The sequence below is a fragment of the Jaculus jaculus genome, chromosome 4 (genome assembly GCF_020740685.1).
Source record: "Jaculus jaculus isolate mJacJac1 chromosome 4, mJacJac1.mat.Y.cur, whole genome shotgun sequence".
Taxonomy (NCBI): Eukaryota; Metazoa; Chordata; class Mammalia; order Rodentia; family Dipodidae; genus Jaculus; species Jaculus jaculus.
In genome coordinates, this window is record NC_059105.1 from 117,250,615 (window position 1) to 117,394,445 (window position 143,831).

The 143,831-nt window shown below is 43.8% G+C and overlaps 3 protein-coding genes and 1 non-coding gene across 5 annotated transcripts; 3 read left to right on the plus strand and 1 right to left on the minus strand.

Annotated features, from left to right (window-relative positions):
* Window positions 1-9,239: 9,239 nt before the first annotated feature.
* On the plus strand, window positions 9,240-13,435 carry Itpripl1 (ITPRIP like 1). Its single transcript, XM_004651739.3, has 2 exons — window positions 9,240-9,367; window positions 10,562-13,435. The coding sequence occupies exon 2, from the start codon at window positions 10,576-10,578 to the stop codon at window positions 12,217-12,219; it is 1,644 nt and encodes a 547-aa protein (XP_004651796.2). The 5' UTR covers window positions 9,240-9,367; window positions 10,562-10,575; the 3' UTR covers window positions 12,220-13,435.
* Ncaph (non-SMC condensin I complex subunit H) lies at window positions 9,257-78,857 on the plus strand. Of its 2 annotated transcripts, none has more exons than XM_012952472.2 (18): window positions 9,257-9,367; window positions 33,071-33,290; window positions 33,828-33,918; window positions 34,894-34,986; window positions 35,277-35,412; window positions 35,575-35,699; window positions 41,623-41,812; window positions 43,103-43,194; window positions 43,913-44,118; window positions 47,537-47,685; window positions 48,213-48,319; window positions 57,837-57,959; window positions 59,605-59,715; window positions 62,008-62,187; window positions 63,540-63,656; window positions 74,349-74,440; window positions 74,736-74,811; window positions 78,375-78,857. In XM_012952472.2, the coding sequence occupies exons 2-18, from the start codon at window positions 33,124-33,126 to the stop codon at window positions 78,432-78,434; spliced, it is 2,115 nt and encodes a 704-aa protein (XP_012807926.2). In that variant the 5' UTR covers window positions 9,257-9,367; window positions 33,071-33,123; the 3' UTR covers window positions 78,435-78,857. The 2 variants fall into 2 exon arrangements, with proteins under 2 accessions (XP_012807926.2, XP_045003282.1); XM_045147347.1 differs by lacking the exon at window positions 9,257-9,367 and adding an exon at window positions 17,214-17,314.
* A 25,684-nt stretch (window positions 78,858-104,541) lies between these two features.
* LOC123460399 lies at window positions 104,542-104,648 on the plus strand. Its single transcript, XR_006636964.1, has one exon. It is a non-coding gene; the product is annotated as a U6 spliceosomal RNA (small nuclear RNA).
* A 17,389-nt stretch (window positions 104,649-122,037) lies between these two features.
* Neurl3 (neuralized E3 ubiquitin protein ligase 3) lies at window positions 122,038-134,501 on the minus strand. Its single transcript, XM_045148385.1, has 4 exons — window positions 134,474-134,501; window positions 129,075-129,560; window positions 126,704-126,766; window positions 122,038-122,475 (listed from the first exon to the last, which is right to left on the minus strand). Exons 1-4 carry the CDS (start codon window positions 134,499-134,501, stop codon window positions 122,282-122,284), a joined length of 771 nt encoding a protein of 256 aa, XP_045004320.1. The 3' UTR covers window positions 122,038-122,281.
* Between the last annotated feature and the right edge of the window lie 9,330 nt (window positions 134,502-143,831).

Genomic DNA, 143,831 nt, shown 5'->3' on the forward strand with positions numbered 1-143,831 from the left:
TGAGTTCAAGAGACTACATAGTGAATTCCAGGTCAGAGCGTGAGACCCTACCTCGGGGGGTGGGGGAGAAGCTGATGAGGAAGAACCATGCTATAACATTATGAAGAGGCACTGATTTACCCATATGCATTGGCCATGGACAGCATTGTTTAAAGAAAGATTTTAGGTCATGGATGTCAATCACTAGAAATAATACAAGACCAAATACTCTGCAAATAATGTTTATATTATCAGGAGAAGCTTTTAAGGGGACAGATATAGTCAATTCAACATTTGCTGCTCCTTCGTTACCAGCATGTCAAGTCACTTGTGTAGATCTATTGATGATTGGGTACATTGGACTCACTATAGAGGGCCAGAAGTTCAGGTTTTAGTTAATACTTCCTATGGAATCATAGATTGGAGCCCTAGAGCACTGACCCAAACAAAAAGAGGAGGGAAGGAACTGATGAGGGATAATGATGGAAAAAACATTTATGTGAAGTCAAACCATTCATAAATTGTTTGGCATGGAGGAAGCAATTCTGCTCCAGCTCCTCATTTACCTGGAGGTCCTGTGCAATATAATTTATGGAAAATCCCTACTGCATTAATGACGCTGTGTCTTGGACAGGAGACTTGTGGGTGAATGATATAACTAATGATACTAAAGCGACACTTCTTAGAAATAATTCTCTTGATGTTACTGCATATATCCAATTACCCTATGTGTGTATGTGTGTGTGTGTATGTATGTATATATGTGTGTGTGTGTGTGTGTGTGTGTATATACAGGGTTTTTTTTGAGGTAGGGTCTCACTCTAACCCAGGCTGACTTGGAATTCACTGTGGAGTCTCAGGGTGGCCTCGAACTCACAGCAATCCTCCTACCTCTGCCTCCCAAGTGCTGGGATAAAGGCATGCACCACCACACCCGGCATCCTCTATATTTCTTAAAGGATCAACTCAATGGAGCCCCAATAATCTTACTGTTAGTTGTTCAAATTGTACTTTATATACATGGTTAAATTCCTCTATAGATTTTAATTATTCCACAGAAAGCATTTGTATATTGAAAGCTTAGGTAGGAGTATGGATGCCGGTGCAGATGCCCAGACCTTGGCAGGGCTCTCCAGCTATGATGATCCTGGAATCTATGTTGCATGAAATAAAACGCCAAGTAAAAAGGATCACTGGACTTGTAGTTGCTGTAATGCTTGGACTTAATTGCCTTAACAGCTCTGGCTGCAACTGCTGGAATTGCTTTATATCAAAGCATACTTACTGCTCAATTTGTAGAACAATGGCATAAAAATTCAAAAACATTATGGAACTCTCAGCATCATATTGATAATATGTTACATGCAGTTACTGACCTAGAATCAGCTGTTGTTATGCTTGGAGATCATTTAGTGAGTTTACAGAGACAAGTGTCTTTGAAATGTAACTCAGTTTTGTGTTACTCCTGTAGCTTGGAATGTTAGTCCATTTCCTTGGGATACTGTGCATAAACATCTACTGAATCATAAAAGTATAAGTTCTGAGATCATTGACTTACAAGAACATAGTAGAAACACTTTTGCTAATCATCTTAAAGAAATTAAAAGAACATAATTATTAGAAAGCATTTTTTTCTTTTTTCTTTTCTTCTTTTTTGTTGTTGTTCTTGTTGGTTTTTGAAGTAGGATCTCACTCTAGCTCAGGCTGACCTGGAATTCACTATATAGTCTCAAGATGGCCTTGAACTCACAGCAATCCTCCTACCTCTGCCTCCCAGAGTGCTGGGATTAAAGGCATATGCTACCATGCCCAGCTAGAAAGCATTTCTGTTAGTGCTTCTCATTTGAACCCTTTTGATCACTTTAAATGGTTGGGGGAGTCTACTCTAATTGTATTAATTATGTTGATTATTGTTTTCATATGTTTGTGTGCAATCTGGAAAAGAATCTCCAGCACCCAACAATTAATTGATCATCGAGCTGCTGTGTTCAATATTATGCTTCAAAATCTTTTGATAATTTTTATTTATTTATTTATTTGAGAGAAAGAGGGAGAGAGAGAGAGAGAATGGGCACACCAGGGCTTCCAGCCACTGCAAATGAACCCCAGATGCGTGTGCCCCCTTGTGCATTTGGCTAACATAGGTCCTGGGGAATTGAGCCTCGAACTGAGGTCCTTAGGCTTCATAGGCAAGCACTTAACCACTAAGCCATCTCTCCAGCCCTGTTCAAAATCTTGATAAACAAAAAGGGAGACATTGAGCTGGGCATGGTGGCACATGCCTTTGATCCCAGCACTTGGAGGCAGAGGTAGGAGGATTGCCGTGAGTTCAAGGCCACCCTGAGACTACATAGTAAATTCCAGGTCAGCCTGGGAGAGACCCTACCTCAAAAATAAAAAAAATAAACCAAAGCAGGGAGAAATGAAGGAGTTAACTGAGAGCAAGAAGGAAGTTGAAGCAGGAGGCTAGAATTCTCAAGAATACAAGAGAATAATTGGACGTGCTTAGTGGCATACCACCTAAGTACATTCTTATGTTGAACTTCCTGCGCTGTTCTCAGAATGACTCCCTATGGCTTCATATTATAAGTAACATATAAAGCAGTGATTGAGCTCTCACACCCTGTTTTACTCAGGGCACAGCTCCTGTCTTGCTTAAGGTATAGCTGCTTTTGATTTTACCTCATGCACAAACATTTTTCTTTGTCTTGGTTCACAGCAAAAATCACCATGTCTCAGACTAAGGCACTCTTTCTCCAAGAGAGATTGAATCCTCTGCTGGTGCAGGTGTTGCATATCATTTCTGTGTTCATGGTTGCTCTGGCACTGAACTCCAAAAACTATTAGTGTGATAATCCTCATCATTATGATTAGTCATTACTCTTATTAATATTTACTGAGATTTTTTTTTTTTTTTTTGAAGCAGGGTCTCCCTCTAGCCCAAGCTTGGAACTTGCTCTATAACCTAGCTTGGCTTAGAACTCAAGGTGTTCTTCCTACCTCAGCCTCCTAAGGGCTGGGATCAAAGGTGTGCACTACCACACTCTGCTTCCCTCAAGTCACTTTAGGGAAATTGTGTTTCTGGGATACTCATACTGATTTCCCTACTTGGGGTAGACATCACTTGCCTGTCCATTACTGCCATTGACCAGGTGTGGTATCCTCATATCTTGTGTGGGCAATTTCCATTCATGTGCCTATTCTTAGCAAACCTGTTGTTGCTTCTAGGTAGCAGTTCAATGACATAGTTAGGTATACATAGCAGCTATATTTGTATATACTTTTTAATTTAGGGGGGGAGAATGGGCACACAAGGGCCTCTGGCCCTTGCAAATGAAGTCCAGACGCATGTGCCACCATGCATCTCACTTACATGGGTTCTGGGGAGTGGAACATGGGTCCTTAGTCTACCCAAGCAAGCACCTTAACCAGTAAGTCATCTCTCCAACAATATATGTATATATATATATATATATATATATATATATATATATTTTTTTTTTTTTTTTTTTTGGTTTTTCAAGGTAGGGTCTCACTCTAGCCCAGGCTGACCTGGAGCTCATTAGGTAATCTCAGGGTGGTCTCGAACTCACGGCAATCCACCTACCTCTGCCTCCCAAATGCTGGGATTAAAGGCGTGTGCCACCATGCCCAGCTTTGTTTTATATATTTTAATTCTCACTAACTGAGTGCCTAAAGAGTCTAAGTTCACTTTTTTTTTTTTAACTTTAGGACACTTGGAGGGCCCTTCCTCTAAACAATTTCTAATGTGAATCCAGAATTCAAAACAAGAATCAACATCTCACCAGAAGAAAGTCTGAGGCTGAAAAGCAAGTTGGTGACATGGCATTGAGGAGGAGTTTGGCAGAATTTTCTGTATCTTAGGCTGCCAATATCACAGAAAGCAGTTAAAATAATGACATGTAAATGAGCAAGAATGCTGCTCTCTTAGTTAAGCTGATAGCAACACAAGGGTGATGGAGAAAGATACTGAGGACACTCAACACCTACCAAACCAGACATTTAGATGCTCCTAAGTGCCCATCACTGAAGTAGACTTAAAATGCTCCCGGTATGGTTCAGGAAAGAGGGGGAGGAAAGATTGTTAGAGCCACAAGTTGGGACATTTTTCACAGAGACATTGCCTCACCCCCATAACTGATGGCTGCCCCCATAATGCATGACCCACAATCCCCATGGGGTTGACCTGCATTCCTAATGAAGAAGGCCTCTTCAGAAAAGGGGCAGGGAGGTGGGAAAGGATGGTACCAACATGTTTGTTTACATACAAAATATGTCCACATCTAATATAAAAAATAATGACATGTAGAGTGCTGATAGGAGGGATTGAGAATGGAAAGAGTGGCTGAAGCATGCCATGCATATAAATGGCCATACCTGTTGGGTATGGTGGCCCATCTCTTTAATCCCAGCACCCAAGAGGTACAGGTAGGTAGGAAGATCACTGTGACTAGAGGCCAACCTGATATTGCAGCGTGAGTTCCATGTCTGTCTGAGCTAGAATGAGACCCTATGTCTAAACAAACAAACAGGGCTGGAGAGATGGCTTAGCCGTTAAGGTGCTTGCCTGAGAAGCCTAAGAACTCATGTTTGACTCTCCAGGTCCCATGTCGCCCGAGGCACAATGATGCAAGCACTCAATGTCACCCATGTGTACAAAGGGGCACACACGTCTGAAGTTTGTTTGTAGTGGCTGCAGGCCCTGGTGTGCCCATTCTCTCTCTCAAAATAAGATTATACTAAAAAAGTAATAAACAAACAAAACAAATTGCCATCCCTGATGTGTTTTAGGCCTGGAGTGTACTCTTTTTATTTTTTTTTAAGATTTATTTTATTTTATTTATTTGAGAGTGACAGACAGAGAAAGAGGGGGAGGGGGGGGAAATGGGTGCACCAGGGCTTCCAGCCACTGCAAACAAATTCCAGATGCACACGCCATCTTGTGCATCTGGCTTACATGGGCACTGGGGAATCGAGCCTTGAACCGGTGTCCTTGAGCTTCCTAGGCAAGTGCTTAACACCAAGCCATCTCACCAGCCCTCTTTTATATTTTCATTAAATTATCATGTTTATTGAGGGACATACAGAGCCAAGGACAGGCCCCCACATGGCTAAAGATCCCATGTGGAGGGCCTGGAAAAAAAATTGTGGAAAGAAAAGAGAAAGTTCAAGGAGCCTCTGCCATGTGGGGGAGCTGGAAGGGATAAAGGAGGACATGTGGAGAGGCTAGGGGGCCCTCCCAGTCCCGGCAGGCCCAGTGGAGGGAAAAATCACTCACAGCTGGAAGTTCCCAAGTGGTCAGACTAGAGTGTTTTTTTTTTTTTTTTTTTTAGGTAGGGTCTCACTCTAGTTCAGGCTGACCTGGAATTCACTAGGTAGTCTCAGGGTGGCCTTGAACTCTCAGTGATCCTCCTACCTCTGCCTCCTGAGTGCTGGGATTAAAGGTATGTGCCAGCACGCCTGGCTTCAGAGTGTACTCTTAATGGGGTTCAATCCTCTACATATCACCCCAGAATCAGTTCATCTCAACAGGGTCTTAGAGGCAAGAGAATGGCTTAGAACATTTGGGGGATCAGCCCTTACAGTTCTAGAATAAGTATGAACTGTACTATCTGACCCAGGGACGGGGGTATGGATGGCTTTAAGGGATTTCCTAACTTTTTGACATTCATTATGCCTTACGTGTGTTTCTGGTTAGAAAAGAGATGCAAAGAAATCAAGGTAACATGCAATTCCAAAAACTGTAATGGAACAGCTAAGTGCGAATCAAGATAATGAAGGAGACAGAAGAAAACTAGCTTTCTAAGGCAGTATAATTAGGAATAGGAGCCCAGAGATAGAACCAGAAAATAGATGTCAAAGGGCTTACCTTGGCAGAACTGGAACTCGTGACTGATCCAGTTTCACCCAAAATAGCTGCAGCACCCCCTGCTGTTTCCAAGGTCTAACACACTACCTAGATGGGCTAGTGTTTGGGTCAGTGGACCCAGGAACCATTCAGGTCTTCCCCTTACATCCAACAAAATCCATTTTAATTAGCTGTAATGAACTTACCGCCTGCAAACCTCCCTCTCTTCCCTATGGTCTCTTCTGTCTGAACAGGCACGTAAGTCGGCCTCTTTCTACTTGGTATTTCCATGTTTACCTTCCATCTGTTCATGCTTTGGGGTAATTGCTCACTTTGATTATATATATGATTCCTCTTTGATCTCTGAGCCGTTCACTCTTAATTCTCTCTGGTCTTTTACCTGTCTGAGTAATCTTTGGTTTTTGTTTCCAGATACATTTTTCACTTTGAATTTCTTCGAAATCCTGGGTCTACCACATGTGTAATAACTCTCTTGACTTTTTAAAAAATTCTTTTTAGTTTATTTGAGAGAGAGGGAAGGGGAGAGAGAGGGAGGAAGATGCAGTTACAGAGAGAATGGGCATGCCAGGGTCTCCAGCCACTGGCTTACATGGGTACTGGGGAATTGAACCTGGATCATTAGGCTTTGCAGACAAGCGCCTTAACCACTAAGCCATCTCTCCAGCCCTTGACTTTTTTTAACTATTTTTTCTGGCGTCTGAATTTGCCATCCCTGCTTTGATGCTTTTCCCCTGTTGCTCTTCCTTAGGCTGTGAGTGCATCACCACTTGCCCCTTAATGTTCTCCTATGTGGAGGTGCAGAACTTAGGCTTTTTACGCTCCTACATGAGCTGTGTTTTCTCTGAATCCTTCAGCATGGGCTTCTAGGTCCTGTCTTCTGCCTGCATTTGTAATAGCCCTAGCCTTTTCCTAGACACTAATTTCCCTAAATAAGCCTCACAATTCATAATCTCTCCCTAACTAAATCCAATAACTCATAATTTATCCCTCTCTAGTCTGTTTTTATCAATTTTTTGTTAACAGGATAAGGACCCAAAAATTGGACTTCATAAGTCAGAAGAGACAGCAGATAGCCAGGCAGGGTGGCACATGCCTTTAATCCCAGCACTTGGGAGGCAGAGGTAGGAGGATCACCATGAGTTCAAGGCTGCCCTGAGACTACATAGTGAATTCCAGGTCAGCCTGAGCTACAGTGAGACCCTACCTCGAGGAAAAAAAAAAGAGAGAGAGAGAGAGAAAGAGAGAGAGAGAGAGAGAGCGCGAAAGCGAGAGTGAGCAGAAAAATGCTGAATTAGGGATTTCGAGGAATGGTGGGAGAAACAGGACAAATGCTAGCAAAAAAAAAAAAAAAGGTCTGAAAACAAAAGTAAATCAAGGGCTGGAGAGATAGCTTAGCAGTTAAGGCTCTGGCCTGCAAAGCCAAAGGACCCAGGTTTGATTCCCCAGTACCCACATAAGCAAATACCCAAGGTAGCACACGGGTCTGTAGTTTGCAGCAGCTGAAGGCCCTGGGGTGCCCTTTCTCTCTCTCTCTCTCTCTCCATCTACCTCTATCACTTCCTCAAATAAATAAATATTTATAAAGTAAATCAAATGCCTGGATACAAACAATGGAGTGCTCTTGAAACAAAACAGAATGTTCAAACAACCACCTCAGGTTAAACCAATGAACTGTTGGCCAGACCAACAGAGATCCAAGCTCTGGAAAGAACTCACCAACATCCACTGAGGAGACACAGATGGCTGGCCACAAAGGGTCCTGTGCTAGTGCCTGATGCTGACCTGGGTGGACTGTTGGGTGAAAGTGGCTCATCACTGGGACTCCACATTCAAGCACCAAAACAGTTGATTCTCTCACCTCAAAGGGAATGAGAGAGAGTGTATTCTTGAGTCAAATACAAGTTACTATGGCCCAGGAACGTGAATTCAGGTTTCGTCAAAAGACATGTTCCAGTGTGGAAGTGGCCACATGAGATTTTAGTAGCTAGAGAACAAAGTTATTCATCAAGGCACCGACTAAATCCATTAGTAGGGAAACAGATAAGTGGGCAAAGAAAACTCTGCTGTAGGTTTCAAATGTTGACGGTATTCATAGCTTTTGGATTAGTTGAAGCCAGTTGGTCTGCTGAGAATACATGTTCAAAGTTTTGATAGCCACAAGGCTAACTAGGTCAGATGCAGAGATAGGCAAATGACTTTCAAAGGAAACAAAACCAACCTAAAGCTCCCATTCCACAACATTTTAATATCCACAACCACAAAATTTATTTTTATTTTCGAAGTACAGTCGCTGTGGACCTGGAATTCACTATATAGTCTCAGAATGGCCTCGAACTCAAGGTGATCCTGCTACCTCTGGGATTAAAGGCATGCACCACCATTCCCAGCCACCACCACAGAATTTTAGACAGTCACTTCGCCTTGTAAAATCTTTAGCACAGGTATGGTTTATGTCTGGAAACTTCAGTCCACACCTATCATGTAAATTGATTGATTGCAAATATTACATGGTAATATGATTTTACATATACTTTGAAAGTATTTTCAGAAAAATTGTTTCTGCCAAACATATTTTCAAGCATATGACTTCAATTGAACACATTCATTGCTCCAAATACATAATTACATTTTTTGTATTTATTTGCAAGCAGAAACAACAGACACACAGACTGAGAGAGAATGGGCACACCAGGGCCTCTAGCTGCTGCAAACGAACTCCACTTTCTGCATCTGGCTTTACGTGGGTATTGGGGACTTGAACCTGGGTCACCAGGCTTTGCAGGCTGAGCTGTCTCTGCAGCTCCATAATTTTTTATGTTGTTGCTGTTTTGTTTTCCGAAGTGGGGTCTTGCTCTAGCCCAGGCTGACCTGGAACTATGTAGTCTCAGGGTGGCCTCGAACTCATGGCAATCCTCCTACTTCTGCTCCTTTCTTTAGTCACTTTGATTGGAGAAAGCTATATGAGTCTGTGTGTGGCTGGAGAGTGAGGAGTATACAAGCCGGGCGTTGAAACGCACCTCATTTTTTCCAGCCGGTATTGGGAGTGGGTCTTCCGAGTCAACTCCTGGTTTCGCCAGCATTGTCCTCGCACCTAAATTCCTAGTATACATCCACTCTTCACGACCTGGATGGGCACCGCAGCGCTGCCCTGGGGCACCAGCGACGCGGCGCGGCGCGGCGGCGAGCAGGGCTGCGGCCCCGGGGCGTGTGCGCGCCGCAGGACCGCCCCTCGGGGCGGAGCTTGCCCGCTGAGCTCGGCGGGCGGCCCGGGCGGAGCCGGACCCAGGGAGCCGCGCACCTCACGGCAGAGAGCGGTAGGAGTGCGCCGACCACCACCCTTAGACCTTGGGGCAAACATGCCCTGTGCCCCAGGAGAGGGGCCCGGGACCACACCCGTGGTCGGTCCGGGCGATGAACCCGGAGCGCCCACCCCGCCGGGAGAAGGCAGGGGCGGCCTGGCCGCGCTGCCTCTTTAAGATCGCGTTTGTTCTACCGATGGTGAGTAACTTGCCCCCAGCACCCCGGCGAAACCCTGAGGTTTGGGTCTTTAATTTGACCTGGATAGATGGAAAATATACATTCTGGGAGTGGGATTTGGGTAAATTATGAATAGTAGAGAGACTTCTACTTCGAGTTCAAAGCCCAGTTTAACTTTTTTTTTTTTTTTTTTTTTTTCCCGAGGTAGAGTTTTACTCTGGCCTAGGCTGACCTGGGAGTCACTATGCAGTCTGAGGCTGGCCTCGAACTCACGGCGATCCTCCTACCTCTGCCTCCCGAGTGCTGGGATTAAAGGCGTGCGCCACCACACCTGGCCCAGTGTAACTTTGTAATCTTTAACACAGTAGTAGTGAGTCTAAACAAGGCCAAGTCATGGAGGGGAGCTCCTCACCTGGCTTCAGTATTCCCAGGACATAATCCTTCACCACCCTTAGGCTGTGAGTTATTGGGATGAAAGAGGCCAGAAACTTCGAGCTTTGGTGATGGGTGGGGAGACTGAAGAACCACCACTACCAGCTGTCAGGTGGGCCTTAGCTCTCCAGTTCTTCAGAGTGTCTGGGCTGAAGAATGTAGTTGGATTGATGGGCATCTGGTAGCCCTCTTGGGACCTCAAAAAGCACAGCACAAAGGAGCTGGCAGCATTAAGCCTCTGTGGCACCCACTGGGCAGAGGGGTGAGGTGGAGTGGCCTGATGACATAGGGTGAGCAGAATGAGGATTGTGAAGTCACAGAGGGAGTGGGGTACTGCACTTAGGGCCTAGGGCTAGCCACATAGGGAGGGGGAACAGGCCGACTCTGTTTTCTGCCTGTGGAAGTGAGCCTCTAGGATCAGCGGGGTATATCTGGTGCCTGAGGTAGACTGATGAGTCGGGTGAGGCCACCCCACCAGGAAGGTCCCCCTCCCTGTCCTACACTGAATAAAGAGTTTTATGTCCATCCTGTGGACACCTAAATACCACCCATATCATGTGGAAGGAAAACAGTTGACTTAGTGGTACATTCTGCTGCTTCCCATTTTCCCCAAGTCTCTTCCCAGGCAAACCACCCTTGCTTTGTCCAAGCCCCACTCCGTGAGCCTTCTGTTTCTCTGGGTAGCTGATGTCCAGGATTTGGGGTGTCAGGGCTCTGGGAATCTGCTGGACAGCAAACACATGCAGAAGATCATCACTGACCCCCACCCTCCTACTTCTCCAGATGCAGAGGCCTCCATGGCTGTTCTAAGCCTGCTGTTCTTGGCAGTGATGTATGTTGTTCACCACCCCCTGATGGTCAGTGACCGAATGGACCTGGACACACTAGCCAGGAGTCGGCAGCTGGAGAAGCGAATGAGCGAGGAGATGCGGCAGTTAGAGATAGAGTTTGAAGAGAAAAAGCGAGCTGCTGAACAAAGGCAGAAGGCAGAAGACTTTTGGAGAGGGGACACAACCAGTGACCAGTTGGTGCTAGGAAAGAAAGACATAGGATGGTCATTCCAGGCCAAAGGCCAGGAGGGTCCTCTGAGTTGGATGCTGGGAAACCTGTGGAATGCTGGCCTCTTTTGCCTTTTTCTCATTTTTGAGCTCCTGCGACAGAACATGCAGCATGAGCCAGCCTTTGACTCCAGTAGCGATGAGGAAGAGGAAGAGGTCCATGTTGTGCCTGCCACCTTTAACAACTGGCTTACTAATTTCCCATCCCAGGAGTCCCTGGAAACCTTTTACAAATATTATGTCCAAAATGCCATCCGTGACCTGTCCTGCACCTGCGAGTTTGTGGAGAGCTTTGTGGATGATCTCATTGAGGCCTGTCGGGTACTCAGTCGCCGGGAGGCTCACCCACAGTTGGAGGACTGTCTGGGCATTGGGGCAGCCTTTGAAAAGTGGGGGACCCTCCATGAGACCCAGAACTTCGATGTCCTTGTGCCCATTGTCCCCCCACAGGGCACTATGTTTGTCTTGGAGATGAGGGACCCGGCCCTGGGTCGCCGCTGTGGCTCCGTGCGGGTGGACTCCGAGTGCATATGTAAGAGCGAGCAGCTTTTAGGGGATGTGTTATGCCTGGTGCACCACCACAGGGACCACTCGGTTGTCTTGGGCAAGTGTGCCAACTCCATCAAGGCAGCTCTCTGCACTGGCTTGCACTTGGATGTGTGTAAGACTGTGCAGTGGTTCCGGAACATGGTAGGGAATGCCTGGGCCCTGGTGGCCCACAAGTATGACTTTAAGCTCAGTCTCCCACCGTCTACCACCTCCTGCAAGCTCAGGCTGGATTACCGTTCTGGACGCTTTCTGTCGATCAGCTTGATCCTGGGGGTGCAACGGGAAGACACCTTGGTCTACCTGGTGAGTCAGGCCTCTGAGCAGGAACAACTCACCAGTGTGCACTGGCCTGAGTCCTTTGCAGCCTGTGAGCACTTATTCCTGAAGCTTGTAGGGCGCTTTGCTCCCGAGAACACCTGTCACCTCAAGTGCCTACAGATCATTTTGAGTCTCCAGAACCACCAGAGCTTACCCCCTGGGGCCACCCACCCCATCCTCACCTCCTACCACTTCAAAACAGCCCTCATGCACCTGTTGCTACGGCTACCCCTGACAGATTGGCAGCACAACATGCTCTCTAAGCGGCTCCAGGATGTTCTCTGGTTCTTGGGCCATGGCCTCCAGCAAAGGTCTCTCCATCATTTCCTCATTGGTAATACCTTCCTGCCCCTGACCATCCCTATCCCCAAGACATTTCGGAATGCTGAGCCTGTCAATCTCTTCCAGCATCTGGTGCTAAATCCTGTGGCTCACACACAGGCAGTGGAGGAGTTTCACAACCTTCTGGCCCAAGTGAAGACTCTTCCCTGTCCCCCACTGGCTGGGTCACCTTAAGGTAGAGACTATTAAAAAAAAATGGGAGAAGGTATTTCTGATTCTTGAGGCTGCAAGTTTACTTTTTACACAGTCAGTGGTATGTGACCTTCACTTTGCCAGTGGGAACTACGATAGATAGCAGGGCCTAATCTGGCTGGGGGCGGAGGGGTTGTCGCTGAGATTTTCTCCTAATTTAACTTTGGTCATGACCCAAATAAAGTCCAGGGAAATGGATGCTATAGGAGGATCTTGCTGCTAGGGAGCTAAAGTCCTATTAAATTGTGTTTCTGTATCAACACTGGAAGCAAAAGAGAATACCTCCATTCCAGCTGACTCCTTTCTGTGAATGACTCCCAACATGTTCCTTGTGAACTGCTTTTCTTAAACTGTTAGCTCCGTTCCCAGCCAAGCTGATGTACTCCGCTTTACTCCATTTACTGTTACAGCAACTTTTCATACTTAGGACCCAATATTTTGTACCTTTGCTGTTTTGAAAATATAACCAAGATGTTTATTTTCTATTTTTATAATTAGCCCTCTTTTCATTCATTATTGCTGTTTCTATGCATCCGAGGAAAACCCCACTACTTCCTGAATATTTGTTAGCATTTACTCCCAAATGTTAAGTTAGTGGTGAGCTCTCTCATAATTGAAATATTTCCTATACTTAATAACCGACCTCAGATGACCTTTTTACCTGGAAGCAACAGTCTAAAGCTCCTCATGCGGGTAGGCTTTCTGGGGTCTCTGGGATGAATGATATGCTTCTGAGAGGAAGCTGCTTATTTGTTAACTGGAAAGCTTTAGCTGTGCATTTTCTGGTTATGGCTTTGCATTCTGTTTTCAAAGATGAAAAAGAGATTACTTGAACTTTGTGGTTTTGAAAAGAGAGGTCATCACAATCTAGGCCCATTGCCAGGGCTGGACAGGAAGAACTGTGAAGCAGTTCAATTCTACCAGAGTCCTGATTCTAGAGATATGATTGGTATATTTTCTCCTTGTTTTAAAACTGTGAGCATCCTGAGGAGGCGTATTAAGAAATAGTTATGGGTGTGGTTGTTTTGGAAATACCAACTTTGTTCCTAGTCACCTCCGCCAGGAAGATCTGGTGGGGAAGAGAACCTGGCCCCACATTTGACTTGCCCCAGAAGGGCATCAGATGCTAGCCTTTGGGGCTTTTGTTCTGGTGTGGAATCCCCTCCCCTTACAAAAATAAAAGCATTCCAGAAGCCGATGTCAGTCAATATTTATGACTTCTGCTACTGTGCTCCTATGTTAATCTGCTGGCATCTGTCAATATGGCTTTCAAGGTAAGATGCAATGATGGTTCTATACTGGTGGGATTTTGGTCTTAAAAATGCCCATCTGCTTTTTAGAAAATCATATGTTAATGTCTTAACTCCAGTCAAAAAAGGAAGCAATATGTATAAATTGGAACTCTCATGGCCATCCTCGCATGATTCCTAAGGGTGTCTCACTACATCAATTAACCTCACATGCCATTCCCAAGAAGTTCCTATCCAAACAGTTCCATCCAGTACCTTCTGGTGTTTCTCAATGTATCTTAAACCAGTCTACCCTGTGGTTTCCAGTGCTATGGCCAGTAGCCAGGAAAAAATAACTCAGAAAGTTAAGGTTATTAATTTTCATAGTGCCAAACCCAAATAACAACCAAATTGAAAGATCTTAGTGACTACGAACATGCATAAACTCTAGAAGTCTGCTCAGGTAGAAAGAAGATGGAATGAGTACTAGTTCTACATGGTTGTTTCTAGTCTAATAAACAAGAAAAGTTATGAGTGGGCAGAAGATTACAAAGGGAACAGTCAGCACAGCTTGGGTGGGGCAGAAGGTACAAGGAAAAAAAAAAGCAGTAATGGAAAGAACAGACCTGTAGCACTCTGGGAATACTCTCACAAAGGGGAAACTTCTCTGGGTAGGAAGTTCAGCTTTATTCTGATACAAAATCTGATATGCCTCTAGGATGCAACAGCAGTTCTAGTACGAGAGCGCTTAGTGTTCACTGAGTATTGCCCACGGTCTGCCACTGAGCTGCTTTTCATTTGGGAATTAATTCACTGGGACTCCTCGTACTACAACCCCATCACGTGGTCTCATTTATTTACTGAATTTGCTTTAGTTTTTGAGGTAGGGTCTCACTCTAGACCAGGCTGACGAATTCACTCTGTAGTCTCAGGGTGGTCTCACACTCACGGTGATCCACCTGCCTCTGCCTCCCAAGTGCTGGGATTAAAGGCGTGTATCACCATGCCCAGCACATGGTCTCTTTTACATGGAGAAGAATTGAGGCACAAGAAGGAATCAAGTACCTACCCTAGCAGCCTTTCAGTGTGGTCTCTGGAATGAAACAAGATTTAACGCTTGAAGTGTTTTGAAAAGCACTATATTAATTTTAAGATACAGGGAGGTATGTCACTGTAAATTGTAGAAGATAGAAATTGTTTGTTTTTAGCCCAGTACTTAGGAGGTCAGGAATTTCATATTGCATACAAAACTTAAAAACGTTTGCTCAGAGGCCAAAATAAATGCAAAGCCATTTTAACCAATGCCCATTTGGTCTCAGTGATTTGATCATTTAAGTCAGAAACTACATTATGGATAGATCCAGCTGTAGGCTGGAAGCCAAATGGTAACTTGTTCAGGTAGACAACTGAAAACTTGTTCCTTCCTTAAACTAATACTTTCCCCCTTGTGTTTTGGGGAAGTAGAATCTGGGGGAGGAATGAAGTCTGAACTTTTCTGGCTGCCTAAGAGTGGAAGGAGGGCCTTGCGACTTTACTTTTGTACAAACACAGGAATTGTCACATGCCACTGATACCATTGATAAATCACTCAATCTTTTGGCATCCTTAGTAACCCCAACTCTTAAACAAAGACAGCATTCAGAGCAGGATGTCAGAGACCTGCTTGTACTGGGCATGCCTAGCCCACAGACACAGGACGGAGATAGTTCTGCTTCCCTACACACAGCCCCAAGCCGTCAGCTTAGGAGGCTCCATTATTGCCACAGAATTGCCTCACGTTTCACTTGGTTCTTTCCTCTGCCAGACATTCCAAATCAGTTCTTCAAGATCTCCAATTCAGTGCCACCTATTACTCCCCCAACCGTAGTTGCTTTTCATGTACGCATAGTAGCCTCCAATAAGAAGCATCCAGTGAGGCTGGACATGGTGGCATACACCTTTAATCCTAGCACTCAGGAGGCAAGGGGTAGGTGGAGTGCTGTGAGCTTGAGGCCAGCCTGGAACTACAGAATAAGTTCGAGGTCAGCCTGGGCTAGAGTGAGACCATACATCCAAAAAAAAAAAGAAAAAAAAAATGCCTCCAATGTGTCAGGGAAGGTTTCCCTGGGGGAAGTGATTGGAACTGAAACCTGAGTGGGACTAACTAGTTGAAGGTGAAACAAGGGGAACTTAAGGGGAGGAGAGCAGATGTGCTGAAGCATTGGGGTAGGAGCCAGCAAAATGAAGGCAAGTCTGAAAGAAAGCCTAAGATCGACAGCCCAGAGAGAGGAAAGACCAAGATGAGGCTGGAGAGACTACTAGGGGCCGAACTTGTAGGTCCCTTTAGTCCCCGGGACACTGGAACTTTTGAAGGGGTTTTAGACTTTTGACAACTGGGAGTAACAGATCAGATTTGTACTTGGCAAACACTCTGGGCTCACTGGGAAGAGGATCAGAGTACAGCAAGGAAGATCATGTGGATGCTTGAGTTAGAGGGTCAGGATGTGGGGCCAGGGGCATCCAGTCCTGGTTGCTCATGTGGGCTCCTGGGTGGTTTACAGTACCATCCTCAAAGGTGAAGAATATTGCAAACTCCTTTTCTCTAGCCCACTGTGCCTATTCACAAATAGCTTTAAACAAAAGGCAGTGTTTTGGGGTTGCCAAAATAACCGAGGGACACCGATGACATTCAGTGATGACCATTTTGTCAGGGATGCTAAATAAAGTTCTACAAAGAGAAGGGTCTCCCATGTCATGAACTGTTGCACTCTGAATGCCAAGAACACCCTTGAAGAGAAAAAAGATCAAACATGCCAGACGTGTGAGTTACAAGAAATGATATGATGGGAGGGTATTTGAGGGAATGGCTACAGCCCTTCCTCCCATTACAGAGCTCTTGAGGTCAGAAGCAGCTGAACAGACAGGAAGCATTTTTTTTTTTTTTCAAGGTAGGGTCTCACTCTAGCCCAGGCTGACCTGGAATTCACAATGGAGTCTCAGGGTGGCCTCGAACTCACAGCAATCCTCCTACCTCTGCCTCCCGAGTGCTGGGATTAAAGGCGTGCGCCACCACGCCCGGCAAGGAAGCATCTTTTAACTATGCTCACCTTTCCATCTTTTCCCCCCTTTGATGTTAGGGATTGAACTAAAGGCTTTGACCACTGAACACAGTCCTCCTTATTTTGGAAAGGTGCCGGATGGTTTCCAGGGAGTTTTTTAAAAAAATAATATAGATAAAAATGTCCTTCATATAAAAATGCATAAACAGGGCTGGGGAGATGGTTCAGCGGTTAAATGTGCTTGCAAAGTGCGTCTGGAGTTCGTTTGCAGCGGCAAGAGGCCCTGGGGCGCCCATACTCTTACACACACACACACACACACACACACACACACACACACACACACACACACACACACACACACACACACACACACACACACACACACACACACACACACACACACACACACACACACACACACACACACACACACACACAGAATCTAAACACTGTTTTGGCACCCATTCTTGCCTTGCTTGAACAGCAAAGAGCTGCCCGCACAGCACAGGTCTCTTGGGGAAATGAGCCATTTCCTCATCAATCTGCCTTCCTCGTTAAATTCCACGACAGCAGAGACCTCGTCCACCCTAGTCCGAGCGTCCGCCGCTCGGACACCGGAGGCTCTCCCGGTCTTCCCGCGGTCCACGCACACGCCCAAGCTCGACTGAGGCCGTCTGCGCAGGCGCGCCTCTGGCCACGCCCTCAGGTGACGCCACACGCCCGTTACGGCCTGAAGCGTCTTGGCGCGCGCAATTTAAAACCGACCTCCGGAGACAACCGAAAGCACGATGAGACCTCCGGGCCCAGGTGAGGCGGGGCGGGCGGGAGGCTCGTCGGGCAGGACCCTACGCGAGCGTTCCCGGGCGGGCGGGCTGGGATGGGAAGTGTGAACGAGCTCGGCCCGGCTCCTGGTCCGCCCGCCCGCCCGGGGCCGAGCCGGGGGAGGGGGCGCGGGCTCGGGCCAATCAGGGCGTAGCTGCGCGCGCGCCCTGAGCGGCGGGTGCCCCAGCTTCCGCGCTGGTGCTCGGAGTTCTGGACTAGAAGGTGTTAGTTTGGGTGCGGTGAAGCGTTGGGGTCCCTGCGTTGTGCTCAGCAGTACATGTACGTTTAATTTTGCCTTGCTTCAACATGAATGAGCGCTTCCTGTGCACTAGACCCCTCCGTCAGGTGCAGACCTAAAGAACGAAACAATTGTCATCCCTTTCCTCATGGAGCCTGTATGCTTGTAAGAAGGCCGACTACACGAAAGTTCCAGGCGAAGCCCACTGACTGCTGTCATTGGGACTAGCAGAGCACCACAGCACTCTGCACCTTAAATTAAAATTGTTACATATTCTATTCTGCGGCTTATCTCCAGCTTCATTTTCAATGTATCCCTATAAAAACCATGTTGTGCATCGGTATAGACTTACGGTATCTCCAGATCTGCAACAGCTAAAATGTGTGTGTGTTTATCATAGTACTGAGATTCAAACTCAAGGCCTCCTTGCATGCTGACTTGAGGTTTTAAAGCAGAAACTGGGAAATTTATTCCAGGCAGAAGCACCATGTGCAAAAATGAGTAAGAAAAGAAATGGACGGGGCTAGGATCTAAATCACTTTGACTAAGTTTAGTGAGCTTGGACAGATAGGCAGATCTGAAAGACCTTGGTAAGAGGTTTGGAAATTGAGTTACATTTGAATACTCATAAGTGAATTCCTGGAGAGATGCTTAGGGGAAGGGATCCATAGTCAACAGGACAAGTTAGGCTGTCAGAGGAGTGACCAGTAGACTGAGAATTTTGTATATTATCATCACAGAGATCATAAGGTCATGAGAACCAGTGCGAGCACTAGAAAGAACTCAAAAGATCAGGAGGCCAGCTTGTGTTTGAGTGAGACCCTGCCTCAAAAAACCAGAACCAGGGCTGGAGAAATGGCTTAGCAGTTGAGGCACTTGCCTGCAAAGCCAAAGGACCCAGATTTGATTCCTCAGGACCCATGTAAGCCAGATGTACAAGAAGGTGCATGCACCTCGAGTTCGTTTGCAGTGGCTAAAGGCCCTAGTGTGTCTGTTCTCTCCTCCCCTCAAACAAATAAATAAAAATAAAATATTTTTTCCAACATCTTTATTTTTTTCTCAGTTTTTATTAACATTTTCCATGATTATAAAAAATATCCCATGGTAATACCCTCCCCCCCTACTTTCCCCTTTGTAATTCCATTCTCCATCATAAAAGCAGCTCATTTATCAAAAAAAGAGAAACATCCGGGCATGGTGGCACACACATTTAATCCCAGCGCTCGAGAGGCAGAGGTAGGAGGATCACCATGAGTTCGAGGCCACCCTGAGATTACATAGTGAATTCTAGGTCAGCCTGGACTAGAGTGAAACCCTACCTCGAAAGGGGAAGGAAAAAAAAAAAAAAAGAAACAAATAAAAGCAACTCAAATTGATATAGAAGCCGAGTATCTCAAGATGAAAAGGATCATTAGTTATTTCAAATGCTGCTGAATGTCAAGAGAGAAGTCCTCAAATAAGTGACCATAGTGTTTGACAGCATGAAAGTTGTACTTGATCATGACAAAACTTTCTTTTCTTGATTTTTAAAATTTATTATTTTTATTTTATTGCTTGATTGTGGGGCTGGGGGGCACCAGGGTCTCTTGCTGTTTTAAGTGGATACCCTTCTAGCTTTATGTGACTGGGGACTTGAACCCAGGCTGGCAGGCTTTGCAAACAGGTTCCTTTAACTACTGAGCTGTGTCTGACAAAACTACTTTCATGAAGTGGTGGTAGGGATGAGAATCGAGTCAAATCAGAGGAGTTGGAAAATGAATGGGAGATGAAATACATAGAAGAAACCAGGCATGGTGGTGCATGCCTTTAGTCCCAGCACTTGGAAGACAGAGGTAGGAGGATCACTGTGAGTTCAAGGCCATCCTGAGACTACATAGTGAATTCCAGGTCAGCCTGAGCTACAGTGAGATCCTACCTCAAAAAAACTACTACTACTACTAATAATAAATAAATGAAAGAAAAATCAATACATAGAAAGAAGTTTTTTTGTTTTTTGTTTAAGCTTAGTAACTATCTGTTGAATGAATAGGTATATATAGTCAAAAACAAAGAGAAATCAGGGAAAGATTTCAAGCATTAAAGCTTCCTTCTTACACAAGTTCCTCCTTCAGTGCTTCTCATTTCTGTTAGTCTTCTCTGAATGTCATTTCCTTTCCTTACCCTGCAGTGCCCACATTCACAATTAAAAGTTCTCTTGAAGCCGGGCGTTGTGGCGCACGCCTTTAATCCCAGCACTCAAGAGGCAGAGGTAGGAGGATCTCCGAGAGTTCGAGGCCACCCTGAGAAGACTACATAGTGAATTCCAGGTCAGCCTGAGCTAGGGAGTGAGACCCTACCTCGAAAAACCAAAAAAAAAAAAAAAAAAAAAACAAACCAAAACCAAAAACAAAAAAAAACGTTCTCTTGATTTTTGTCATGAAAAAAAGGTCTTATCTACTTTTCCTTGTTTTTGTTTTTATTTTTCGAAGTAGTCTCACTCCCTAGCTCAGGCTGACCTGGAATTCACTATGTATTCTCAGGGTGGCCTTGAACTCACAGTGATCTCCTGCCTCTGCTTCCCTAGTGCTGGGATTAAAGGCATACACCACCACACCTGATTTTGTCTCCTTTCTATTTTGACTTTTTGTTTTGATTTGAGAATTATGTTAATCATACTCTTTAACTTGTGGAAACCAGGTCTTCTGGTGCATTATGGTGGTGCATGCCTTTAATCCCAGCACTCGATGTGAGTTCAAGATCAGCCTGAGACTACATAGTGAATTCCAGGTCAGCCTAAACTAGAACAAGATTATTATATTTATTGCCTTTTATTCTGTTCTTTATCTCTAGTCCCCTTCCCTCACATTGGCAACTATTTGGTGTTTGTTCTATATCTTTATTTTTTTTTTAAAAAAATTATTTACTTATATTTTAGTGTGAGGTATGAAGCCCAGGGCTTTGTTCCTGCTAGGCAAGCATTTTGCCACTGAGGTTTATCTTGCCTCACTTTCATTGTGTGCCTATAAATACCATATTGTATATGGATATAGATTTATGATGTCTCCAGTTCTGAAACAGCTAGTGTGTGTTCTTTATTTAGTATTGAGGATCAAACCCAGTGCCTCCTGCATGTTAGGCAAGTCCTCTACCACTGAGATACACCCCCAGCCAGGCATATGTTCTTACTGCCATGAAGCAGATGTGTGGAACATTCGCTTGATTAAAATTTTGTTAGAAGGGCCGGGTGTGGTGGCACAGGCCTTTAATCCCAGCACTCGGGAAGCAGAGGTAGGAGGATCACTATGAGTTCCAGGCCACCCTGAGACTACATAGTGAATTCCAGGTCAGCCTGGGCTAGAGTGAGACCCTACCTCGGAAAAACAAAACCAACAAAAATGTTAGCTAGCAAGTAATGACATGTTTAAAGCAAGGTTTTCTGGAAACTTTACTCTTAGGAAAATTCTCTTGAATTCTTTCATTTTTTTTCCCAGGACCTTGTTTCTTGCTCTACCATAGTAGTTCTTAGTTGCTGCCATAGTCACAGCTCAAATCTTATCAGTTGCTGCAGCACCCTGTCACACAATTTTAAAACTCCCACTTCTTAATACCAGCTGTATCAGTTCAGCTCACTTCCTCTTATTTTCTAATGCTGGGCTTTTATTCCAGAAGATGTATATTCTACTGCTGTTTACCATCTCTCAGGTCTTGGTTCCCTCTTTACTTGGATTGCATTCCGTGGTCAGTGAATATAATCACATCTTTCCCCTTGCCCTCCTTTCACTGCCTTATACTGCTTGACAAAACCCACAACCTTAGTTAAACTACCCGTTCTACACACCTGACAGCCCCTAGAAAAAAGCACCAAGGAATGTGAAATAGTCTCAGCATTTATGTCTGTTTCCTTAGTTCCTTCACTCTTTTTTTACTCCTTTTAAAATTTTTTTTGTTCATTTTTATTTATTTATTTAAGAGTGGCAGAGAGAGAGAGAGAGAGAGAGAGAGAGAGAGAGAGAGAGAGGCAGAGAGAGAGAGAGAGAGAATGGGCATGCCAAGGCCTCCAGCCACTGCAAACGAACTCCAGATGTGTGCGCCCCCTTGTGCATCTGGCTAACATGGGTCCTGAGGAATTGAGCCTCGAACTGGGGTCCTTAGGCTTCACAGGCAAGTGCTTAACCGCCAAGCCATATCTACAGGCCTTTTATTTTCACTCCTTTTTAAATTTTTTTTTAAATTTTTATTTACTTATTTATTTGAGAGCGACAGACACAGAGAGAAAGACCAATAGAGGGAGAGAGAAAATGGGTGCACCAGGGCTTCCAGCCTCTGCAAGTGAACTCCAGACGCGTGCGCCCCCTTGTGCATCTGGCTAACGTGGGACCTGGGGAACAGAGCCTCGAACCGGGGTCCTTAGGCTTCACAGGCAAGTGCTTAACCGCTAAGCCATATCTACAGGCCTTTTATTTTCACTCCTTTTTAATTTTAATTTTTAATTAAATTAATTAATTAATTTTTGGTTTTTCAAGGTAGGTCTCACTCTAGCCCAGGCTGACCTGGAATTCACTATGGAGTCTCAGAGTGGCCTCGAACTCATGGCAATCCTCCTACTTCTACCTCCCGAGTGCTGGGATTAAAGGTGTGCGCCCCCACGCCCGACTAATTTTAATTTTTTTGAGGTAGGGTTTCACTTTTGCCCAGGCTGACCTGGAATTCACTCTGTAGTCTCAGGTAGCCTTAAACTCAAGGCACTCCTCCTTCTGCCTCCTGAGTGTCACCGAGATCAAAAGTGTACACTACTGCGCCTGGCTTTTTTCTTTATTATTATTATTAACAACATATTTTGTATGGATACATCATCATGTGTTGGTACCCTCTTTTCCCTTGTCCCTGACCCCATTCCAGTGGGGACCCTCCTTAGTGGGGTTTCAGGTATTCCCTGTGGGATTGTGGGTTATGCATTATGGGAGCAGCAGTCACTTATTTTTGGGGGGAAGGAATGCTTCTGGGCATGATGTCTCAACCTGTGGCTCTTAGAATCTTCCTGCCCCCTCTTCCACAAAATTCTCTGAGCCATGGTGGGTGAGTTTTAAGTCTACTTCAGTGATGAGCTCTTAGGAGCCTCTGGATCTCTCTGCTTTGGTAGATGTTGAGTATCCTCAGGGTCTGTTTCCTATACCCTGGCGCTTATCAGGTTCAGCATGGAAGCGACACTCATGCTGTTTTCCCCAATTCCTTTGTGGATTCAGCTGTGGCTTGGCTCAAGTGCAAGGGTTAGTTTATTTCCTTGGATAGCGCTACCTTCTGAAAAACAACAGATTCTCCAAAGGTGAGTGAAGTCAGCATACTTCAAATCAGATAAGCATTATTAATTTAGGGAGAATTTGATGTATGTAACCCTCCTTTTAGCCAAAGACTAGTGAAAGCTGGACACTGGAGAGCATAATCTTTGTCTCCATAGGACTCTGATCGGGTTCCCAAATCCAGATATGGGTTCCTTCACAGTGAGTGGATCTCTTAGCCAATCAGAAAGCTATTACCCATCAAGGCTGTGTGCCAGTGTTGCACTGGTGTGTACATCCTGTTAAGGTGTGTGCTTCTGAGTAACTTAGACCTCTGGTTTCTCAGACCACTGTTGGCCACTTTCCCCTACTAGCTCATGTAGTGCTTTACAGCACTAGACGGGCTGTCTGGGGACTGCCTCTCTTCTGCATTCCAGCCAGGTCTCTCCAGGCACTCTGTTGGCCGCATATGGTGTCTTCAGCAATAGGGTCTTCCTTTTGCTTCAGGCAATTGTTTTGGGGACCTCGTAGTTCTCTCTGATCAAAAGCTCATTGCGGGTAGCAACCAACTTCTGGTACTGGCAGTTACAGGCCAGGCCAGAGGGTGGTTTTTTTTTTTTTTTTTCAAGTAGGGTCTCACTCTAGCCCAGGCTGACCTGGAATTCACTATGGAGCCTCAGGATGGCCTTGAATACAGCAGTCCTCCTACTTCTGCCTCCCAGGTGCTGGGATTAAAGGAGTATGCCACCACACCTGGCCTGAAAAAATATTTTTAAGCTTAGGCTTCATCCCACCCTCTCCAGGGCCCTTCTTTTCAGGGGTCCCCCCTTACTCCTGTTGAGGGTTATGTCTTTTAGTCTATCTCTAAGGATAAAGGTTCCTATGGTACCAGTTCCTGAGTGCTGGGATTAAAGGTGTACACCACCATGCCCAGCTCTGATGTATCTCTTGTTGTTTATTTTTAGCTTTAAAGCATTGTGATCTGATATGATGCAAGAAGTTGCTTCAGTTTTCCTGAATTTATGGAGGAATGCTTTTATGGCCTAATATATAATATATGGTCTGGTTTGGAGAAGGTTCCATGGGCTGCTGAGAAGAATGTATATTCTGTAGAATTGGGGGTGGAAAGTTTTGTAGATATCCATTAGATCTAGTTGATCTATGGTGTTGTTGAGCTCTATTATTTCCCTGTTGATTTTCTGCCTGTATGATCTATTCTTTTTTTTTTTAAATTTTTATTAACATTTTCCATGATTATAAAATATATCCCATGGTAATTCCCTCCCTCCCCACCCCCACACTTTCCCATTTGAAATTCCATTCTCCATCATATTACCTCCCCATTACAATCATTGTAATTACACATATACAATATCAACCTATTAAGTATCCTCCCCCCTTCCTTTCTCTACCCTTTATGTCTCCTTTTTAACTTACTGGCCTCTGCTACTAAGTATTTTCATTCTCACGCAGAAGCCCAGTCATCTGTAGCTAGGATCCACATATGAGAGAGAACATGTGGCGCTTGGCTTTCTGGGTCTGGGTTACCTCACTTAGTATAATACTTTCCAGGTCCATCCATTTTTCTGCAAATTTCATAACTTCATTTTTCTTTACCGCTGAGTAGAACTCCATTGTATAAATGTGCCACATCTTCATTATCCACTCATCTGTTGAGGGGACATCTAGGCTGGTTGATCTATTCTTGATAGTGGAGTATTGAAATCTCTGACTATGATGGTATTGGTGTTTATTTCTGTTTTGTTATCAAGTAGGTTTTGCTTTAGAAACTGTGGTTCATCTGTGTGTGGTGCATATAGATTTATGATTGTGATGTTCTCATGTTGGATCTTTCCTTTGATGTGTAAGAATTGACCTTCTTTGTCCTTTTTGACTGTTTTTGGTTTGAAGTCTATTTTATCAGATATTAATATAGCAACACCTGCATGTTTCTTACTTCCATTTGCTTGGAATATCATTTTACATTCTTTCACCCTGAGGATGTGTCTGTCTTTAGTGGAGAGGTGGGTTTTTTGAAGACAGAAGATAGAAGGGTCCATTTTTTTGATCCATCCTGTTAACTTGTGTCTTTTGTGGGTGAGTTAAGACTATTAATGTTTAAGGTTATAACTGTGAGGTTCGATTTAACCCCTGCCATGATGAGGTGCTTTTATAGGGTTTGATGCTTTCTTGTGTTTTGTACTTTTTTGAGCCTGCTGTAGTTTTGGTTATTGTGATCTTCTTCTTGTAGGCTCTTGAGATTGGTTGTTTGACTCTTCTGCATAGATTATTCCCTGAAGTATTCTCTGTAGGTTTGGCTTTGTCTTCATATAATATATAATTCTATATATAATATAGAATTGACTTTTTTCATCGTAAGCTTTCTTTCACCATGAAGGATACTTTCACTGGGTAGAGTAGTTTGGGTTGGTAGCTATAGATTTTTAGACTTTGAAATGTTCTATTCCCGGCACTTTTGGCTTTCAGATTGTTTTTGTGTGAAGTGAGTTGTTTCTCTCTTGCTGCTCTCTCTTTGTTTTCATTATTAAGAGTTTTAACAATGAGCTGGGCACGGTGGGTGGTACATGCCTTTAATCCCAGCACTCGGGAGGCAGAGGTAGGAAGGATTGCTGAGAGTCTGAGGTCACCTGTGACTACAGAGCAAATTCCAGGTCAGCCTGAGCTGGAATGAGACCCTGTCTCGGTGGGTGGGGGAGAGTTTTAACTATAATGTGCCTTGGAGTGTTTCATCTTTGGTCCTGTCTGTTTGGTGTTCTCTGGGCTTCTTGAATCTGAATGGACTTCTCTTTTGAGAGATTGGGAAAATATTCTTCAATAATTTTGTTGAATATGGTCTCTGTGCCTGCATTTCCTCTCCTTCTGGCATACCCATGATCCAGATGTTTGATCATTTTAGGGTATCCAACAGTTCCCTCTTATTCTGTTCATGCAATTCTTTGAACTAAGCAAAGTTTTTGGCCTCCTGATCAATTTCTGTCTTGTCTTTTAGCTCAGAGATTCTGTCTTCCACATGAGTAACTCTGTTACTGGGGGGTTCTAGAGAGGTGTTTTCTTTTCATCATTTTTTAATTAGATATGGACATATTTTGTATGTAAACAACACATGTTGGTACCTTCCTTTCCCTCCTCCCTACCCCTTTTCTAAAGAGGCCTTCCCTATTGGGGAGGCAGGTCATGCATTATGGTGGGGGGGATGTCTCTACAAAATGTCCCAACTTGTGGCTCTAACAATTTTTCCACCCCCTCTTCTGCTTCAAAATTCCCTGAGCCATGCTGGGAGCATTTTTTTAAAATTAGATATGTACATAGTCTATATACAGCCATGTTGGTACTATCATTGGGCCTCTTCCCTGTCCTCTCCCCTCTGAAGGGACCCACCTCATTGGGGGTTGTGGGTCATGCATTGTGGGGTTAGATATCAGTTATGGGTAGGAGGCAGTGTCTTTGTGCATAATGTACCAACATGTAGCTGTAATAATCTTTCTACCTCCTCTTCTGCGAATTTCCCTGAGCCATGTTGGGTTCATTTTAGGTCTACTTCAGTGATGAGGTGTTGGGAACCTCTGTGTCTCTGGATATCTGGTTTGGTAGGAGTTGAGTGTTCTCTGTGTCCATCTCCTTCACCCTTGTGCTGGTATCAGGTTCACTGAGAAAGGAGCACTCTTGGTCATTTCCCAATTACTCTGGCTTCAGCTGGGGCCCTGGTGAGGTGCTATGGGGGGATTCTCTCCTTGGGTTATGCATCCATCTTTCCTTCTCCGGGAGGTGAGGTGTAGTTAGGCAGATGCCATTTTGACCACAGTCCCCACAAGGAGCATTTTAAGTCTACTTCAGTGATGGGCACTTAGGAGCCTCTGGATCTCTGGTTTGGTAGGTGTTGCGTGTCCTCAGTATCTTTCTCCATCACCCTATGCTGACATCAGATTCACTAAGAAAGTAGTAGTCTTGCTCATTTCCCCAATTCCTCTGTGGTTTCAGCTGGGGCCAGGGTGGAGTGCTCTGAATCGTTTATCTCCTCAGGTCCAGTTCCCGTTTGAAAAAAGAGAAGCAGACTCTCCAACAGAGAATGAAGTCAGCATTGGTTAAATGGGATAACCACTATTAATTTAGAGAGAATTAAAAGGGCTTAGACCCTCTTATATAGTCTAAGGTTAGTGACAGCTTGACAGTGGAAAGCAGAATTATTATTTGGATATGATTCTGACTTGTTTCCCAGTTCTAGATATGGCTTCCTTTCTACTGACTGGATCTGTTAGCCAGTCCAAGAGCAGTTAGTTACCCACTATGGCTGTGTACCACTATTGCACTTGTGTGAGCATCATATCAGGTTGTTTGCTTGAGTTACTTACACTTTGAGTTGCTTGGGCAGGTGTTGGCCACTTTTTCCCAGTAGCTCATGTAGCGCCTTCCAGCACTAGATGGGCTAATTGGGTACTGGCTCTCCTCTGGATTCCAACCAGGTCTCTCCATTGTCTGTGCCAATAGCATTTAGTGTCTTTTTTCCAGACTACATTATTGGCACCCTTGTAAAAGATCAAGCAGCTGTAGTTGCTTACCCTAAGGTCTGGGTCTTTTTCTGTTTTTATTCCAGTAGCATGTTGTTTTTGTCAGTATGGCTTTGTAATATAGGTTTAGATTAGGTATGGTGATACCACTAGAGGTGTTTCTTTTGCTGAGGATATGTTTGGATATCCGAGGCCTTCTGCCATTCCATAAGAATTTTGAGATCATTTTTTTCAATCTGTATGAAGAATGATGCTGGCATTTTTATTGGTATTGTGTTAAATCTGTATATTGCTTTTAGTAGAATTGCCATATCACAATATTAATTTACCTATTCAGGAGCATGGGAGGTCTAGAGAGGTTTTCTGTTGTGTTATTTTGTATTGTATCCCTCTCCTTTTTGAGGTACAATTTCAGTTCGAGGTCTGACTTTCTTTTTTTTTTTGTTTTTTCGAGGTAGGCTCTTACTTTAGCCCAGGCTGACCTGGAATTCACTATGGAGTCTCAGGGTGGCCTAGAACTCACGGTAATCCTCCCACCTCTGCCTCCCGACTGCTGGGATTAAAGGCGTGTGCCACCATGCCCTGCTGAGGTCTGATTTTCTTAGTGCTTCCTGGAATTCATCCTTGCATTTCATCAAGTCTTCGTTAAACTGAAATAACTGGTTATTGAGATCCTCCATTTGTTGACTCACTTTAAATTTATTTATATCTCTTTTGAGGCTTTTAAGGTTTTCTTCAATTAAGTTAAGCTAAGTGGCAAAAGCTGAGTGCTCTACGGGACAATTCTGCTCTATTTCATTTACATGATTATTGTTGGTTTTTTGATGGCTTGTTTCCAGATCAGCAATTGTTTTGATCAGGGTCACATTGGTTGTTGTGTTTTCATTTCAATTTCTATTGATTTATCTATGATTTCATTGGAGGCTTCCATTGTGGAACTAGGCATCCTTGGGGGTCTCTCAGTTTTCTGACTTTTTTTTTTTTGCGTTGTGGTCTACCCATCTTGGGGAAATGTTTTGTTCTATTGAGGGGAAAGCAAGTATTTGTCTTTGTGGGATCTTCAGTAGGTGTTCTATTTTAAATGTAAACTGGATTAATGTATGATGGGATTATAACCGCAGATTGTGGAGAGAGCAAGTAAATCAAAGGTACATGGGCAACTGAGAAGTGGGGAACTGAGAGTTCTGGCCCACTCATTGCACTTGCAGGGAAGCTGTAGAGCCAGGGGCAAGAGGCCAGTTCCTACAGTGGCCCATTTACCCCTGGCTCAGGGGAACAGGAATTTGGGTACCCAGGGGCCAGTCAATCAGGAAACCCGACCAAAAGGCCTTTTCCTGTAGCTCATACACAGGGAACCAGGGAAGTGGGCGATGGGGAAGGAACTGGGAGCTCTGGCCTACTCACTCCACCTGGGCACTCTTCTGAGTAGGTGATCCAGGAACCCTTTAATCAGGAAGGCAGAGCAAGGGGCCTGCTTCTGCAGCAAGCTCACAGACTCCAGGTTGTTCCAAGCCAGCAGCAGGGGAACTGGGACCAGAGAACTGGGCCACTCTCCCACTCTTAAATAACCATTTCAGGCCTTCCCTCTCCTTAAATTTCCAGAGTCTTCTCCGCTATCCCCAACTGTTCCACTGAGATTTTACTTGCTTCCTACTTTACAATGAAAATAAAAACAATTAAAAGAGAACATGGGAGTAAGAGATAAAGCTCACTTGGTAGAGTGCTCGCATAGCATGCATGCATGAAACCCTGGGTTAGATCCTCAGCACATAAGGATTGGTGGTGCACATCTGTAGTCTTAGCACTTAGTCTTCCAGCTCTCCAGATTCTGTTTTCCTGTCTCCTCTCAAATCCACTCTATCTTTCTCCCCTTCTAGACTAAGAAAACTGCTAATGTCAGGATCTCCAGGAACATCAACCTCTAGCTGTAGATCCAGTGGTCAGTTCTCAGTCCTCACATTTGACCCATCACATGTTGGGTTATCTGGTGGCCCTATGTGGTCTCTGGACACTTTGTACTACCTGAACTCCACCTGTCTGGTCTAACCCACCGTTAATGTCTGTCCTGGTAACTAGTTTTCTAACGGGGTCTTGCTTGTTATTCTCATTCCTTCTGCAGTCTGTTTCAGCATGATAGCCAAAGGGGCCTCTTACTTTATTTTTTTCCTTTTTCAAAGGGACCTCTTGAAGCTTAACTTACATTGCTTTTTTCTTTTTCTTGTCATCTGTTTCTGATTTTTTACTGTTGTTTTGAGGTAGGGCTTCCTGCTAGCCCAGGCTGACCTGAAATTCACTATATAATCTAAAGGTGGCCTTGAACTCATAGCAGTCCTCCTACCTCTGCCTCTTGAGTGCTGATTTTTGAGACAAGATCTCACTATGTAGCTCAGGATTGCCTTGAACTCATGACAATCCTCCTTCATCAGTCTACCAAGTGCCTGAGTTACAGGTGTGAGCTTTTGTGGCTTTTGCCACTAAGCTTAACTTAATTGAAGAAAACCTTAAAAGCCTCAAAAGAGATATAAGTAAATTTGGGCTGGAGAGATGGCTTAGCAGTTAAGCGCTTGCCTGTGAAGCCTAAGGACTCCGGTTCGAGGCTCGGTTCCCCAGGTCCCACGTTAGCCAGATGCACAAGGGGGCGCACGCGTCTGGAGATATAAGTAAATTTAAAGTGAGTCAACAAATGGAGGATCTCAATAACCAGTTAATTCAGTTTAACGAAGACTTGATGAAATGCAAGGATGAATTCCATATAGAAAAACCCTCACAAGGTCCTCTTTGGTGTTTGTGTATGTGTGTGTGTGTGTGTGTGTGTGTGTGCAATTTTCTTTTTTTTTTTTTTACATTTTTTTAAAATTTTTATTAACATTTTCCATGATTACAAAATATATCCCATGGTAATCTCCTCCCTCCCCACCCCCACACTTTCCCATTTGAAATTCCATTCTCCATCATTGTATAAATCCATTGTATAAATGTGCCACATCTTCATTATCCACTCATTAGTTGAGGGACATCTAGGCTGGTTCCATTTCCCAGCTATTATAAATTGAACAGCAATAAACATGGTTGAGCACGTACTTCTAAGGAAATGAGATGAGTCCTTTGGATATATGCCTAGGAGTGCTATAGCTGGGTCATATGGTAGATCAATCTTTAGCTGTTTTAGGAACCTCCACACTGTTTTCCACAATGGCTGGACCAGATTGCATTCCCACCAGCAGTGTAGAAGGGTTCCTCTTTTTCCACATCCCCGCCAGCATTTATGATCATTTGTTTTCATGATGGTGGCCAATCTGACAGGAGTGAGATGGAATCTCAATGTAGTTTTAATCTGCATTCCCTGATGACTAGTGACATAGAACATTTTTTTAGATGCTTATATGCCATTCGTATTTCTTCCTTTGAGAATGCTCTATTTAGCTCCATAGCCCATTTTTTGATTGGCTTGTTTGATTCCCTATTATTTAACTTTTTGAGTTCTTTGTATATCCTAGATGTTAATCCTCTATCAGATATATAGCTGGCGAAGATTTTTTGTGTGTGTAATTTTCAAATACCTTTTTTTTTGTTGTTGTTATTGTTGTTGTTGTTTTCGATGTAGGGTCTCACTCTGGTCCAAGCTGACCTGGAATTAACTATGTAGTCTCAAGGTGGTGTCAAATGCATGGTGATCCTGCTACCTCTGCCTCCCAAGTGCTGGGATTAATGGTATGCACCACCACACCCGGCTTCAAATACTTTTGGTAGATCCTTTCCCATCTCTTTGTCCCCATCCCTGCTTATACTTTCCCACCCCCATGTTTTTTATATTATATTCATTAATAGTGTTTATTACATTCTTCAATCACATCATCCTTAATCTCTGTACCCCACTTAACTTCTTCTGATTTACTTTCATATCACATATCTTCTATTTATTACCTTTTCTAACCCTCTGCCTTGAATCTACTTTTTTCCCTTCTGACTGTGTGTGTATAGGTGCACATACATGGGTACACATATATGTAGAGGCCAGAGGCTAACCTCAGATGCCATCCTCAGGAGCATTGTCACCTTTGTTTTTGAGACAGGGTCTCTCATTGGTCAGGAGCTCACCAATTAGGCTAGACTGGCTGACCATGAACCCCAGAGATCCTCCTTTCTCTGCCTCTCTATTACCATGCCTGGCATTTTTACTTGGGTACTGAGGATTAAATTTAGATGTTTGGAAGGCAAGCATTTCACTAACTGAGCCATCTCCCCAGCCCCAACATTAATTTCTTAAAAAAGACTGAGCCCAGGGCTGGAGAGATGGCTTAGCAGTTAACTTGCCTGAGAAACCTAAGGACCTAGGTTCAATTCCCCAGTATCCACGTAAGCCAGATGCACAAAGTGATGCATGCTTCTGGAGTTCATTTGCTGTGGCTAGAGGCCCTGACATGCCCATTTCCCCCCACCCCTGCCTATGATAAATAAATTAAAAGTAAATTAAAATTTAATTTCATAAAAGACTGAACCTGGGGCTGGAGAGATGGCTAGGCAGTTAAGAGGCTTGCCTGCAAAGCCTAATGACCCAGGTTTGATCCTAGGTTTGATTCCCTAGTACCCACATAAAGCTGGATGCTTAGTATGGCACATGCATCTGGAACCCATTTGCAGTGGCTGGAGGCCCCGGTGAGCCCATTCTCTGTCTACCTTCTCCTTGCAAATAAATAAATAAAAATATTTTTAAAAATACTGAGCCAGTTGTCTTGTAACCTGTCTTTGTTCTATATATACTTAATTTTTCCCCCTGTTAACATTTTTGCTTTTCAAGATAGCAGGAATTATATACAAATGACAGTAGACTCTTGTCTCTTTATCTAAATAAAAATAAAAATGAATTCTCAAAGGGGGAAAAATTATATACATAAAGGACTGTATCTTCCTTCATTGTCTACTTGGGACCAGAAATTGTGTTAGCGTCATAAAATCAGAAAAGAGGTTGTGGCAGGTAGGAAGAGGTACATGTGCTGCTATTATCATTTTACCAGCAAACCACCTGCTGTGCAATGAATTTTCAACAGCAATAGCTGCAGCAGTTGATGGGCACTTCACATACACATTGCCCTGAGCTGCATTTTTGTCAACATGAATATGAATAACTCCATGTTTATTACATTCTTCAGTGACATCATCCTTAATCTCTATCCCACCCAACTTCTTCCTCTTCTTTGGTTTTTTTTTATAATTTGCATGTGACCTATAAGTATTTCTTTGGCACATCATATTTATTTTACATATTTTCATTGTTTATTCTCTGTTTCCCAGTCTATCTGACTATAGTCTGTACTTCCTCCTTGCTCAGCACTTGTGTCTTCCTTGCATGGTGTGTTAGTGAGCTTCTCAGTGGCCACGATTTTGTCCATCCCCCATTCCTGGCAGTGCTGGGATCAAGTCCAGAGCCTCTCACCGGGTATGTAAGTGCTTATCCCCGGTCCTGTCTAACCCATCTACATATCCTGCTTAGGTTCACAGTAGCTGCCAAGTGGATCCTTGTCTTACCACCTTTCCCCATGCACCTCCCAAGAAAAATAGATTCTAGAGGTCTAGCATCATGAATTAGCACTAAAGAAAAGCTTATCAGGGAAAGTGCAGTGAGTCCTCAGTTTGTGAGGTACATGAAATGTTCTGTTGAAGGTTTCTTGGACACATGTTTTGTTCCATCACTTCAAGCCACAATAAAATAACTCTTCTTTAGAGACTGGTGAACAGCTCCATGGAACCTTCTCACCTTCGGATCGAGTATTCTCAATGCCCCAGCCCAGGAAGAGCTGTCTCAATACTTCTAGCACTTCAGCACTGGAAGACTTTCCTCAGAATGATGATGAAAAGGAGCGAATGCAGCGGAGGCGCTCCAGGGTCTTTGACCTGCAGTTCAGCACAGAAACGAGTCATTTGCTATCCTCCCCTTCCAACAGGTGAGCCTATTTCTGAACTAGCTCTTTCTTGTTTTTGTTTTTTTTTTTTTAATATTTTTTTAATTAATTATTTATTTATTTGAGAGCGACAGAAACAGAGAGAAAGACAGATAGAGGGAGAGAGAGAATGGGCGCGCCAGGGCTTCCAGCCTCTGCAAACGAACTCCAGACGCGTGCGCCCCCTTGTGCATCTGGCTAACGTGGGACCTGGGGAACCAAGCCTCAAACCCGGGTCCTTAGGCTTCACAGGCAGCGCTTAACCGCTAAGCCATCTCTCCAGCCCTTGTTTTTGTTGTTTTTTTTTTTTCGAGATAGGGTCTCAGGCTGGCCTTGAGCCACAGCGATCCTCCTACCTCTGTCTCCTGAGTGCTGGGATTAAAGGCGTGCGCCACCACAGCCCGTAGACCACTCTCTTTGAGGCAGCCGCTTTGTTATGGGTTGTGTGGGTCATGGCTTCTCTAACTTCAACACATTCTGAGTGTAGGCTTGGAAGTGAGCTATTGCTGATCCTTGCCAGTGTTTTTGTTTTCCATTTAGGAATGTTGATGCTTCAACTACCATATCCAAGTTTACAAACACACAGATTACAGAACATTACTCAACCTGCATCAAACTATCCACTGAAAATGTGAGTATTCACTGGGTTTTGTTTGTTTATTTAGACAGGTGTTTGTAATACAGCCCAGGCTATCTTCATACTTATGATCTTCCTGTCTTACCCTCCCAAGTACTGGGATTATAGGTGTGTGCCAGCAAACCCAGCTATGATTTTATATCTTGATCACAAGAATATTTAGTTTTCTTAATTCTATGTAGGAGATATGATAATTATTTTATTCTTTAGTTTCTTAATACTTAATATTCATAGTTTTCAATGTGGCTTTACTGCTTCTGATGCTCCTCTGTACAGGTGACCTGCTACCTGCAGCACATCAAAAGAGGCAGTCTGGCCTAGGGAAAGATGGTGTGGGCTCTGGAGGCAGCCTGAGTTCGAGCCCTCTCTCTCCCACTTATGCACAGGTCGCTGACCTCATTATTACAGACTCCTCTGTAAAATGGGAATGAGGATACTAACTGCCTCATGGGATTCTTCTAAGCATGACTGAGTCCTGCTCTGCATAGCTATTGGAGAAAGGCCTGTCCACAGGGCACCCTAGTGAATTGTGTTCTCCTTTTCTGGTCTTGAGAGGGAGGGAGTATACACATGGATTTGGTTCTGTTGCTAAGTTATGGAAGTGAGATCAGTGAAGAGATATGGATGTTCCTATTAAAAAAAAAATGTAGCCTCTGGGCTGGAGAGATGGCTTAGTGGTTAAGGTGCACTTACCTGTGAAGCCTAAGGACCCAGGTTCAGCTCCCCAAGACCCATGTAAGCCAGATGCACAAAGTGGTACATGTGTCTGGAGTTTGTTTGCAGTGGCTAGAGGCCCTGGCATGCCCATTCCCTGCACCCCCCCCCATATGCCTCTTTCTCTCAAATAAGTACATAAATTCTTTTTTTTTTTAAATGTAGCTTCCTCTATTCAGAGGGTTATTATTTACATGAGCTTAGTTTGTAAATAAGAAATCTTTGTTATTTAATTTCTTTTGGTTTGTTTTGTAGAAAATCACTACCAAGAATGCTTTTGGCTTGCACTTGATTGATTTTATGTCAGAGATTCTTAAAGAGAAGGACACAGAACCAACCAACTTTAAAGTAAGAATAATGCATGTTTTTCTTGTATTTGAATTAATGATTATTTCCAGTGCTGAGCATAACACACTTGAATTCTGCAAATACACAGAGCCTTGTTATTAGATGTTAAAGTAGCAACTTCACATTCTTTTTTCAACCAATGAAAAGCACAGGAGACAGACAGATGTATTTATTTCCCATCACTCTTCCCTGTCTGTCACTTTTTCTTGGGGCAAGTAAATATCTGATGAAATGCTGGGTTTTACCAGTTCAGAGGTGCTTCACGAATGTCACTCTGCTTATTGGACTAGGTGGCTGCTGGTACTTTGGATGCCAGCACCAAGATCTATGCTGTGCGTGTGGATGCCGTCCATGCTGATGTATACAGGGTCCTTGGGGGACTGGGCAAAGATGCACCTTCTCAAGAAGAGGAGAGCCATGGTGCAGGTACATAGGTTGGGATCTAGATTTAAGGGGCTGCTTCTTGGAATCACTGACAAACTGAGTGATAATTAGCATGTAGCCACAAGAATCAGTCTTGAAGAACTTGAAGTTTAGTCACATGGTCCCAAGCAGCCCTTGCAATGCCAGTCTTATTCCTTCTTTTAGATGAAATTACAGCTGAAACGGGAACAACCAAAAAGGCTGCAAAGCCAAAGAAGAAGCAGTCATACAAAACCATCGAGCAGAATCTAAGCAACATCAACGTCTCTGAAACAGATCACAAGTGTGAGGTGAGGAAGTGTGCACAGTGTGGTCTCTGACTAATTCAGAACCCCAGGGGCTGAAACGTGGCAGAGCTAAGCTTGCCTTGGTGGTCTGTGCTTGCTTAAGCCTCAAAGGAGTAACTCATTAGCTGGAATCTGTGCATTATCATCCATTAATTTTATGATGTGGACCTGAAGGGGGAAGTCAGGATGATTGAGTAGAGAGATAGTGTAAATTATTGAGAAGTCTTAAGAAAATTAATTTTATTTCCAAATACCTGCAGCAATAGTGATAATAGCTAACATTTATTGTATATATACTGGGTGCCATATACTTCCCTTAGCTTATGACCTGTGATAACTTATATAATCTTTGCATCATCCTTATCACCTTTAACAAAGAGGTTACTGAGCCACAAGGTTGTTAAGTAACATGTCCAAATAATGAGTGAGTTAAGTGGTCTCTAAACAGTCTCACTATCGAGAAAATCCTAAGGACTGTGTTTAAAGAAATACTTCTGGGGCTGGAGAAAAGGCTTAGTGGTTAAGGCACTTGTCTGGAAGACCTAAGGCCCCAGGTTCTACTTCCCAATGCCCACATTAGCCAGATGCACAGGGTTGCACATAGAGTTCATTTGCAGTGGCTAGAGGCGCTGGCACACCTATTTCTCCTTCTCTTTCTCTCTCTCTCTCCATCTGCCTCTTTGTCTCAAATAAATAAGTTTGTTTAAAATTTTTTTTGTTTATTTTTATTTTATTTTATTTGAGAGCGACAGATGGAGAAAGAGGCAGAGAGAGAGAGAGATAATGGGTGTGCCAAGGCTTCCAGCCACTGCAAACGAACTCCAGATGTGTGCGCCCCCTTGTGCATCTGGCTAACGTGGGTCCTGGGGAATCGAGCCTTGAACCGGGGTCCTTAGGCTCCACAGGCAAGCGCTTAACCACTAAGCCATCTCTCCAGGCCAAGTTTTTTTTTTTTTTTAAATAGTTCTGGAGACCTTGTTTATAAATATAGTTAAAGCAAATAATGATGCTTCAGTTTTTAAATTTTTCTATTAAAAACCTTTTTTCAGAGCTGGCACTATAGCCTACCTCTGTGAGATCATAAAATATATATATATATATATGAAAATTCTGAGACATCCAATTTCAGCTATCCTTAAAAACAAATAAACAAAAAAGGTTGGATGTGGTGGCACACACCTTCAGTTCCAGCACACTTGGGAGGCAGAAGTAGGAGGATCACCTTGAGTTCAAGGCCAGCCTGAGACTACATGGTGAATTCTAGGTCATCCTGGGCCAGAGTGAGACCCTACCTCACAAAACCAAACAACAACAACAAAAACAAAACAGGACTAGAGGAATGGCTCACTGAAGCATTTCCTGCTCAAGCTGGAGTTCCTGAGTCGGACCCCAGTCCCCATGTAAAAGGGCATTCTGTAATCGCAGCCCACCGACCCTGACGGTGAGACAGGAGGCAGAGACAGGAGAGTTTCCTGGAAGCCCGGCAAGACAGCAGAATGAGAAACCCTCCCTCAAATGAGGTAGACAGACTGAGACCAACCTAATAGGTGTTCATTGACCTCTACAACCCCCCCCCCACACAAATAAATAATAAAAACAAACACAAACAATAATAAAAAGATGTAATATAGGCTGGAGAGATGACTTAGTAGTTAAGACACTTGCCTGAAAAGCCAATGGACCCAGGTTCAATTCCCCAGGACCCACATAAGCCAGATGTACAAGGTGGTGCATGTGTCTGGAGTTTGTTTGCAGTGGCTGAAGGCCCTGGCATGCCCATTCTCTCACTCTCTGTCTTCTCAAATAAATATAATTCATTAATGATTTAGCTTTTTAAAAGATGTAATCTGTTTACTTTCCCATCAGCAATAGGCAGATTACTTCCTTTGCTTACCTCTACAGCTTTCAGAAATGCAGTTAAGATCACCAGACTGGAATGGGCACCTAGAGAATGAATGCATATGGAAAAAAAAAAAAAATAGAGCTCTGGGATACCCTGATCTTAGGAATTCAGAGAGTTCTAGGAGTATGGTAGCCAAATGAGAATATTTCATTTTGGGGGTGTTGAACTTAACCACGTCAATGTGTGAGGCCACTGACAAGCTTGGAGAGAATCCTCTGAAACTGAAAGACCTCTGAGGAAGGCCAATAGGAAGCCTACAGAAAGAAAAGTGTTGAACAAGTCCCTTCTTCCTGGGAAAGCCTTGCAAGCATCCTGTAGTGCCCCCTATTGGTAGATGTAACAGGTGCATTTAACAAAACCCAAATGTCCCAAATCCAACACGTGAGCAAAGTAGTTTTGGACCTGAGAGGCTGTCACTTAATAACTGGCACACAGGTAAAGGGTCATGATATCTACACATGATAAAATGAGAATAACCAACTTTCCAAGAGCCTCCTGTGGAATTTAGATTCATATTGCTATTTTAACATTCATGAAGGTTTGGAAGTTTCATATTGGGAAAAAAATGGAAAGAAAGGGATGAAGACACTGAACATAGATGGTTGTCTTGCAGATTTGCTATAGATTGGAGAGTAGTGGGCTGGCAAATGAAGAGGAAAGTAAGGTGGAGAGTCTAGCTGTGTTTTCACATGGGAGATTTGCAGCGGTTTCATTGGTGGCAACAGTCGGTTGAAGAAGGAATTGTGTGATTAAAAGAGGAGAGCTACTGAGTCAGTGGTTGAAGGGCTGTGGAAAGGAAGCCACCACTAAAGTGGCCTGCAGGGAAGCACCGCCTGAAGAGTCCCTCTTTCAGCCAGAGCAGTGCCTCCGGCCTGTTCGCATTGCCTTCTTCACTCAGGACCTTTTGTGACAATTTGTTCCTAGTTCTGATATTCAACCCACACTAGTCTCCTTACTATGGTTTCATCTAATCAAACTGTGCCATTGGCATTATTCAGTTTTTCCACAATTATTCAGTGATATAGCCCAGGTGGAATTTTCCTGAAGAACCTTTGTGTTAACACTGGCATGATATAATTCAAAACAAAAGTGAAGACAGTTATCTCAGGCTTTTCAGGTGTTTTTTTCTTTTCTTTTTAAGAAAGAGAGAGAGAGAGAGAGAGAGAGAGAGAGAGAATAGTCACATCAGGGCCTCAGCCACTGAAATTGAACTCCAGATACTTACACCACATAGTGGGCATGTGTGACCTTGCACTTGTCTCACTTTTGTGCATCTGGCTTACATGGGATCTGGAGAATCAAACATGGGTCTTTAGGCTTTGCAGGCAAGCACCTTAACTGCTAAGCCATCTCTCCAGCCCAGTTTCTGGTTTTAATGGATTGATGTCAAATTCATGTTGACTCCACAATTCTGGATCTGGTTCCATTAACTACTTACACATGACCTCTAGGTTTGGGGCTCCAGGTGGGAAAATGTCACAGGTTAGCATTTGAGGAAGGGAATAAGAATAATATTAGGCCTTGTGTGGTGGTATATGCTTTTAATCCCAGCAGTCAGGAGGCAAAAGAAGGAAGATCACTGTGAGTTTGAGGCCATCCTAAGAGTACATAATGAATTCCAGGTCAGCCTGGGCTAGAGCGAGAGCATACCTCAACAAATAATAATAATAACATTAGTGTTCTAAGAATAGAAAGCATGATGGGCTGGAGAGATGGCTTAGCAGTTAAGCACTTGCCTGTGAAGCCTAAGGACCCCTGTTCAAGGCTCGGTTCCCCAGGTCCCACGTTAGCCAGATGCACAAGGGGGCGCACGCATCTGGAGTTCGTTTGCAGAGGCTGGAAGCCCTGGCACACCCATTCTCTCTCTCTCCCTCTATCTGTCTTTCTCTCTGTGTCTGTTGCTCTCAAATAAATAAATAAATAATTTTTTTTTTAAAAACCCTTCCTTTTAAAAAAAAAAGAATAGAAAGCATGAAAGATCATAGATGTTTGTGTTGGTAGCACTGGAATACATAGGTAGGAAAACCATGGGGGCTATGTAGCTGCCTGGATGAGGGTAGAAGAGATGAGAGGATGTGGAGGTGACAGATGTTCCCACGTGTGACTAAGGATGGTGAAATGAATTCATGGGGGAAGGCAGGAACAGAATCTCTAAAGACAGTCAGGGAGCCACATCTATGTGATAAGCCCCTTTCTCTCCTTGAAAGCCAGGTCCCATCAATAAGACCTGTGAATCCAGTTCTTAACTCTATCTCAAGTATAGCTGTAGGACCCCCAGGTAACTTCCTCCATTTTTTTTTTCTTGTTTGCATGTGTGTGATGTATGGTGTATGCTCATGTGTATGTGCATGGCCTATGTGCATTCATGCGGAAGTCAGAGGAGAACACAAGGTGTCCTCTTATTGCTTATCTGTGTATTTCCTTGAGACAGTCTCCCTCAACCCAGAGCTGCTATCCATCAGCAAGTCCAAGCAATTCTCTGGTCTCCCCCATCACCACACTGTGGCCACACCTACCTTTTCATATGAGTTCTGGGAGTTGAACTTGACAGTTCTTAGCCCTCATGCTTAAGCAGCAAGTGCTCTTAACTCCTAAGCCATCTTCCCAGCCCAACTTCCTCCTTTTTGCCATACATACATGTTCCTTACCCTGTCCCTGTGCTCATATGCCTTGCTGTGCCCTTGGTTGACGTCATGGTAATACCGTTCCTCCTTATTGGCCACACCCTTAAGACCTTCTTTGCCAGCCTTTACCCAGCTACTTAGCTCTAGTAACTGTCTTCTACCTAGATATCTTGGTTGGGTTCCTCCACATCTGAGAAATATTTCTTTTTTTTTTTTCCACTTTTTTAAAATTTTTTATTTTTTTCTCAATTTTTATTAACATTTTCTATGATTATAAAAAATATCTCATGGTAATACCCTCCCCCCTCCCCTCTTTCCTCTTTGAAATTCCATTCTCCATCATATTCCCTCCCCATCTCAATCATTGTAATTACATATATACAATACCAACCTATTAAATACCCTCCTCCCTTCCTTTCTCTTCCCTTTATATCTCCTTTTTAACTTACTGGCCTTTGCTACTGATTTTTTTCCTTCTCATGTAGAAGCCCAATCATCTGTAGCTAGGATCCACATATGAGGTAGAACATGTGGTGCTTGGCCTTCTGGGCCTGGGTTACCTCACTTAGTATCATCCTTTCCAGATCCATCCATTTTTCTACAAAGTTCATAACTTCATTTTTCTTACCTCTGAGTGGAACTCCATTGTATAAATGTGCCACATCTTCATTATCCACTCATCAGTTGAGGGACATCTAGGCTGGTTCCATTTCCCAGCTATTATAGATTGAGCAGCAATAAACATGGTTGAGCACGTACTTCTAAGGAAATGAGATGAGTTCTTAGGATATATGCCTAGGAGTGCTATAGCTGGGTCATATGGTAGATCAATCTTTAGCTGTTTTAGGAACCTCCACACTGATTTCCACAATGGCCTGAGAAACATTTCTGTTGAGAGGAATAATAGTGAACCAGATGGCATATACTTGAAATCCCAGTACTTAGGAAGGTTTTGAATAAGAGGCTAACCTGGATGCAGAGTAACTCCATCTCAGACAAGATCATCAAAAAACAGAGAAAGAGAGAAAAAAATAAACAGAGGAAAGATAGAACCTTATCACTAGCTCCCTCCCACAGGTTTTTTTTTTAAGGCAGCAGAGTTTGTTGTGACAGCATTCTGTTGCATTGGGCTTATTAGAGATAGCCATCTAGAAATAGTGCTTTGCAGAAGGAGACCAGCAGAAAGCTACCTGTCCAGGTATATTATAAATAAGAGATTGGCACAGTATGCACTTATCACCACAAACTGTTTTCTTATCCATTTGACCAGTATCTGGACTTTACCTGATCCCCTTCCCCTTTGACCATGTGCAGAAAGACATTTCAATTTATAGCTCCACCTGCATTTCCAAGTACAATTTGCCATGATAGTTCTTTGCTTCTCTGTTCTTGTACTCAGGTGGATCCCATGTTTCAGAAGACAGCAGCCTCTTTTGATGAGTGCAGCACCACAGGAGTGTTTCTCTCCACCCTCCACTGCCAGGACTACAGATGTGAGCTGCTTTTTCCTTCTGACATGCAGATCCTCTCCAGTGGAGAGCCTCTCGAGTTGCCAGATTTAGGTTGGGTAGAAATGTCAGATTTAAAAGGTACGTGCAATCATACCTTCCTTTGGGGAATTCCAGTTGTCAGAGAAACTTTGTGGTCTTGTGTTGCTTCTTTGAATTATCCAGATGATGCCTCCAGGATGCCACTTTGGGTTTCTTTTTCTTTTTTTTTTTTTTTGGTCACTTACCACTTTGGGTTTCTTGACAGTGCCTCTCTTTGTTTCTCATTGTCTGCAGTATGGAATCACAGTAAACTGTCCCCTCTTGTTGGCTATGTGCTATCTACCTCAAACATCTACTGGGTGTAGACTGCTCTCACAGTCACAGGCTCACCTGTAGTATCAGTGTTTGGTTTGGGAAGGAGGCTTAAAGAGACATCTGTCTAGCCAGAGAATCCTTGTTTCTCATTTGCACCTGAGCCACAGGGCCCTGAGAAGGGGGACATTGTGAATTGTGTTCAGGCTCCTGTAGCAGTCTGAGAACTGACCTGTCGTATGACTGGTCCCCTTATCCTGGTTTGGAAAAGGTTAGCACCCCTCCCAGTGTACGTCTTCACTCCTGATCCAGGGGATCTTCTGAGAATGTTGTGATGGGAAGCAGGCAGTGTGAAGGCCATTGCACATAATACAGTAGCTTTACTTGTGCTTTTGATCTCATTTATGTGCTAAGTGAAAGTGATTTTCCTCTTCTGGGCAGGGCCAGACAGATGTTATGACACCCACTGTTGTCCTTGCTGTTTTTATTTTAAACAAGGGCCTTGCTGACTTTGCACCTTCCATCCTCCTCCTTCTGCTCCCCAAGTGCTGGTATTATAGTTATGCACCACCATACCCAGCTTCATTCTTTCTATTCTTGCCTAAATTTTGTTTAGTTGTGACAATTTTGTGCTAACAATCTATTTTCCATGTTCCATCAGCTGAGGCTCTAATCTTCTGAGCTATTTAATGTGTAGCTAATTTAGTTTGGTACTGAAAACAAGTACCATTATATGATTGCTTAGGTACTTAGTGTGCTTTTAGAAGGAAGGGTTTTAGGTTTCCCAGCTATACTGTAAGGCACAGAGTTCATTTCAGAATCAAATATTTGTGCCTTGGGTTTCTCTTCTGGCATTTTACTAACTCTGGAAATGGCAAGTAGCCTGACTCTTGTGTGGGTGCAACTGTGTACCTGTTTGCTCCCCAGAGCAGTTCAGCAAATGGCATTGATAATGGCACCTCTGCTGGAGAACAGTGAGATGACTGTGTCTCATCCATATTGTGGCCCTCCCTGCCATTCTGAAGCAATGTGCTCGAACCACCTCAAATTTCCACTGTGATCTTCTTGTCCCTCCAGTGCCCTTGCAGCAGTGTGTGGAAGATCGCCAGCTCTGCCCGTCCCTGGCTGGGTTCCAGTTTACTAAATGGGACAGTGAAACACATAATGAGGTGTGGTCAACTTTTGGACTTGCAAGGGCTCTGGGCATATTTCCAAATGGTTTGTGGTTTCAGTTGGCTAGCCCAAGATTAGTTCTGCCCAGTGGGAACGAAAAGAATGGCATCATTTTGATTTAGCTAGGAGTACAGAAAATATTTCCCTTGGCACTTCTGTAGAAATCTGAAGCCTAGGTAGAATTGTGAATCCCAGCTGGACCATCATAGAGCTGAGTGGATTCTGGGGTTAGCTTTATGTCCCTGGCCTGCTTCCCTGGGGTCGGATTTACTCTCAAGCGTGGTCATCCCCATGGCCTCTGGTCTCTGGCTGCTGTCAGGCTGCAAGTATTTCCTGCTCTTTGGGGTTGATTCCCTTGGCACACAGTTTCCTGAGAAACTGTCATCCTCTGTATTTTTAGCAGGGTCCCCTTTAGCCTACTTACTACAACTTTCAAAATAATTGGTCTCCATGGAAAACTGTATTCTCTAAACATGTAGTTAATGGATGCAGATTCCTGTTTCATGTTTCACAAAGTGTGCCTGACACAATACAACTTCATCCTGTGCTGCACAATATAAACTTCCTTAGCACTTTACTCTCATGATAGTGCTGTTCCGGCACACAGGGCTAGGGAGGGGGTGCTGGGAGGGAGAGACTGGTATTAAATATGAGGGTGAGCTAGCATGGTCCAAGGAATGAAGAAAGCTAGAGAACTGTCTCTTATCCCCCTAGTCTGTGTCAGCCCTGGTGGACAAGTTTAAGAAGAACGATCAGGTCTTTGACATCAATGCTGACGTTGAGAACGTTGACAGTAGAGACTTCCCTGATGATCCCCTGGAGGATGACTTTGATGCCAGTGATGAACCAGACCCTTCTGCAGCTGGGGACCATGAAGCATTCCAGATCTGGAAGGAGCCCTGCCAGGTTCAAAGCTCCCAGTAAGGCTCTGATGGTCTCGGGAAGTTTCTAGAAGTATATTCTGTTAGTTCCAGATAGGCCTCCTGCTGAGGCAGCATGATTCCCACTCTGGTGGGCTTGGCTAGAGTGCTCTATTGTACCTATCAGCCGAGCCACCTGGCTGACTCACAGTGGAGTCCACCTCACTCCACATGTTGGAAAGTTGTTTAGTTATAAAGCTGGAACTGCAGGGATTTGTAAGCTCCAGAACCATATGAAAGCGCTGGAAAGAGAAGCTGAATTTAGTTCTAACAGTGCAGCTCTAGTGACCACTGCTTTTCAGTAGCAGAGATGGGCCTTATCAGTGAGACAAAAGCAGGCCTGAGTGCTGTTCACAGAAATAAAATGGTCCCCGCCTGAGGGGTTAAGTGGGGAGGGGACTAGGAAGTATGGAGCTAACAAATGGGCTAATTGGGACCAAGTAAATGTGTAGATCTAGATGGATAATTGAGCATGTTTGAGGGCGGACAGGAAGCAGAGTCATCACTAATTTAAATTTTTGTTTACCTGAAGTGAGAATCATAAGAAAAGACTGAGAGCTTGGTTGACCTTCATTATATGTACTCTCTGAGTGAGCAGTTTAATTCCGAGTGTGATCTGGAAGCAGGAACTCGCAACCCTCTAGTGTTGAGGGTCTCTAGAGGTCTTGAGTGGCCTGGGGCAGACTTTGAATATGGGCAAATTGTTGAGTAGATTCTGCTAGTTGTTGAATGTTAGCTAGTCAGAATAGAGGGTACCTGTCATACAGCATATTTGTTGAGGGAGTTATGTGTGACTAGTGTTCAGGAAGCCCTGTAGGCCAGTGTACAGCCAGGCCAGGCTCTCAAGCAAAAACCAAACTCTTCACACTTTTAAAAACATATTTTATTTATTTATTCACGGAGAGAAAATGGATGCACCAGGGCCTCTAGCCACTGCAAATAAATTCCAGATGCATGCAACACCTTGTGCATCTGGCTTTATGTTGGTACTGGAGAATCAAAGCTGGGTCCTTTGGCTTTGCAGACAAGCACCTTAACCACTAAACCATCTCTCCAGCCCCTCTTCACACATTTTTAAGTGACCAACCACCAAAATATGGATGGTAAAATGTCCCTAGGATTGAGTAATGATGCCCTGAAATAGCCATCCTCTTCCATCTGTGGTTCTGGTGTAGCACAGTTTTTACTTCGTGACACAGCCTAGGTACCAGGTTCTATGACCAACAAGAAACATGTTCCTTTAGGATATTTTAATTTTTAAAAATATTTTTATTTATTTATTTATTTGACAGAGAGAGAGAGAGAGACAGAGACAGAGAGGGAGAGAATGGGCACGCCAGGGCCTCCAGCCACTACAGACAAACTCCAGATGCATGCGTCCCCTTGTGCATCTGGCTAACGTTGGTCCTAGGGAATCAAGCCTGGGTCCTTTGGCTTTGCAAATGCCTTAACTGTTAAGCCATCCCTCCAGCCCAGCATATTTTAATTTTTAAAATTAAGTTTTAATTGCTTGGTAAATACACTCTTGGTTTTTCTGGGTTTGTTTTTGATGCTGTAGAGAGAGGTTGGAGAGATGGCTCAGTGGTTCAGGCACTTGACTACAAAGCCGAAGGACCTGAGTTTGATTCCCCAGTACCCACATAAAGCCAGATGCGGCAAGTGGCACATTCACCTGGAGTTGTTTGCAGTAGCAGGAAGCCCTGCTGTGCCCAATCTCTATCTCTCTCAAATAAATGAATAAACTTTTTTAAAATTTATTTGTTTTATTTATTTGAGAGAGAGAGTGGCAAATAGAGAGCATAGGTGTGCCAGGGCCTTCAGCCACTGCAAACGAACTCCAGAAGCATGCACCACCTTGTACATCTAGCTTATGTGGGTTCTAGGGAATTGAACCTGGGTCCTTTGGCTTTGTAGGTGAATGCCTTAACCATTAAGCCATCCCTCTCCAGCCCTAAAATATTTTTTAAAAAGATTCTGTGCAGAAAAAGCCTTTTTGTTTTAAAGAGCTTGTTATATGAATTCATGCATGGCTTAGTATCAGTACATAGGCACTCTTTTAGGAGACAGAAGTCTCCCCACTGCCTTTACCCTTAGAGGGCAGGCAGAGCAATGCTAACAAGCTTCTTAATGTGTTAGTACCCTGAAGAAGAGCACTTCCTCATATATTGCATCTACCCTACTGAACAGACACTCATCACACACTGCAAAGGATGGAGCTAGATAGCTTAACAGGTTAATAATGGCTCCCAAAAGCGTTTGGGAGCCAAATATGTAAATTGGAGCAGCATCTTTTTCATTGTTAATAGGAGCTACAATATCTATTGGATGCTCATCATTAGAAGGATGGTGAAGAAAGAGCAAAAGATTGTAGCATGTGGAAAGAAGCCATATGTACTGTGGGGCTAAAGAGATGGCTCAGTAGTTAAAGGCGCTTGCATACAAAGCCTGATGGCTGACATTCAATTCTCTAGCACCCATGTGAAGCTAGACACAAAGGGGCATATCATCTGACATTTGTTTGCAGCAGCAGGAGATGCTGTCGTGTTCATATGTACACCCATGTACACACATGTGCACATTCACACATGTGTACACAAACTTTAAAACTTCAAGTCCACCCACAGTGACCTCACTTCCTTCAGTAAGGCTTTGCCTCTTAAAAGTTCCACAGCTTTCCAAAACAGTGCCATTACAGGGGACCAGGTATTCAAATACATAAGATATGGGGGACTTTGACATTCAAACACGACATATAGGTATGAACATTTATTTTATAAAATTTAGAGAAACACCTGGTATGGTGGTATACACCTTTAATTGCAGTGCTTGGGAAGCAGAGGTAGGAGGATCGCTGTGAGTCCAAGGCCAGCCTAAGAGCCTAAGACTACATAGTGAATTCCAAGTTAGCAAGACCCTACCTCAAAAAAAAATTCAGAAAACAACCGGGCATAGGGGCGCATGTCTTTAATCTCAGCACTCGGGAGGCAGAGGTAGGAGGATTGCTGTGAGTTTAAGGTAACCCTGAGGCTACATAGTGAATTCCAGGTCAGCCTGATCTTAGCGGTTACAGCCTTTGCCTGCAAAGCCAAAGGACTCTGGTTCTATTCTCCAGGACCCACTCAAGCCAGATGCACAAGGTGGCATATGCATCTGGAGTTCGTTTGCAGTGGTTGGAGGCTCTGGCTTGCCTATTCTCTTTTTCTCTCTTTCTCCTTCAAATAAATAAATAAAGTTTTTTTTAAAAAAAAACAAAACAAGAACTTAAGGAAGGTTTTATATTGGATTTACTCTTAGAAGGGGTGCTCCTTTGTAGTAAATTGGGCAGGTAGAATCTCCAGTGTTAGGTTTTTTTAACGTATAAATATATGGTTGTGTTGTATATAACATATACATACAAATGATTTCATGTGTTTTACAGGGAGGAAATTATTTCCCTCGGGGATGGAGACATTCAGACTATGTGTCCCCTTCTATCCATGAAACCTGGAGAATATTCCTATTTCAGTCCCAGAACCATGAACATGTGGGCTGGTCCAGATCACTGGCGCTTCAGGCCACGACACAAACGTATGTACTTGTCGATGGAACTGTAGGACAAGAGGTAGTGTAGTAGATGCTGCTTCCCATGAATAGTCAGCCTAGGGAAAAAAATGCAAATTGCTATCCTCTGTGGTGAAGAACCACAGAGTAGCCTAGTGGCTTGGCCTGGGATAGAGAATTAGTTAACACTGACTAAGTAGGAAGAATGAATGCAGAGTACTCCTCACGCTACTTCCTAGTATTCACATGACTTCAAATAGTGGGAGTAATCGTGGGGCCATAAGGGTCACATGAGAGTCCCTGCAAGGTAGCACTCCATAGCCCTCCAGAGGTGTGCCAGCCTTACAGATTTGCCCTTGTGGGTTAGCCTACTTTTCTGGTGTGTTTTGTTAGGCAAAATTTAGGATGGAAGTGAAGTATATATTGTAGCATTCTGACGGCTATGTTGCTCAGCCATGAATGCTGCGTTCTGGTTGATGAGGTAGATGTATGGATCAAGGGAAGAATTTAGGCCACAGAGATGAACAGTGTGTTGTCTGTGTTCATTTCCACAGAAGATACTGCCTCTCAACTGGAGAACAAAAAGAAGAGTACAAAGAAAGACTTTGAAATTGACTTTGATGATGATATTGATTTTGATAAATATTTTCAGAAAACAAAGGTTTGTGCTTTCTTAAATTATTCTGTAAACTTTTCCTCGCACATGAGATTTTGAAAAATATCTAAAAAAATTATTTATATATTTGTGAGGACACAGAGAATGAGAATGGGTGTGCCAGGGCTTCTTGCTGCTGCAAACAAACTCCAGATGCATGTGCCACTTGTGCATCTGGCTTTATGTGGGTATTGGAAGTTGAACCAGGGCCAGCAGTCTTTGCAAGCAGGTGCCTTAACCACTGAGCCAGCTTCCCACCTTTTTTTTTTTTTTAAGATTTTTTTGTTGTTTAATTTATCTTGTGTTGACAGTTTCCATAATTATAGCTAATAACCTATGGTAATTGCCTCCCTCCCCCACTTTTTGCTTTGGAACTCAACTCTCCATCATACCCCTTCCTCCTCTCACTTAGCCTCTCTTTTATTTTGATGTTATCATCTTCCTATTATAATGGTCTTATATAGGTAGTATCAGGCACTGTGAGGTCATGGATATCTAGGCCATTTTGTGTCTGGAGGAGCACATTGTAAGGAGTCCTGCCCTTCCTTTGGCTCTTGCATTCTTTCTGTCACCTCTACTACAATTGACCCTGGGCCTTAGAAGGTGTGATAGAGATGTTTCAGTGCTAAGCATTCCTCTATCACTTCTGAGAACTATGGTGCCATCTGAGTCATCTTAAAGTTAATGCCATTTGAAAAAAGAAGTTTCTTTAACCAAAAGTGAGAGTGGCATTAATATATGGGTATGAACGTTAAGAGAAGTGCTTACCAGGCAGTTTAGTGAGCACAGTATATATATTTAGCCAAACACCAGCAGATGTTACACCCCTATGGTTCATGACTACCCCATCATAGGGTTTTGTTGTTGTTGTTGTTGGTTTTTCGATTTTTTGAGGTAGGGTCTCACTTTGGTCCAGGCTGACCTGGAATTAACTACGTAGTCTCAGGGTGGCCTTGAACTCCTGGCAATTCTCCTACCTCTGCCTCGAGTGCTGGGATTAAAGGCATGTGCCACCATGCATGGCCCAGACTTAGTTCTTGTGCATGGAGAAAGATCAGGATCTATTTTCATCCTTCTACTGGTACATATCCTGTTTTCCTAGCACCATTTGCTGAAGAGGCTGTCTTTTTTCCAATGAGTATTATTTTTTGCATTTTTGTCCAAGATCAGGTGGTTGTAGCTACTCAGACTTACATCTGGGTCCTTTGTTCTGTTCCATTGATCTACATGTCTGTTTTTGTGCCAGTATCAGGTTGCTTTTGTTACTGTTACTCTGTAGTATAGGTTAAAATCAGGTATGGTGATACCACCAGCTGTATTTTTGTTGCTTTTTCTATTTATATAAAGAATGCCATTGGAATTTTGATGGGGATTGTATTAAATCTGTAGATTACTTTTGGTAAGATTGCCATTTTCACAATATTGATTCTCCCAGTCCAAGAACAAGGGGTGTTTTTCCATTTCCTAGTGTCTTCTGTAATTTCTGTCTTTAGTGTTTTAAATTTTCATTGTAGAGATCTTTTACTTCCTCGGTTAGGTTTATTCCAAGATACTTTATTTTTGGTATATTTTTATTTATTTATTTGAGAGCAACAGAGAGAGAGATAGAGAGAGAGAGAGAATGGGCACATCAGGGCCTCCAGCCACTGCAAATGAACTCCAGACACATGTGCCACCTTGTGCATTTGGCTTACATGGGTATTGGGGAATTGAGCCTCAAATTGGGATCCTCAGGCTTCACAAGCAAGCGCTTCACCCCTTTACCATCTAACCAGCCCCCTTTATTTATTTATTTATTTTTCATACAATTGTGAATGGGAGTACTTCCCCGATTTCATCCTCTATGTGTTTGTTGTTAGCATATAGGAAGGCTACTGATTTCTGTGTGTTTATTTTATATCCTACTACATTGCTATTTTGCTACATTGTTTATCAGCTCTAACAGTTTGCTGGTAGAGCCTTTAGGGTCCTTTATGTATAGAATCATGTTATCTGCAAATAATGATAATTTGATCTCTTCTTTCCAACTTGTATCCCTTTTACTTGTGTCTGTTGCCTTATTGCTATGGCTAAGACTTCCTGTTCGATATTAAATGAAACTGGGGACAGTGAACACCCTTGTCTTATTCCTGATTTTAGTGGAAAAGCTTCAAGTTTTTCTCCACTTAGTATTATGTTGGCTGTAGGTTTGTCATAAATAGCTTTTATTATGTTAAGATGTTTCTTTTATTCCCAATCTCTGTAGGACTTTTAACATGAAAGGATGTTGGATTTTGTCAAATGCTTTTTCTGCATCTAATGAGATGATCGTGTGATTTTTGTCCTTCAGTCCATTTATATAATATATTACATTTATCAATTTGTGTATGTTGAAACATCCCTGCATCTCTGTGATAAAGCCTACTGGGTCGGGGTGGATGATCTTTCTGGTATATTCTTTTTTTTTTTTTTAATTTTTGTTTATTTTTATTTGAGAGTGACAGATGGAGAGAGAAAGGCGCGCGCGCGCGCACACACACACACACACACACACACACACAGGATGGGCACACCAGGGCCTCCAGCCACTGCAAATGAACTCCAGATGCGTGTGTCCCCTTGTGCATCTGGCTAATGAGGGTCCTAGGGAATGGAGCCTCGAACCAGGGTCCTTAGGCCTCACAGGCAAGCACTTAACCTCTAAGCCATCTCTTCTGGTATATTCTTGTATTCAGTTTGCCAATATTTTGTTGAGAATGTTTGTATCTATGTTCATGAGGGAGATTGGTCTATAATTTTCTTTTTCTTTTTTTTTTTTTTTCCTATCTTTGTCTGGTTTTGGTATCAGGGTGATGCTGGCTATGTGGAAGGAGTTTGGGAGGATTCCTTCTTTTTCTATTTTATGGAAAAGTTTGAGAAGCATTGGTGTTAGTTCTTCCATGGTGTTCTAATAAAACTCACCAGTGAATCCATCTGGGCCTGGGCTTTTTTTAGTTGGGAGATTTTTTTTTTTTTTTTTTAATAACTGCTTGGATCTCTATACTTGTTATAGGTCTATTTAAGTGTTTAATCTCATCTTGATGTAATTTAGGTAGGCCATATAAAACAAGGAAATCATCCATTTCTTTCAGATTTTGAAACTTATTGGAGTACATGTTCTTATAGTATGTCCCTATGATTTTTTTATTTCTCTGGTATCATTGTGATGGTACCTTTTTTTAAATATCTAATTTTATTTGTGTCTCTTCTCTCTTCCTTTTGGTCAGATTTGCAAATGCTTGTCAATCTTGTTTATCCTTTTTTGTTTTTTTCAAGGTAAGGTTTTTCTCTAGTCCAGGTTGACCTGCAATTTACTATGTAGACTCAGGATGGTCTCAACCTCACAGCGATCCTCCTACCTCTGCCTCCCTCTCCCAGCTTGTTTATCCTTCCAAAGAACCAATTCTTTGTTTCATTGATTCTTTTGATTATTTTTTTGGTTTCTATTTCATTAATTTCTACCCTAATCTTTATTATTTCTTCCCATCTGCTGATTTTTGGTTTGCCTTGTTCTTTTTCCAAGGCCTTAAGGTAAAGCATTAAGTTGTTTACTTGCAACCTTTCTAATTTCTTCTTTTTTTTTTTAATAAATTTTTTTTATTTTTATTTATTTGAGAGCGACAGACACAGAGAGAAAGACAGATAGAGGGAGAGAGAGAGAATGGGTGCGCCAGGGCTTCCAGCCTCTGCAAACGAACTCTAGACGCATGCACCCCCTTGTGCATCTGGCTAACGTGGGACCTGGAGAACCGAGCCTCGAACCAGGGTCCTTAGGCTTCACAGGCAAGCGCTTAACCGCTAAGCCATCTCTCCAGCCCTCTAATTTCTTAATATAGGCATTTAGAGCTATAAATTTCCCTCTTAGGACTGCCTTCGATATGTCCCAAAGGTTTTGGTATGTTGTGTTCTCATTATCATTTGATTTTATTTTTTATTTCCTTCTTGATTTCTTCATCACATAGTAGTGTATGGTTTAGTTTCCATGATTTTGTGTACGCTCTATAGCTTTTCTTGTTATTGATTTGTAGTTTGGTTCCATTGTGATCAGATAGAGTGCTTGGAATGATTTCAATTTACTGTATTTGTTAAGATTTGCTTTGTGTCCTAATATATGGTCTACTTTAGACAATGTTCCGTGTGCTGCTGAAAAGAATGTGTACTCTGCAACATTTAGATATCTGTTAGGTTCATTTGTTCTGTGACTTCATTTAATCCAGGTGTATCCCTGTTTATTTTTGTTATTTGTTTATTTATTGATGACCTGTCTATTGAGAGTTGAGTATTGAAGTCACTCACTAGAATTGTATTTGGTGTTATCTGTGACCTTTGTTCTAATAGTGTTTGTTTGATGAAATTGGAAGCCCCCATGTTAGGTGCATATATGTTTAGGATTATAATGTCCTCCTGTTGGAGTGTGCCTTTAATCAATATAAAGCGACCTTCCTTATCTTTCCTAACTGTTAGTCTGAAGCTTAACCTGTCAGGTATTAGAATAGCAACACCTGCTTGTTTTCTTTGCCCATTTGCTGGAAACACTATTTTCTAACCTTTCATCCTAAGATAGTGTCCATCTTTTGTGGAAAGATGAGTTTCTTGGAGGCAACAAGTTGAAGGATCCTGCTTTTTAGGTTTTTTATTTTTTATCTATTTAATTTTTATTAGAGAGAGACAAAGAGGCAGAGAGAGGAGAGAAAAAATAGGCATGGCAAGGTCTCCAGCCAGCTATTGCAAATGAACTCCAGACACATGGACCCCCTTGTGCATCTGGCTTACATGGGTCCTTTAACTTTGCAGGCAAATGCCTTAAACGCTTAGCCATTTCCAGTCCAAGTATCCTGATTTTTTTTAAAATTTTTATTTATTTATTTGAGAGCGACAGAAACAGAGAGAAAGACAGATAGAGGGAGAGAGAGAGAATGGGCGCGCCAGGGCTTCCAGCCTCTGCAAACGAACTCCAGACACATACGCCCCCTTGTGCATCTGGCTAACGTGGGACCTGGGGAACCGAGCCTCGAACCAGGGTCCTTAGGCTTCACAGGCAAGCACTTAACCACTATGCCATCTCTCCAGCCCAAGTATCCTGATTTTTAACCCAGTCTGCAAACCTGTGTCTTTTGGTTGGGGCATTCAATCTGTTGATATTAAGAGTTATTATTATTATTAGTATTTCTTTCAAGGTAGGGTTTCATTCTAGTCCAGGCTAACCTAGAATTCACTAAGTAGCCTTGGGTAGCCTCAAACTCATGGTGATCCTCCTACCTCTACCGAGTGCTGGGATTAAAGGCGTGTGCCACCATGTCCAGCTAAGAGTTATTATTGAAGGGCCAGAGAGATGGCTTAGCAGATAAGGTGTTTGCCTGTGAAGCCAAAGGACCCAGGTTTGATTCCCCAGGACCCACATAAGCCAGCTGCACAAAGTCTGGAGTTCATTTGCAGTGGCTATATGCCCTGGTGTGCCCATTTTCTCTCTGTTCTGTTCTGTTCTGTTCTGTTCTGTCCTGTCCTGTCCTGTCCTGTCCTGTTCTCTTCTGTTCTCTTCTGTTCTGTTCTGTTCTGTTCTCTCCTCCCCTCCCCTCCCCTCCTCTCCCCTCCCATCCCCTCCCCTTCCCTGTCTTCTCTTCTCTCTCTCTGCTTGCAAATAAATATTTAAAAGAGTTATTATTGAAAAGTGTGTACTAAATAAGTTATTTACCATTTTTCTTGTCTTGTAGTTCTTCTTCAGTATGGTTTATTTTTTTCCAGGTTCCTTATGTGTGTGCTTTTCTTTCTTTTCAGTATGGAAGATCCTTTCAAGTATTTTCTGTAGAGCTGGTTTTGCCTTCATATATTCATTTAGCCTGCTTTTGTTGTGGAATGTCCTCATTTCTCCATCTATTTGAATGGATAGCTTTGCAGGCTAAAATAACTTTGGTTGACAGTTGTTATCTTTCAAAACTAGGAATATATCATTCCAAGCCCTTCTGGCTTTTAAAGTTTTTGTTTAGTAATCTGCTGTTATCCTGATGGGCTTGCCTTTGTATGTGACTTGATTTTTCTCCCTAACTGCTTTCAATATGTTTTCTTTGGTTTATGTTTTTTGTAGTTTAATGCAACAGTAAGAGGTTCTTTCCTGATTTTTATCTGTCTGGCGTTCTATAGGCTTCCTGTATATGTATTGGCATTACTTTCCCTACTTGGAGGATGTTTTCTTCTACGGTCTTGGAGTGAAGTTCTTCTCCTTCTACTATTCCCTGAATTCTTTTATTTTTTAAAGAAATTTATTTATTACATGGGTATGCACATACCAGGGAGTTGTGCTCCATTTTGTGTTCAATTTACCTGGGTGGTTGGGGAATAGGACCCATGAGGTTTTATGTCCTGAATTCTTATGTTTGATCTCTTCATAGTATCCCAAATATCTTGAAATTTCCATTCATGCCTTCCTATTAGTTTTTCTTTCTCTTTGTTGGACTGTATTAGATATGGTACCTGGTCTTCTAGTTTAGGTATTTTGTCCTTTCCTTGGTCCATTCTACTGGTGAGACTTTCTATAGTTTTCTATTTGACTTTGTTTTTCATTTCTAGTATTTCTGATTGGTATTTTTTCAGCATTTCTATTTCCTTACTCAGGTTTTGTATTGACCTATTTATTTTATTAAGTTTGTTTCTTTTTCTTTTTTTTTTTTTTCGAGGTAGGGTCTTGCTCTAGCCCAGGCCAACCTGGAAGTCACTATGTAATCTGAGGGTGGCCTTGAACTCACAGTGATCCTCCTACCTCTGCCTCCCAAATGCTGGGATTAAAGGCATACACTACCATGCCCGGCTTAGTTTGGTTTCTTGTGTTCTCCTTCAGGAGTTGGCTTTCTTTGATTTCTTTAAACATGAGCAAACTCTTTTTTTTTTTTTTTAATCTTTGTCATTTCATCTAAGGCAGTGTCGCTGGCAGTAATTTCTGATGGATTTATAATTTTTGGTTGTATTGTATTTCTTGAATTTTCTGTGTTTCTTGTATTATAATGTAGAGATTTTTGCATCTTGAGTAATTTGATGCTTGGGTTTTCTAATTATCTGCAGTGTTCTTAGCAATATAAATCTGACTTTACATTCTTCAGTCAGTCCCTGCCCCTAATAATGACAGAAGAAAAAGACAAAGGCCCTAAAAATCAAGAAACATCAAAGGCAACAATAGTGAACACAAAATACAGCTTAGTTGAGAATGGTGAAGCCAACCAAGAATTCAAATGTAATACATAACCTTTCCTGACATGGAAAGAGAGATTAGCACTTCCAGTGTAGGCCTGTGTATCTGGCTTTGTATAAGTAGGCCCTGTGTTACCTTTTGAGATGGCTTCCAATCTCTCCAATGCTGAGTGCCCACCTTGATCTCTCTAGATGCCTGGCATCGGTGGGGGGGGGGTGTGTGTGAATGAGTTCTCCAGATGTTCATGGCCCTGAGGGTTGGGGGACAGGAGACTTCTCAGGGTGCCTGGAGGTATACCAGAACTACTCTTCTGATCTGTTAGTATCTCCTTCAGAAGCTACTCAGCTGGTCTCTGGTGTCTTTCCCTTCAGGCTTCTTGACTTTGCAAGGAGGCTAATGTGAGTGGAAAATCCCCTCATTGTGTTTCTGCTCCTGCAGCAGTCCACTGCCGCTGGGTGGGTGGGCTCGCTTGCAGGTAGGGGCTGCTGGCACCTTGGCAGGATTCTGGCCAGTTTCCTCCTTTCTGGAATATTTTGTTCTCTCCTGCTTCTCTGCTGTGATTGATGACAATTTATACACTCTTACTTTTCAGTAGAAGAGTGTATTTATAGTGTTTCTGTTTATTTCCCTCCCTAGGTTGCTTTGGTGTGGCTAGTATGCTGCTGTCTTACCTGGAAGTCCTTTATTTTTATTTTTATTTTTATTTTGAGACAAGGTCTTATACAGCCCAGATGGATAGCTTCAATTTCAGTAGTAGCTGAGAATGATCTTGAACCCCAGATCCTCCTGCCTCCACTTCCCAAGTGCTGGGATTACAGTAGTATGCTCAGCTGTAAGTTTAATTCCTAGTCATCTCATTCTCCCTCATTCCTAAAGGGCACATTGAGAAATAAGCCTGACTGGTGGCAGGAAAAATCACATTTAGCCACCACACCTGACTTTAAATTTAGAATAAGGTCTAACATAGTCACTTTTTTGTTGTTAGTTTGTTTGAAATAGGGTCTCATTGTGTAGCCTAGGCTTGCCTTGAACTTGGGGCACTCCACCTGCCTCAGCCTCCTGAGTCCTGGGATCACAGGTATCTGCCACCACTCCTGCCACAATAACCTTCTTGTACAGATTCATGGAATCCCAGATGGCAGATTAGTCCTACCCTAACCCTTCCTAAGCTCCTTTTTCTTTTTTTGTTTTTTGGGTAGGGTCTTGCTATAGCTCAGGCTGACTTGGAATGCACCAAACCTAGCGCTAAGCTTCTTATTTAAAAAGTAAAGCCTGGCATGGTGGCACACGCCTTTAATCCCAGCACTTGGGAGGCAGAGGTAGGAGGATCGCTAAGTGTTCGAGGCCACCCTGAGACTACATAGTGAATTCCAGGTCAGCCTGAGCTAGAGCGAGACCCTGCCTCAAAAAAAGAAAACAAAAAAGTAAATAAATAGGGCTGGAGAGGTGGCTTAGTGGTTGAGGTGCATGCCTGGGAAGCCTAAGAACTCATGTTTGAATCTCCAGGTCCCACATAAGCCAGATGCACAGTGACGCGAGCACGCAACGTTGCTCACGTGCACAGGGGCTGCACATACCTAGAGTTTACTTGCAGTAGCTAACAGCCCTAGCATACCCATTCTCTCTCTCAAATAAAAACAATTTTTGTTTGTTTGTTTTGGGAGGTAGGGTCTTGCTCTAACCCAGGCTGACCTGGAATTCTCTATGTAATCTCAGGGTGGCCTTGAATTCATGACCATCCTTCTATCTCTTATCTCCTGAGGGCTGGGATTAGAGGTGTGCACCGCCATGCCCGGCTCAAATAATTTTTGTTGTTGTGGTTGTTGGTTTTTGTTTTTTGAGGGAGGGTTTCATTCTAGTACAGGCTGACCTGGAATTCACTATGTAGTCTCAGGGTGGCCTTGAACTCATGGTGATCCTCTACCTCTGCCTCCTGAGTGGTGTGCTCCACCACACCTGGTTTTCAAATAAAATTTTTTTGTTTATTTTTATTTATTTATTTGAGAGTGACAGAGAGAGATAGAAAGAGGCAGATAGAGAGAGAGACAGAGAGAGAGAGAGGTTGAGAATGGGCTCGCCAGGGCTTTCATCCACTGCAAACAAACTCCAGAGGTGTGCGCCCCCTTGTGCATCTGGCTGACGTGGGTCCTGGGGAAATGAGCCTCGAACCAGGGTCCTTAGGCTTCACAGGCAAGCGCTTAACTGCTAAGCCATCTCTCTAGCCCTCAAATAAAATTTTTAAAAAGTAAATAAATAAAGCATTTTGGTCATTGTTATTAAAAATTTTTCTTTCTTTCTTTCTTTCTTTTTTTTTTTTTTTTTAAGGTTACTACCACTTTGTCCAAGATCACTTTGGAGAACCAGAACTGGAAAGCTACCACTCTTCCTACAGATTTCTACTATGATGTTGATACACTTATCCAACTTCATCTCAAACCAGGAAAAAGGGTAAACCCATCCCCCACTTCCTTTAAGCTTCTGCACTTGGCAGGCCTGCTAATGGCATGTGTAAATCAAGAGACTAATAGTGTCACTGTCAGGCTGCACATTGGAGGAGAGGAGAAAGCTCTGGAAGGGATATGTACTAACCAAAGGGAGTGAGAGAGCAGCTCTCAATGACTGTACCTCCACAAAATCACAAGAAGTGTTTTTTTTGTTTTTTGTGGGGGTAGGTCTCACTATAGGTCAGGTTGACCTGGAATTCACTATATATTCTCAAGGTGGCCTCAAATTCACTGTGATCCTTCTACCTCTACCTCCCAAGTGTTGGTATTAAAGATGTATGCCACCACACCTGGCAACAATATCTTTTTTCTTTTTATTTATTTATTTATTTTGTGATACTGGGGATTGAATTTAGGACCTTGTGCTAACTAGCTAGCACAAGTACTATACCATTGAGCCATATCCCCACACCCTCTCATTTTTTTCCCTTTGTTTGTTTGTTTTTGACAAAGTTTCATTTTGTAGCTCAGGCTAGTCTCAAACTTAGAATCTCCTGCCTCTGCCTTTCAATAATTGGGATTACAGATTTGCATTGCCATGCTCATCTGCCTAGCCTTCTCCTCAAGATCTTTTTTATTTTTCACTGTAGCCCAGGCTGACCTGGAACGCACTCTGTAGACCCAGGCTGGCCTCAAATTCACAGTAATCCTTCTACCTCTGCCTCCTGAGTGCTAGGATTAAAGGCGTGTGCCACCATGCCTGGCTTTCCCTAAGATCTTAATATGTATATATTTCCCTGAATTCAATCCTATTTTTTATAACCTGATATAATTTTCTTTTATATATATGTGTGTTTTTAAATTTTTTTAATTTTTAATTTTCTCAAATTTTTATTAACATTTTCCATGATTATAAAAAATATATCATGGTAATACCCTCCCCCGCCACTTTCCCCTTTGAAATTACATTCTCCATCATATCCCCTCCCCATCTCAAAATTTTCTTCTTTTTTTTTTTTTCTTAACAAAATTTTCTTTATGATTAATATTGTTCACTTAATAGTTGCTCTTAAAAACACAACCATCTGGGCTGGAGAGATAGCTTAGCAGTTCAAAGCCAAAGGACCTAGGTTTGATTCCCCAGGACCCACATAAAGTCAGATAGATGCACAAGGGCTTATGCGTCTGGAGTTTGTTTGTAGTGGCTGGAGGCCCTGGTGTGCCCATATTTTTCCTCTCTCTCTCTCACTCATAAATAAATAAGTAAATATTTTTTAAACATACAAATATTTTTTACAAAAACACAACTTCAGACAGCTGAAGGCAGAATTTCCAGCATTTGTCTTTAGTGAAGGGCTTTTTCTCTTTTCTTTTCAAATAAAACTGTGCAGAAGACAGTTGGATTCAGAGTAGAAGTGCTTTGGCTAATTTGAGATGAGTTGAGGCTCTGAGCCCTGCTACCATGGGCTTGCTCAGTTCACTGGAGAGCTGTCTACATTCATCACAACCTGTCAGAGCCCTCCTGGCTCTAATATCATGTCATTCTAGCAGGAGCTTGAGCATAAGAACCAAGGTTGATTTCCCCAGCCTCATTCAGTAGGTACTTTTTCAGAAATTACCTTTTGCACTTGTTCTTTCCCTTATTCTAGTTACTTAAGATAAGCAAGGATCAGAAGGCGAAGACTGAGCACTATGAAGAAATTGGAGACTATGATTACAACAACCCTAATGACACATCCAACTTTTGCCCTGGACTACAGGTAAAGGGGAGAGGTGCTCTGTTATCTCTCCTAAGTGGAGGATGGCTTCTTCCCTGTTCCCTCTCTCCCCTTCTGTGTGGCAGAGGACTTCTGAGCCTGGTGGGGTTTTCTGGGTTCAGTCTTTCTCAGTGAAAGGAACTGATAAGAGCTGAGGAATAGCTCAGTGTGGCTTGCCTTGCCTCATACCCTGGATACAGGAAGCTATAGACACTCTGGTGGTGAATGAGTTGATGGATAGATGGAGTCTTTGTAGCAATCCATCCCATCTTTAGATCTTGGTTTAGACTGAATAATTTTTTTTTTTTTTTTTTTTTGAGGTAGGGTCTCAGTCTAGCCCAGGCTGACCTGGAACCCTCTGTGGTTCCAGGCTGGCCTCAAACTCATAGTGATTCTCCTGCCTCTGCCTCCCAAGAGCTGTGGTTAAAGGCGTTCACACCATGCCTGGCTAAATAATTTCTATTTCTCACTGTGAGTCTACTACTGAAATGGTAGATATAAGTAACAGAGAGAACATATCGGCCTCCTGTACCCCTGAACGTGGAGAGAAAGAAAAGGACTGGAGGAACAATTTATTCCCCTGATTTTCTTACTTGGGGGAGAGGAGTTTACAGAAAGGAAAATGAGTTTGAACTGTTGACCAGCACCTCTCCATCTTCAGCATGTATAAGAATCAAGGAGACAGGCTGGAGAGATGGTTCAGCAGTTAAGTAGTAACCTAAAAAAAAAGAAAGAAAAAGAAAATTTTTACTAACAGTGACCAAAATGCTTTAATTATTTACATTTAAAAAATTTTATTTGAGGGCTAGAGAGATGGCTTAGTGGTTAAGCGCTTGCCTGTGAAGCCTAAGGACCCATGTTTGACTCTCTAGGACACACGTAGATGAGGAAAGTGCAAGGTCGCACATTCTTACCAGGTGATGCAAGCATCTGGAGTTCAACTGCAGTGGCTAAGGTCTCTCTCCCTCTCTCCCTCCCTCTAAAATTAAAAAAAAAAAAGTCACAAAGAGAACTATAAAAGACTGAGTCCAGGGATGTAGAGATGGTTTAATGGTTAAGGCGCTTGCCTGCAAAGCCTAAGGACCCGTGTTCAATTCTCCAGATCGCACATAAGCCAGAAGCACATTGTGACACATGTACAAGATTGCATATATGCACAAGGTGGCATGTGCATCTGGAGTTTGATTGCAGTGGCTAGAGGCCCTGGTTCACCAATTCTCTCTCTCTCTCTCATAAAAAATAAAAAGAAAGAAAGAAAAGAACTGAGTCCAAAAAAATTAAAAAGTGAAAAATTAAAGGGTGGGTCCTGGGAAAATGGCTCAGCACTTAAAGGTGAAAGGCTAAAAGGTAAAGGTATGCAAGCCTGCCAGCCCAAGTTTGATCTTCTCAAGATCCACATAAAACTTGACACAAGCCAAGCATGGTGGCAGAGACTTTTAATCCTAGCACTTGGGAGGCAGAGGTAGGATGATCAGCCTGGGCTAGAGCAATACCCTACCTTGGAAAACAACAACAAAAAACTTGACACAGAGTGGCTCACACTGTATCCCAATGTGCATATATCAATGGGAAGTGGAGCCAGGAGGATCCAGAAGCTTGCAAGCAGCAATAGCAAAAGAGAAAGACTGTTTCAAAAGGGTGGAAAGAGAGGAGAAACTGACCTCCACATACATGCAGTGACAATCATGTACCCATACACAAAATATACACAAAGAGACACACACAAATAATACAAATGGGAGTGGGAAGGACTGAGTCCTGCTTCATCCCTCAACTCCACGATTCTGATTCATTCACTTTGGGCTTAGTTCTGAGAATAACTTTCGCACTGGCTCCCGCACAGTGCCCTGCTACTGAATAGACAATGCATAGGATCTTCTGAGTGTATCTTCCCCAGAATGGAAGCCAGGGCCTTGTATGTGCTGTACCACTGAACTACTCTCTCTGGCCCTGTCCTTGCTCTTTGGAGTGAGGGATGCAGGCTGTGTCTCTAGTATTTCAGGGGTACTTTCTAAATGAAGGATTTCTAAAATGAAGTCCTTAATTGGTTATAGGGCAAAGGGTACATTGTGTCCACTGTGATGAATGAATTCCTTTAAATTCCTGCTTTGGGGGTCCCAGGCTTGAGAACAGAATTTATGTGAAACAGGAAGGAATAGGCAGCCTACCCTGATGTGACTCAGTGAGCTCTCAGAAGGTCTGTCCTTGCTTCCTGCACATGGAGTCTGATTCAGGAAGGTTTCTAAGCTCCTCTGACAGCTTCTGCTAAATGTGGAGAATTGTTTGCTTGCCCAGGCTGCTGACAGTGATTACGAAGAGTCAGACTTATTTGGAGGACCAGCTGGAACCTTTGACCTCACATCTGATCCCTGCCGTACACCGAAGACAGCACAGGAGAATGATGATGCTCATGAAAGTCAAGGTGTGGATATCATGACATATGGGGAGTCAAACCTGGTGGCTGAGCCCCAGAAGGTAAGGCTGAGGCAGCTGGGAATTAATGTGGTTTGGTCGAAATCTGTTTAATTTGCTTCCTGTATGAAAGTCACATCAGCATGAGCTCTGTTTTTCCTCCTCAATTGCAACCTGTTGATCTCCCAGTGGCTGAGTAAGGTGTGAGCTAAAGCTAGCCAAGTTTACGTATGTGGTCAACAAAGGTGTTTTGTTGTGGCTTTTGTTTTGTTTTGCTTTGTTTACTTTTGCATGTTGGATATCAAACCTAGGTCATTGCACATGCTAGCCAAGGGCTGTACACTGACCTACATCCCCAGGTCCCAAGATTGTGGTAGGGGTGAATTGATCACCTAAATGAAGTATACAAAGGAAGGCAGAGAACATAGTTTTACATGCTATTTCAGTGAGGCTAGGTGTGTGGCTGTGTAAAATCTTGGATTGGTTCAGTTCATATTATATTATCACACATTAATCATCTATCCATCAATCCATCTAACTATCCATCCATCCATTCCATACCCAAGCAGGCTTGATGCTTTCACTAAAACATGCTTCACTTATCTCTTTTGCACTGGAATTTTAGCTAATTTTGTTTGTTTGTTTGTTTGGGGTAGGGCCTCACTCTAGCCCAGGGTGACTGGGAATTTATTATGTAGTCTCAGGATGGCCTCCTTCCCCTGTTTCCCAAGTGGTGGGATTAAAGGCGTGTGCTACCACACCCAGAAAGTTTAACTAATATAAATTACTCCTGAATAAAAAGAAAAGATTTTTTTTTTCCATGAGGGACTATACCTTAGTACATCCATAGGGAGCTTTCTGATTCCTTGGTTAAAATTGGAGTCACTGAGGGGAAGTGGAACAAAAGAAGGTATTGGAACAGAATAGTGATCAACATACATGATGTACATGTATGAAAGTTGTTAAAAAGAGAAAGCTGGAGGGCTGGAGAGATGGCTTAGCGGTTAAGCGCTTGCCTGTGAAGCCTAAGGACCCCGGTTCGAGGCTCGGTTCCCCAGGTCCCACGTTAGCCAGATGCACAAGGGGGCGCACGCGTCTGGAGTTCGTTTGCAGAGGCTGGAAGCCCTGGCGCGCCCATTCTCTCTCTCCCCCTCTATCTGTCTTTCTCTCTGTGTCTGTCGCTCTCAAATAAATAAATAAATAAATAATTTAAAAAAAAAAAAATAAAAAAAATAAAAAAAAAAAAAGAGAAAGCTGGAGTCTCTATTCATACATTCTGAATGGCATTCATACACCTAAGCCAGCAAAGCACTGGGTAGTCTCTTTAGTCTACCTCCAGACTTTTGTGTTTATAATCAACTGATGATAAGTTTTTCCCTTGCCTAAACTTACTTGTTTATAAAAACGTTTCTCAGGTGAATAAAATTGAAATTCATTATGCCAAGACTGCCAAAAAGATGGACATGAAGAAGTTGAAGCAAACCATGTGGAGATTATTGTCAGAGATCCCCAGCAAGGAGACTGGCACTGAGGTAGGTAGTAGGACTGTGTATTCTTTAGATGCCCAGTATATGGGAGGAGGTAGCTAAGTCTGCAGATTATGCTGTGTCAACATGGCATGGACCCAAAGCAAGACAGTCTTTCAAAATTTAAGGAAGATGTCCTCTAAAAAGAATGAATCCAGTGGAGGAGCAGTTGGTAAACTAGTGCCTATGAGATTATTTAGTCTTGCGGGTGACAAACATATACAAATAAAAGCCATCCTCACACTGCTTTAAAGATCAGCAATGTTGGGGCTGAAGAGATGGCCTCTAGGTTAAGGCGCTTGCCTGTGAAGCTTAAGGACCCACTTCTATTTCCCAGGACCCATGAAAGCCACATGTCCAAGGTGGTGCATGCATCTGCAGTTTGCAGTGGCTGGATTATTTTTTGGGGGGGGGGTTTGAGGTGGGGGTCTCACTCCAGCCTAGGATGACCTGAAATTCACTATGTAGTATCAGGGTGCTTCAAACTCACAGTCATCCTCCTGCCTCTCCCTCCTGAGTGCTGGGATTAAAAGCATGTACCACTGCACCTGGCAATTGACTCTTTTTGTACCTCATTTTTCTTCCAGACATAACCAAGAAGTTTTGTGGTTTTTGTTTGGTGATTTTTTAAAAACTTATAATTTTTTTATTAACAGCTTCTATGATTGTAAACAATATTCCATGATAATGCCCTCCCTCCCCCCCACCTTCCCCACTGAAACTCCATTCTTCATCATATCCCCTCCCCCTCTCAATCAGTATCTCTTTGATTTTGATATCATGATCTTTTCCTCCTATTATGATGTTCTTGTGTAGGTAGTGTCAGGCACTGTGAGGTCATGGATATCCTGGCTATTTTGTGTCTGGAGTAGCACATTGTAAGGAGTCCTACCCTTCCTTTGGCTTTTACATTCTTTCTGCCACCTCTTCTGCAATAGACCCTGAGCCTTGGAGGTGTGATAGAGATATTGCAGTGCTGAGCACTCCTGTCACTTCTTCCCAGCACCATGATGCCTTCTGAGTCATCCCAAGGTTTCTGCCATCTGAAAAGAGAAGGTTCTTTACTAAAAGTAACAGTAGTATTAATTTATAGGTATGAACATTAAGAAAAATGCTTACTGAGCAGTTTGATGAGCCTAGTATATACATTTAGCCAGACAGCAGCAGACGTTACACCCCTAGGGCTCATGAATACCCCTTGTTGCAGTCCGGTTCACATTGCTGGTAGAAATCACCCAACCAAGAGCAGCTTCTGGGAAAAAGAGGTTTATTTTGGCTTACAGGCTCGAGGGAAGCTCCACGATGGCAGGGGAAAAAGATGGCATGAGCAGAGGGTGGACATCACCCCCTGGCCAACATAAGATGGACCACAGCAACAGGAGGGTGTGCCAAACATTGGCATGGGGAAACTGGCTATAAAGCCCATTAGCCCACCCCCAACAATATGCTCCCTCCAGGAGGCATTAATTCCCAAACATCCATCAGCTGGGGAGCTAGCATTCAGAACACCTAAGTTTATGGGGGACACCTGAATCAAACCACCACATTCCGCCCCTGGCCCCCATAAACTGATATCCATACATGATGTAAAATACAATGCATTTAGTCTGACTTTAAAAGTCCCCATAGTTTTTTATCAATCCCAATGATGTTCATACATCCCCATAGTTCAAGATCTTTTAACTGAGCCATAATACCAAAATATAACCTCAAAAAAATCATAATGACACAGAATAAATATTCACACTACAAAAGATAGCATTGGGCAAAGCAAAGAAACATATAACCAATACAAGATTTAAAACAACCAGGGCAAACATCAAACTCTGTAGCTTCAAGTCCAGCAACTCAAACCAGTGACAAATCTTCAAGTCTGATAATTCTAACCAGCAACAAGTCTCTGGCATTCCAATTCCGCCCCTCCAGCTAGGCTACTCACAGTCCTGGAAAACTTCATCGGGGCCGGCAGCTCCTTGGCAGCCATCTCATGGTCCCGGCATCTCCACTGGGTCTCCACTGCAAGCCACGGTTCATCTTCATGGCCCCATGGGGTCTATGCAGGCAACCAGCAAACCTGCTTCACACTGCCTATGGCCATTTCCAAAACACAAGACTATGTTGCAAACTCAATGACCCTCTTTCCAGCATTTTATACTCCACGATACCAGGTAGGTGCCAATTTGTTAATCCAGGGGGGAATAAAGCAGACTTTGAAGAACAGGACACTCCTTGAGCACTTAGGCTCTTTCAAAAGAGTCTACATTCTTGTTGCCCTAGCACAGGTCAGCTCGCCCAGTCTCAAAGGTTGTAATCTCTCAGTTGCAGCTGAATGGGCAACAGTTCACCCAAAGATTTTTCTTTCTGTGCCATATCCCTCTGCACACACCAGTTCATTTCTACACAAAGCAACCCTGTACAACTTCTCAGGACATGGGCACAAGAGCAAGCTTCTCACATAAACTGCTTACCCAGTCCAGGCAAAGCTCTTTCTCACCCTCATAAGCCAAACCTCACAGTCCATAGTTCTTCCTGCCTTCGGGTCTTCCAGCTCTGACCAGATTAGTCCATCAAGCTGTACTTACAGCACTGCAAGGCATCTCTTAGGCCAAGGTTTCAACTCTTTCCACATTCCTCTTGAAAATCAGCTCCAAAAGGCCAAAGCCACACAGTCAGGTGTCTAGCAGCAATCCCACTCCTCGGTACCACTTTACTGTTGCAGTCCGGTTCGCATTGCTGGTAGAAATCACCCAACCAAGAGCAGCTTCTGGGAAAAAGAGTTTTATTTTGGCTTACAGGCTCGAGGGAAGCTCCACGATGGCAGGGGAAAAAGATGGCATGAGCAGAGGGTGGACATCACCCCCTGGCCAACATAAGATGGACCACAGCAACAGGAGGGTGTGCCAAACACTGGCATGGGGAAACTGGCTATAAAGCCCATTAGCCCGCCCCCAACAATATACTCCCTCCAGGAGGCATTAATTCCCAAACATCCATCAGCTGGGGAGCTAGCATTCAGAACACCTAAGTTTATGGGGGACACCTGAATCAAACCACCACACCCCTGTTTTAGGTTTTCAGTATCAGGGATGTATTCCCTCCCATGGAGAAGGCCTCTAGTGCAATTAGAAGGCAGTTGGTTTCCACCATGACTAATGTGCCGCTACTGCACCCATTGGCTCATTTGGCCTGGCTGGCCAAATATAAGGCTTGAAGTGTCCATTGTTGAGTATCTTCACTGGTGATTTCTCTCTCTCCCAATGAACTGCATGCAGAATGGCTTCTTCTAGCTTTCTGTCAGCTGGTCTACATGGAGGAGGTTATCAGCTCATTTCCAGCAGGATTTCTCAGTAGCCTTGCAGCCCAAATCTGTGGAGTCTTCAGCAATAGGATCTTACCATCTATTCCTGGTGGGAAACCAAGGGCCTCAGCAATGGCCTGTGATGTTTGGGGTCTTCAGGGACCTGCTTGGCCAAATACTCACAGGAAGGTATCCCATCCCTGGCACTGAAAATTTCTAGCAACAATCTATGGCTCCTGAGTGTTCCATTGTCCAAGAAAGTAGGTTTCCATATGATTTATTTATATCATCTTAGATTTTGATTAGTCCTCCCTCCACCTTTCCTTTACTCAAACTCTTCCCCTGACCTGCCTTGGGCCTTTTTAACCCCATCAATCTATTCTTCTACTTACATGTATACAATATCATCCTATTAAGTACCCTTCTTCCCTTTATACCTCTTTTCTAGCTTACTGGCCTTTGCTACTGAGTGAGTTTTCTTCCTACTCACACAGAAGTCCAGTCATCTGTAGCTAGGATCCACATATGGGAGAGAACATGCAACGCTTGGCTTTCTGGCCCTGGGTTACCTCACTTAGTATAATCATTGCCAGATCCGTCCATTTTCCTGCAAATTTTATAACTTCATTTTTCTTCACCACTGAGTAGAACTACATTGTATAAATGTGCCATATCTTCATTATCCACTCATCAGGTGAGGGACATCTAGGCTGGTTCCATTTCCCAGCTATTGTGAATTGAGTGGCAATAAACATAGTTGAGCAAGTACCTCTAAGGTAATGAGATGAGTCCTTAGGATATATGCCTAGGAGTGATATAGCTGAGTCATATGGTAAATCTATTTTTAGCTGTCTTAGGAACCTCCACACTGATTTCCACAATGGTTGTACCAGATTGCATTCCCACCAACAGTGTAGAGGGTTACCCTTTTTCCACATTCTCACCAGCATTTATGGTCATTTGTTTTCATGATGGTAGTGAGATAGAATCTCAATGTAGTTTTTTTTCCTTTTCAAATTTTTTTTTTATTAACAACTTCCATGATTATAAAAAGTATTCCAGGGCAATACCCTCCCTCCTCCTACTTTCCCCTTTGAAACTCCACTCTCCATCATATCCTCTCCCCATCTCAATCAGTCTCTCTTTTATTTTGATGTCATGATCTTCTCCTCCTATTATTATGGTCTTGTATAGGTAGTGTCAGGCATTGTGAGGTCATAGATATCCAGGCCATTTTGTGTCTGGGGGGAGCATCAATGTAGTTTTAATCTGCATTTCCCTGATGACTAGGGATGTAGAATATTTTTTCAGATGCTCTTATGCCATCTGTATTTCTGCTTGTGAGAACACTCTATTGAGTTCCATAGCCCTTTTTTTAATTGGCTTGTTTTCTTATTATTTAATTTTTTGAATTCTTTGTGTATCCTACATACTAATCCTCTATCAGATGTATAGCTGGTAAAGATTCTTTTCCCATTCTGTAGTTGCCTCTTTGCTTTATTTACAGTGTCTTTGCTGTACAAAATCTTTGTAATTTTATGAGGTCCCAGCGGTTAATCTCTGGTTTTATTGCCTGAGAAATTGGGGCTATATTCAGAAGGTCTTTGCCAAGACTATTATGTTGAAGGGTTTCTGCTACTTTTTTCTCTAGCAGTTTCAGACTTCCAGGTCTAATCTTAAGGTCTTTAATCCATTTGGACTTAATTCTTGTGCATGGAGAGAGAGAGTATTGTTTTAGATATTCAAGATTTTTTTGTTATTCCAAATGAATTTTTGGATTGTTTTTTCTATTTCCGTGAAGAATGCCATTGGAATTTTGAGGGGGATTGCATTAAATGTGTAGATTGCTTTTGGTAAGATTGCCATTTTTACAATATTGATTCTTCAGAGCCAAGAACAAGGGATGTTTTTCCATTTCCTAGTGTCTTGTGCAATTTCTCACTTGGGTGTTTTAAAGTTTTCATTGTAGAGATCTTTTACTTCCTTAGTTAGATTTACTCCAAGGTACTTTATTTATTTATTTTTTGATGCAGTTATAAATGGGAATGCTTCTCTGATTTCATCCTCTGTGTGTTTGTTGTTTGCATATAGGAAGGCTACTGATTTCCGTGTGTTTATTTTGTATCCTGCTACATGACTATAGGTGTCTATCAGCTATAACAGTTTGCTGGTAGAGTCTTTAAGGTCTTTTACATATAGAATCATTTCATCTGCAAATAATGATAACTTGATCTCTTCCTTGCCAATTTGTATCCCTTTTATGTGTGTGTCTTGCCTTATAGCTAGGCTAAGAATTCCAGTACTATATTAAATAAAAGTGGTGACAGTGGACACTCTTGTCTTGTTCCTGATTGTAGTGGAAAAAGTTCCAGTTTTCCCCATTTAGTAATATGTTGGCTATAGGCTTGTCATAAATAGCCTTTATTATGTTGCGATATGTTCCTTCTATTTCCCAGTCTCTGTAGGACTTTTATCATGAATGGATGTTGGAATTTGACAAATGCTTTCTCTGTATCTAATGAGATGATCATGTGAATTTTGTCCTTCGGTCCATTTATATAATGCATTACATTTATTGATTTGCTTATGTTGAACCATCCCTGCATCCTGGGATAAAGCCTACTGATCAGGGTGAATGATCTTTCTGACATATTCTTCTATTCTGTTTGTCAATATTTTGTTGAGGATTTTTGCATCTATGTTCATGAGGGAAATTGGTCTGTAATTTTCTTATTTTTGTTTTATCTTTGCTTGTTTTGGGTATCAGGTGATGGTAGCTTTGTAGAAGGAGTTTGGTAGCATTCCTTCTTTTTTTATTGTATGGAAAAATTTAATAAGCATGTGTGTTAGTTCTTCCCTGAAGGTCTGGTAAAATTCACCAGTCAATCCATCTGGGCCTGAACTTTTTTTAGTTGGGAGATTTTTGATAATAGCTTGGATCTCCAAATTCGTTATAGGTCTATTTAAGAGATTAAAGTCATCTTGATTTAATTTAGGCAGGTCATATAAAACAAGGAAATCATCCATTTCTTTCAGATTTTCATAATTATTGGAGTATATATTTTTTTAGTATGTCCCTATGATTTTTTGAATTTCTCTGGTATCTGTTGTGATGTTGCCTTTTTCAGCTCTAATTTGTTAATTTGTATCTCTTCTCTCTTTTTTTTGGTCAGATTTGCTAAGGGCTTATCAATCTTGTTTATCCTTTCAAAGAACTCATCTTTGTTTCATTGATTCTTTGGATTGTTGTTTTTTGTTTTGTTTTGTTTTGGGGGGGTTTCTCTTTCATTAATTTCTGGCCTAATCTTTAATATTTCTTCCCATCTACTGGTTTTTGGTTTGTCTGGTTCTTCTTTTTCCAAGGCTTTAATGTGAAGCATTAGGTCGTTTACTTGAGATCTTTCTAATTTCTTTTTTTTTTTAAATTAATTAATTTATTTATTTGAGAGCGACAGACACAGAGAGAAAGACAGATAGAGGGAGAGAGAGAGAATGGGCGCACCAGGGCTTCCAGCCTCTGCAAACGAACTCCAGACACGTGCGCCCCCTTGTGCATCTGGCTAACGTGGGACCTGGGGAACCGAGCCTTGAACCGGGGTCCTTAGGCTTCACAGGCAAGCGCTTAACCGCTAAGCCATCTCTCCAGCCCTCTAATTTCTTAATATAGCCACTTAAAGCTAAAAATTTCCCTTTTAGGATTGCTTTCATTGTTTCCCAAAGGTTTTGGTATGTTGTGTTCTCATTATCATTTGAGTCTATTAATTTATTTTTATTTATTTTTTATTTGAGAGCTACAGACAGAGAGAGAAAGAGGCAGAGAGAGAGTGTGTGAGACAGAGAGAGAGAGAATGGGCATGCCAAGGCTTCCAGCCACTGCAGACGAACTCCAGACGCATGCGCCCCCTTGTGCATCTGGCTAACATGGGTCCTGGGGAATCCAGCCTGGAACTGGGGTCCTTAGGCTTCACAGGCAAGCACTTAACCGCTAAGCCATCTCTCCAGCCCAAGTCTATTAATTTTTTGATTTCTGCATTGACCCATTTGTCATTTAGTAGTGGATTGTTTAGTTTCCATGGTTTTGTGTATGCTCTATAGCTTTTCTTACTATTGATTTGTAGTTTGATTCCATTGTGGTCCGATAGAATGCAAGGTATTATTTCAATTTTCCTGTCTTTTTAAAGATATGTTTTGTGTCCTAATATATGGTCTATTTTAGAGAATGTTCCATGTGCTGCTGAAAAGAATGCATATTCTGCAGCATTTGGATGAAATGCCCTATATATATCTTTTAGGTCCATTTCTTGTATTTAATCCAGATGCCTTTCTGTTTATTTTTTGCCTGGATGACTTGTCAGTTGATGAGAGTGGGGTGTGGAAGTCCCCCACTACAACTGTGTTGGTGTTATCTGTGACCTTAGTTTTAATAGTGTTTGTTTGATGAATGTGGGAGCCCCCATATGTTAGGTGCATATATGTTTAGGATTGTAATGTCCTCCTGTTGGAGTGTGCTGTTAATCAATATAAAGTGACCTTCCTTATCTTTCTTAATTAATGTTGGACTGAAGTCTTCCTTGTCAGATATTAGGGTAGCAACCCCTGCTTGTTTTCTAGGCCCATTTGCTTGACACACTGTTTTCCAACCTTTCACCGTAGGCTAGTGTCCATCCTTTGTAGAAAGGTGAGCTTCTTGGAGGCAAAAAAATTGAAGGATCCTGCTGTTTAACCCAGTCTGCAAACCTATGTCTTTTGGTTGGGACATTGAGGCCATTGATATTAAGAGATATTATTGAAATGTGTGTATTTATTTTCATCATTTTTTTTTTTAGTTCTTCGGTTCTACCTTTGCTCTCTTGTATAAGTTTGTTCTGTAGAACTGGGTTTGTCTTCAAATATTCCTTTAGCCTGCTTTTGATGTGGAATATCCTTATTTCTCCATCTATTTGAATGGATAGCTTTGCAAAATAAAGTAACCTTGGCTGATAGTTGTTATCTTCCAGAACTTGGAATACATTACTCCAAACCCTTCTGGCTTTTAAAATTTGTATTGAGTAATCTTCTGTGATCCTGATGGGTTTCTCTTTGCATGTAACTTGATTTTTCTCTCTAACTGCTTTCAATATATTTTCTTTGATTTGTATGTTTGGTAGTTTAATTATAATATGGCAAGGAGAGGTTCTTTCTAGGTTTTGTTTGGTTCGTGTTCTAAAGGATTCCTGTATCTGCATTGGCATCTCTTTCCCAACTTGGGGGAAGTTTTCTTTTATGATTGTGTTGAAAATGCCTACATTTTACAAAATTCTTTTCCTTCTACTATACCCTGAATTCTTATGTTTGATCTTTTCATAGTGTCCCGAATATCTTGAAATTACCATTCACACTTTCCTAGTAGTTTTTCTTTCTCTTTGTTGGACTATATTATTTCTGCCACCTGGTCTTCTAGTTTAGATATTCTGTCCTCTCCTTCATCCATTTCATTGGTGATATTTTCTACAGAGCTTTTTATTTCATTGACCATGTTCTTCATTGCTACTAATTCTGACTGGTTTTTCTTTATTATTTCTATTCCCTTATTTATGTTTTGGTTGTATTGCCCTTTTTATTTCATTAAATTGGTTTCCTGTGTCTTCTTTGATTCCTTTGACTTCCTCTTTCATTCCTTTGATTTCCTCTTTGACTTCTTTGAACATATTTATAATCATTCTTTTGAAATCTTTCTCAGGCATTTCCTGTAACTCATTCTCACTGGAGATCATTTCTGATGCATTAATACTTTGTGGTGGATTTATATTGTCTTGTGTTTGGTGTTTCTTGTGTTATAATGTACATGTTTTTGCATCTTGGATTAATTTAATGCTTGGATTTTCTAGTTAGCTGAAGTACTACTAGATATTTCAGTCAATCTGATGTTATATATCTTCAGGGTAGGAGCTTAAGGTGCTAGGTGTGGCTCTTAAGTCTTTCAGAGTATCTACAAAAGTGACCCTAGGTGTTGGGTTTGCCTGCTGTGAGAGTATTCAGGTAGGCTGAGTGGAACAAACTATAGGTAGATTCTAAAGTTTAACTAAACAATGTACACATTCAATGAAAAACAGCACAGAGTATTTATGCAAGAGTAGGTATTATGACAACCAGATCATCTAACAAAGTCACAGTCCCTTAGGGTGTGTGTTGCCCCATACCCTTAATCCTGTCAACTAGGAGGTTAAGATATCTGGTTCCAAGTCAACTGTGACCAAGTGAGACCCTTCCCTAATGAACAACAGAAGAGGAAACAAAGCCACTATAAATCAGGAAGCAACAAATAACAAGCCCAATATATAGCTTATTTAAGAGTGACAAATCTGACCTTCCATCAGATTTAACATATAATTTATCCTGACATGGAAGGTGCAATTAGCACTTCCAATTCAAGCCTATATTCCAGGCTTATTTGGTGGGTACTGACCTGGTGTAATTCCAGTTATCTTTTGGGATGATTTTGGTCTCAGTTATGCTGTGCTCCCGCTTGGGTCCCTCTTTGCTGCGCTGTGGTTCAAGTAGGCTGGCTGGGTCACTGGATCACTGCTCTGGTCACTGCTGCTGGGTGCTGTGATCTCCCTTCCCCAAGTTTCTTGTGTTTCCTGGTGCTTGCACCGGCGGTGTGGCAGGGGAGGCTGTGGATGGTGGCTCTAGTTCTCCCGCTGGTCCACATGATCCTCTACCCCCTGATCTGCTCCTCTGTTTGTTGTTGCGGTCCTCCCTTCATGTTTCTTGAGTTTGTGAGAAGCTCCAGTGTGAGTGGAAAATTCCCTCACCTGGTCATTCCTGTGGCTCAAGCCGAACCTTGTAGCTGTGGCCCCTGCTGGTGCGTGTGCTTGAGCCACTTCTGCCTGCTTATGTGGGCTCTGGATGCTCTGAATCTCTCCTACTTCTCTGCTGCCATTGGTAATTTCTTATACACCTTACTTTTTAGTAGAAGAGTGTATTTTGCTCGCCCTTTCTTTCTTTCTTTCTTTCTTTTTTTTTTTTTGGCATTTTCTCCCCTAGGCTGATTTGGCATGGTTCCTACACTGCCATCTTAACCGGAAGTCTAACAGTATCTTCTTGGTTTTTTTTTTTGGTTTTAATATTTTTATTTGAAAGAGAGAGAATGGGTGTGCCACGGCCTCCAGATTGATTCCAAAAGCATATGCCACTTTGTGTTCTGGCTTACATGGGTCCTGGGGAATTTAACTGTGGTTCTTTGGCTTTGTAGAGAAGCACCTTATTCACTAAGCCATCTCTCCAGCCCAAGAAGTTATTTTTTGTTTCATTCCAATGCAGACTTTTCTTTCTTGTATATATACAGCTTTGTAAGTTTCTGATTTTCTTTTAAACAAAAGTGTTAAGTGTTCAACCCAGAAATATACTTTTTCTGTTAGGTGGACCACAGTGAAAATGGAAAAGAAGGGTCCCCTGTGGAGGTAACTGAAAATAAGATGCTCAGTGTGCTCGCAAAGGACCTGCAGAAAAGGTATGTGTTTGCCAGGGTCCAGGGGAGAGCACTGCCCATCAATGCCTGAGGGAGGCTGTGAACATATAAGTAATACTAGAATGTTCTGTTTCCTCTCTGCATTGACTTCTTGTTTGTGATAGTGGCTGGAATGAACTACACAAAACTGGAAAGACCTGCTCATAAAATGCATCTGAAATATATATTTGTTTCCCCTAGTTTAGTCATTGTATATATGTGTTCTTCATACTTGGTGAATGTGCTTTCGTTCTTCAAGTTGTAGTGACCTACTCAATACTTGCCCCTTTGTTTCTAGCCTGCCCGTGACCATGGCTCAAAACCTCTCTATACCCCTGGCTTTTGCCTGTCTCCTGCATTTATGCAATGAAAAGGTAAGTATTCCGGGTAAGCATGGAAATGTTTGAATATGCCCTATTCTTGTCAACTCCATGGAACTTTTAAGCAACTTATCATAGAATCTTTTTTTTTTTTTTTTTTTTTGTACTTTTCAAGGTAGGGTCTTACTCCAGCCCAGGCTGACCTGGAATTCACTATGTGGTCTCAGGGTGGCCTTGAATTCACAGCGAATCCTCCTACCTCTGCCTCCCAAGGGTTGGGATTAAAGACGTGTACCACCACACCCAGCCCTTTTATCTTTTTTTAAATTGACAACTCCCATAATTATAGACAATAAGACAGTAAAACCATGGTAATTCCCTTCCCTCCCCCACTTTCCCCTTTACAACTCCACTCTCCATCATAACCCTTACCCCTCTCAATCAGTCTTGCTTATATTTAGATTTCATTATCTTTTCCTCTTACTATGATGGTCTTGTATAGAATATGTTTTTAATTTTATTTGCACACATGTGTTTGTGGGTGTTCCAGGGTTTCTTGTCTGCAAAAGGACAACAGATGTGTGTGCTACTTTTTGTATCTGGCTTTATGTGGGTCCTGGGGAATTGAACCCAGGTTAGCAGGCTTTGTGAGCAAGCACCTTTAACTGCCAGCCATCTATCCAGCACACCATAGAATATCTTAAATATGGTCTGGGAAGATGGCTTAGCAGTTAAAGGCTTTTTCTTGCTAAACCTACTTGCCTGCATTCAGTTCCCAAGCCACCCACATAATGCTGGACACAAAAAATGACATAAGCATCTGGTGGTTTTTTAGCAGTGGCAAGGTGTTCTGGTCCTCCTCCCTCTCCTCCATCACACACACAGACCCACACACATACATAAATAAATAATTTTTAAGAAATTTTTGTTTTATTTATTTATTTGAGAGAGCAAGAGGAAGAGAGAGAGAAAGAATATGGGTGCATCAGGGCCTCCAGCCACTGCAAATGAATTCCAGATGCATGCACCACCTTGTGCATATGGCTTACATGGGTCCTGGGGAATTGAGCCTCAAACCGGAGTCCTTAGGCTTCACAGGAAAGTGCTTAACTGCTAAGCATTCTCTCCAGGCCCAAATAAATATTTTTTTAAATGAATATCTTAATACAGTGACTTAGCTCACACCTAAAATCCTGCCTAGCACTTGGGAGGCTAAAGCAGGAGGACCACGTTTGAGCCCATCCTGGACTACATAGTGAGACCCTATGAAACAAGTAAGAAACTGGGGAGATGTTTCAGTGGGTAAGAACAAGATGCCAGTGAGTGATGTACTTGTCATTGTGTCCTACCAGCATAGATTCCAAACATCCTAGGACAAGAGTAGCAGCGGGCAGTGGAATACTTGTCTAAACATTGACATAGGGTTTGAGAGGGCTTATTAGATTTTAATGGAGTGGTAGTGAAGGTGGCATTCTGGTAGAAGCAGCCAGGATTTCTTAAGTGCTAGTATGAATGAATGAAGTCAGGACAGTGATGGCTGTCTCGGCTTCAGAGAAAGACTTGGCTTAGGAGCAAGGCCTGGGTAGCACAGCTGTCCCCCAGTCCAGATGCCTTTACCACTGGGAGTCAGGGTCAGATATTCCCTTACCAATGCCTAAGCTCATGGCCTCATTGACGGAGAAGCAGCTGTCCAATTAGCAGAAACTAGTTTTGAGTTGAGTTTAAGTGAGGAACTAAAAATAACCCAGAAGAGCCCTGTGCCAGGATGAAATGCCATGTGTCTCTGCCTGCCATATTGCCTGTCGGTCTATAAGCATCAGTCTGAGTACTGAAGACAGGCCTGAGCAGAACCCAGAAGTGTTACTGCTGAGCTATCCGGGGGCAGCCTATCATCTCATTTTCCCATCTCCAAGGACAGAGGTTCTGGTGTCTCTCCAGACAAACCGAGCTCCTAAAGTGGAAGGAGCATTTAAAGTACAGAAAGCCTCTGCCCAAGTCCCACAAGAGCATTACTGACTGTCCTCAGTTGTCCTAGGCTCAGAGTCAGATGGCTGTGCTGCTCTGAGTCTCCACAGAACCTGCCCCTATCTCATCTGCCCTCTGGGGAAGCAGCTTCACGGCCCTCACTTGGTTCCAAGGCAGCCTGGCCAGAGCAGCACTGCTCAGAAGGCTGAGCTCCACTCTACTCTGGCTCCAGCTCTGCTCCTCTTCCCCCAGTGACAGTACAGGCATTATTTGTTTTGCCCCAATCAAGTCTGTCTTTAAGAGTGCCCAGAGCTATTGGTATTTGAAGCATGGGAGGTGGCTGCAGCCCATATCCTTTTGTGCTATTTGAGAAGACTGGACCTGTGACATTTACCATGGTGATCAGAAATCTAGTAACACAGAGCTTAAAGTCCAAGGAAAATATTCAAAACTTCATACCAGAACGTGACCCTTGGCCTTCTTTCTCTCTCTCACTCCTGTCTGGACCTTATTCATCCATCACTCTGGCCGTGATCTCTCATCTGATAAGCAGTGTAATGGGGCTTGGGATACAATAACAGATGTGAAGTCTTCTGCCTCTGTGGCCAGCAATATGCAACTGATTGGCTAAACTAGAACGAGTGTGTGCATGCATGTGTGTGTGTTGCTATAGCTCAGATTCATGGCCTTACATATGTTGGACAAGTGCCCTACCCCTGAGCTAAAGCCCTGGCCTCTAAACACCTTTAAAGAATCTGAGCTGAAGAAAACCTGCAAAATGTGATTTGAGCTTTCCCTCTTGGTAGCATAGGAAAGGTAGAGTAAGAAAAGAGCCCCAAACCATCCTACTCACCACTTCAAAGCCAGGGCAGGATAGTGAGGAAGTTAGGCAAGAAAGGCTTCTGGGGGCTGGGGAGATGGCTCAGCAGTTAAAGATGCTTGCTTATATAAAGCCTGCCAGCCAGAGTTCATTTCCCTAGTACCCATGTAAAGCTGGATGCACAAAGTTGTGAATACACCTGGAGTTTGTAGTGTCAAGAGGCCTGGTGTGCACATGTTCTCATTCTATTTGCAAATAAGTAAATAAATATTTGTAAAAAGAAAGGCTTCTGTCAGGTATCCCCAAGGGGTTGGGGTGAGTGTTAGATAAGTAGTGAAGAAGGGGTCGAAAAGAGACAGGGGAGGAAAAGGGTTATGGAGTGTTCCTGGAGGAGGCACTTGTGTGCAAGTTAGTGCATATGTGTTGTGGCTCCTGGTGGCCTCCCCTGTCTCCTGTAGCTTCCCCAGAGCAGGTGGCCGAGCAGCGAGCTCCTTGCTGGTTTCCCCTGCTCTTGGCAAGAGCTGGGAACCAGTTTTATAACGCAGATTATATTTGCCATGACACAATTTTCCTTATACTCATAGAACAAACTTCATTCTTTGTAGTCATGACCTTGCCATTTCAATTGAAATTTCTTTCTTTTTTTTTTTTTTGGTTTTTTGAGGTAGGGTCTTACTCTGGCTCAGGCTGACCTGGAATTCACTATGTAGTCTCAGGGTGGCCTCGAACTCTCGGAGATCCTCCTACCTCTGCCTCCCGAGTGCTGGGATCAATTGAAATTTCAATGATTCTTAAGCTATCAAAGTCATTGTGATTTTTTATCTTCCCTCAGAATCTGAAGCTGGAAGGCATAGAGGATCTTTCTGATGTTCTTGTGAGGCAAGAAGACTGAATCTACTGTGAGAAGTCATCAGCAGGACGTCCATCAGTCCATCACTTGCTAGCCACCAAGGACAACTCTACTGCAGGTGGAGGAAGATGCAGGGAGCTTGTAGCACAGCTGTAGTGAACTGCCACACTGCCTGACTGTCTATTGCTCTTCACTTCTCACCATCACATTCTGGATGTCCCACTCTGAAGCTCCATGCTGGACTGGTTAAGGTTTCTGCACTGGTAACCACCCAGGAGAGCCAGAAGGAGAAGGAGCTTACAGCTCCGGACTGTGAAAACCCAGTTATTTTTTTTTTTTCCAGCTATTCTTTATATCCATGTGTAATTTGAGTCACTAGATCAACCTGTTATTTTCTACTACTCTTGTAGAGTAGGTACTTACAGAGCTCCCTAATCCATGTACATAAAATACATCATATGTAAACTTAAAAATGTATATATAATTCTTAAAAACATAATCATTCTGAGCCAGATATGGTGGCGCATACCTTTAATCCCAGCACTTGGGAGGTAGAGGTAGGAGGATCGCCATGAGTTCAAGGCTACACTGAGTGGATTCCAGGTCAGTATGGGCTAGAGTGAGACCCTATCTCAACAACAACAACAAAAAAGTATAATCATTCTGAAGAATGGTATTAGTATTAGACCTGGTTGTTCCCCTTCGGAATGAAACCCCTTTGCAATACTGGATGCCCATGTCAGTCAAAGCAGGAAAGGCTTAAGGACAAGATGGTTGCTATGGAGGAAAGATAAATTTCTGGCTGGGATCAGGTCCATGTGTAAGTAGCTGCAGTTTCTGCTGGAGGAGAGAGTGCTAACTGCTCGCTCATCCCCTCTGTGGGGTTATTTCATTTAGCCTCTTGGTGTCGCTGTGAGGAGCATGCTGTTAGCACTCCCACGTTACAGAAAAGGCAGAGTACGGGAGTAAAGTCACTTGGATGAGGGCAGCGAGCCAAGTGTTAGAGGCTGCCCTTGAGCCAGATGGTCCACCCACCATGCTATGCTGCTGAGTTGGACAACGGGTGCTGATCAGCACTGACGCCACTTGTCCAGCCCGCAGAACTCAGTACTACCATACATGTAAAGTGTCTCCCATGACCTCAGGGAGATAGAAGAATGAGCTTTGCTGGCAAATTTGGGGCAGGATTATAGGGTTGTTCCCAAGCAGTTCTAAGCAGGTTCTGAGTCTCTGCCGAGACACCCACCACTACTTAACTTCACAAGTGGACATCCTGGATGGTGAGCCAAAGCAGTGGAGCATGTAGTTGGTGATGATTCCTGACAACTGGCTCCCAAGCCAAAGCCCACATGAAATAAAATCCAGCTTCCTCTTGTGTGACATGATGTTCCTCCTGGGGAGATAGGAACAAATTTCCATTCAACCCAGAGTGGGTACTGACAACAGACCAAAGAAATGATTCCACCATCCAGCTTGGAGCATCGAGTTTATTGAGTTTACTTACAGGGGCACGGATTCTTTAAAGGCAGTGGCTTCACTGAAAAGCCCACCCTAGCATGCTGATAGCTTACAAAAGCTGCATCCCTGGAAATCCTTGCTCAACTGCTCACTGAAGAATCTCCTCAGCAGTTGTTCAAGGCTTGCATAACCCAGGGGAGAAGAGGCCTTGAGTCATAACTCTTCTGAGCTTCCCAAGGCTTGTAAGCCTGCCTGCCTGCTGTACAAACATCTTGATCCAGAGGAAAGGGCTACATAACACCCCTCCACACACACACACCAGAAATATGTTTTCTAAATTGTCTTCCAAAATATTACCTGTTCTGCCCCATTGCGAAGTGCAGAACCCTTAAACATGCTTTACTGAAAGAAGCACACTGTGCTGCAGGGGCTAGAGCCTGTGGCCAGTTTCTCGGTGCCTAGTGAGTGCCAGTCTGCTTGTTTGTTGAGTGCTACATTTAAAGGTGTGAGCCACCAGGCCCAGCCTAAGCTTTTTTTTTTTTTTAAACTTATTTTTGGATTTTCAAGGTAGGGTCTTGCTCTGGCCCAGGCTGACCTGGAATTCACTCTGTATTCTCAAGGTGGCCTTGAACTCACAGTGATCCTCCTACCTCTGCCTTCTGAGTGCTGGGATTAAAGGTGTGTGCCACCACACACGGCTACAGAAGCTTCTTTCTTCAGATGGCAGTGACCACTGGGGTGACTGAAAAGTCACCTTAGTGCTAAGAAATGACAATGGAGTGTTTAGCATAAGCGAGACATCTCTATTACCCCTCCAAGGCCCAGAGTCCATGGCGGGAGAGGTGACAGTGTAAGAGCCAAAGGAAGAGTAGGACTGCTTACAATGCACTTCCAGACACAAAAGGGCCTGGATATCCATGACCTCACAGTGCCTGACACTACCTACACAAGACCTTCATGATAGGAGGGAAAGATGATATCAAAATAAAAGAGATTAATTGGAAAGAAGGGATTAAATGGAGGGTGAAAATGGGGGTGGTGGGTGGGAATCATGGTTTATTGTCTGTATAGAAGCTGTCAATAAGTTTTTTTTTATTTTTTTAAGGTAACAGTAGGGCACAATGGCACACTCCTTTAATCCTAGCATTCGAAAGGCAGAGGTAGGAAGATCACTGAGTATGAGGCCACCCTGAGACAAATTCCAGGTCAAACTGAACTAGAATGAGACCATACCTTGAAAATAAAAACAAAACAAAGCAAAAGCAAAAAAGAAGCTTCTCTAGCCAAAAATGAGAGTAGCGTTATTATATGGGCATAGACATAAGTGCTGTAAGTGCTCAGAGGGCCATTTGGTGAGCATAATACATGCATTTAACCAGACAACAGCAGTTATTACTTCCCTAGGGCTTATGACCTCCTTAGCCATAGGCTTTTCACTAGGTTTTCCATACGAGGCATGTATTCCTTCCCATGGAGTGAGCCTCCTGTCCAATTACAGAGCAGTTGGTTTCTCCTCAACAGGCCACTACTGCCCCAGTTGGCACATTTGGCCTGGCTGGCTAGCCATAAGGCTTGCAGGGTCTATAGCTGGTTACCACTGTTGATGACTTCTCTTACCCCAAAAGCATGCATGTAGCATAGGTCTTCCTAGCATCCTGACAGCTAGTCAATAGGGAGGTTTCCAGCTCAGCTCCAGCTTGATTTCTCAGTGATCTGCAGCTCAAGCATGTGGAGTCTTTAACAATAAAGTCTTACCATCTAGTTCTGGTGGGCAACCAAGAGCTTTGGCAATGGCCTGGAGAGATGGCTCAGCAGTTAAAGGCTCCTTAAAAAACCTGATAGCCAGGTGTTGCAGTCCGGTTCGCATTGCTGGTAGAAATCACCCAACCAAGAGCAGCTTCTGGGAAAAAGAGGTTTATTTTGGCTTACAGGCTCGAGGGGAAGCTCCACGATGGCAGGGGAAAATGATGGCATGAGCAGAGGGTGGACATCACCCCCTGGCCAACATAAGATGGACCACAGCAACAGAAGGGTGTGCCAAACACTGGCATGGGGAAACTGGCTATAAAGCCCATAAGCCCACCCCCAACAATATAGGAGGCATTAATTCCCAATATCCATCAGCTGGGAACCTAGCATTCAGAACACCTAAGTTTATAGGGGACACCTGAATCAAACCACCACACCAGGGTTCCCCAATACCCATGTAAAGCTAAATGCACAGAATGGTGTTTACATCTGAAGTTTGTTTGCAGTAGCAAGAGGTTCTGTAGTGCCCATTCTCTCTTGCCTCCCCCTCTCTGTTTGTAAATTTTATGTGTGTGTGTGTTTCAAGGTAGGGTCTCTAGCCCAGGCTGACCTGGAATTCACTCTGTAGTCTCAGGGTGGCCTCTACCTTTGCCTCCCAAATACTGGGATTAATGGGGTGCACCACCACACCGAGCTGATATATATATGTATGTATGTATATGTATTTGAGAGCGGGAGAGAGAAAGAAATGCAATTAGAGAATGGGCATGTCAGGGTCTCCAGCCACTGCAAGCAAACTCCAGACACATGTGCCAACTTGTGTACTGGGCTTATGTGGGTACTGGGGATCAAACCTGGGTCCTTAGGCTTCACAGGCAAGTGCCTTAATCATTAAGCCATCTCTCCAGCCCTAAAAATATTTTTTAAAAAATACCAGGGAGTAAGTAGTATGATTGAGATGGGGAGGGGATATGATGGAGAATGGAATTTCAAAGGGGAAAGTCGGGGGGAGGGAAGGTATTACCATGGGATATTTTTTATAATCATGGAAAATGTTAATAAAAATTGAGAAAAAAAAATACCAGGGAGATTGCTGATGTCCCCAAAACATTACAGGTCATTGCCAGCCTAGGCTTTTTCACTGTTTAAAAAAAATTTATTTGAGGGCTGGAGAGATGGCTTAGCGGTTAAGCTCTTGCCTGTGAAGCCTAAGGACCCCGGTTCGAGGCTCGGTTCCCCAGGTCCCACATTAGCCAGATGCACAAGGGGGCACACGCGTCTGGAGTTTGTTTGCAGAGGCTGGAAGCCCTGGTGCGCCCATTCTCTCTCTCTCCCTCTATCTGTCTTTCTCTCTGTGTCTGTCACTCTCAAATAAATAAATTTAAAAAAATTATTTGAAAGCAACGGACAGAGAGAGAGAGAAAGAGGCAGATAGAGAACGGGCGCACCAGGTCCTCAGGCCACTGCAAACGAACTCCAGATGCATGCATCCCCTGGTGCATCTGGCTAACGTGGGTCCTGGAGAATCGAGCCTCAAACCAGGGTCCTTAGGTTTCACAAGCAAGCACTTAACCATTAAGCCATCTCTCCAGCAACCCCCTCCCCGAATTACTCTTAATAAGTTATTTGGGCAGTAAGAACTATGGACTGTGAGGGTGGCCTTGTGAGGGTGAGAAGAGCTTTGCTTGGACTGGGCTAGCAGTTTGTGTGAGGCTTGCTGTTATGCCCGTGTCCTGAGAAGTTGTGCAGGGTTGCTTTGCGTAGAAATGGACTGGTATGAGCAGAGGGATATGGCACAGAAAGAAAAATCTTTGGGTGAACTGCTGCCCATTTAGCTGCAATTGAGAGATTACAGCCTTTGAGATTGGGCCAGCTGATCTGATGTGCATTGAGGCAACAGGAAGAATGTAGACTCTTTTGAAGGGGCCTGAGTGCTCAGGAGTGTCCTGTTCTTCAAAGTGTGTTTTACTCCCCCCTGGATTAAAAAATTGGCACTCTACCTGGTGTTATGGAGTATAAGAAACACAGGAAAGAGGGTCATTGAATTTACAACACTTTCTTATGTTTTGGAAATGGCCATGGGCAGTGTGAAGCAGGTTTGCTGGATGTATGGAGACCCCATGGGGCCATGAGAATGAACCATGGGGTACAGTGGAGACCCAGTGGAGATGCCGGGACCACGAGATGGTTGTCAAGGAGAGCTGCCGGCCTGGGAAGTAGCCTAGCTGGAGTTGGTGGAATTGGAGTTCCAGAGACTTGTTGCTGGTTAGAATTATTGGACTTGGAGATTTGTCATTGGCTAGAGTTGTTGGACTTGGAGTTACAGAGTTTGATGTTTGCCCTGTTCAAATCTTGTATTGGTTGAATGTTTCTTTGCTATGCCCAATGCCATCTTCTGCAGTGTGAATGTTATTTCTGTGCCATTATGGGTTTTGGGGGGGTACTTTTTTTGGTATTATGGCTCAGTTAAAAGATCTTGGACTGTGGGGATGTTTGAACATCACTGGGATTGATAAAAACTATGGGGACTTTTAAAGTTGGACTGAATGCATTACATTTTACATCATATATGGATATCAGTTTATGGGGCCAGAGGCAGAATGTGGTAGTTTGATTCAGGTGTCCCCCATAAACTTAGGTGTTCTGAATGCTAGGTTCCCAGCTAATGGAGATTTGGGAATTAACTCCTCCAGGAGGCAGTGTATTGTTGGGGGCTGTTTCCCCATGCCAGTGTTTGGCACACTCCCCTGTTGTTATTGTCCACCTTATGTTGGCCAGGGGGTGATGTCCACCCTCTGCTCATGCCATCGTTTTCCCCTGCCATGGTGCCTCGAGCCAAAATAAACCTCTTTTTCCCACAAGCTGCTCTTGGTTGGGTGATCTCTACCAGCAATGTGAACCTGACTGCAGCAGCAGCACATGGCTATAATCTCAGTCTTTAGGAGTCAGACAGGCAAACTGGTAAACTAGACAAGCCAGATTGGTGAGCTCTGGGTTCAGTGAGAGACCCTGTCTGAATAAATAGGAGACACCTGATGTTGACCTCTGGCTCCCAATGTAAATGCACACACACAGGCTCCCATTCGTGCATAAACAAATACATGTGAATTTTCATATGCAGAAAAAAAAAAAAAAGGTAGGCCAGGCATAGTGACACATGCCTTTAATCCCAGCCCTCAGAAGGCCGAGGCAGAAGGATATCCATAAATTCGAGTCCAGTCTGGAGCTACAGTGAGTTCCAGGTGTATGCACAGACACGTGTTCCCTATATGCACATGTGTAGGGGCCACAGAAAGTGTCCTCCTGCATTTCTCTTCTGCCTTATTAAGACAGACTCTCTCGCTGGGCGTGGTGGCGCATGCCTTTAATCCCAGCACTTGGGAGGCAGAGATAGGAGGATTGCCATGAGTTCGAGGCCACCCTGAGACTCCATAGTGAATTCCAAGTCAGCCTGGGCTAGAGTGAGACTACCTCGAAAAACCAAAAAGAAAAAAAAAAAAAAAAAAAGACAGACTCTCACTACACCTGGAGCTCCCTGTTTTTTTCTGTTAGACTTGCTCACCAGAGAACCCAGTGATCTCTTCCCCCTCAATGTTGAGGTTACAGGAGGCACACACAGCCATGCTCAGCATATTACATGGGCTCTGGGGATCAAACTAAGGTCCTTATGCCTGCACAATAAGTGTCCTTACCCACTGAGCCAAAAGCGTAATGCAGAACAGGAGACTGTTCTAGAAAATGACCCTGTTGTGGTTTGGATAACTATCCCCTCCCCCAAGGCCCCCCAGCTTTCAGCACTATTGGGAGGTGTTGGAAACTAAGAAGTGAGGCCTAGCGGGAGAATGTTGGGTCACTGGGTGTGTGCCCTTGAAGGGGATATTGGGACTCACGTCTTCCGCCTCGTTCTTTTCTTCCTGGCTACTATGAAGTAAACAGCTATCTCTACCATGTACTCTCACCATATGCCTAAAATGAGGTCAACTAACTTTTTTTTTTGTAAACAGAGAGAGAGAGGAAGAAGAGAGAGAGAGAGAATGGGCATGCCAGGGCTTCTAGCCACTGCAAATGAACTCCAGACGCATGTGTCCCTTGTGCATGCAGTTTATGTGGGTCCTGGGGAATCGAACCTGGGTCCTTTGGCTTTGCAGGCAAATGCCTTAAATGCTAAGCTATCTCTCCAGCCTTATTTGTTTTTTGTTTTTTTTTTTTTTTTTTCGAGGTAAGGTCGCCCTCTAGTCTAGGCTAACCTGGAACTCACTTTGCAGTCTCAGGCTGGCCTTGAACTCACAGTGATCCTCCTACCTCTGCCTTCTCAGTTCTGGGATTAAAGGCATGCACCATCTCGCCCAGCATTTTTTTTTTTTTTTTTTTTGAGATACGGTGTTTCTCTAGCCCAGGCTGACCTGGAATTCACTATGTAGTCTCAGGGTGGTCTTAAACTCACAGCGATAATCCTACCTTGGCCTCCCAAGTGCTGGGATTAAAGGCAAGTGCCACCACACCCAATTTCTATTTTGATGTCATCATTTTTTCCTCCTATTGTGAAGGCCTTGTGTAAGTAATGTCAAGCAGTGTGAGGTCATGGATATCCAGGTCGTGCTGTGTCTGAAAGACAGCATTGTAAGTACTCCTCACCTTCCTTTGGCTCTTACATTCTTTCTGCTACCTCTTCCACAATGGACTCTGAGCCTTGGAGGGTGTGATCGAGATGTCTCAGGCTGAACACACCACTGTCATTTCTTCTCAGTACTATGGTGACTTTAAAAATTTTTTTTTTTATTTTAGAGAAAGTGAGAGAGAGAGAGAGCGAGACAGTGAAATTGAACTCCAAACACCTGTGACACCTAGTTGGAATGTGTGACCTTGCAATTGCCTCATCTTTTTTGTTTGTTTTGTTTTTTTTGAGGTAGAGTCTCACTCTAGCTCAGGATGACCTGGAATCCACTGTAAGGCGATCCTCCTACTTCTGCCTCCTGAGTGCTGGGATTTAAGTCATGTGCCACCACACCCAGCACAGTTGCCTCATCTTTGTGCAGCTGGCTTATATGGGATCTGGAGCATTGAACATGAATCCTTAGACTTTTCAGGCAAGCACCTTGACCACTTAGCCATCTGTCCAGCCCTATGGTGACTTTTGAGCCCCTCCATTCATCACCGCCATGTGAAATAGAAGCTTCTCTAACCTAAAGTGAGAGTAGCATTAATGTATAGGTATAAATGTAAGTGCTTAGAGGGCAGTTTAGTATGATATATATAGCAGTTGTTACCCCCTAGGGCTCATGGCCTCCTCAGCCATAGGCTTCTGACTAGGTTTTCAGTACCAGATTTGTATTTCCTCCTGTGAAGCAAGCCTCCAGCCCAATTAGAGAGCAGCTGGTTTCCCCCATAACAGACATACCACTATTGCACCAACTACCACATTTGGCCTGACTGGGTCAATTGCTGTTTGGCACCATTGATGACTTCTCTCTCCCAAAAGGCTGTACATATTCCCAGCTTCTTTAACTGTGAGTTGTAAACCTAGATGGGGTGGTGTAACTTGATGTGGAAGTAATGGAAAGTCTGACCCAAGGTTTCTAAATGTGCAACAATCAAAAACTAGCTCAAAATCAAATGTGTAATGAATCCAAAGCATTTCTGGCAATGCTTGCCCCTGTTGCATTTTTAAACTTTTAAGATTTTATTTACTTATTTGAGAAACAGAGAGAGAAGAAGATAGAGAAAGGGTGCTCCGGGGCCTCCAGCAAACAAACTCCAGATGCGTACACCACCTTGTGCATCTGGGTTGTGAGGGTACTTGGGAATCAAACATGGGTCCTTAGGCTTTGTTTAACTGCTAAATGATCTCTCCAGCCCCCCACTGCGTTTTTAATTCACTGCAGTTTGATGCTGAACACAACACGCACACTTTGTACTGCGCACACCATCATGCCATGCAGCATCAACAGATGCTGCCTAAAACATCTCAGCTCAAACTCAAATGACTGTATGCTGTGAACCACGGTCTTTTTCTGTATATACAATATGTTTTGTCTTATAAAACCACAAGTGGGCCGGGCATGATGGTGCACACCTTTAATCCCAGCACTCAGGAGGCAGAGGTGGGAGTAATGCTATGAGTTCAAAACCAGCTTGAGACTACAGAGAGAATTCCAGGTCAGCCTGGGCTAGAATGAGACCCTACCTTGAAAAACAAACAAACACCCGGGCATGGTGGCACACGCCTTTAATCCCAGCACTTGGGAGGCAGAGGTAGGAGGATTGCCGTGAGTTCAAGGCCACCCTGAGACTACATAGTGAATTCATAGTGAGACCCTACCTCAAAAAACAAAAAAAAAAGAAAAAAAAGAAAAACAAACAAACAAGCAAAAAACCATAAATGATTTAATGACAGAAAATGAGATCTTAAATATTTACCTTAGCATATATCAAATTAGTATTTTTGGATTGTGTCATGTTAGAATGTTTGATTTTAAACTTTATTGTTTGAGTTGCTGATTTAAATCTCATACAAAATTATTAAATAAATTTTGGCTTGGGAGTAGGACAGAATTTTCAACAATTTTTTTTTAATTTTTTATTTATTTATTTGAGAGAGACAGACACAGAGAGAAAGACAGATAGAGGGGGAGAGAGAGAATGGGCACACCAGGGCTTCCAGCCTCTGCAAACGAACTCCAGATGCGTGCGCCCCCTTGTGCATCTGGCTAACATGGGACCTGGGGAACCGAGCCTCGAACCGGGGTCCTTAGGCTTCACAGGCAAGCGCTTAACCGCTAAGCCATCTCTCCAGCCCTTGTTGTTGTTTTTTAAGGTAGGGTCTCGCTGTAACCCAGGCTGACTTGGAATTCACTAGGTAGTCTCAGGGTGGCCTCAAACTCACAGCAATCCTCCAACTTCTGCCTCCTAAGTGGTGGGATTAAAAGTATGCACCACCATGCCCAGCTCTTCAACAATTTCTGAAATGGCCCTAAAGATATTTCTTTCATTTTTTTTCTCAATTTTTATTAACATTTTCCATGATTATAAAAAAAATCCCATGGTAATACCCTCCTCCCTCCCTCCATTTCTTTCATTTTTACCACATGTTTATGAAAATGACATTCTCGGTACTGATGATCATACCATCAAAATATCAATTAGTTCTGGAAAGTGTTGAAGACGCTCTACATCTTACAGTATCAAGTATTCAGCCAAGGGGCTAAAGAGATGGTTCAGAAGTTAAAGCACTTGCTTGGAAAGCCTAATGACCCAAGTTCAATTCTCCACTACCCATGTAAAAGCAGGTGCACAAAGTGGTGTGTGCACCTGGAGTTCATTTGCAGCCACCAGAGGACCTGGTGTGCCCATTCTCATCCATTCTCTCTCCCTCCCTCCCTCCTTCCCTCCCTCCCTCTCTCTCTCTCTCTCTCCTGGGCATGGTGGCACGCACCTTTAATCCCAGCACTTGGGAGGCTAAGGCAGGAAGATCACTGTGAATTCCAGAACAGCCTGGAAAAAAAATACATATATTCAGCCAAGATTTCATTCTTTTTGTAAAAGTACGCAAGCACATCCCTGTCACTAGTATTTAAGTTTGCTTTCATCTTTAGTAAATGATAAATTTACTAAGAGACCAGATTCCATAAGGCAGGTTCCATATATTGCTCAAACATGCTTACTTTTACAGATCTTGGGCATTTATTTAGCAAGGTGTTGCAGTCAGGTTTTGCGTTGTTGGTAGAAATCACCCAACCTAGAGCAGCTTATGGGAAAAAGGTTTATTTTGGCTTACAGGCTTGAGGGGAAGCTCCACAATGATGGGGAAATGATGGCATGAACAGAGAGGATGGACATTACCACCTGGCCCACATAAGGTGGATAACAGGAACAGGAGAGTGTGCCAAACACTGGCATGGGGAAACTGGCTCTAACACCCGTAAGCCTGCTCCCAACAATACACTCCCTCCAGGAGGCCTTAATCCACAAATCCCCATCAGCTGGGAATCTAGCATTCAAAACACCTAATTTTATGGGGGACACCTGAACCACCACACAAGGTAAATACTGTCATGTGAAGAGTGAAACTTGCCTTCTGCTCTGATTTTCTTCCTGTGCTGTCTGTCTCTAGTTTTCTTTCTAAAAATTTCCTCCCTTTTAAACAAATATCTGGTTTGTCTCTAACTCAGCTCACCGGATATTTATTAAACAGGAATTGAAAGATGGCACCCAAAGCTGCAGTATCTGTGGTACCTGGAAGGCTTCTCAAAGCCAGGAGCCTGAAGGCAGAAGAGGGGTCCTGAGGATGCCCAAGTCACAGGGCTTCCCTCCCGCCTGGTACCCAGGTTCTGCCAAAGCCTTGCTCAGAAATCTGCATAGCTCTCTGCTCCTGCCTCTCAGGGGCTCTCAGAAAAAACATTGGTGCAGAGGAGGAAAGCGAGGCAGCCTCTGGTCTGGCCCCATACCAGCAAACCTTCAGCAACGCAGTAGTGAGCAGTCTTCCTAGCCTTTATAGTCTAACAGATGGGAACGACTGCAAGAGGTCCTTTGTTCCTTCTGTGTTAAAAGCCATTTACAATTACCATACCATCCAACAATTCCAACTTCAAGAAAAGTTAGGATAAATTTTTTTTTTTTTAAAAAAGAGAAGTAGGAATTTGAACAGGGATTTATACGCCCAGATTGGCGGCAGTGTTCCTCACCAGAGCCCAGCAGTGCAAACAACTCAGATGTCTACATGAGACCCTTGACAGATGAATGGCTCAACAACATGTGCCATAACACATACTATATGAAGGTTTTTGGCCATGAAAGAAAGGAAGAAGGGCTGGAGGGATGGCTTAACAGTTAAGGCATTTGCCTGCAAAGCCAAAGGACCCAGGTTCGATTTCCCCAGGACCTACATTAGCAAGATGCAGAAGGGAGTGCATGCGTCTGGAGTTCGTTTGCAGTGGCTGGTGCTTCTCTCTCTCCTTCTTTCTCTGTTAAATAAATAAAAATATAATATTAAAAGAGAGGAAGAGAGAAATCTTAAAATGAAATAAAACAAAAAGAACAAAGATTATACAATTTCACTTATATGAAATATAAGTGAAAGTCAAATTCATAGAGGCAAAAAATAGAATGGGTTACGTTACGAGGACAGAGGGGAATGATGGAGTTTCAGCCTGGGATGATGGAAAAGTTTTAGAATTTGCATAGTGTAATGGTTGCACACCAATGTGGATGTATTTAATGCCACTGAAGTGTATGGCTAAAATAATTTAATGGCAAATTTTATGTTTTATATATGTATGTATTTTACCTTAATAAAAAGAGAATTGAGGTCTGGAAGATGGCTTAGCTGTTAAGATACTTTTCTGCAAAGCCTAAGAGCTCATGTTCGAATCTCCAGGTCCCACATAAGCCAGACACAGTGACACAAGTGTACAATGTGGGTGGTAACAGTCATAGTTTGAACTACAGAACACACAATATTCTATCATATATTAATGTGTCATTTCCTGTAGTAAACCTAAATTGGAAACATATATAAAAATTCCTATCTTAGGTTAAGGGTTACATTTGATACAAGAATAATAAGTCTTTTTATATTGACTGACTTGTTACTGTTCCACACAAGGTCCTTTTTCTGTTTATTTTTTTAAATATTTTTTAAATTTTTATTTATTTATTTGAGAGTGACAGACAGAGAGAAAGAGGCAGATAGAGAGAGACAGAGAATGGGTGCACCAGGGCTTCCAGCCACTGCAAACGAACTCCAGACGCCTGCGCCCCCTTGTGCATCTGGCTCACGTGGGTCCTGGGGAATTGAGCATAGAACCAGGGCCCTTAGGCTTCACAGGCAAGTGCTTAACCGCTCAGCCATCTCTCTAGCCCCTCTGTTTATTTTTTGAGGTTGAGTCTCACTTAAGCCCAGGCTGACCTGGAACTCACTATGTAGTTCCAGGCTGGCCTCAAACTCACAATGATCCTCCTACCTCTACCCTCTGAGTACTGGGATTAAAAGCATGCATTACCACACTGGCTGGTTTTCTTTTTAAATTTATATACATATATATGTGTGTGTTGTGTGTATATTTTATTTATTTATTTATTTATTTATTTATTTATTTATTTATTTATTTATTGAGACAGAGAAAGGGAGAGGGAGAAAAAGAGAGAGAATGAAGCTGGGCGTAGTGGCACACGCCTTTAATCCCAGCACTAGGGAGGCAGAGGTAGGAGGATCGCAGAGAGTTCGAGGCCACCCTGAGACTACATAGTGAATTCCAGGTCAGCCTGAGTCAGACTGAGACCCTGCCTCAAAATCCCCCCCCCCCAAAAAAAAAAGAGAGAGAGAGAGAATGGACGTGCCTGGGCCTCTAGCCACTGCAAACGAACTACATATGCGTGTGCCATCTTGTGCATCTGGCTTACATAGGACATGGAGAATTGAACCTGGGTCCTTGGGCTTCACAGGCAAGCACCTTAACTGCTAAGCCATCTCTCCAGCCCTTTAATACATATATTTTTATCTATCCATTTATAAGCAGAGAGAGAGAGAAGGAGGAGACACACAGGCATATCAGGGCCTCTAGCAGCTGCAAGCAAACTTCAGATGCATGTGCTACTTTGTGCATCTTGCTTTACAAGGATTCTTGGGAATGGGGCCTCGGCCATTAGTCTTCGTAGGCAAGTGCATAACTGCTAAGCCATCTGTCCAGCCCTGTTGTTTTTTTTTTTTTTTCCCTGATTTATTTATTTGAGACAGAGAGAAGGACAGAGAGAGAGAGGATGAATATGGGAGCCCTATTATGTTTTTTATGATATTCTCATTTACCCTCAGCTACTCTTTCTAGTCAGCAATGGCTCCAGTATGACCAGTATGTGATCCATATTACATGTTTGCCAGCAGTGTATAACTTTTGTGTGCATTTATTTGTACATAAACAATTTTCACTATGTATGTAACTCTGTTTTTTATTACCCCTTTGGCAACGTGGGTTTTGCTATATTTGTATGAGGTGCTGTATGCACATGCATATGTGTGTTTGTGTGTAAGTAGATGATTGTGCATGCATGTACATGTGCATGTGGAAGCCAGAAGAAAACCTCAGGTGTCATTGTCAGGCACACTGTCCACCTTTTAAAAATACTTTTTAAAATTATTTATTTATTCATTATATATTTTTATTTGAGACAGACAGAGCTAGATAATGGGTGTGTCAGGGCCTCTGGCCACTGCAAATGAATTCCATACACATGCACCACCTTATGCATCTGTCTTATGTGGAACCTGGAGAATTGAACCTGGGACCTTGGGCTTCACAGGCAAGTAACTTAACCACTAAGCCATCTCCCCAGCCCTTTTAAAAAAGACTTTTATTTAGTTATTTGTTAGAGAGAGTGGGGGGGGGGGAGAGAATGGATGTGCCAGGGCCTCTTGCCACTGCAATGAGCAACATACAGATGCATGAGCCACCTTGTGCATCTGGCTTATGTGGGTTCTGGGAATTGAAACTGGGTCCATAGGCTTCTCAGGCAAGAGTTTTAACCACTAAGCCATCTCTCCAGCCTACATCTTTTATTTTTATTTATTTATTTTTATTCCTTTTCTTGTTTTTTTGCTTTTTGAGGTAGAGTCTCACTCTAGCCCAGGCTGACCTGAAACTCACTATATAGTCTCAGGGTGGCCTTGAACTCCTCCTACCTCTGCCTCCCAAGTGCTGGTATTAAAAGCGTGTGCCACCATGCCTGGCCTTTTTTTTTTTTTTTGGTTTAAATGTCCATCTCTTTAAAAGAAAAAAAAAATTTTTTTTTTATTTGAGAGAGGGGAAAAGGAGAAAGAGAGAACACCAGGGCCTCTAGCCACTGCAAACAAACTCCAGACACATGTGCCACCTTGTGCATCTATCTTATCTGCATCCTGAGGAATCAAACATGGGTCCTTTGGCTTTGCAGGCAAGCACCTTAACTACTAAGGCATCTCTCCAGCCCACCCATCTCTTTTTGAAACAGAGACTCTTATTGGCTCACCAATTAAGCTAGACTGTCACTTTCCCAATTGAGCAATCTCCTAAGGCCAGTGCTGTGCCTTTTTTTTTTCCAGTGCTGTTATTTTTTTCTTCTTTTTTAAAAATATATTTATTTTATTTGAGTGAGAGAGAGACAATGAGCACACCAGGGCTTCCAGCCATTGCAAACGAACTCCAAACACATGTGCCACCTTGTGCATCTGGCTTACATGGGTTCTGGGGAATTGAACCTGGGTCCTTTGGCTTTGCAAGCATGCGCCTTAACCACTATGTCATCTCTCCAGCCCCAGTGCTGTGTTTTTTTTTCTTTTCTTTTTTAAAAATGAAACTATGGTATGAGAACACTGGTATTTTTTAAAATATTGTATTTATTTATTTGAGAGAGAGAAAGAGAGAGAGTGAGAAAGTGGGCATGCCAGGGTCTCCAGCCACTGCAAATGAATTCCAAATGTATGTGCCCCCTTGTGCATCTGGCTTATGTGGGTCCTGGAGAATCGAACCGGGATCCTTTGGCTTTGCAGGCAAATGCCTTAACTTCTAAGCCATCTCTCCAGCCTATTTAAAAAAAATTTTTACATATTTATTTGTTTGTTGGAGAGAGAGCGGTAGATAGAGAATAGGTGCATCAGAGCTTCCAACTGCTGCAAACCAACTCCAGACACATGCACCACCTTGTGCATCTGGCTTACATTGGTACTGAGGAATTGAACCTACATCCTTAGGCTTCATAGGCAAGTGCTTTAACCACTAAGCTATCTCTGCAATGTCCAGCACTGTGTTTTTAAAAACCATTCATTTCACTCTGTCCCAGCAGTGCCTGAGAGTTCCTACCTTCCCCCAAACCAGTTACATTTAATTTTGTTTCTAATTCTAATTTTGTTGCCTAATTTAATGTCCTCATTGCCATTTTGTCTCTTGATATGACTAATGGTTTGAGCATGCCTTTTTTTTTTTTGAGGTAGGGTTCATTCTAGTTCAGGTTGACCTGTAATTCACTATGTAGTCTCAGTGTGGCCTCAAACTCATAGTGATCCTCCTAACTCTGCCTTCCAAGTGCTGGCATTAAAGGCATGCACCACCATGCCTGGCTCTTGAGCATTCCTTTTTATGTTTATTATCTTTAAATAGCTGTGTCTGCCCATTGTGTATTTCTCCACTGTAGTTTCTATCTTGTTATTGAGGATTTGTGGAAGACTTTCTATGTTCCCTACCTGTGTTGCCCTATAGGGTACTTACTAGCCAAACATAGTTAGATACCTTTAGTGGGTTTTTTTGGGGGGGAGGGCATTGGTTTTTTTTTGTTGTTTGTTTTGTTTTGTTTTGTTTTGCTTTGCTTTGCTTTGGTTTTCATGGTAGGGACTCACTCTAGCCCAGGCTGACCTGGAACTCACTTTGTAATTCCACATTGGCCTTGAACTCCCTGTGATCCTTCTACCTCTGCCTCCCCAGTGCTAGGACTAAAGGCATGCGCCACCACATCCCATTTATTTGTTTTTTTTCTTATTTCTGTAACCTATATTTTATTTATTTTTATTTCTATACAGATGTTTCCTTGTGACATTTTCACACACACATATATCATTTCTCTTGTTTACTTAGCCCTCACTGTCCTCTCTGATCCCCCTGCTCCTTCAAAATAGTTCCCCTTCTGCTATCATGACACACTGTTAACTTCTTGTCTCCTTCCCTTCAGAATTCTTTCTCCCTCTCACAGTCCCATTTATTTATTGTTTGTTTGTTATCCAGGTACCCCTGAGTACTGGGACTAAAGGCATGCACAACCATGCCCAGCTTTTTTGTTGTTGTTGTGAATCCCCTTTTTAAGAATTATAGATTATAGACCAATGGAACAGAACTGAGGATCCAGACTTGATCTTTGACAAAGGCCCTAATGATACAGACTGGAGAAAAGACAGCATCTTCAATAAATGGTGCTGGACAAACTGGATAACCACATGCAAGAAAATGAAAGTAGACCCCCACATGCTGCCATGAAGAAAACTCAAGTCCAAATGGATCAAAGACCTCAATATAAGACCAGAAACTCTGCTACTACTGGAAGAAAAAAATAGGAGAAACTTTCCATGTTATAGGAGTGGGAAAAGACTTCTTTAACAAAACAGCAGCAGCTCAGTAACTTAAATAATCACTCAAACATTGGGATCTTAGGAAGCTGAAAAGTTCTTTTCACAGACAAACATAATAAGCAGAGCCAATAGATTACCCACAGAATGGGAGAAAATTTTGGCCAGTTATACAACTGACAGAGTCCTAATTTCTAGAATCTACAAAGAACTCAAAAGCCTAAACAATAAAAAGTCAAACAACCCACTCACAAGATGGTGCAAAGGACTGGACAGGCAGTTCTCAGAGGAAGAAATACAAATGGCAAACACACACTTAAGAAAGTGTTCAACATAACTAGCCATCAGGGAAATGCAAATTAAAACAATTATGAAATTCCACCTTACACCAATAAGGATAGCACACATTAAAAAATCAAATGAAAGCAAATGTTGGCAAGGATGTGGAGAAATAGGAACCCTCATTCACTGTTGGTGGGATGGTAAGATGGTACAACCACTATGAAAAGCAATATGGAGGCTCCTAAAAAGATTGACCCAGTTATTCCCTTACTGGGCATTTACTCTAAAAGCCCCATGCCTCAGTTGAGAGATATTTGCTCAACCATGTTTATAGATGCTCAATTCATAATGGCTAAGAACTGGAACCAACCCAGATGCCCATCTTTGGATGAATGAACAACCAAGATGGAATTCTACACAACAGTTAGAAAAAAATGGTTGAATTTGGAATAGATCATACTCTGTGAACTCAGCCAATCACAGAAAGACAATTGTCACATGGTCTCACTCATCTACAGCTACTAACCTGGACCAGCCCAAGATGCTGACATACCTAATAGGTATCTCAAGGACCAGAAAAAAGGGAGGATGGGGTGGGAGGGGAAGGTAAGGGTGAAGGGGTGGACACAAAACTGGACCCAAATGGAACTGGTACCATAAAATCCTATATCCTGGAAGACAGACTAAAAGGTTGAGCCTTCATCAGGACCTTAGAGAGTGATATGAACCCTAACCTGTTTCTCTTTTTCTTTCTTTCTTTCTTTTTTTCTTTTTTTTTTGAGGTAGGGTCTCACTCTAGCCCAGGCTGACCTGGAATTCACTATGGAGTCTCAGCGTGGCCTAGAACTCATGGAAATCCTTCTACCTCTGCCTCCAGAATGCTGGGATTAAAGGCGTGTGCTCTTCTTTCTCTTTTATATATTGTTTTTTTCTTTTTCTTTTTCCATGGTGCTGGTCTGTAACTCCCTGAATTAGGATGCAGTTAACACCCACAATGAGCTGTTGATCAGAGAGACCCACAATGTTTCCCAAAACAATACAAACTTCTGTCAGAGCACTTGATTACCCACCAGTGGTTAATGGTAAGACCCTACTGCTGAAGACACAATGTGCTATTGGTATGGAACATGGAGAAACCTGGCTGGAATCTGGAACAGTGCCAGTTCCCAGACAGTCTGTCTAGTGACAGAAGGTGCTACCTGAGCTACTGGGGGAAAGTGGCCAACATCTATCTGAGCAACTTGAGGTCTAAGATACTCAGAAGCAAACAGCCTGATCTGATGATCACACTAGTGCAATAGTGGCACACAGCCATGGTGGGTAACCAACTGCTCTTGGATTGGACAGATCTGCTCAGTGGAAAGGAACCCATATCTGCAACCAGTAAACAAGCCAGAATCATATCCAGATAATGAATTTGCTCTCCCAATACCAAGTTCCCGCCAATCTTGGGCTACAAGAGGGCCTACACCTGTTAAATTCTCTCTAAACTGATATAAAGGGAAAGGAAGGAAGGGGGATACTTAAGTAGGATGGTATTGTATATATGTAAGTATAAGAAGAGATTAATGGGGGTAAAAAGGCCCAAGTGAGGTCAGGGGAAGAGTTTGAGTAAAGGAAAGGTGGAGGGAGAACTAATCAAAATCTAAGAGGATATAAATAAATCATATGGAAACCTACTTTCTTGGACAATGGAGCACTCAGGAGCCATAGATTGTTGCTAGAAATTTTCAGTGCCAGGGATGGGATACCTTCCTGTGAGTTGTTGGCCAAGCAGGTCCCTGATGCCCTCAAAATATTACGGGCCATTGCCGAGACCCTTGGTTTCCCACCAGGAATAGATGGTAAGACCCTATTGCTGAAGACTCCACATACTTGGGCTGCAAAGCCACTGAGAAATCCTGCTGGAAATGAGCTGAAAACCTCCTCCATGTAGACCAGCTGACAGAAAGCTGGAAGAAGCCATTCTACATGCAGTTCAATGGGAGAAAGAGAAATCACCAGTGAAGATATTCAACAGTGGACACTTCAAGACTTATATTTGGCTAGCCAGGCCAAATAAGCCATCGGTTGCAATAGTGGCACATCTATCACGGTAGAAACCAACTGCCCTCTAATTGGACTGGAAGCCTGCTCCATCGGAGGGAATACATCCTTGATACTGAAAACTTAAAACAGGGGTAGTCATGAGCCCTAGGGGTGTAACGTCTGCTGCTGTCTGGCTAAATGTATATACTATGCTTATCAAACTGCCCAGTAAGCACTTCTCTTAATGTTCATACCCTTATATTAATGCTACTCTCACTTTTGGTAGAGAATCTTCTCTTTTCAGATGGCAGTGACCATGGGATGACTCAGAAGGCATCATGGTGCTGGAAAGAAGTGATATCTCTGTCACACCTTCCAAGGCTTAGGGTCTAATGTGTAAGAGGTGGCAGAAAGAATGTAAGAGCCAAAGGAAGGGTAGGACTCCTTATAACATGTTCCCTCCAGACATAAAATGGCCTGCATATCCATGACCTCACAGTGCCTGACACTACCTACACAAGACCATCATAAGACATGACATCAAAATAAAAAAGAGACTGATTGAGAGGGGGAGGAGATATGATGGAGAATGGAATTTCAAAGGGGAAAGTGGGGGGAGGGAGGTATTACCTTGGGATATTTTTTATAATCATGGAAGTTGTTAATAAAAATTTGAAAAAAAAATTCTCTCAGTTACTAACAGTGGTTATTCTATTTAACCTGTATTGACCTCACCCTCCATTGAAGAATGTGCTTCTCTTTTTCATATGGACACAAGACCTGAGGAGAGAATCAGCCCATCACACTTCACCAGGGCCCCAGCTAAAACCTTAGAGGAATTGGGGAAATGAGCAAGAGAGCTGCTTTCTTGGTGAACCTGATATCAGCACAAGGGTGAAGGAGATAGACACAGAGGACACGCAACTCCTACCAAACCACAGATCCAGGGATTCATAGGCTCTCAAGAGCCTATCACTGAAGTAACCTAAAATGAACCCAACATGGCTCAGGGGAATTTACGGAAGAGGGGTTGGAAAGTGTTAGATTCACAAGTTGGGACATTATGCACAGAGACATTGTCTCTTCCCCATAACTGATGCCTATGCCCACAATGCACGACCCACAATCCCCCATGGGGATAACCAGCATCCCCAATGAGGACAGTCCCTTCGGAAGTGGGGGACAGGGATGAAGGTAAGGATGGTACCAACATGTGCTGTTTACATACCTATGCCCCTAACTAATAAAATAAAAAAATTCTTTATTTTAAATATTTTTATTTTTATTTATTTATTTGAGAGAGCAGGGTAGATAGAGAGGGAGAATGGGCACACTAGGGCGTCTATCCACTGCATACAAACTATGATGCATGCACCATCATGTGCATCTGGCTTATGTGGGTACTGGGAAATTGAACCTAGGTTTTTAAGGCTTTGCAGGCAAGTGCCTTAACTGCTAAGCCATCTCTCCAGCCTTCTTTCTTCCTTTCTTTCTTTCCTTCTTTCTTTCTTTCCTTCTTTCTTTCTCTCTTTCTCTCTTTCTCTCTCTCTTTCTTTCTTTCTTTCTTTCTTTCTTTCTTTCTTTCTTTCTTTCTTTCTTTCTTTCTTTTTGAAATAGGGTCTCACTGTAGCTCATGCTGTCCTGGAATTCACTCTGTAGTCTCAGGGTGGCCTCGAACTCATGGCGATCCTCCTACCTTTGTGCACAACCATGCCTGGCTTCCAGCCCTCTTTTTTTTTTTTTTTATTTAGTTATTTTTTTTAACACACATTTCCCATTTATTACCATCCTTTACATCTGACTTACAATTTCAGACTCTGTCACATAAAAACCAGGGTCTTCTCTTACAGGAATAACTTAAGAAAAACAAGATAAAGATATTTCAAAGAACACAAATATGACAAGTTGTGGCTATAAGCCAAAATTTTCCATAGATCACTTTGGGACAAAGAGAGGTTTATTTTCTCTCTGCTTGTTTCTGATGTCAGCATGAACAGTGAAACAGTAAGTGGTGCAAAGACATTTTTAACCCTCATCTTAAAGTTGAAAACTAAAAGATATGCATGTATAAATCTGAGAGAGGATGAGAGAATAAAATGATCTCTTATGGGATTATTTGGATTGAGAAATACCAAAAGAACCAGGGCAAACTGCTTAGCATGAAATGAAGATAAATCAACCTGTGAAGTGCTCCGTGACCACGGAGTGCCCATTCCGCACTTGTCTACCAAGTACAGGGCATAGCCATGGACAGAGCAATGGTCCATGTCAGCAACAGGCTCTCAAGCTGCTGAGGTGTAGGAGGCCTAACAGTAGAAGCCAGCAGCCCTCTTTTTTAAAATAATTTTTATTTATTTATTTGAAAAAGAGAGAAAGAAAATAGGTGTTCCAGGGCCTCCAGCCACTGCAGGTGAACTCCAGATGCATCATCCACCACCTTGTGCATCTGGCTTATGTGGGTCCTGTGGAATTGAACCTAGGTCCTTTGGCTTTGGAGGCAAGTGCCTTAACTGCTAGGCCATCTCTCCATCCTGTCTTTCTATCTTTGTTTCTTTGTTGCTTGCTTGCTTGCTTCCTTCCTTCCTTCCTTCCTTCCTTCCTTCCTTCCTTCCTTCCTTCCTTCCTTCCTTTCTTCCTTCCTTTCTTTCTTTCTTTCCTTCTTTCTTTCTTTCTTTTTATTTCAGAGAGAAAGAGGGAGAGAGAGAGAGGAAAAGGCCCTCAAGCACTGAAAACAAATTCCCGACACAGGTGCCACCTTGTGCATCTGCTTACATAGGTCCTGGAGAATCAAACCTGAGTTGTTTGGCTTTATAGGCAAGTGACTTAACCACTGAGCCATCTCTCTAGTGCTCTCTTTATTTGAGAAAGAGAGAGAGAGCAAGAGCGCATGGGCGTGCCAGGGCCTCCTGCCACTCAAGACAGAGACACTACTTTCACAGTCTCCTTTACACACTCGTGTCCTATATATGTGTGTGTGTATCAGATCAGATGGATGTAGCTGTGTGAGTTTATTTCTGGGTCCTATTCTATTCCATTAGTCTCTGTGTCTGCTTGAACTCAGGGTGATCCTTCTACCTCAGCCTGCCGAGTGCTGAGATTAAAGGTAGTGCCACCACATCTAGCTTTTTTGTTTGTTTGTTTTTCGGGGGGGGGGTGATTTTCGAGGTAGAGTCTCACACTCGCTCAGGCTGACCTGTAATTCATTCTGTACTCTCAGAATGGCCTCCAACTCACAGTGATTCTCCTACCTCTGGCTCCTGAGTGCTGGGATTAGAGGCATGTGCCACCACACCCAGCTCATGTTTTATTTAAATTTTTTTTTTTTTTATTTGAGAGAGGGAGAATAGGCATGCCTGGGCCTCTAGCCACTGCAAATGAACCCCAGATGCATATGCCAATGCATCTGACTTATGTGGGTTTGGGGGAATCAGGACTGCAAAGGAAAGTGCCCTCACCACTAAGCCACCTCTCCAGACCTATTTTTATGTTTTTATTTTTTTGAGGTAGGGGTTCACTCAAGCTCAGGCTGGCCTGGAATCCACTACGTAGTCTTAGGGTGTCCTTGAACTCACAATGATCCTACTACTTCCGCACCCCAACTGCAGGGATTAAAGACATGCGCCACCACACCTGGTTCCTATTTGTGTGTTTTTAAAATTTTATTTATTTGACAGAAAAAGGAGAGAGAGAAAGAGAATGGGTACACCAGGGCCTCCAGCCATTGCAAACAAACTCCAGACATATGTGCCCCCTTGTGCACCTCACTAATGTGGGTCCTGGGGAATCGAACTTGGGTCCTTTGGCTTTGCAGGCAAATGCCTTAACCACTAAGCCATCCCTCCTTTTAAAAAAATTTTTTTTGTTTTATTTTTAATTTATTTATTTGCGAGTGACAGACAGAGAGAGTGAAAGAGGCAGAGAGAGAGAGAGGAGAGTGGGAGCGTCTGGGCTTTCAGCCACTGCAAACGAACTCCAGACACATGCACCCCTTTGTGCATCTGGGTCCTGGGGAATCGATCCTTGAACCAGGGTCCTTAGGCTTCACGGGCAAGCACTTAACCACTAAGCCCCCTATTTTGTTTTTTGAGACAGGGATTTTAGTAGCCCATGCTGTCCTTGAACTTACTATGTAGCCAAGGATCACTTTGAATTCCTTATCCTCCTGGCCCACCTCCCAAGTAATGAAATTATAGGTATGAGCCACTGTGCCCCAACACCATGCCATTTTTATAACTATAGCTCCATAGTATAGTTTAAAATTAAGTGCCATGCCAGGTGTGGTGGCACATGCCTTTAATCCCAGCACTCAGGAGACAGAGGTAGAAGGATTGCTGTGAGTTCGAAGGCCAGCCTGAGCTACATAATGAATTCCAGGTCAGCCTGGGCTAGAGCAAAACCCTATCTCAAAAAAACAAAAAACAAAATAAATAAATAAGTGCTGTGATGCCTCCAGCACTGTTCTTTCTGCTCAGGATTGTTTTGGCTACTTGTGGTTTTTATACTTCCATATGAATTTTAGAATAGATTTGTTTTGCTAGTCCTGTGAAGAATATCACTGTAGATTTGATGAAGATTATATTGAATCTGTAGATGACTTTCAGTAATATAGTCATTTGCACAATGTTAATTCTGCCAACCCACAATCATTTGAGATGTTTCTATCTTCTCATATCTTCTTTCTTCAATGTTGTAAAGTTCTCACTATAGAGGTCTTTTACCTTCTTGGCTAGGTTTATCTTTGTTGTTGTTTTCCTTTATATTCAAGGTAGGGTCTCTAGCCCAGACTGACCCAGAACTAACTCACTCTGTAGCCCCAGGATGGCCTTGAATCATGTTCCATCCTCCTACTTCAGCTTCCCAAGTGCTCAGCATGCGCCGCCATGCCTAGCTTCCTGGTGGTTGTTGTTTGTCTGTTTGGTTTTGCCTTCTTGCTGGACCTTGGACTAAACACTGTACTGAATAAAACTAGGAGTGAACCTCTTATTCATGATTTGGCTCAAGGTTTTTCTCATTTAGTATAATGTTGGCTACAGGTTTGTCATATGTAGGCTTTAGTATGTTGAGATATATTCCTTCCTTTCTTTCCCTCCCTCTCTTCCTCCCTTCCTTTTCTTCCTTGACAGGTCTTACTCTGAAAGCCAGGCTAGCCTGGAACTTACTATTTAAAGCTAAGGCTGGCCTCACACTCACAGCAATCCTCCTGTGCTGGGATTATAGGTCTGAACCACCATACCAGGTTTCTAGTTTCTTTTTTTTTTAAAAAAAAAAATTTATTTATTTGACAGAGAAAGAGAAAGGGAGAGAATGGGCACGCCAGGGCCTCCAGCCACTGCATACAAACTCCAGACATGTGTGTCCCCTTGTGCATCTGGCTAGCGTGGGTCCTGGGGAATTGAACCTGGGTCCTTTGGCTTTGAGACAAACACCATCCCTCCAGCCCAGTTTCTAGTTTCTTTAAGGCTTTTATCATGAAAGAATGTTGAACTTTGATCAAAGACCTTTTCTGTATCTATTGAGATGATCAATATGATGTGATTACTGTCATTATGTCTAGTTATATGTGTATTACATGTATTGGTTTATGCATGGTGAACCTTTCTTGCACTCCTGGAATGACACGAACTTGATCATCCTGGTGTTTAATCATCTTCTAGGGGGGAGGGAAGGAATTACCATGGGATTTTTTTTATAATCATGGAAAATGTTAATAAAAATTTTAAAAAAAGAAAAAAAATCATCTTCTCTTTTTTTTCAGGTAGGGGTCCCACTCTAGTCCAGGCTGACTTGAAATTCACTATGTATTTTCAGGTTAGCCTTAAACTCACAGTGATTCTCCTACCTCTGTCTCCCAAGTGCTGGGATTAAAGACCTGTGCTACCACGCCTGGCTGTGTTTGGCCTTCTTAACGTGTTTTTGGATTTAGTTTGCAAGAATTTTATTGAGAATTTTTGTCTTTTTGTTCATCAGAGAAAATTGCCTGCCATTTGTTTTCTTTCCTTCTTTCTTTTAGAAAGAAAGAGAGAGAAAGACAGAAAGAGAGAGAATTGGTGTGCCAGGGCCTCAGTGACTATAATCAAACTCCAGACACTTGCACCACCTAGTGGGCATGTATGACCTTGTGTTTGCCTCACCTTTGTGTATCTGGCTTATGTGGGATCTGGAGAGTAGAATATGGATCCTTAGGCTTCTCCGGCAAGTGCCTTAACTGATAAGCCATCCCTCCAGCCCTGACATTTTCTTCTGTGCGTGTGGTACACATACACATGTGTATGCATGTGGGCTCACGTGTGAATGTGCATACACATGCATGTAGAGGGAAGAGATTGACTTTGGTTGTCTTCCTCAATTGCTCTCCACTACCTGTTTTGGGGGATTAGCTTCTTGAGGTAGGGTCTCACTCTAGCCCAGATTGACCTGGAATTTACTATGTAGTCTCAGGGTGGCCTTGAACTCATGGCACTCCTCCTACTTCTACCTCTCAAGTGCTAGGGTTAAAGGCGTGCACCACCATGCCCAGCTGGCTTCTCTGACTTTTAAAAAATATATTTATTTTTGCTCGCTTCAGCAGCACATATACTAAAATTAGAACAATATAGAGAAGATTAACATGGCCCCTGCACAAGGATGACATGGAAATTCATGAAGCAGTCCATATTTTTTATTTATTTATTTATTTGAGAGACAGAGGCAAATCAATAGAGAGAATGAGAATGGGTATACCAGGACTTCCAGACACATGTGACACCTTGTGCATCTGACTTATGTGGGTACTGGAGAATTGAACCTGGGTCCTTTGGCTTTGCCAGCAAGTGCCTTAACTTTAATCCATCTCTCTAGCCCAAGATTTCTCTGATTTTTTACAAAATATGTTTTTATTTGAGAGAGAAAAAATGGATGTGCCAGAGACTCCAGCCACTGCAAATGAACTCCAGATGCATGTTCCACCTTGTCCATCTGACTTTATGTGGGTCATGGAGAATTGAGCATGGGTCCTTTGGATTTGCAGGGAAGTGCCTTAACTGCTAAGTCATCTGTCCCGCCCCAGTTTCTCTGATATTTATACTTTTGTTTATGCATTTATTTTGCATGTATATTTTATATGTTTGTATGCACATACATGTCATGTACATGCCACAGTGTCTATGTGGAGGTCAGAGGAGTTGTCTGTGTTCCACCTGCTTTAACAGCGTCTCTTGCTGCTGAAAACAAGTCTGACCCACAAGCTTCAAATTCTCCTGGCTCCACCTCCCGTCTGGTGGGCAAGCTAAGATCACCAATGCTGGCGCTACTTTGCATCCACCCTCCCAATCTACAAACCAGTGGCGTCTTCCGCTTGCATACTTGAACCTGACATTATAGGGCTGCATTCAGCCTCCTCCCCTGTTCTCTCTGCGATTAGCTCTGGAGTCCCTCTCATCTCTGGCCAGACACACATGAGTCTGGCCTCTATCCCCATTGTTACTTGACTGAACTTTTCTGCTTGTCTCTGTTTTATCGTTTGGAATAATTTCCTACTCTGGTTTCTTGTATGCTTTTCCTCTGGTCTCCAAACCTACCACATATATACTTCCCTTACACTCCACATCCACCAGGTGTTGTTGTCACAACTCTAGGCTTGTTAGCTGTGTAATTTCTTTAAACTCAGGTTAACCATGAGTGGAACCCTCTTTATTACTTATTTCTCCTCAGAATCTCTTTTTTTTTTATTATTATGTTTACTATACACATGATTTTTCTGTAATTTTTTTAAAATTTTTATTAACATTTTCCATGATTATAAAATATATCCCATGGTAATTCCCTCCCTCCCCACCCCCACACTTTCCCATTTGAAATTCCATTCTCCGTCATATTACCTCCCCATTACAATCATTGTAATTACATATATACAATACCAACCTATTAAGTATCCTCCTCCCTTCCTTTCTCTACCCTTTTTACCTTACTGGCCTCTGGTACTAAGTATTTTCCTTCTCACACAGAAGCCCAATCATCTGTAGCTAGGATCCACATATGAGAGAGAACATGTGGTGCTTGGCTTTCTGGGCCTGGGTTACCTCATTTAGTATAATCCATTCCAGGTCCATCCATTTTTCTGCATATTTCATAACTTCATTTTTCTTTACCGCTGAGTAGAACTCCATTGTATAAATGTGCCACATCTTCATTATCCACTCATCTGTTGAGGGACATCTAGGCTGGTTCCATTTCCCAGCTATTATAGATTGAGCAGCAATAAACATGGTTGAGCACGTACTTCTAAGGAAATGAGATGAGTCCTTAGGATATATGCCTAGGAGTGCTATAGCTGGGTCATATGGTAGATCAATCTTTAGCTGTTTTAGAAACCTCCACACTGATTTCCACAATGGCTGGACCAGATTGCATTCCCACCAGCAGTGTAGAAGGGTTCCTCTTTTTCCACATCCCCGCCAACATTTATGATCATTTGTTTTCATGATGGTGGCCAATCTGACAGGAGTGAGATGGAATCTCAATGTAGTTTTAATCTGCATTTCCCTGATGACTAGTGACATAGAACATTTTTTTAGATGCTTATATGCCATTCGTATTTCTTCCTTTAAGAACTCTCTATTTAGCTCCATAGCCCATTTTTTGATTGGCTTGTTTGATTCCTTATTATTTCACTTTTTGAGTTCTTTGTATATCCTAGATATTACCCCTCTATCAGATATATAGCTGGTGAAGATTTTTTCCCATTCTGTAGGTTGCCTCTTTGCTTTTTTCACTGTGTCCTTTGCAGTGCAAAATCTTTGTAATTTCATGAGGTCCCAGTGATTAATCTGTGGTTTTATTGCCTGAGCAATTGGGGTTGTATTCAGAAAGTCTTTGCCAAGACCAATATGTTGGAGGGTTTCCTCTACTTTTTCAACTCTAACAGTTTCAGAGTTTCAGGTCTGATGTTAAGGTCTTTAATCCATTTGGACTTAATTCTTGTGCATGGCGAGAGAGAAGAATCTATTTTCATCCTTCTGCAGATATATATCCAGTTTTCAAAATACCATTTGCTGAAGAGGCTGTCTCTTCTCCAATGAGTATTTTTGGAATTTTTATCGAATATCAGGTAGCTATAGCTACTTGGGCTTACATCTGGGTCCTCTATTCTGTTCCACTGATCTACATGTCTGTTTTTGTGCCAGTACCATGCTGTTTTTGTTACTATGGCTCTGTAGTAAAGGTTAAAATCAGGTATGGTGATACCACCAGCCTCATTTTTGTTGCTCAGTATTATTTTAGATATTCGAGGTTTTTTGTGATTCCAGATGAATTTTTGGATTGTTTTTTTCTGTTTCCATGAAGAAAGCCTTTAGAATTTTGATAGGGATTGCATTAAATGTGTAGATTGCTTTAGGTAAGATTGCCATTTTGACAATATTGATTCTTCCAATCCAGGAACAAGGGATGTTTCTCCACTTTCTTGTGTCTTCTGCAATTTCTCGTTTGAGTGTTTTAAAGTTGTCATTGTAGAGATTCTTTACTTCCTTCGTAAGGTTTATTCCAAAGTACTTTATTTTTTTTTGATGCAATTGTGAACGGGAGTGATTCTCTGATTTCATCCTCTGTGTGTTTGTTGTTAGCATATAGGAAGGCTACTGATTTCTGTGTATTTGTTTTGTATCCTGCTACATTGCTGTAGGTTTTGATCAGCTCTAACAGTTTGCTACTAGAGTCTTTAGGATCCTTTCTGTATAGAATCATGTCATCTGCAAATGATGATAACTTGATCTCTTCCTTTCCAATTTGTATCCCTTTTATGTGTGTCTCTTGCCTTATTGCTATGGCTAAGACTTCCAAAACTATATTAAATAAAAGTGGGGACAGTGGACACCCTTGTCTTGTTCCTGATTTTAGTGTAAAAGCTTCCAGTTTTTCCCCATTTAGTAATATGTTGGCTGTAGGCTTGTCATAAATAGCCTTTATTATATTGAGATATGTTCCTTCTATTCCCAGTCTCTGTAGGACTTTTATCATGAAGGGATGTTGGATTTTGTCAAATGCTTTTTCTGTGTCTAATGAGATGATCATGTGATTTTTGTCCTTCAACCCATTTATGTAATGTATTACATTTATAGATTTGCGTATGTTGAACCATCCCTGCATCTCTGGGATAAAGCCTACTTGGTCAGGGTGAATGATCTTTTTGATATACTCCTGTATTCTGTTTGCCAATATTTTGTTGAGAATTTTTGCATCTATGTTCATGAGGGAGATTGGTCTGTAATTTTCTTTTTTTGTTCTATCTTTGCCTGGTTTTGGTATCAGGGTGATGCTGGCCTCATAGAAGGAGTTTGGTAGAATTCCTTCTTTTTCTATTTCCTGGAAAAGCTTAAGAAGCAATGGTGTTAGCTCTTCCTTAAAAGTCTGGTAAAATTCAGTAGTGAATCCATCTGGGCCTGGGCTTTTTTTAGTTGGGAAATTATTGATAACTGTTCGGATCTCCATGTTTGTTATAGGTCTATTTAAGTGATTAATCTCATTTTGATTTAATTTAGGTAGGCCATATAGATCAAGGAAATCATCCATTTCTTTCAGATTTTCATACTTTGTGGAGTATATGCTTTTATAGTATGTCCCTATGATTTTTTTAATTTCTCTGGAATCTGTTGTGATGTTACCTTGTTCATCTCTGATTTTATTAATTTGTGTCTCTTCTCTCTTTCTTTTGGTCAGATTTGCTAAGGGTTTATCAATCTTGTTTATCTTTTCAAAGAACCAACTCTTTGTTTCATGAATTCTTTGGATTGTTCTTTTTGTTTCTATTTCATTAATTTCTGCCCTAATCTTTATTATTTCTTCCCATCTACTGATTTTTTGTTTGCCTTGTTCTTCTTTTTCCAAGGCTTTTAGGCAAAGCGTTAGGTCGTTTACTTGCAACCTTTCTAATTTCTTAATATAGGCAGTTAAGGCTATAAATTTACCTCTTAGAACTGCCTTCATTGTGTCCCAGAGATTTTGGTATGTTGTGTTCTCATTATCATTTGACTCTATAAATTTTTTGATTTCCTTCTTGATTTTTTCATTGACCCATTCATCATTTAGTATTGTATTGTTTAGTTTCCATGATTTTGTGTATGCTCTAGAGCCTTTCTTGCTACTGATTTGTAGTTTAACTCCATTGTGGTCAGATAGAATACAAGGAATTATTTCAATTTTCCTGAATTTGTTAAGATTTGCTTTGTGTCCTAATATATGGTCTATTTTAGAGAATGTTCCATGTGCTGCTGAAAAGAATGTATATTCTGCAGCCTTTGGATGAAATGTCCTGTATATATCTGTTAAGTCCATTCCTTCTATGACCTCATTTAGTCCAGATGCCTCTCTGTTTATTCTTTCCCGGAATGACCTGTCAATTGATGAGAGTGGGGTGTTAAAGTCACCCACCACCACTGTGTTTGGTGTTATCTGTGACCTTAGTTCTAATAGTGTTTGTTTGACGAATTTGGGAGCCCCCATGTTAGGTGCATATATGTTTAGGATTGTAATGTCCTCCTGTTGGAGTGTGCCCTTAATCAATATAAAGTGACCTTCCTTATTTTTCTTGACTAACATTGGACTAAAGTCTACCCTGTCTGATATTAGGATAGCAACCCCTGCTTGTTTTCTAGGCCCATTTGCTTGAAACACCGTCTTCCAATCTTTCACCCTAAGATAATGTCTATCCTTTGTAGAAATTTGAGTTTCTTGGAGACAACAAATTGTAGGATCCTGCTTTTTAACACAGTCTGCAAATCTACGTCTTTTTGTTGGGGCATTGAGGCTGTTGATATTAAGAGATATTATTGAAAGGTGTGTATTTATGTTTGCCTTTTTTTTTTTTGTGGTTCTTGTTCTACCTGTGCTCTCTTCTGTTAACTAGTATTTGAGTATTGTTTGTTTTTTTCTAGGTTCCTTATATGTGTGCTTTTCCTTTTCTACAGCATGGAGGATTCTATCAAGTATTTTCTGTAGAGCTGGTTTTGTCTTCAAATACTCCTTTAACCTGCTTTTGTCATGGAATGTCCTTATTTCTCTGTCTATTTGAATGGATAACTTTGCAGGATAAAGTAACCTTGGTTGACAGTTGTTATCTTTCAGAACTTGGAATATATCACTCCAAGCCCTTCTGGCTTTAAAAGTTTGTGTTGAATAATCTGCTGTAATCCTGATGGGCTTACTTTTGTAGGTAACTTGATTTTTCTCTCAAACTGCTTTCAATATTTTTTCTTTGGTGTGTGTGTTTGGAAGTTTGATTATAATATGGCGAGGAGAGTTTCTTTCCAGAATTTGTCTGGCTGGGGTTCTAAAGGCTTCCTGTATCTGTATTGGCACCTCTTTCCCAATTTGGGGGAAATTTTCTTCTATGATTTTGTTGAAGACACCTACTATGCCTTTGGAGTGGAGATCTTCTCCTTGTACTATGCCCTGAATTCTAATATTTGATCTTTTCATAGTGTCCCGAATATCTTGAAATTCCCACTCATACTTTTCTATAAGTTTGTCTTTTTCTTTGTTGGCCTGTATTAGATCTGCCACCTGGTCTTCTAGCTTAGATATTCTGTCCTCTCCTTCATCCATTCTACTGGTGAGATTTCCTACAGAGTTTTTTATTTCATTAACTGTGTTCTTCATTGCTAGTAATTCTGGCTGGTTTTTCTTTATTATTTCTATTTCCTTATTTATGTCTTGTATTGCCTTCTTTATTTCATGAAATTGGTGTCCTGCATCTTCTTTGATTCCTTTGATTTCCTCTTTAAGTTCCTCTTTGACTCCTTTGATTTGTTCTCTGACTTCTTTGAACATATTTACAATCATTCTTTTGAAATCTTTTTCAGGCATTTCCTCTAACTCGTTCTCACTGGAGGTCATTTCTGATGCATTAATACTTTTAGGTGGATTTATATTGTCTTGCTTTTTAGTGTTTCTTGTGTTATAATGTGTATATTTTTGCATCTTGGATTAAGTTAATGCTTGGATTTTCTAGCTAGGTGGGTATTCTTAGCTGTATCAGTTGATTTGATGTTATATATTTTCAGGGTAGGAGCTTAAGGTGTTAGATGTGGCTCTTAAGACTCTGAGAGTATCTACAAAGGTGCTCCTAGGGGTTGAGTTTCCCTGCTATGGGAGTATTCAAATAGGTTGAGTGGAATAAAACACAGGTAGATTCTAAAAGTTAACTAAACACTGTACCCATTCAGTCAAAAATAGCCCCGGGTATTTATGCCAGAGTAGTTATTATAACAACCAGATCCTCTATCAACATAGAGGTTAAGATTTCTGGTCTGTTGAGGGGTCCCAGTCAGCTTGTGACCAAGTGAGACCCTTCCCTGGTGCAAACCCAGTTACCTTGGATGATTTTGGTCTCAGTCAAGTTGCTGCCTGGGTCGTCAGGCTGCTGTTCGGATTTCTGGAGCTGGGCACTGGCTTTTCCTGTGGGGCAAGCCAAGCCTGGCAACTGTGGCCCTGCAGATCAGCACCCCCGCTGCTGGAACTGCTGCTGCAAAAGCTGCCTCTGCTGGGTCTGTCAGCAGCTCAAGCTACTGCTGCTGGGCCCACTGCTGCTGCTGCCTCTGCTGCTGCTGCTGCTGCTGCTGTAGCTGCCACTTCTGGAGCCACTGCTGTTGCTGAAGCTGCTGCTGCTGGGTCTGCCACTTTTGCCACTCCTGGGTCTGCTGCTACTGGGGCCACTGGTACTGGTTCCGGAGCTGCTGATGTTGCCGCCGAACTCTGCTCCTGCTTGTGTCCCGCTGTCGGCTCAAGTTGGCGTGGCTGGTCCTGGGACGCTGCTCTGTTCACCGGAGCTGGGCTCAGGCAGTGGGGGCGGGGAGGGAGCCGCAGTTGCTCTGGTTCACTCGCTGCTCCGCGTGTTCTTCTACCTCGCGGTCTGCTCCTCCATTGCTCGCTGCCACTCTCCCCTCACGATTCCTGAGCTGCGGAGAGCGCGGGGTGAGGGGAAGCGCCCGCACCTGGCTTTTCCTGCGGCTAGAGTCGAGCCTGGCGGCTTTCTGGTGCGCCCCACTGCCGCAGCAGTTGGCGGAGCTGCCGGGGCCACTTTTGCCGGCCTGTGCGGACTCTGGATGCTCTGGATCTCTCCTACTTCTCCGCTGCCGCTTCAGTTTCCTATACACCTCACTTTTTAGTAAAAGTGTGTATTTTGCTGAGTTTTTTTGGTCTTTTCCCCCCCAGGCTGCTTTGGCGTGGTCCCTACACCGCCATCTTAGCCGGAAGTCCCTCTCCTCAGAATCTCTTGATCTCTGCTTTGATTTCTGCTCTCTCATTTTTCCTTAAATCTTACTCTTTGCCCTCTTAACTTCCTTACACAGAAAAGTACATGCCAGATGCTATGTGGAGTCCTCCTAAACTTCCCTACACAAGCTGCCATATTTTACTGTCCACGGGTTTGTGGATCTACTTTAATCTCTTTATAAAAGCCTCCATTTCTCTTAAATCCCAATCTCCCTTAAATAAATCCCACAATTTGTGATTTCCCCCAAATAAATTTAATATTTCACTTATTTATTCTTGAGTCTATATTTATTAATACTTTATTAAAGGTAGGACAGAAGGGCTGGAGAGATGGCTTAGTGGTTAAGGCATTTGCTTGCAAAGCACAAGGACCTTGCTTCGATTCCTCAGGACCCACGTAAGCCATAAGCACAAAGTGGCACACGTGTCTGGACTTCATTTGCAGTGGCTGGAGGCCCTGGCACGCCTATTCTCTCTCTCTTTCTATCTCTCTTTCTCTCTCTGCCTCTTTCCCTAACTTGGTCTCTCAAATAAATAAATAAATAAAAATTTTTAAAAGGTAGGACAGAACCCAAAACTTGGGGTTCATAAATTCTGGAGGACCCCCTCCTGAACCCCCAAATCCTACATGAACCTGTTTTCCAGTTTCTAGGTGGATGGGACAACACTATATATGGGCTCATTCCTTCTGCCACCAGGCTCAGGAATCAACCTGACCCCTACATTCAAATTTTGCTTGTGAATTTCTTCAAAGCTGAGTTTTCCGAACAGCTTATCAGAGGAAGGAGGTCACTGCATGCAGTCCTGGGAGCCAAGGGGATGTCCCTCCTGTGACAAAGGCTGAAGAACATGCTGGGGCAGTGTGTCTGTATATCTGACATATTTATGTATGTATGTATGGCTTGGGGAGGGAGTTGTTATTCCTCAGTCTGAGATCACCCCTCCACCACCCCTCAGTGTATCAGGTGGTCTAACAGGAAGCCAGTCTGGAAGTCACCTGGTCAACCCTGGGGAATTTCCTCCCAGTCTCCAGGAAAGTCCCCAATCACTTCCTGCTTACAACACACACTGGTTCTCAATGGAGGTTTTGTTTTCCTTTCACTGCAGAGTATACTCCTGGCAATGATTATTTTTTTTTTTGATCCAGTGACCTTTCATCTCAGCAGCTTAGAAATCATGGACTTCTGGGAAAGTGAAAGTCACCAGCAGCCTGCCTCTCTCCTAGATGTCCTCCCGTGATCGGGGAAACTAACCCTCCTCCCCAGCTCCATCCCTGCTCTCCCTGTTTTGGGCCAAGCCCACCTCTATCCTCACAGCTCCTAGACAATCCTGCTCTTTCCTGTGCATATGGTACCCCACTCTCTGGGACACCCTTTCCCTCTCTGCTCTGCCTTCCAAAGGGACATATGCCTGGCAAGACCCTTTCAAGTATCACCCCTTCAAGTTTTTTCTGGTCCTGGTTTGGTTTGTGTTTGTTTCTGTTCCCCCACCCCCTAGCAATTCTTTATTTGGCATGATTTGAGGTTTTTGGTTTGTTTGGTTGATTGGCTGATGACTTTTTTTGTTGTTGTTTATTTTTATTTATTTATTTGTGAGAGAGAGACAGTCAGAGAAAGAGGCACACACAGAGAAAGAGAGAGAGAGAATGAGCGCATCAGGGCCTCCAGTCACTGCAATGAACTCCGGATGCATGTGCCACCTTGTACATCTGGCTTACGTGGGTCCTAGGGAAACAAGCCTCAAACTGAGGTCCTTAGCCTTCGCAAGCAAGCACTTAACCGCTAAGCCATCTCTCCAGCCCAGATGATGAATTTTTTATTGACATATATTTCACAGAACAAAGGGGTCATTTTTTTAATGTGCCATTTCAGTTGGGGATGGTGGCTTACTCCTGCAATCCCAACACTTAATAGTAACAGGCAGGAGGACTGCTGTGATCTTGAGGCCAGCCTGGGCTACATAGTGGGTTTGATGTTAATGGAAGCAACAGAATAAGATCCTGTCTCAGAGTGCCAAATCCATGGTTTTAGTAAACTAGAAGTTGTGCTATCATCAGGACAATTAAGATTATTTTTTCACCAGGTGTGGTGGTGCATGCCTTTAATCCTAGCACTTGGGAGGCAGAGGTAGGAGTGAGTTCGAGGCCAGCCTAAGACTACATAGTGAATTCCAGGTCAGCCTGGGCTAGAGTGAGACCCTACCTCAAAAAAAAAAAAAAAAAAAGCTGGTTGTGGTGCACACCTTTAATCCCAGCACTTGGGAGGCAGAGGTAGGGGGATTGCCATGAGCAAGGCCACCCTGAGACTACATAGTGCATTCCAGGTCAGCATGGGCTAGAGCAAGACCCTACCTGAAAAAAAAAAAAAAAAAAAAAAAAAAAAATATATATATATATATATATATATATATATATATATATATATATATATAATTTTTTCCACCTCAGTATTGATGCATGTGTGGACTGGGGAGATGGCTTAGTGGCTAAAATGCTTGCCATGCATGAGGGACACCGCAACCCCCAGAGTTAACACACTATACCTTTTAGGCTACAGTGTCCCTCAAGTCCCATACCAGGGCCCATTCTGAGCCATTGGAACCATGTGCCAACTATATTGAGCTATAATTGACAGGTAAAATTTCTATATATTTAAGGTGTATAATGCAATGTTTGATATATGAATATATTGTAAACTCTTTGCTACAATCAAGCTAAGTAGCATGCCAGTTATGTCTCATGGATGTGATAAGAAGCCTTGAGATCTATTCATCTAGCAAATCAAACTGCATAACACATTATTATAAACTATAGTCTCCATGTTGTGCATTTGCTCTACAGAACTGACTCATCTGAGAAGAAATTAGTGTGGGCCCTTTGAACAACAGTGGAGAACACTGCAAGCTAAGAAGCTAGGTAGGCCAGATGGACTTAAAAAATGTTTATTTACTTGAGAGAAGAGAGAATATGGGCATGCCAGGGCCTTCTTGCCACTTTAAACGAACTTCAGATACATGCACAACATTGTGCATCTGGCTTTACTTGGGTACGGGGGAATGAAACCAGGGCCGACAAGCTTTGCAGGCAAGTGTTTTTAACCACTGAGCCATCTCCTCAGTCCCAGATAGACTTTTGCTTTATGGTATTTTCAATTTCAAATGGGTTAATTGGGCCATAACCACACCCACGCTAAGTGGAGGAGTGTTGATCTGCTCTGGAAGCATCACACAAAATGCCTCATCTTTGATTTGGTTGATAGCATCTTCCTGTCTGTTTTCTCTTTCTTTTATTGTAATTTATTTATTTTTCTTACTTTTTTTTTTTTTTTGGTAGAGTCTCACTAGCTCAGGCTGACCTGGAATTCACTATGTAGTGTCAGGGTGGCCTCAAACTTGTGGTGATCCTCCTGCCTCTGCCTCCCGAGTGCTGGGATTAAAGGCAAGTGCCACCACGCCTGGCCCTATTTATCTTACTTTTTAAAATTTTTATTTATTTAGTTATCTGAGAGAGAGAAAGAGAGACAGGTAGAGAGAATAGGCATGCCAGAGTCTCCAACCACTGTAAATGAACTCCATATGCATTTGCCACTTTGTTCATCTGGCTTTATGTGAGTACTAGGGAATCAAACCTGGGTCCTTAGACTTTGCAGACAAGCACCTTAACCACTGAGCCATCTCTCCAGTCTTAAAATGTGAATTCTTATATGATTGTTATGGGGAGATAATATGATGGAGAATAGAATTTCAAAGGAGAAAGTGGGGGGGGCAGGGAGGGAATTAACACGGGATTTTTTTTATAATCATGGAAAATGGTAATAAAATTTTAAAAAAATGAATTCTTGAGTTACTTCAAGCTTAAATAAGCTCTACTGCACTGCTAAACTTTTTGCTTGAAAACTTAACTACATGACTAGACAAAAAAAAGAAAAGAAAGAGCTCACCCATTTAACACAATTCAGTTTTGTATATTTGTCTATCAAACCAGCACCATCAATTTTAGGAACACTCCATAACCCTAGAAAGAAACCTCACCCTTATTCATGTTCTTTCCTGAGTCGCCACAGTCCCCTCCCCCACCCCGCCCACAATCCACTTCCTGTCTGGAGTCACCTGTGCTGGACATTTCCTGTCTTGCATTCTCAGTGTGTGGCTCTTGTATGTGACCTCTCCGCACTCAGTGATCTCGGGGGTGCCCCACTCCACAGCATGAGTCAGAGCCTCGCTGCTGCTCATGGCTGAGTAACCCCAGGGGAAATGGCCGGCGTGGTGTGTGCCCGCCCAACACCCGAATGCATGAGCCTGTTTCACTTCTCTGTTGCGGTGTAGGTGGCCCTGAGTTTCATCCCCACCACCATGGACTGGTTGAAAAATACAGGTGGCTGGAGAGACTGCTCAGAGGTTAAGGTGCTTGCCTGTAAAGCCTAAGGACCTAGGTTCAATTCCCCAGTACCCACGTAAAGCCAGATGCACAAAGTGGCACATGCATCTGGAGTTTGCAGTGGCAAGAGGCATTGGGCAAACCCATTCTATGTGTCTCTCTCCTTGCAAATAAATAAAATAAAAATATTTTATTAAAGATGTGTGCCACCACACTTGGCATGCTAGTTTTTATTTATTTATTATTATTTATTTATTTATTTTGGTTTTTCAAAGTAGGTTTTCACACTAGCCCAGCTCACCTGAAATTCACTATTAGTCTCAGGATGGCCCCGAACTCAAGGGGATCCTCCTACCTCTGCTTCCTGAGTGCTGGGATTAAAGGTGTGCACCATCATGGCCGGCTCTGTTTTCGAGATTGTGTTTGGTTTTTAGCAGTTTGACTATGACACATCTCACTGTAGACCTCTTGAGCTGATCTCACTTAGAGGAGAGGCCCAGAGTGCATTGAAATGAGGGCTAGCTTTTAAATTTATCCTACTTGGAATTTGCTGAACTTCTTGGATGGGTGGATCAATATTTTTCATCAAATTTTGAAATTTTAAAACTTTGAACTTGGGCTGGAGAGATGGCTTAGTGGTTAAGCGCTTGCCTGTGAAGCCTAAGGACCCCAGTTCGAGGCTCGATTCCCCAGGACCCATGTTAGCCAGATGCACAAGGGGGTGCAAGCGTCTGGAGTTCTTTTACAGTGGCTAGAAGCCCTGGCGCACCCATTCCCTCTCTCTCTGCCTCTTTCTCTCTCTGTCTGTCACTCTCAAATAAATAAAAATAAACAAAAATTAAAAAAAAAAAAACTTTGAACTTTATGTTTTTCCACCTCTTTATCGCCCTCTTTTCCTGGCAGTCCCATTGCTTGCATGTTGGTGTCCCACAGGTCCCTGAGGCTTTGTTTAGTCTTCCTTTTTTCTTTTCTCCTCCTCAAACTAGATAGTCTCTACTACCTTATCTTCAAGTTCATTGATCCTTTCTTCAAATCTGTTGAACCCATCTAGTGAATTTTTCTTCCCTCCCTTCCATCCATCCTTCCTTCCTTCCTTCCTTCCTTCCTTCCTTCCTTCCTTCCTTCCTTCCTTCCTTTTTTTCTTTTTAAGATTTAAAGAGAGGGCTGGAGAGATGGCTTAGCGGTTAAGGTGCTTCCTGCAAAGCCAAAGGACCAAGGTTCTATTCCCCAGTACTCATGTAAGCCAGATGCACAAGGTGGTACATGCATCTGGAGTTTGCAGCAGCTGAAGGCTCTGGCATGCCCATTCTCACTTTCTCTACCTGCCTCTTTCTCTCTGTCTTTCTCTCTCAAATAAATAAAAGTTAAGTATTTGAAAGAGAGGGCTGGAGAGATGGCTCTGGGGTTAAGGTGCCAGCACCCATGTAAAGCCAGATGCACAAGGAGATGCATGCATCTGGAGTTTTTTTGCAGGGTCTGGCGGCCCTGGTGTGCACTCATTCACTCTCAATCTCTCTGTCTCTTTCTCTCTATCAAATACATAAACTAGTAAGGTACGTATGTACTCCCTAAAAATGAGATTTAAGTACTATTCTTGTCCTAAAATATAACATTAAGAAGACACATAGAGGATGAAAATAGTTTTAGGACTCATATGAATTGTACTTTATTTTATTTTTTATCTTTTGCAATTTTTAAAATTTTTATTAGCATTTTCCATGATTATAAAAAAATCCCGTGTTAATTCCCCCCCCCCACTTTTTCCTTTGAAATTCCATTCTCCATCATATTACCTCCCCATAACAATCATTGTAGTTACATATATACAATATCAACCTGTTAAGTACCCTCCTCCCTTCCTTTCTCTTCCCTTTATGTCTCCTTTTTAGCTTACTGGCCTCTGCTACTGAATTGTACTTTAAAAAAATATTTTTATTTGAAAGCAGAGAGATACAGAATGTGTGTGTGTGCACGCGCGTGCATGTACCAGGGCCTCTAGCCACTGCAAACAAACTCCAGATGCATGTGCCACTTTGTGCATCTGGCTTATGTGGGTACTGGAATTTGCAGGCAAATGCCTTAATCTCTGAGCCACCTCTCCAGCTTAATAAATGAAACCTTCTTGATTGGGGTGGTGAGGGACCTGCAGTATAAGCCAGTGGACTGACCACCAGGACTCACACCAAGCCCAGATGCCTGGCTTGGAGTTTCCTACACCCGTTCTCTGACAGACACCATATTTTTATTTATTTCATTTTTATTTATTTATTTGAAAGAGACAGAGAGAAAGATGCCAACAGAGACTGAGTGTGGGCGCACCAGAGCCTCCTACCACTATAAATGAACTCCAGATGCATGAGGCACTTCGTGTATCTGACTTTACATGAGTACCGGGGAATTAAACCCAGGCCATCAGGCTGGTTCGCATTGCTGTTAGAAATCACCCAACCAAGAGCAGCTTCTGGGAAAAAGAGATTTATTTTGGTTTACAGGCTCGAGGAGAAGCTCTACGATGGCAGGGGAAAACGATGGCATGAGCAGAGGGTGGACATCACCCCCTGGCCAACATAAGGTGCAACACAGCAACAGGAGGGCGTGCCAAACACTGGCATGGGAACCTGGCTATAAAGCCCTTAAGCCCGCCCCCAACAATACACTCCCTCCAGGAGGCATTAATTCCCAAATATCCATCAGCTGGGGAGCTAGCATTCACAACACCTAAGTTTATGGGGGACACCTGAATCAAACCACCACAACCAGCAAGCCATTTCTCCAACCCAGATACCGTATTTTGAGTATTTTCACATGTAAAAAAAAATTTTTGAGGTAGGGTTTCACTCTAGTCCAGGCTGACCTAGAATTCACTATGTAGTCTCAGGGTGGCCTCGAACACATGGTGATCCTCCTACCTCTGCCTCCTGAATACTGGGATAAAGGTGTGTGCCATCATGCCTGGCTCAATATTTTATTTATTTGAGAGAGAAAGAGAGAGTGAATGGGTGCACCAGGGAAAAGAACTCTAGACATGTGCCACCTTGTGCACCAGCTAGCTTATGTAGGTACTGGGGGAATTGAATCTGGGTCTTTAGGCTTCTCAGGCATGCCCCTTAACTGCTAAGCTCTCTCTGTAGGCCTTTGAGTACTTATTTCTAAACTGGAAGTTGAGTACTCATGGCCTTCACAGCTTATCAGCAAGATTATCTTATTTCCACTTGGTGGATAAAGAAACTGAAGTTCACAGAAGTCAAGTCACATGCCCATGTGGCTGGCAGAGAAGAGATCCTACTCCTGAGCGAAAGATATTATCTCTGGTATTACCCAACTCACATCCTGACCCTCAGGCTGCCTGTGGACTGGGAAGAGAGACTATTTATGGAACTGTAAACTGTTGCAGTTTTTAATATTTCTTTTTTTTTTCTGATTTTTTTGAGATACTGTATCACTCTAGCCCAGGCTGACCTGGAATTCACTCTGTATTCTCAGGGTGGCCTTGAACTCTTAGAGCTTTTCCTACTTCTGCCTCCTGGGTACTGGGATTAAAGGAGTGCACCACCACACCCAACTGTTTTGTTTTGTTTTTTAATGAAAGAGAGCAAGAACGAGAGTGAGAGTAAGAGAGAGTTGGTGTGCCAGGGCCTCCAACCACTGTAATTGAACTCCAGATGTGTGTTCCCCCTTGTGCACATGTATGGCCTTGTAGCCTTGCATTACTTTGTGCGTCTGTCTTACAAGGGACCTGGAGAGTCAAACATGAGTCCTTAGGCTTCATAGGCAAGTGTCTTAACTGATAAGCCATCTCTCCAGCCCAAATTTTAGTATTTTAATTGAGAGAGGCAGATAGAGAGAAAGAGCATGCCAGGGCCTCTAGGAACTGCAAATGAACTCCAGACACATGTGCCACCTTATGCATCTGGCTTACATGGGTACTGGGGAATCAAACCTGGGTCCTCAGGCCTTAATGAATAAGCCATCTCTCCAGACCAAATTATTACAATTTTGAGCACAAAAGTTTTTTTATTATTATTATTTATTCATTTATTTGAGAGGGAAAAAGAGGCAGATAGAGAGAATGGGTGCTCCAGGACCTCTAGCCATTGCAAACAAACTCCAAACACATGTGCCACCTTGTCCATCTGGCTTACGTGGGTACTGGGGAATCAAACCTGGGTCCTTAGACTTCACAGGCAAGTGCCTTAACTGCTAAGCCATCTCTCTAGCCTAACACAAAAGGTTTGAATCCCCTTCTGTGGCCTCTGGAGGTAGTCACAAACCAGGGAACAATAAAAGCAGCTTCCCTGCTACTAACATCTGCTTTCAATATGGGTCAGAGCCCCTTGGAAGTCTCCAGAGCCCAGACTGGCAAGGGCAAAGTTTGGTTGGGACTTGAGGGAGAGGAGTGTACTCAGCTACAAGCCCAAGGGCCAGAGTGTTCAGAGCCCTGCCCAGTCCTCTGTAAATCCAGTATGGTCTGGGGAGGGCAGGTCAGCATGTCTCCAAATGCCTCAGCCTCTGACCAGTTTAGAGTACCACCCTCTCTCACTGAGCACAGCAAAGGGAATAAGAGCAAACTAAAAACATCCTACATCACAGACTTACTTTTTAATCATTTATTTACTTACTTATTTGAAGGGGGTGGGCAGATAGAGAGAATGGGCATGTGAGGTCCTCTAACCACCATAAATGAACTCCGGACGCATGTGCTACCTTGTGCTTCTGGTTTATGTGGGCACTGGGGAATCGAACTTGAGACCTTAGGCTTCGCAGGCAAGCACCTTAACCATTAAGCTATCTCTCCAGCCCCAGACTTTATTTTACTAACTCAGAAACTGACAAGGAAAAACCACAGTAACAACTGTGTGTTTCTGTGTTGAATCCTCTTCAGGTGTATGATCTCATGGGGACCTCACAGCCACCCTGCAAGGTCACTATGGGTCACTTCATGGGGACTGTGGAGGTGACTCAGCTTACACTTGGCATTGTACCCATTCCATCTTTCTACCTCCCTGCGTCTGGTCTTTGGCACCTAGGGGCTGCTGGGCTGCCACTAGACACCAGCAGAACCCTTAACCTTCTTAGCTGCAAACAGAGGGCTCAAGTTGCCCATATTCTAAGAACATTCTGGTAGAGGCAGAAAGAGAAGTTTTTCCATGTGGCCTCATCCAACTCCCTGCTGAGAAGGAAAGGGTGGCCATGTGTGGTGGTTTGATTCAGGTGTCCCCCATAAACTTAGGTGTTCTGAATGCTAGGTTCCCAGCTGATGGATATTTGGGAATTAATGCCTCCTGGAGGGAGTGTATTGTTAGGGGCGGGCTTAAGGGCTTTATAGCCAGTTTCCCCATGCCAGTGTTTGGCACACCCTCCTGTTGCTGTGTTCCACCTTAAGTTGGCCAGGGGGTGATGTCCACCCTCCGCTCATGCCATCATTTCCCCTGCCATCGTGGAGCTTCCCCTCGAGCCTGTAAGCCAAATAAACCTCTTTTTCCCAGAAGCTGCTCTTGGTTGGGTGATTTCTACCAGCAATGCAAACCAGACTGCAACACCATGCTTCCCTCTGCTCTGACCAGGCATGACAGCCTGTGCCAGGCAGAGGGCAGTGCTATGCCTTCGCCCTATACGGGGGCCTGCCTCAGAACGAGGCCTCCTCTGCCACCCATACTAAGAAGTCCTCTCCTCTCAGGAGCCTTCCCCAGTCCTCAGTGATGCTGCTGGAACCACTTCCTTGATCTCCCAGCGACACACAGGGCATTTGGCTGTGTCCCTGAAGATGTGCCAGGCGCAGGGGCCACAGAAGTGTGAGTGGCCACAGGGGACAAGGCAGGTGTTGGCAGTATGGTGGAAGCAGATGACACACTCCTCTCTTGGTGTGGCTGGAAAAAGACACGACACAAGTAAGGGCACACAGGACAAAGAATGGGTCACTTTCTCATGATCTGACCACAGGGCACAGAAGTGCCCAGTACTCTTAAGATGTCTTTGGGAGACCAACGTGATTAAGTAAAAATAACCGGAGGAGCAGGGCCTAGTGGCCCACACCTTTAATCCCAACGCCTGGGAGGCAGAGGTAGGAGATCGCGAGTTCAAGGCCAGTTTGAGACTACATAGTAAATTCCAGGTCAGCCTGGACCAGAGCAAGACACTACCTCAAAAAAACCAAAAAGGGGCTGGAGAGATGGCTTAGTGGTTAAGTGCTTGCCTGTGAAGCCCAAGGACCTCGGTTCAAGGCTCGATTCCTCAGGACCCATGTAAGCCACATACACAAGGTGATGCATGCATCTGGAGTTCGTTAGCAGTTGCTGGAGGCCCTGGGGCACCCATTCTCTATCCGCCTCTTTGTCTCCCTGTCTGTCACTCTCAAATAAATCAATAAAAATAAACAAAAAAAATTTTAAAAACAAAAAATAATTAAAAACATTCATGGGCTGGAGAGATGGCTTAGCAGTTAAGGCACTTGATTGCAAAGCCAAAGGCCCCAGGTTTAATTCCCCAGGACCCACATAAGCCAGATGCACAAAGTGGCTCATGCATCTAGAGTTTGTTTGCAGTGGCTGGAGGCCCTGGCATGCCCATTCTCTCTCTGTCTGACTCTCTCTCTGCTTCTTTGTTTCTCTCTCTCTCTGTGTCTCAAATAAATAAATACAAATAAAATATTTTTTTTTAATCACAAGCTGGAGAGATGGTTCAGCAGTTAAGGTGCTTATGTGCAAAGCCTAACAACCCTGGTTATATTCTTCAGAACCCATGTAAAGCCAGATGCACAATGTAACACATATATCTCTCTGTCTCCCTCTACTTGTAAATAAATTACTATTATTATTTTTTGGTTTTTTTGAGGTAGGGTCTCACTCTAGCCCAGGCTGACCTGGAACTCACTATGTAGTCTCAGGGTGGCCTCGAACTCACGGCGGCCCTCCTACCTCTGCCTCCCGAGTGCTGGGATTAAAGGCGTGTGCCACCATGCCCGGCTGTAAATAAATAATTTTTAAAAATCACAAGGAGTACATAATTATTATTGTAATATACAATGATAATGTTCTACTTTATTAGTTTTATTGTCAATCCAGCCTATTTTACAAGTCCTATTTCATCCTAAGTAGTATGTACAGAAAAAAGCAACAACACATAGTTGATAGGATGACTCATGGTTCCAGACATCAGTGGAACCTCTCAGAACACAGCCTCCAAAAATAAAGGGAGAAGCCGGGTGTGGTGGCGCACGCCTTTAATCCCAGCACTTGGGAGGCAGAGGTAGGAGGATCGCCGTGAGTTCGAGGCCACCCTGAGACTACACAGTGAATTCCAAGTCAGCCTGGGCTACAGTGAGACTCTACCTCGAAAAAAAGAAAAAAAGAAAAAATAAATAAAGGGATATAACAAAATTTCAGTTTAGAGAAAAGAAAAATAATCCCACACACTTCCATAATCCATAAGCATATACATCTAGAACTAAAAGCACTGGGAAGCTAGGCGTGGTGGCGCATGTCTTTAATCCCAGCATTCAGGAGGCAGAAGTAGGAGGATCACCATGAGTTCGAGGCCACCCTGAGACCACATAGTTAATTCCAGGTCAGTCTGAGCTAGAGTGAAACCCTACCTCGAAAAAAAACAAACAGAAAAAATTAAAACAAAATAAATAAACAAAAGCACTGGGAGAAAATTTATACAAGAGAAAATGATCAAGTTTAGCAACTTTCTTCTTTATCCCTTAGCATTCTTCTATTTGGCAAAACTTTATTATGAATGTGGCTGTTTCTTTCTGGTACTAGAGGTTGAATCTAGGGCTTGGAACATGCTACACAATCACTTCTGTACCCCTGGACTATATCTCCACCCCCCCCCTTTTAGAAACATTTTATTTATTTTATACACAGAGACAGAAAAAATGGGTGTGCCTGTAAATGAACTCCAGATACATGTGCCAATTTGTGCATCTGCCTTTTATGTGGGTACTGGGAAATCATACCTAGGCTGCCAGGCTTTGCAAGCAAGCATCTTTAACCACTGATCCATCTCTCTAGCCCATCCTTGAACCTCTGATCCTCTAGTCCCCTGATCCATGTCCTTAGTGCTGAGATTACAGGCATGTTCCACCATGCTCAGTATGTTGTGGTGCTGGCAATGGAACCCAGGCTTTCTGCATGCTAGGCAAACATTATACCAATAGAGCTACATTCCCTAGCCTCATTCACCCCGTTTCTTTTTTTCTTAAAACAAACAAGACAAAACATTAAATTGAACATGGCAGTACAGGCCTATAACCCCAGCACTTGGGAGATAGAGGCAGAATGATCAAGACTTTAAGGGCCAGCCTTGGCTACATGAGACCCTGTCTCAAAAAATAGAGGAGGGGCTGGAGAGATGGTTTAGTGGTTAAGGCGCTTGCCTGCAAGGCCAAAGGACCTAGGTTTTATTCCTCAGGACCCAAGTAAGCCAGATGCACAGGGGTGCATGTATCTGGAGTTCGTTTGCAGAGGTTGGAGGCCCTGGCATGCCCATTCTCTCATTTCCTCTCTCTCTCTCTCCCCCCTCCGCTTATTTCTATATCTCTCTCTGTGTCTCAAATAAATAATAAATAAATAAATGAATGAGATTGTTAAAAAATTTAAAAAAAAAACAGAGGAGGCCAGATGTGGTGGCTCACACATTTAATCCCAGCACTCAGGAGGCAGAGATAGGAGGATCGCTGTGAGTTCACGGCCAGCCTAAGATTACATAGTGAATTCCAGATCAGCCTAGGCTACAGTGAGCCCCTACATTAAAAAAAAAAAAAAGGCTGGGCGTGGTGGTGCACACCTTTAATCCCAGCACTTGGGAGGCAGAGGAAGGTGGATCACCATGAGTTTGAGGCCACATAGTGAATTTCAGGTCAGCCTGGGCTAGAGTGAGACCCTACCTTGGAAAATAACCAAAAGACAGGAGTCTGACATGATAGTACATGCATTTAATCCCAGGCCTCAGGAGGCTGAGGTAGGACAGACTGAGTTTCTGGTCAGTCTGGGATAGAATGAGATCCTACCTCAAAACTAACAACCAGAGAAGGAAGAGCAGGTGGAGGAGGATCAGGTGGAGAAGCAGGTGGAGGAGGAGCAGGTGGAGGAGCAGCAGGTGGAGGAGGAGCAGGTAGAGGAGGAGCAGGAGGAGGAGGCGCAGGTGGAGGAGCAGCAGGTGGAGGAGGAGCAGGTAGAGGAGGAGCAGGAGGAGGAGGAGCAGGTGGAGGAGGAGCAGGAGGAGGAGGAGCAGGAGGAGGAGGAGCAGGTGGAGGAGGAACAGGAGGAGGAGGAGCAGGTGGAGGAGGAGCAGGTGGAGGAGAAGGAGGTAGAGGAGGAGCAGGTGGAGAAGGAGCATGTGGAGGAGAAGCAGGTGGAGGAGAAGCAGGTGGAGGAGGAGCAGGTGGAGAAGGAGAAGGTGAAGGAGGAGCAGGTGGAGGAGGAGCAGGTGGAGGAGGAGCAGGTGGAGGAGGCACAGGTGGAGGAGGAGCAGGTGGAGGAGCAGCTGGAGGAGAAGCAGGTGAAGGAGGAGCAGGTGGAGGAGGAGCAGGTGGAGGAGGCACAGGTGGAGGAGAAGCAGGTGGAGGAGGAGCAGGTGGAGGAGCAGCTGGAGAAGGAGAAGCAGGTGGAGGAGGAGCAGCTGGAGGAGCAGCTGGAGGAGGAGCAGGTGGAGGAGGAGCAGCTGGAGGAGCAGCTGGAGAAGGAGCAGGTGGAGAAGGAGCAGGTGGAGGATGAGGAGCAGGAGGAGGAGCAGGTGGAAGATGAGGAGGACTAGGTGGAGGAGGAGGAGGAACAGTTGGATGAGGAGGAGGAGCACATGGAGGAAGAGTGGGTGGAGGAGGAACAGGAAGAGCAGAAGGTGGAATAGGAGCAGCACGATATCTGCTCATGAATAGTCTCATCTGGGAAGTCTGCCAGTGTTTTAGAGGACAGAAATATTAACCAGCCCTTAGCTTTCTAGCAGGCAGTCAAATCTTCCATGCCAATGCCTGTGGGAGACCTGAGGGGACTCAGCAAGATGGCTTTGACAACCAGAGCTCCTGCCTCTCCCCATTTCTCTCCCCCTAATTTCCCTCCACTGGGGTGCTGGAGTCCTGGGAAGTCCACTCACCTTGGTGCTCAGGCACAGCCTGTTCACTGAGCGGGTCTCGGTGGCACGAGCTGCCTGTGGGATCTAAGACAAAGAGGCAGAGTCAGGGCCTGAAGAACAGCTATGGCCTGCCCTGGAGCAAGTGTCTACCTCCTTTCTTCCCCGGTGGTTATGTTGGCTTCCTCATGACATTAAGACCCTGTACTGTCCAGGGCTCTGAAAACTTAACCCAGCTTGAGAACTCATGGAGCTGTAGGTTTCTTTCTTTTTTTTTTTTCCCCCTAGGTTTCTTTCCTCTAATGTTTCCCTTCCTTTAGACTCTCCTTTTAGTCCTCCTGCCACCAGTGCTAAGTCCCTCTGCAGATCTATCAAACCAGGGGATCCTGAGCTGAGGCTCAGCAGCTGTGTGACTAAGTAATTTTAAAAACAAATCTGGAGTTGGGTATGTGGTGCGTGCCTTTAATCCCAGCACTCAGGAGGCAGGGGTAAGAGGATCACCATGAGTTCAAGGCCACCCTGAAATTACATAGTGAATTCCAGGTCAGCCTGGGCTAGAGTGAGGTTCTACCTTGCAAAAAAAAAAAAAAAAATCGAATCTGGGACTGGAGAGATGGCTTAGTGGTTAAGGTGATTGCCTGAAAAACCAAAGGGCTGGGCTGGGGAGATGGCTTAGTGGTTAAGTGTTGCCTATGAAGCCTAAGGACCATGGTTCAAGGCTTGATTCCCCAGGACCCACATAAGCCAGATGCACAATATGGTACATGTATCTGGAGTTTGTTTGCAGTGCCTAGAGGCCCTGGCATACCCATTCTCTCTATATGTATCTGCCTCTTTTTCTCTCTGTCTGTCATTCTCAAATAAATAAATAAAAATAAAGAAAAACCACCAAAGGACCCAGGTTCAATTCCGCAGGACCCACATAAACCAAACACACAATGTGGTGCATGCATTGGAGTGCATATGCAGCTGCTGGAGGCCCTAAAGCACCTGTTATCTCCCTCCCCCACCTCTCTCCCTCTCAAATAAAAATAGGATATATATTTATTAAATATTTTTATTTATTTAAGAGAGAGAGAGAGAGAATGAGCACTCCAGGGCTTCCAGCCATTGCAAACCAACACCAAATGCATGTGCCCCCTTGTGCATCTAGATTGCATGGGTCCTGGAGAATTGAACCAGGATCCTTTGACTTTGCAGGCAAATGCCTTAACCACTAAGCCATCTCTCCAGACCTAGAATATATATTTTTAAACCCAATCTGGGGCTGGAGAGATGGCTTAGCAGTGAAGCCACTTCCCTACAAAACCAAGGGACCCAAGTTCAATTTCCCCAGACCCAGGTAAGCCAGATGCACAAGGTGGTGCATGTGTCTGGAGTTAGTTTGCAATGGTTAGAATTCCTAGCGCACCCATTCTTCCCTCCCCCCGCCCCCGACTCTCTATCTGCTGCTCTCTCTCAAATAAATAAAAGCCAGGCATGGTGGCTCACGCCTTTAATCCCAGTACTTGGGAGGCAGAGGTAGGAGGATCACCGTGAATTCGAGGCCACCCTAAGACTACGTAGTTAATTTCAGGTCAGCCTGGGCTAGAGCAAGACCCAACCTCGAAAAACAAAAGAAAAACAAACACAACAGTCTGGCAGGCATGGGGAAGAAGATCACATCAAGGAAGCCAGTATTTCCTTCTATGGATGTTCCTGCCTCCCTGTACCCCACTTTCTGCTGACCAGCTAGAGGATGGCTGTGACTGAGCATTTTGCACAGGTACTGTCAGGAGTTTGGTGATCCCTTACCAAACGTTCTTTATGCTTGCTGCTTTTGCATTATGAACTCCTACTTGGCTTGAAAAGCTCTGTTTCAGGGCTGGAGAAATGGCTTAGTGGTTAAGCGCTTGCCTGTGAAGCCTAAGGACCGCGGTTCGAAGCTCGATTCCCCAGGACCCACGTTAGCCAGATGCACAAGGGGGCACATGCGTCTGAAGTTCGTTTGCAGTGGCTGGAGGCCCTGGAGTGCCCATTCTCTCTCTCTCTCTCTCTCTCTCTCTCCCTCTCTCTCTCTCTCTGCCTCTTTCTCTCTGTCTGTCACTCTCAAATGAATAAATAAAAATAGACAAAAAAAAAATTAAAAAAAAAAAAGCTCTGTTTCAAATGTTTCCTTCTCTGCAAAACATGATCAACCTTTTAACTATCTTTTTATGCTTTAGGGACAAGTCTCCTCTGCCAGTAGATGGCACTTTCTCCCATCTAGGGTCTCAAGGAGCAGAGGATGATGGACTAACTGCAGGAACAAGAGCAATGCGACCAGGGACTGGGGACCCGTATGGGGTGCCACCCTGGCCTCTCTCTCTGGCCCCTTCTCCCCTTGCGCCCGCCCACCGCATAGAGCTTGTCTCACCCAGCAGCTCAATGGCCTTGGTGGTCCCATACACGTCCATCACTGCCCAGAGCGGGGCGCTCACGAGCACGTCTTTGCGCAGCAGGAGCGGGCGGCTGGCGTTGACCTTGGCGAAGAGCCAGCCGCGGCGGTTCACCCAGAAGCAAACGACGCTGCCCGCGCGCACGCAGCCGTCTGGGAGCAGGGCGGCCCACGTCGGGCTCTGCTTCTCCAGGTCGGGGCACACGAAGGGCGGCAGGCAGGGCGCGGAGACGCGCGCGGGGTCCAGGCGCGTGAAGCCCACGCGGAGGCCGCCGCACCAGCCGCCCTCCTGCCGCAGCACGCGCAGCGCCACGCGCTCCCCGGGCCACACTGGCCGCTGGCTGAACACGATGCCGTCGCCAAACGTGGCGCTCCTGCGCGCCGTGCACCCCTGCGCGTCCAGACGCACCTGAGTGCCCTTGGCGTCCCTGTGGAAGCGAAGGGCCTCCCGTGGCTCCTCGGCGGCTGTGGAAACGTGGAACTTGTCAGTGCTGGCCGTTTGGACCCACTGGCTCCCCAAGGAGCTTCCCAGGACCCTCCGTCACCTTGACCTGTGGAGGGAAGGCCATTTCCACCTCCACCAATTCCTTGGATCCACCACCACCATCCTAGAAGCCAACCTGCCCACACCAACTCCCAGAGACCTGCTTGGAAGTCAGTGGGAAGCCCATACGGACTGCCTGATCTAACTGCTGTTAGTCTCCCAAAACCTGTTTACCTCCCTTCAACCTGATGTGAAAACTCAGAGATCAGAGGTCTCTCAACCTTGTCTAAACATCTCTGATAATGGTTATTACTAATATTAAGTAGAAAAGCACGTTAGGGACTGGGCAAGTGGCTCAGTGGTTAAAGGTTATTGCTTGCAAAGCCTACTTGCTTGTGTTCGATTCCCCAGTATCCACAAAGTGGACCATGTATCTGGAGTCTGTTTGCAGTGGCAAGAGGCCCTGACACACCCTCATTCATTCATTTATTCATTCATTCTCCCTCCCACTCTCTAGTCACAAGTGAATAAATAAAAATTGATGAGAGATGGCTTAGCGTTTAAGGTACTTGCCTACAAAGCCAGAGGACCCAGGTTCAATTCCCCAGGACCCATGTAAGCCGCAACAAGGTGGCACAGGTATCTGGAGTTCCTTTACAGTATCTAAAGGCCCTGATGTGCCCATTCACTCTCTCTTTCTCGCTCATAAATAAATAATAAATTTTTCAAGAAAAAGGGCTGGAAAGCCGGGCGTGGTGGCGCATGCCTTTAATCCCACCACTCGGGAGGCACAGGTAGGAGGATCCCTGTGAGTTTGATGCCAGCCTGAGACTACCTAGTGAATTCCAGGTCAGCCTGAGCTAGAGTGAGACCCTACCTCGAATATATATATGGCTGGAGAGATGGCTTAACAGTTAAGTCGCTTGCCTGAAAAGCCTAAGAACCAGGTATGATTCTCCAGTACACATGTAAGCCAGATGGTGTGTGCATCTGGAGTTTGTAGTGACTAGAGGCTCTGGTGCATCCATTCTCTCTCTTTTCTTTCCTTTCTTAATAAATAATAGGGCGGGGGGAAGAAAGGGCAGGTTAGGTGCACACCTTTTAATTCTAGCACTAAGGAGGTTGAGGCTAGAAGAACACGAATTCAAAGCTAGCCTGGGCTACATAAGGACCAGCTTGAGTGTCACAGGGAACTCTTGTTTAAAAAAAATAAAAAAGAGCTGGGCGCAGAGATGCACACCTTTAATCCCAGCACTCACAGAGGTAGGAGGATTGCCATGAGTTCTAGGCCACCCTGAGACTACATAATGAATTCTAGGTCAGCCTAAGCTAGAGTGAGACCCTACCTTGGAAAACCAAATATGTATATAAATAAATAAATAAAAATAAATTAAGATCTGGAAAGATAGCTCAGCAGCTAAAGATATTGCTTATACAGCCTGCCATCCGGGGTTCAATTCCCCAGCACCCACATAAAGCTAGTTAAAAAATAAGGTTGAGCCAGACAGTGGTAGCTCACGCCTTTAATCCCAGCAATCAGGAGGCAGAGGTAGGACAATCTCTGAGTTGGAGGCTACCCTGAGACTACATAGTGAATTCCAGAATTCCAGATCATCAGACTGGGCTAGAGTGAGACCTTACCTTGAAAAACCAAAAAAAAAAAAAAAAAAAAAGAAAAAGAAAAAAGGTTCGTGCAAGCATCTAGTGTTTGCAGAGGCAAGAGAACCTGGTGTGCACACAAATGTAAATAAATTAATAAATATTTTAAAAAACTTTTTGAACATACAGGCATAATTGGCATATATGCTTAGATAATGTTTATTACCCACACAGTCTAATGAACTAGTCAGGGGAGCTGAGCCAGCCACTTGCTAAACGAGGCTGGGCTGGCTGAGGCCCTTAATGACTCTGCTTTCTTGCTTCTCTGATCTCATTTCCCTACAGGTGACATCCCCTCCACACCCGACCCCCCAGTGACTTCTTGGACCTGAAAGAGAAAGTGACTTAGCTTCCGGGAAGGCAGAAGTGCAGGCTGGAAAGGATCCAAGGTCAGTCCTTTGGAATCCTGAGTCGGGTCCAGCCAAGTCCTGAAGTGGGCTTTGGAAAGGGGAGGGGTATGGACTTCCCACACCAGGACGCTTGGCAGCCAACCAAGAGGGAAAAGTTCCCTGTTGGGCTGTCCTTCCTTTCAGCCCAGTCTCTGAGAGAGCTGGAACTTCCAGCTACAGCTGATCTTTCCACCTGCACCTCCTTTTTTAGGGTGGTATTGTGCCCCTGCTCTTTTTTTTGGGGGGGGGGAGGCAGGGAGAGAGCCTGTTGCTAAAAAAAAAAAAAAAAAAGTGAACTCAATCAGAAGTGGAGCCAAATGCCAATGAGACCCCACCCCAGACCTGCTGCTGCCCACTGCTTGCCACAGGCACAGGACTGGGGGCCAGGGGAGAGGTGGAAGCTTCTGGAGCTATCAGCCTACATCCCCCCAGTCACTGTGTCATTGTTTAACTCTGACAGGGGTAGACCTGATAAGGGATTGGAGCCGTGGCCCTGGACAAAGGACAGGTCCTGGAGCTGCAGCGTGGGCACTTCTCCACATCACACACAGCCCTGATGCCCAGAGTGGCAGGACAGTCCCCTGAGAGCGAGCTAGCCGCAGCTCTGGCCCCACCTCAACAAGGGCAGAAGGCTCAAATGGGAGGAGCCCCCAGTGGAAGATGTCCAACCCCTTTGGGTCAAGAAAACGGAGGCTTGTTCTTCTCTAAATGTGGCCGGCAGAGATGAGCCCACCCCGGCTGTGGGCAGAGTGTGCCACATCCCCGTGTTGGGGTGGAGAAAGAGGCTGATGCCCAGCAGGACCTGGTCAGGGTAAGAAAGCAGGGAGGGACAGAGACAGGAGGCCAGTTCACAACCCCATCCACTTCCTGGAAGGGAGCCAGGGAGCTGGTTAGCAGGGAAGGTTATCCAGGGAGGAAGAGAACTTCCCTGGGAATGGCCTCTATGAGTGTATGAGTCCCTTGGCACCCCAGGAAGAGAACTTCCCCTGGTTGGAAACCTGGGTGGGCAAAGCTCCGCCTTTGCTCAGGACCTATGGGAGCTATGTTACGTAGCCTCAACTGGAGGAGAGCTGAGGGGACGCATTGCTACTACATTGAACAGGCAGCGTTCTGTACCTGTCCCAGAGCACGCGAACCTCCTTCTGTCAGCTGCATGCTCAGTCTGCGTCCCTTGAATGTGGCCCTTGCAAGGCGACACCACAGGCAGAGCAACGGGAGGCTGTCTCCTCAGGGCGCTCTCTCCACACTCACTCTCCTAGAAGGTTGAGTTGCTTGTTCACCGCGCAAGGTAGGGCCAGGTTGAGGGAGGCTGAAAGCCACCTTTACCCTGACAGCTTAGCCTTCAGGACAGAGGCTCCCTCCTCTCCCTGGCACAGGGCTTTACCATCTGCGTGTAGAGCTGTGGCACCAAAGGTGTGGACACCAACTCCACAGAGCTGTGCAGAAGTCCTCCACCTTTTGACTGGTGACCTGGTTTATCCTACTTCTGGAGTGGCAGTGGCAGAGGTGGGCACAGGCTACACATAGCTAAACCCTAGCTGGGATGGCACAGGCTTCAGAGCACTCTCCCATGAAAAGTAGCCCTCCCATTTTCAGCTGGATCCTGGGGCTCTGTGAAGTTCAGTGACTTGCCACGAAAGACCCTATTCAATAACCCCGCCTGCCCTGCATGTGCCTCACTTCTTCAGGGAAGAGGGCCACATGCCTGGCAGGACAGGAAAGTTGGGACACATAAGCCACATCCTTGAGGACATACATCTTCAGTACTGGACAGGTACAGGCAAATTACAGAATCTTTGCAGCAAAAGTTTTGGAGTTTAGGGGACAGGTGGTCAGCCACCTGTTCCATGAGGGCCTTCCAACTGTCACCGTGTTCATCATCACTTCTCCAGACAGCAAGACTTTTGGGGTATCAGGCACCTACTTGGCTTTTGCTTCCCTGCACCCGAGGGGCGGCACTGAGAGCTTGGGTAGGTAGGTGGTTCAGGGCTTAGGAAGACATCCCTGTTCTCCCAGCCATAGCTCTTTTCTCCCTCCACCCTGTGTGTGTGTGTGTGTGTGTGTGTGTGTGTGTGTGTGTGTGCTGGGTTTTCTTCTTTGGCACCAGCTTAGCAAGGGCCTTCAGGACAGAGGCTCCCTCCTCTCCCTGGCACAGGGCTTTTGCCCTTGAACCCAAACACAGCTGCACAGGTGACTCTGGATGACTGGATGCTGATGGTGAACCTCCACAGTTTGCCATGGGGTCCTAAGCAGGGGGTCTGCTCTGCTGGGGGGTACAGTGTGCCCAGCACCATTCTCTGGGGCTAAGACCCGTTGCTTTATTTTCTGCCCATTCAGCTCCTTCCACTGAGGAACATCTGCGGCTGCAGGTGAGGTTCTCAAAGAAACTTTGTGCTCCATTACCTTTTAGATTTGTGCATCAGGGAACCCTAAAGGCCTGCAGGGTGGGTGGCATTGTCCCCAGCCTTCAAATGAGGCAACTGAGGCCCCAGGATGGAGTGTCTTGTTCACAATCTTGGCCAAGATGAGGCTCCTTATTTTCTATCAGGCCTCCTAACCTCTGCCCTGTTACCCACCCCAGCCACTGCTCTCTGCCCAACCAGATCTTAGATGCACACATGTTCAAGAAGGCTATCTTATCATCTATTTGTGCTGGGCCTGAGTCACCCAGCTTCTGCTGGACTCCCTCAAGGACGGAAGCTCACTCCCTTGAAGGGGTTCTGGCCATGGCAGATGCCTACTCTGAGTCATATTGATCTCTCCCTCCTCCACAGCGGTGACACAGGAGCCCCTCCATTTCTTGCACCCCTGACCCAGGAGGTAAGGAACACAGGAAGTCTACTTACTGGCCTCGGGGTGGAGGCAGGCACCCATCAGCATGGGGTCCTCAGGGACAGGTCCCTGGGTTGGGAGGCGATTCTCTGGTGAAGGCTTCATCAGGTTTCCAAGACTCCCCACGTTCCCTTTTTATGAGCTGGAGATCATGTTACAGAGTTGATGATTAATTAGATGTTGTCGTCATGCATTACAATAGCTGGGAATTTCCTGATGATGTCTCCTGGCTTGTAGTAGACCTTCCGCAGCTCAGTGGAAGGAAACCAGGACCACGGACTTGGCTTCAGTAGGTTTTAGGGTACCTTCTTTCTGACTTCTTGCTTGTGAATTCTAACACCCAAGGTATGTTAATAAGCACCTATGCCCTGCCCTGCCCTGCCCTCAAAGGCTCTGGTGCCCTTGGCCTAGAGTGAGATCTGGGCATCAGGAGTTTGGAGACGCACCGCAGGAGCCCCAGGTATTCAGAAGAGGCTCAGCACTGCTAAGGTGGGTTAAGCTTCACAAGCTGCACCCCAGGATCAGAGAAGCTGTGCCTGCCCTAGGTCTCCAGCAGAAAAGAGGAGGCAGCCAGAAGAGAGGAGAGAGAGCTAAAGAAGTGATTCTTCCCCCAGACGTGCTGGACCTGGAATACCAATTTCCAGAAGCGACCACATAAATAGCACCCCCAACAGGAAACACCAGGGGCCTGGGTCTCAAGTGACAGCGAAATCAGAGGTCTTCTGCCTTTTGGATTTCCCTTAGGGAAACTGGAAAGCGGCTTGCTCTACACTAGTGTTTCTCATGTGGCCCTGTATACATGAATGTCCAGGAGATTCTGTTACAAGTGGGTTGACTCAGAAGGTCTGGACCCTAAGAGGATCCTACATTTCTAACAAGAAGTGACAAGATCTCTGTTGGCTTGGCACCTTGGGAGTACCTTGGCCCTCCAATCTAAGTCCTTCCTGAAATCCCAGTCCAAGGTCACCATTAGTGACTGCTCCGAACCCACAGCCCACTTGGGGAATAAATAGTCCTTGGCGTGTCCCTAAGATGTGTGGGCATGGTAGTGCCCTTGTAACACTGGGAGGTTAGGTGGAAACTTGGAGACCTGTGTTACCTTAGGCAGCTCCCTTTCTTTCCCTGAGCTCTGGTGTCCCCAAGATGTAGGGGGGATCCTGTCCAGAAATCATGTCATGTCATGTCTTTAGTCCTGATGAGAAGGAGCTGGGTACTAATAGCTTGACCCTGGTTACCTCTGAAGACATTACTGCAACTGTGGAGCTTCTCTTTAGTGCCACACCCCTGCTGGGTGCCCTCTGTCTCTGCACAGGAAGCCAAGGCCAAAAGCAGCTGCTGAGGAGTCAGTGCCAATCACACGAGCCAGAGGCTAATGAGTCTTAAGGATTGTAGGATTGGCCTGGCGCCCTCGTTAATGACCCTATCTGGCCCAATCAAAGGGGGCCTGGCGCCCTATTTTATGGCCCTATCTGGTCCAATCTAAGGGGCCAGGCTCATGGCATGCTTTGTAGCCCCACCAGTCTCTCTGGGCAGTGCTGGATGCTCCTCCCATGCTGGGCTCCACCTGTAGTGTTGCCTGCCCTGAGTGGTTACCTAGGGCCAGAGCCCAGAGCTCTTTGTTAATTCCCATAAAAGAGCTATGCCTGGCATCTTATCAGGAGAGTCAGGCCTGGGGCTTTGGCCTGGCTGGAAATTTACTGGGTAGTAGTTGTCATGCTGCCCAAAGCCAGTGAGAGAGAAAGACAAAGTGTGTGTGTGTGTGTGTGTGTGTGTGTGTGTGTGTAAGAGAGAGAGAGAAAAAAAAAAAAAGAGGGAGAGAGAGAGTGGGCCCTGCTTAGGCCAGCATCTATCTGACAGGAGAAAGCCAGGCAGGTCCTATCACCTGCACCTACGTGAATCTATCTAGCACACTGGTGGGTTCAGGAAACATCATCCTAAATAGGCACCTGCATTTGGGGAATAGTGGAAGCAATAAGGCCCCTCTGTCCTGAGAATTCAGTCCTAAGACTTTCATTACCTCTGAAGAGGGAGTGGGAGAAGAATCTGAACAAACAGAAGAGCTGGTTGAAGGCTTAGCTGTTAAGGTGCTTGCCCGCAAAACCTAACAACCCAGTGCCCACATACAGCCAGAGGCACAAAGTGGTGCATGCATTTAAGAGTTTGTTTGCTTTGGCTGGAGGCGCTGGCATGCCCATTCTATCTCTCTGTCTGTCTCTCTTCTATCTCTGTCTGCTTGTAAATAAATAAATAATTATAAAGATATATTTAAAAAACTGAAGACAGGTGTTGTGGCGCACACCTTTAATCCCAGCACTCAGGAGGCAGAGATAGGAGGATCACCGTGAGTTGGAGGCCACCCTGAGACTCCATAGTGAATTCCAGGTCAGCCTGGGTTAGAGTGAGACCCTACTTCGAGAAAACAAAAACAAAAACAAAAAAAAGTGAGCTGGCTGAGCACCAGCCTTCATCAAGCTCGGCTTCCTCACTCAAGTTGAATGTGAGCAGCTGCCTTGAGCTCCTGCTGCCATGTCTTCCCTGACACGATGGGCTAGAAGCTGAAATCAGCCCTTCGTCTCTTTGACTGGTGTTTGTCAGGTAATGAGAAGGAACTAATGAACCTCCACACCCATGTTTACTGTGGCACTATTCAAACCAGCCAAGTTACACAATCAGCCAAGCAGCCATCAACAAGTGAGTGGATGAAGACAACGTGATTATATATATATATGCAACAGTGTTTATTCAGCCACAAAGGAGATGACATCATGCCATTTGCAGGAAAGTAGATGGAACTGGAGATCATCATGTTAGCAAAGCACACCAAACTCAGAAAGACAAACATTATCTGCTTCCTCTTTTGTGCAGAGTGTACAATATCAAACATAAAAAGTAGAAGAGAGTATTGTGAGTCACTGTTGTTGTTTTGAGACTCTCCAGGCTGGCCTAGAACTCACAGCAGTCTTCTTACCTCAGCCTCCTAAGTACGGGGATTACAGGTGTGAGTCACCACGACCAGCTAGAAAGTGACTATTTGGGAAAAGGAAAAGAATCAAGAGAGGGTAACAGGGATTGAATATTATCAAAGTGTATTAAACATACATAAAAGGTCATAATGAAACCCATTATTTTGTACAAGTACACTAATAAAAATGCACATGCTCAGGATACCAAGGAAGGAGGATTGCTGTGAGTTCAAGGCCACCCTGAGACGACATAGTGAATTCTAGGTCAGCCTGCACTAGAGTTAGACCCTGCCTCATAAAAGAAAACCAAACAAAAAAATGTATATGCTGGGATGGAGAGATTGTTCAGTGCTTAAGGCGCTTGCCTACAAAGCCTAACAGCCTAGGTTCAATTCCCCAGTATCCATTAAAATTAGATGCACAAAGTGACACATGTATCTGGAGTTCATTTGCAGCAGTAGAGACCCTGGTGTTCCCATTTCTCTCTCTCTGAATCTCTTTGTCTTTCTACTTGCAAATAAATAAATGAACAATAAAAACTAAAAGATTTTTTTGCTTGTTTGTTTCTCAAGGTAGGGTCTTTCTCTGGCCCAGGCTGATCTGGAATTCACTATGTTGTCTCAGGCTGGCCTTGAACTCACAGCCATCCTTAAAATTAAAAAAAAAATGCATATGCTTTCCCTTATCAATACTTGTCATTCAGTCATGAACATCATGACAAGTGAGGAGTGAGAATATTTTTTATCCCTTACAATCCTATCTGACAGAAAGAAAAACCAAGGCACTCTGTGGTTAGGCGGTAAGTGGTAGCTTCAGGGTATGGCCCAGGCCTTGTGGCTCAAGAGCTCATGCCTTGCTGAGCACAGCACACACCTGTAATCCCAGCACTTGGGAAGTGGAGGCAGAAGGATCAGGAGTTCAAAGCCATATAACAAGTGTGATGTCAACCTGGGCTACATGACAGCCTATCTTTAAAAAAAGTGCGGAGATTGGCCACCCAGGCCAAATGAGCCAACGGGTGCAATAGTGGCACGTCTGTTATGGGGGAAACCAACTGCCCTCTAATTGGACTGGAGGCCCGCTCCATGGGAAGGGAATATATTCCTGATACTGAAAACTTAAAACAGGGGTAGTCATGAGCCTTAGGGGTGTAACGTCTGCTGTTGTCTGGCCAAATGTAAATACTATGCTTATCAAACTGCCCAGTAAGCACTTCTGTTAATGTTCACACCCTTATATTAATGCTACTCTCACTTTTGGTAGAGAATCTTCTCTTTTCAGATGGCAGTGACCTTGGAACGACTCAGAAGGTATCATGGTGATAGAAAGAAATGACCGCAATGCTCAGTACTGCAATATCTGTATCACACCTTCCAAGGCTCAGGATCTAATGCAGAAGAGGTGGTGGAAAGAATGTAAGAGCCAAAGGAAGGGCAGGACTCATACAACATGCTCCCTCCAGACACAAAATGGCCTGGATATCCATGGCCTCACAGTGCCTGACACTACCTGCATAAGACCATCATAAGAGGAGGAAAAGATCAAAACATCAAAAAAAAGAGAGAATGATTGGGATGGGGAGGGGGTACGATGGAGAGTGGAGTTTCAAAGGGTAAGTGGGGGGAGGGAGGATATTACCCTGGGATATTTTTTATAATCATGGAAAATGTTAATAAAATTTTTTTTAAAAATAAACAAAAAATTTTAAAATGTGGGGAGGACTTGGAGAGATTGCTCCGTGGTTAAAGAGGGTTGCTTGCGAAGCCTGACACCCTGCATTCAACTCTCCAGCACCCACGTAAAAGTCCGGACGCAAAAAGTGACACATGCAGGGGGGGAGGGGGGATTACCATGGGATATTTTTTTATAATCATGGAAAATGCTAATAAAAATTTTAAAATAAAGAAATAAAATAAAAAGCAGGCTGGAGAAATGGCTTAGTGGTTAAGGCGTTTGCCTGCAAAGCCAAAGGACCCAGGTTTGATTCTCCGGGACCCACATGGTGGTGCATGCATTGCATCTGGAGTTCCTTTCCCCCATTTGCTCTCTGCCTCTTTCTCGCTAATAAAAAATAAAATATTTTTAAAAACCAAAAAAAAAAAAAAAAAAGTGACACATGCACCTGGTGTTCATCTGCAGTGGCAAGAGACTGTGATGGGTCCATGCACACATACATGGAAATTAATACATTAGTGAATGAATAAATAAATAATAAATAGCTCGTGCTTCACTGTCATGCTACTCTGTCCTACATGGCTCCTCAGCGTACTTGGCTCCTTGTCCGTATCTGACTGTTGGAAGTGCAAGTCTGGGTTGGGCTAGTAGTTGCTGTTCAGGCAGTGGTTGACTGGTTGCCTGAGGCTGCCCCACAAATGTCTTTCATGCTTTCAGGCAGCAAAGCTGGTGCCTGGCAACTCCTAAGTGTTTACTGCAAGAAGGGGGAAAATGGGCCTGGAGAGATGGCTTCGTGATGAAGACACTTGCCTGCAAAGCCAAAGGACCTAGGTTCGATTCCTCAGGAGCCACATAAAGCCAGATGCACAACGTAGCACATGAGTCTGTAGTTCTTTGCAGTGGCTGGAGGCCCTGGCATGCCAATTCTCTTTCTCTCTCTGCCTCTTTCTCTCTCTGTCTCTCAAATAAATAAGTAAAAATAAAATATTATGAAAGTAGGAGTAAACTGTACAACATGGTGGTGCATGCCTTTAATCCCAGCACTTAGGGGGCTGAGGTAGGATGATTGCTGTGAACCACATGGTAAATTTCAGGTCAACCTGGCCTAGGGAGAGACCCTACCACCTTGAGAAACAGGCAAAAAAAGACGGAGAAGGGCTGGAGAGATGGCTTAGCGGTTAAGCGCTTGCCTGTGAAGCCTAAGGACCCTGGTTCGAGGCTCGGTTCCCCAGGTCCCACGTTAGCCAGATGCACAAGGGGGCGCACGCGTCTGGAGTTCGTTTGCAGAGGCTGGAAGCCCTGGCGCGCCCATTCTCTCTCTCTCCCTCCATCTGTCTTTCTCTCTGTGTCTGTCCCTCTCAAATAAATAAATAAATAAATAAATAAATAAAAGACGGAGAAGGAGGGCTGGAGAGACGGCTTAACTGTTAAGGTGCTTGACTGTGAAGCCTAAGGACCCAGTTTCAATTCCCCAATACCCATGTAAGCCAGCTATACGAGGCGGCACATGCATCTGGAGTTTGTTTGCAGTGGCTAGAGGCCCTGGTGCACCCATTCTCTCTCTGTGTCTGCCTCTTTCCCTCTCTCTTTCTTTCAAATAAAAATAAATAAATAAATAATAGGACTTGTGGTTAAGATGGCGGCATAGGAACCATGCCAAAGCAGCCTAGGGGGGAAAAAGAAAACAAAAAGGGGGGAGGGGACTGGGGAGATGGCTTAGCAGTTAAGCTCTTGCCCATGAAGCCTAAGGACCCTGGTTCGAGGCTTGATTCCTCAGGACTCACGTTAGCCAGATGCACAAGGGGGCCCACGCATCTGGAATTCGTTTGCACCATTCTCTTTCTCTCTCTCTCTGTCGCTCTCAAATAAATAAATAAATAATAAACAAAAAAAGTTTTTAAAACTACCAAAATACCCTCTTCAACTAAAAAGGGAAGGCATGAGTGTATGAGCCAGGCATGGTGCTGCAGGCCTTTAATCCCAGCACACAGGAGGCAGAGGTAGGAGGACTGGCATAAGTTTGAGGCCACCCTGAGTCTACATAGTGAATTCCAGGTCAGCCTGAACTATAGTGAGACCCTACCTTGAAAAACCAAAAAAAAGGAAGGTGTATAATAAATTATCAACCACGGCAGAGAAGTGAGAGAGACTCAGAGCATCTAGAGACCACAGAAGCAGGCAGAAGTGGCTCCAGTGGCATCAGGTCTGTGTGGCCACAGCCACAAGGCTTGACCTGAGCCACAGGAAAAGCCAGGTGAGGGGATTTTCCACTCATACACACCTCCTCGCAAACCCAAGAAACATGAAGGGAGGATGGCAGGGACCAACGGAGTGGCTCGTGAGGAAGAGGATCGCGAGGACCAGCGGGAGAACTTCAGCCACCATCCGCAGCCTCCCCTCTCTCACAGCCAGTGCAAGTGCCAGCAAGCACCAGAGACCTGGGCAAGGGAGCTCACCTACACAGCACCGGACACAGGCGATCAGAGCAGTGACCCACTGACCCAGCCAGCCTACCTGAGCCCACAGTGCAGCAAAGGGGCTCCCGAGTGGGTGTGCAGCATAATTGAGACCAAAGCCATCCCAAAAGGTAACTGGGATTACACCAGGTCAGTACCCACCAAATAAGCCTGGTAAATAGGCTTGAATCAGAAGTGCTAATTGTACCTTCCATGTCAGGGTAAATTATATGTTAAATCTGATAAATAGTGGGATTTGCCTTTTTTTTTTTGGTTTTTCGAGGTAGGGTCTCATTCTAGCCCAGGCTGACCTGGAATTCACTATGTAATCTCAGAGTGGCCTCAAACTCACGGTGATCCACCTACCTCTGCCTCCCAAGTGCTGGGATTAAAGGTGTGCACCACCATGCCTGGCCATTCTTTTTTTAATTTTTTTTTATGTGACAGAGAAAGAGGGAGAGAAAGAGAGAGAGAGAGAGAGAGAGAGAGGGAGAGAGAGAGAGGGGATGGGCTCACCAGGGCCTCCAGCCATTGCAAATGAGCTCCAGACATGTGTTCCCCCTTGTGCATCTGGCTAACATGGGTCCTGGGGAATCCAACCAGGGTCCTTTGGCTTTACAGGCAAATGCCTTAACTGCTTAGCCATCCCTCCAGCCCTAATATTTTGTTTACATTTATTTGAGACAGAGAAAGAGGGGGAGAGAGAGAGAGAGAGGGAATCGGGCATGCTAGGGCTTCCAGCCACTGCAAACAAACTCCAGATGCATGTGCCACCTTGTGCATCTGTGGATTTGCCATTCTTAAATAAGCTATATTTGGGCTTGACATTTGTTGCCTCCTAATTTATAGTGCCCTTTTGTTTGATAAAGAAGGGTCTCAGCTGGTCACAAGCTGATGGAACCCTGTACAGACCAGAGATCTCAGCCTCCCAGTTGACAGGACCAAGGGTGTGGGCCAACACACATCCTTAGGGACTGTGACTTTGTTAGAGGACCTGTTTGTCATAATACCTACTCTTGCATAAATATTCTCTGCTATTTTTCACTGAATGTGTACATTGTTTAGTTAAATTATAGAATTTGTCTGCATTTTGTTCCACTCAGCCTACTTGAATACTCTCATAGCAGGAAAACCCAACACCTAGGGTCACTTTTGTGGTTACTCTGAAAGTCTTAATAGCCACACCTAGCACCTTAAGCTCCTACTCTGAAGATACACAGCATCAGATTGATTGATACATCTGCAGATAATGAAAACATTCCAGCATTAAATTAATCCAACATGCAAAAATCTCTACATTACACCAGGCATGGTGGTGCACATCTTTAATCGCAGCACTCGGGAGGCAGAGGTAGGAGGATCATGGTGCATTTGAGGTCACCTGAGGCTACATAATGAATGCCAGGTCAGCCTGGACTACAGTGAAACCCTACCTCAAAAAACAACAGCAACAAAATTTCTATATTATAATACAAGAAACACAAAAAACAAGACAATATAAATCCACCAAAAAGTATTAATGCGCCAGGCGTGGTGGCGCATGCCTTTAATCCCAGCACTCGGGAGGCAGAGGTAGGAGGATCGTCATGAGTTCAAGGCCACCCTGAGATGACAGAGTTAATTCCAGGTCAGCCTGGACCAGAGTGAGACCCTACCTTGAAAAACAAACAAACAAAAAAATAAATAAATAAAAGAAAGAAAAGATGGGCTGGAGAGATGGCGTAGCGGTTAAGCGCTTGCCTGTGAAGCCTAAGGACCCCGGTTCGAGGCTCGGCTCCCCAGGTCCCACGTTAGCCAGATGCACAAGGGGGTGCATAAGAAAGAAAAAAAGTATTAATGCATCAGAAATGACCTCCAGTGAGGACGAGTTAGAGGAAATGCCTCAGAAAGATTTCAAAAGAAAGGTTATATGTTCAAAGAAATCAAAGGAATCAAAGAAGACACAGGGAACCAACTTAATGAGATAAGGAGGTCAATATAAGACAGAAACAAGGAAAGAGAGATAATAAAGAAAAACCAGTCAGAAATACTAGCAATGAAGAACACAGTCAGAGAAATAAAAAAAAAAAAAAAAACTCTGTAGAAAATCTCACCAGTAGAATGGATGAATGAGAGAAAAGAATATCTAAACTAGAAGACCCGGTAGCAGATCTAAAACAGTCTAACAAAGAGAAAGACAAACTAATAGGAAAGTATGAATAGAAATTTCAAGATATTCAGACAAGATTCAGGGCTGGAGGATGGCTTAGCAATTAAGGCACCTGCCTGCAATAGCCTTC

Coding starts and splice junctions, on each gene's coding strand:
- Ncaph (XM_045147347.1), top strand. Junction 34,987..35,276: donor CAGAACCAACCAACTTTAAA/GTAAGAATAATG, acceptor TTATTGGACTAG/GTGGCTGCTGGTACTTTGGA. Junction 47,686..48,212: donor CTTCAGGCCACGACACAAAC/GTATGTACTTGT, acceptor TCATTTCCACAG/AAGATACTGCCTCTCAACTG.
- Neurl3 (XM_045148385.1), bottom strand. CDS start 134,501: ATGGGTGCCTGCCTCCACCCCGAGGCCA. Junction 126,767..129,074: donor CAAGGCCATTGAGCTGCTGG/GTGAGACAAGCT, acceptor TCTTTGTCTTAG/ATCCCACAGGCAGCTCGTGC. Junction 122,476..126,703: donor GGCTGTGCCTGAGCACCAAG/GTGAGTGGACTT, acceptor GTCTTTTTCCAG/CCACACCAAGAGAGGAGTGT.
- Itpripl1 (XM_004651739.3), top strand. CDS start 10,576: ATGGCTGTTCTAAGCCTGCTGTTCTTGGCAGTGATGTATGTTGTTCAC.